The sequence below is a fragment of the Doryrhamphus excisus genome, linkage group LG6 (genome assembly GCF_037039965.1).
Source record: "Doryrhamphus excisus strain RoL-2023G ecotype Guam linkage group LG6, RoL_Dexc_Guam_v1.1, whole genome shotgun sequence".
In the NCBI taxonomy this organism is placed as follows: domain Eukaryota; kingdom Metazoa; phylum Chordata; class Actinopteri; order Syngnathiformes; family Syngnathidae; genus Doryrhamphus; species Doryrhamphus excisus.
Window position 1 is genome coordinate 23,015,565 of NC_136362.1, and position 130,965 is coordinate 23,146,529.

The 130,965-nt window shown below is 40.9% G+C and overlaps 3 protein-coding genes and 1 non-coding gene across 5 annotated transcripts; 3 read left to right on the plus strand and 1 right to left on the minus strand.

Moving 5' to 3' along the window:
• The first annotated feature begins 13,509 nt into the window (after nucleotides 1–13,509).
• On the plus strand, nucleotides 13,510–50,514 carry lamb1a (laminin, beta 1a). Its single transcript, XM_078791048.1, has 33 exons — nucleotides 13,510–13,540; nucleotides 14,486–14,673; nucleotides 21,625–21,763; nucleotides 23,139–23,212; nucleotides 23,523–23,711; nucleotides 23,788–23,851; nucleotides 24,529–24,731; nucleotides 24,884–25,004; nucleotides 25,302–25,490; nucleotides 30,226–30,402; nucleotides 30,879–30,991; nucleotides 31,158–31,237; nucleotides 31,445–31,580; nucleotides 32,185–32,343; nucleotides 33,061–33,188; nucleotides 34,715–34,835; nucleotides 35,779–35,980; nucleotides 36,064–36,207; nucleotides 37,549–37,780; nucleotides 38,098–38,261; nucleotides 39,633–39,857; nucleotides 40,503–40,720; nucleotides 40,794–40,890; nucleotides 42,367–42,736; nucleotides 42,807–42,991; nucleotides 43,250–43,491; nucleotides 44,653–44,859; nucleotides 44,948–45,092; nucleotides 47,202–47,409; nucleotides 48,222–48,363; nucleotides 48,439–48,615; nucleotides 48,697–48,856; nucleotides 50,281–50,514. The coding sequence occupies exons 1-33, from the start codon at nucleotides 13,510–13,512 to the stop codon at nucleotides 50,418–50,420; spliced, it is 5,370 nt and encodes a 1,789-aa protein (XP_078647174.1). The 3' UTR covers nucleotides 50,421–50,514.
• Nucleotides 50,515–50,639: 125 nt separating this feature from the next.
• On the minus strand, nucleotides 50,640–69,630 carry ska1 (spindle and kinetochore associated complex subunit 1). 2 transcript variants are annotated; one of them, XM_058087929.2, is made up of 7 exons: nucleotides 69,482–69,630; nucleotides 67,616–67,695; nucleotides 65,686–65,801; nucleotides 65,228–65,322; nucleotides 58,233–58,367; nucleotides 53,972–54,141; nucleotides 50,640–51,651 (listed from the first exon to the last, which is right to left on the minus strand). In XM_058087929.2, exons 2-7 carry the CDS (start codon nucleotides 67,689–67,691, stop codon nucleotides 51,503–51,505), a joined length of 741 nt encoding a protein of 246 aa, XP_057943912.2. In that variant the 5' UTR covers nucleotides 67,692–67,695; nucleotides 69,482–69,630; the 3' UTR covers nucleotides 50,640–51,502. The 2 variants fall into 2 exon arrangements, with proteins under 2 accessions (XP_057943912.2, XP_078647148.1); XM_078791022.1 differs by lacking the exon at nucleotides 69,482–69,630 and adding an exon at nucleotides 67,855–67,994.
• Nucleotides 69,631–90,311: 20,681 nt separating this feature from the next.
• On the plus strand, nucleotides 90,312–108,923 carry LOC131138198 (paired box protein Pax-6-like). Its single transcript, XM_058086920.2, has 11 exons — nucleotides 90,312–90,429; nucleotides 93,835–93,888; nucleotides 100,586–100,716; nucleotides 100,904–101,119; nucleotides 101,806–101,968; nucleotides 104,260–104,412; nucleotides 105,913–105,995; nucleotides 106,264–106,414; nucleotides 106,678–106,787; nucleotides 106,964–107,102; nucleotides 107,252–108,923. The coding sequence occupies exons 1-11, from the start codon at nucleotides 90,417–90,419 to the stop codon at nucleotides 107,335–107,337; spliced, it is 1,299 nt and encodes a 432-aa protein (XP_057942903.2). The 5' UTR covers nucleotides 90,312–90,416; the 3' UTR covers nucleotides 107,338–108,923.
• A 6,277-nt stretch (nucleotides 108,924–115,200) lies between these two features.
• Nucleotides 115,201–115,272, plus strand: trnap-ugg (transfer RNA proline (anticodon UGG)). The gene has a single exon. It is a non-coding gene; the product is annotated as a tRNA-Pro (tRNA).
• Nucleotides 115,273–130,965: the final 15,693 nt, after the last annotated feature.

Genomic DNA, 130,965 nt, shown 5'->3' on the forward strand with positions numbered 1-130,965 from the left:
ACGCTAAAGTTTCCGCACATGCGCTCTGTGGCAGCAGTGAGTCGAGTATGTCCGAGTGTAACAGATGCCAGCCAGTCGAGCTGTGCAAGTGAAGGTTGGCAACCCTCACTCCCTCAGCCTTAAGAGCTGTGCTGAACGCTGAGTTGACGAGCTGGGCTTTTAGCTCAGCCATTAGCCCTCTCGACTCTGCGGCTTAGACAGGTTTCACAGGCATCCACTGTGTGACAACTGACTTGAGGGAATCAGGTGCCCAATTCACTCGAGTAAGTGACTCATAAAGACTGAAGTCAGTAAAAGGAATTCACTAGGTCGACTGGTCTAGTGTGACCATGCCTTAAGTGTCTTGTTTGTCACTATAGGTTCTAATAAAGCAGCAGACCCTGACAGGAAAGAGTAGTTGGACAGAATTACCTGTGGGACTACATGTTTTACATTCAATCATGCATGTCAGCTTTTCATGATTAATTGAGCAAGATTATTTGGAGGTCTGAAACACAATGTCACACATTGCATTTCAGTGTTCTCCTTATCCCTCTCGTTTGCAGAGTTCCTTGCCAGCAGGATAAAGTTGCTGTTGCTCAAAATAGACTTTGGTGTAACTCGGTCCTGATTGAAAATACTCCTACTTCATCACTTAAACTTAAATTGGATTGTATTCAACTGGATTAGAATAAATGGCACGCTAGTCAGCTTCGGACCCATCCAGTACAGTGTGACTAAAGAAGTGTATTTATGGTCAGAACACGCAGACAGGAATATGAGCAGTGTTACTAAACGGATGAAAATACACCGGGTACAATGTGTGTTAGTGGTCAACAGTGGCAAAGGGAAGTCTGTTGCCCTGCTCTAACCGCCAATTGGTGACTTCCAAGTCCACCCCTTCGCCCTTCCGCTTCGTCTTACCCTACCCCTGAAAACCAAGGGCCAATACGGCTCACAGGTCAAAAAGTTTGCCCACCTCTGCCTTCACGTAAGTCGAAAATCACTCATAAAATTAATATAATACATTGACATTTCATGGATGGGGCAATAAATATTGGTGGATGACATTGTACATTGACCATGTTTATTCAGAAAAGGTTGTGTTAACCGGGACGCGCTGAACAGCAGTACAGCAGTACAGCAGTACAGCGAGTGTTGCTAAAGTTGGCGTGTTCTGTAATTGTGTGTGTTATGTGACTGCAATTAACCAATATGTCACTGAATACTATTCAGAGGGGAGAGGTGATGTGTTGCTTGCCAAGTGTCTATCGTTCAACTATGCAGCTGTCCAGCTATTGTTCAACATACTGGAAGAAGTAAGTTAATCTGCCTCTGCCTGCTTTAAATGTACAATATTACACTGATTTGAAAATGTAACTGTTCAATTGTGACTGTGTAACATCTGAAAGTATGTGGTGAGGGAAGTATAATTTGATTTTTTTTTGTATTTGTTTTTTAGCAAGCCACTACTGTTGTCTATTGTGTTTAACAATCCTTTCTATGTGTTCTGGAAGTGCAGTTTTTGGTTGTTGGTGCAAGTCAGGATAACTGGCACCTAGTAGGACCAATATCCAGTGCTAGGGACAGAAGAGAGCAAATAGCAGTATTCACCTTCACTTGTAAATCTCAGTTTTATTGACATTAATGCTGAACATGCCATGTCCAGTCAGGAATAAAGACCCACATAAAATTTTGTGCTTGGTCCAGTTCTTCCATCGACCCTGCCACACATTTTGGTGTCAGGAGTGGGATAACCCTACATATTCTGAGATTGTACTGATAGGGTGAGTTTAAATGAATTGATAAAATAGACAACAGTAGTCGCGAGAAGTGGTCCTGTCCTGGTGCGATGACAAAAGAAGGATGTCTTCGTGTGCATCCTACGGTTGACATCGCTGGGTGGGAGACGTGTCGACATCAGCGTGGTAGTGAGCATGAGTGGCATGGTAGCATGAGTGCTGGAGACGAGAATGTCGTTGAGGCTGCTTGACGGAGAAACTTATTCACAGCTTGTGACTTTTCTACTTCTCCAATAAATCCACAAACCGAGAATGTCACATGCAGGAGTAGCGGCTTCTACTCTAGGAACAAGCCATGAAGACGACACCAGGTCTCTGTCTTCTGAAGGAGGGAGGGAGACGGGGGGCGAGACTTACAGTTACAAATTAGGGGACTAAGGCAAAACCATGATGCAGTTAATGTCCAGCCTTGCTAATTTGGGTGATGTTCAAACAAGCTCCATTGTTTATACTCCAAGAGAAGAACACATTGTACCATTTGGTGGTGAAAATGGAAGAGGTTCACACTGTTTGACGAGTTCATAGAGGAAGTTGAACAAGCAATAAGAGCAAGGAAAGGGCTTTCAGGGGAAGATCAAACAGACTTACTTCTTTTACTGTTGAAGGGTTCAGCTTTGGAGGAGGTCAAGCTTCACACAGGATGGCAACCAAGACAGGCCAGTGATCTGTTTTTGTACTTTAGGGAAGCGTTCAGAGAAAAACTCCTGCCTGCTTTTTATGCTCGTAGACATATAGACGGGGAAGATTTGTATGATTTTTTGCATGCTCTTTCACAGCTGTTAAACACGGTGCTGCAACAGTCCCCTAACGGAGTTGCTGACACTCAGGTAGCTCTGAGGGATCCGTTTATCAAGACTCCACCCTTGGGCGTGAACTGCATAGGCTGATTCAAGATAAACCAGACAGTACTGAGGCCATAACGTGGGCTCTTGAAGACCGAGCACTTTGTGCCAGTATAACAAGAAGCAGGAACCTAGTTGGTGACCACAAAGATGGGGGTTCAGAGCCGAGAGGACTGACCAATAATGTACAGACTGACTTGACTGTCTGTCAGTAACTGAGTAGTTAAAACCATTTCACAACAGGGAAAGCTATCAGTGAGCTAACAAATGCAGTCCATGGGCTCACCATGCAGAATACTTTAGGGGTGTGGATGGGGCTTTAGGGGTGGTAGACCAAAAGTCTAACCCAGGTACACCAGTGATGGCCAGCCAATCTGTCTGCGGTGTGAAGGGGTGGGACACATGGCCAGACAGTGTCCTGCGATCGGGGAAACAGGAGCCCTCCATTGCTGTGAGCCGGGCAATGAGGGGTACGTGTGATGGCGCAGAGGATATTACTAGGTGGCGTTAAATTGAGATGCATACTTGACTCCGGAAGCAATGTAAGCACCCTGACAGAAAGTTTTTTTCAGAAATCATCTCAATGGAGATGAGGACTTGCACTTGGACATCTTAGTGGCTTAGCAGCCAACAAATTGCCTCTGCCTTATTTAGGATACGAGAAGTTGGATGTGGAAGTCCAAGGTATGGCTGTTCCTGAGCGTGGATTCTTGATCCTCCAGGATAACACTGACGAGACTGTCCCAACCCTACCGCCATTATTGGAATGAACATTATCAAGAGGTGCAGACAGTTAGCATTAGCACAGTTTGACACTCTTCTGGGAGGTGAGTTGGATGTGGCATGGAGAGAGGCCTTCCAACAAGTGCTAGAGGCAGAGCTGGTGGAGAAGGTTTCAATTGCCCGTGTAACAGGCAGAAAAAAAGGCACGGGTGCCTTCTTTATCAGTCTTTATCATACAAGTGTATGCGAGGGCCCTTAATAGGCCGCCCAACAGCAAGACCAGCATGGTGCTGACACTTTTCAGTGACTAATGCAGGCTACCATGAACGATTTGGTGTTCCAAATAGTAGTGATCTATTTAGATGATTTGCTCATCTTTTCACCAACCTTCCAGAACCACCTCACGAGGCTAGAGATAGTCTTCCAGATACAGGGCTTAAGGTGAGAGTGGAGAAGTGTCATTTCTCCAAACTGATGTGAAGTTCCTGGGTCACCAAGTGTCCGCTCAAGGTGTAAGCGACGATCCTGACAAGATAAGCGCAGTGAAACAGTGACCCATCCCCCAGACTGTGAAGGAACTCAGATCATTATTGGGGTTTTGTAGCTACTACAGGAGGTTTGTTGAGGACTTTTCCCAAATTGCAGGACCTCTCCATGATGCCGTTAGTACCTGCATCAAAGAGAGCGGCCAGGCCAAGGTTAATCAGCTGTCCAGGTCAGCTTGAACACCTCATTGCCAACAAGCCTTTGAGTGTTGAAAGTAGTGCTCCCCACTCTCGGCTATGCAGACTTTGCTTTACCTTTTCTACTTGAGACCGATGCGAGTAATTTAGGCTTGGATGCAGTCTTGTATCAAGAGCAAGTGGGTCGCAAAAAGGTGATAGCATATGCAAGTTGGAGACTCAGGGGGGCTGAGAAAAATGATCAGAATTATAGCAGCATGAAGCTGGAGCTTCTAGCACTAAAATTGGAAGTTACTGAAAGGTTTAGAAGTTACTTGCTGGTTTCTAAGTTCACTATCATCACAGATAATAACCCCCTGACTGCCGATTTGGGGGCAATTCAACAGCGGTGGATGGCGCAACTAATGTTGTGTACCAGCCTGGCAGATGTAATACTGCGGTTGATGCCCTCTCATGTCGACCAGCGGCCGGTGAGTCGGAGCCAACACGTGAGGATGCGGAATATGATGGGTGTGTAGCAATATGCAGCTCACAGAGGGCAGGGACAGTTTTAAGGCCAAGACTTAGTTGCCGCAGGTATTGAGCTGTGTAGGGTCAGGCAGTTGAGGCAAGTGAGGCAACAAATGACGAGGCCATTCGAGACAACACGCCCACATTGCCTGGTTATTCTAAAGTCCTTCCTGAGTTTCAAGCCGTGGATCCTAATCTCAACATATTAAGAAGCTTTTGGAAAATCAGTGCACTCACTTTTAAAACAGTGGCATGACTCAAAGAGAGAGACGGGCTCTTGTATCGAGTATTTGAGCATGTGCCCCTTGGAGAATGCTATCTGCTACTGTTACCTGCCTGCCTCAAGGAACAAGTGCTGAAAAGTGTGCATGACCAGATGGGCCATCAGGGCATAGAACAAACACTAGGCCTAGTGAGGGAGTGATGCTTCTGGGGAGGCATGCACAAAGATGTAGAGCAGTGGGTAAAGACATGTCAAAGGTGTGTTCTGACAACTCAAATTTTGGCCACTAGACCGCTTGAGTTGGTTGCTGTAGATTTTCCTACACCGGACCATGCCACAAATGGACCTGAAAATGTTCTTGTGATAACAGATATATTCACAAAATTCACTCAGGCTTTGCCATTCGAGACCAGAAAGCAGATACCACAACAAAAGTCATTCTCAGAGAGTGGTTTCTCAAGTATGGTGTGCCGGAACGCCTGCATTCCGACCAAGGGCGGAATTTTGAAAGTGCAGTGGTCACTGAATTGTGCCGGTTGTACGAAGTTGTAAGAAGACTCGGACCACGCCCCACAACTCCCAAGGCAACCTGCAGTGCGAAAGATTTAACAGAATATTACACGACCTGTTGAGAACACTCCCCCCCCCCACCCCCCCCCCCCCACCCCCCAGAAGAAGCGGCGTTCGCATTTGTATGTTCGCATTCGTATATTCGCGTTCGTATGCCTCCAATGTTACGCCCTACTCAACTACAGCTACAACTGTGAAACCCCTTGCGGCTGCCCTGGTGCATTTAGGTGCCCATCTATTTGTTATTTCACAGAGGTTTTGGTGGCCAGCCATGGCATCGGATTCCAAGAAGTATGTCGCAACCTGCTCTGTCTGTGCTAGGAACAAGTTCTGTCATCGCCCGCCGGCGGGCCTGCTTCAGCCACTACCAGTCACTCCACCCATGGTCCCATATCGCTCTGGACATTGTCACCAGTCTTCCTCTCTTCAGGGGCAACTCGGTCATCCACTGTAGACCAGTTCTCCAAGATGGCTCACTTTGTGGCACTTCCCAAGCTCCCTTCAGCCCTGGAGACTTGACGATTCTTGGTGAAGAACGTGTTTCGGCTGCATGGCATACCTACGGACATTGTCTCAGATAGAGGTCCCTAGTTCACCTCCCAAGGCACTGGGGGCATCGGTGAGCCTGATCCGGGTATCACCCCAGACCAACGGGCAGACAGAGCGGGCCAACCGGGACCTGCAGCATTACGTTGCATCTGCCACCGTCTGCCCTGGAAAGCAACCCTGCTGTTCCTCGCACAGGAGAAGGAGGTGGCAGTTCACCAGGCACGCATGTATGGAGGGAGACTATGGCCGCCCTCGCAAAGACTGCCGCATGCAACCAGCAGATGTATCGCATCCTGGCAGCCGAGTACCAGGCTGGACAGAAGATGTGGCTGTCGTCCCACGATGCAACCACTATATGTAACAAGCAGGAAGCTGGCACCTCGTTTTGTTGGTCCATATGTCATTGACTCAGTCATCAGTCGGACCTCGCTCAAGATCCCTCCTTTGCTCAAGGTACACCCGGTCTTCCATGTCTCATGTGTCAAGCCTGTCTCCTGAAGCTCATTGTGACCCCCAGCTGAGCCTCCGTTGCGGCTGATCGATGGTAATTTTGGACATCTGAAGACGGGGTAGAGGGGTGCAGTACCTGGTTGTCTGGGAGGGATATGGACCATAGGAGCGCTCTTGGCTGCCCCACTCCTGTATCCTCAATCTGACCTAGATTAGCCACTTCCACTGTCTTCACCCTGATAAACCAGGTAAGCCGTCAGGTGTCTCCTTACAAGAGGGCGGGGGGGGGGGGATACTGTCAGGATCTGTGTTGTCACTCTGCTGCCACCTTCTACCCTTTTTTTGCAGTGCACCTCTGTCATTTATAGTTACACTACCAACAGCTGATAAAACTAAGTCATTTCCATACTTAAACTGTACATTTCCAGTATCTGTTGGTTAACATATACAGTGTTACCTACAAAAGTTACTTCAAATGAAAAGACAGGAAAATGTTTACATACTTTACTAAATGTAAAGTCAATCATAATCATATGCTACTAATGTCTCTGAAAGACTGTGTGAGTCAGTCCACTGCCAAAGTGCCAAAACATATGTCTCATGGTTCAACAATTTCCAGAGGCTTAAGAGATTTCAGCGGTCAGCTACAAGATTTAAAGCCCTCATTTATGGAAAGAAGACACTGGCTTCTTTTAGGTAGGCACTGTTGGGTTTGTGTGTCTGTTGCTCAAAATAAACAACATAACCTTCTTTTAATCCACTGTGCCTGTACTGATATGCTCAGCGAATCTATCTCAGGGTTTAAGAATAGACCACTGTACATCCACTTAATCACTCATCAAATGGAGAGTCTCCTGTCATGAACGGATCCTCCATGATAAAAAGATCTGAAATGACAACATGTTAAATTGCAAAAAAATATCCTTGGAATTTTAAGCAATCTATTCTTCAAGGAGTTGCTTTAGGTCAATTACTTTACAAAACAAATTATAGTTACTACTTTCCCCCCCAAAGTAATTGGATTACTAACAAGATTATTCATTCATTCATTCATTTTCTATACTGCTTAACTGCCTAACCCTAACCCTAACCCTAACCCATGGGTATGCTGGAGCCTATCCCAGCTGTCTACGGGCAAGAGGGTACACCCTGGACTGGTTGCCAACCAATCACAGGGCACGTATAGACAAGCATTCACACCACACTCACGTTCATACCTATGAACAATTTGGAGTCGCCAATTAACCTAGCATGTTATTGGAATGTGACCCACACACACGGGGAGAACATGCAAACTCCACACAGAGATGCCCGAGCAGGGATTTGAACCCAGGTCTCCTAGCTGTGTGGCCTGCGCGCTAACCACTCGCACATCGTGCAGCCTGATGTTTAAAGTGCTCCTGAAAAAATAGACACAAGCTCATACAGGTATGCTGTAGCAGGTTGTATACTGTACACTGTATACTGTACACTGTACACTGTACACTACAACGTGCTATATGTGAACTACAGACACTCCAGATGAAATAAGACAAATCATTTCAGGTGGACTGTACACGTAAATGCATATATCATATACATCGTCTGGCCCCACGGCCAATTTGGTTAACTCAATGTAATGCCTGAGTGTAATGCCTGAGCTTATGATTAAGGAAGATGTAGTCACCCATGCAATTCCAACACTATAAGTAAGACATTTTTTTATGACACGCTTCTTTTTTTCATGCAGACCTGGGGCAAACAGTGCTCTTATTTTGAAGGACGGTCACAGATGTGTCTTCTGTGTGGGTGGAGAATGTATTTATGGATGAGAGAACTGCATTCAAAAGTTGTCATATTTTTTCACTCAGAGACTACACGTTGTCTATGGACAATTTGGAGTGGCCAATTAACACACTGCTATTTGGAGAAAGCCAATCCTGGAATAGTCAAATGACAACAATGCAAAAATGTTTCGTATGCATACAACCTATGTATTAATAATGGATAAAAATCTGTATAGGGTCCATTGTTAGAATATTAAAGTGTTGGTGCTTCAGCATGGCTTCCTGTAGGTTAATTGTGACTTCAGTGAGTGGCATGTGACGTGTTTAGTATAGTATGTTGATTGTGCATCATTATGGAGGACCAAAACTGCCAAAATAATAAATAAATCAAAGTGGAAATAAAAGCAAAAATGAACAAAAAGAAAAAATTAAATACAAAAAAATAAATACAAATGGAAATAAAAACAAAATAATTTTTTTTTAATTTTTGAATCTTGTTTTTTATTTTTGTATTTATTTTTGCTTTTATTTATTTATTTATTCATGTATATATTTTTTTTATTTTTGTATTTATTTCCATTTATATTTATTTTTTGTATTTCATTTTTGATTTTTTTTCATTTTTGTTTTTATTTTCACTTTTATTTATTTATTTATTTATTATTTTGGCAGTTTTGGTCCTCAGAAATGCAGAAGGAAAAACTATTCAAATGAGGGGGCGGTCCTAAGTGTGTCTTGGGTTGAACTGTTCGCCTATTGGTTGGTCGACATGTGAGTGCGAAAATCGACTAGGTATGCCTGCAAACAGCCACAGCAAGAGGAAGTCACCACACCACTCTCGTCCGATTCGTCCGAAGTTGAAGCTTGTGAAAGCAGAAAGTAAAGAATGAGTCAACACACCTGAACTGGAATTAAGTAAAAGCGTAACACATCAGCTGTTTCATACTTACCACGTTCCAAATCATCCAAACGATTGGCAGCGTCCCTGAGAAGCTCGGACACCGACTTCCTGGTGGACCCCGCCATTATTGTTCCGGTAAATGTATACTTTTCTCCCTGTATACGTCCTCTTGCTGTGGCCGTTTGCAGGCATACCTAGTCGATTTTCCCACTCACATGTCGATCAACCAATAGGCGAACAGTTCAACCCAAGACACACTTAGGACCGCCCCCTCATTTGAATAGTTCTTCCTTCTGCATTTCTATGAGGACCAAAACTGCCAAAATAATAAATAAATAAATAAATAAAAGTGAAAATAAAAAAATTAAATACAAAAAATAAATATAAATGGAAATAAAAACAAAAATAAAAAATATATACATAAATAAATAAATAAATAAAGGCAAAAATAAATACAAAAATAAAAAACAAGATTCAAAAATTAAAAAAAATTATTTTTGTTTTTATTTCCATTTATATTTATTTTTTGTATTTAATTTTTTTTTTTTTCATTTTTGTTTTTATTTCCACTTTTATTTATTTATTTATTATTTTGGCAGTTTTGGTCCTCCATACATCATCAGCCTGGTTAACATACTAGTCCTTTTCCAAAAACAAACAAACAAACAAACAGAGAAACAGACAGACAGACAGACAGACAGACAGACATCAAATATGAACAATGTACAGCATAAACAGTAATTTGTACAAATAATTTAAATAATTTTGAATAAATAATAATATTGAATATTGTGCTAATACATGCATTAATACTGATCACTTTTACTTGATCAGGTAAACATTCTAAACAATATTTTCAACAGCAAACGTGACCAATTTAAAGAAACAATATAGCTATAACAAAAGAAAACATCAGTAGATGTTTTCACCTGAGAGGAAGAACCTCATCTAAGAGCAGTGAGGGGATACAGCCACAAGGTGGAGCCCTCATCAATTTACACTGTACTTAAACCCAGCCTGGGTTAGGTTATCCCAGGTTATCCTAGCTGATCAATAACACACTGAAACAGCCTTAATCCCTTTTTTTGTTTTGTTTTTTGCTATAAACATCCCAGGACGGAGCAAGCAAAAATCTTTATTTTGAGCAACCATATTTTGTAAAGTTTATAAAAGTCTTGACTTACATACTTACATACTCTATAGTGTAAGGATACAAAACATGTATAGTCCATCTTTTCTTGAAAGGCATTTTGGTTTTCGTGTTTGGTGTGCTTCTTTGAAAGCACCACAGCCATTCTCTAATGGTCTCCTGCTGATGTGGTGTATCCCTCCAGTTAGACCCGATAGAGTCTCGCTAGACTTCTTCACACTAGTCCAGTGGAGTAAACCTGCTTCTCCACCTCCTACAGATGCTTCACGGTTGTCATTGCAGGTGCCAGCGTGAAGATACACTTGCATCTTTGTAGATGGTTTTTGAAAATTAATATGTCTTTTTTTTTTCTTGGTTGGCCGGGCACTCCTGGGAAGGTTCACCACTGCTCCATGTTTTCAGCACACATAATGTCAAAATTAATGTGAATGTTGGTTTACAAATTAGATCTGTGAGAGTTAACAAAACATTAACGTCATTGGTGGGAGAGAAAGGAGCGTTTGATTTGCTCACTCACACTGTATGGGTAATCTTGCCTTATTGGTGAGCTTTTTTCAAATGGTCACCTATCAGAGCTATTTTCAATGTAGTCTGATTTATCTATATGTCATAATTACCTCCCACTATATTAGCTTGATAATTATCAGTCCAATGATTATCGTGCACCCCTAATTTAGACAACAATTTACACACATAATAAAGAGGTTGTTGTGATTTTCAGGTTGCCTGTGAATGCATCTTGCGGTCGTCTAGTGACAATGAGTACGTGTCATTTCCAGGACGAGCAGAAGGACAGTTGGCGATACATACTATATATTGTTTTGGAATTCCACTGCTGTTGGTGTCGTCAGGTCAGAATAAAGTTATGATACAGCAGCAGACTCTGTATGACTCTTGTTACATGCTGTTGCTGTTGCCCCGTGTGATGTTTGCTGACCTCTGCTGTCGCCATAGACACATCTCTCCCTGGTCCTGCAGAATCCATGAGACGCAACTCTGCCTCTGCTACTTGTGCTTGCCAGTTAGTCCTCTGTTTCCAGTCGAGTCAGATCTTCCCAGTTTTGCCTGCCTGCAAGCAGATTCTTTCCGTTGGAGACCCTCGTAAGTCCACTAGCACTGCACACATCTCGTTTTGTCTCATGGCTTCGCCTGGCACCCAGCAGCCCCCTTACTGCCTTTTTGACCTCTGACCTCTGAGTTGCCTTCTGAGTTTTTGTGTTCAATAAAGCCACTCAAGAAAGAAACCTCGTCCTCCTCTCTGCGACTGGGTCCAACCTGTAACCCCCCCTGACTATTTCATTTTCACTGTTTCATTCACGTTTTTGTTTAAATATATTTGGAGAACAATTCCCAAAATAAAGCAAACCAAAAGGCTGCTGTTGGATGTGACGTCACGGCGGCAGAATAAAACCTCGCTCCTCAGCAGAACTTCCATCGATTGCCGCAGTCGTTACACAACACGAAGGTGGTCATTGGCTCGTCTGCGCTGCATTTCGGGTGTGGGTGTCATTTCGGGTTCTGGTCTGTCCACTGGTTCCTGACAGTATTGTGGCCGTCATAACAGATAGATGTGGCTTGACATGGTGCACACATAATTATGGTAAAATCCTAAATGTAATACAGTAAATAATTCAGTTAGTGCCATTTATGTGCTATTTTTGACAGCACTAATTAAAGGTTTTATAATGGCGACAGTTTGTAATTCAGCTTGTAATTTCCATGATTTCCTTAGGGATTGTGACAGAGAAAACTTGATGCAATATACAACACAAATCAGCACTCCAAAACTGATGATGATGGTGTTGATACCTTCATGTTAGTTTGGAGACAGATGTGACGTTGGTCTCTGCAAGCTGCTACAGGTTCTGGGTCATTGTAATGAGCTACTCTCAACAAGCACACAGAATTGAATGAGTCTTCAGGTGTTCAAGTGGGGGGTCAAATTCCCCAGCATCCCCCACCCAGACACACATTCATCCTTTGTTCTTGCAGGTGAGATTACAGAGGTTTTTCTTCAGTCGTGGAATGTGGGGGGTTGTAATGTTAACCCAAAAAAGCCCCAAACCAGTGTGTGCTTAAAGGGAAATAGTGGGGGATATACCACATATTGTGATGCTTTTTACTAAGTAATGTCAAAGCTATGTGATGTTGCGAATTGGGTATTACAAATTACATTTATTTTTTAATATATTTTTTTTATTTAATTTTTTTATTTTATTTATTATGTAATGTTACATTTATTTAACAAAAAAAATAAACTTTGGGAAATAGCGACCTTACCCGTCATTTTATTGAAGCCACAGCCTACGATGGTCAAATGACACATGACCACTCCAAACTGTTTTTTATGTCACGTAGGGACTGAAAGTTAAACACAAAGCTGTATAGAGTCTATTATATTATTATATCTATAGGACATTTAATTTAAGTTAACATTGACGTTAACAGGTAATTTAGCGGGCTTGTGTAATACTGTAATATACATTTTTAGTATATCAGTAGGGCGGCACGGTGGTTGTGGTTAGCGCGCAGACCTCACAGCTAGGAGACCAGGGTTCAATTCCCACCCTCGGCCATCTCTGTGTGGAGTTTGCATGTTCTCCCCGTGCACGTGTGGGTTTTCTCCGGGTACTCCTGTTTCCTCCCACATTCCAAAAACATGCTAGGTTAATTGGTGACTCCAAATTGTCCATAGGTATGAATGTGAGTGTGAATGGTTGTTTGTCTATATGTGCCCTGTGATTGGCTGGCGACCACTCCAGGGTGTACCCCGCCTCTCGCCCGAAGACAGCTGGGATAGGCTCCAGCACCCCCCGCGACCCTCGTGAGGAAAAAGCGGTAGAAAATGAATGAATGAATGAGTATATCAGTATATTAATCATACAGGAAGTCGCAGTGCTACTTGAATAAAGGTGTGGATGGAATCAATAGCAGTATAACCGATATGTGCAAATACCAGAATGGAGTTTTGTTTTATTATTGCTGTTTTTAAAGCTTGTTCAACAATGAAATATTAAATGGTTTAAAATTTCCAACGTAATGTGTAATGCATAACGTTTTACACAAGCTACATGGTTATAATTACGACGAAAATTTAAAGTTGAATGACCAACAATAGCTAATGCAACTAATAAAACGTTTCTCTATGACTCCGCGTGCATATAAACTCCCCTAAATAGCAAACTTGCAATTAAAATTTCAAAGACCAAGCGCAAAACCAGTGATTTATTTTGACAAGTTTGCCGGATGCTGTTTGTCGGAACGCACTCTTGCTTGCTTTATTGAAGAAGGCGAAGAAGGTGTGTGGGCGTCTTCAGATCTGCAAAAGTTTAGATTGCGGCGGTTTTGTGTGAAGGCGAAGATGCGGTGCGTTCAGCTGGGACTGCTTCTGGGTAAGAAACTAAGATAATGTCTATATTACAAAAATACAAACAAGTAAATCCACTCGATTTAATTCATGCATTTAATGAAGTTGTTTATGGACTTTTGTTGTTGCCTGGCTAATGCTGCAGGCGCACATTTATATCATTTTATAAATGAACATGAATCGCTGTTAAAATAATAAACTGTGAATGACTTCACAGAAGGGCTGTCCGTATTTCGGCCTGGTGGTCACTTGGGGGCCACAGCTATGTATTTTCTTTGCTTTTTCGTGGGCCGGTCCCAGAGCCAGCCCTATTCCAATGTGGCGCTCTAGGAGAGATTTCATTATAGAGAAATCATAATTGGGGGTTCCTTTACATTTGAATCAATGTGAGCTTTTCTATTTTGAGACTTAAGAGTAACTACTTGTTTTAATATAATTATAATAAAGGTGAAGTTTTACAACCCCCTGGAGGCCATAGCACCCATAGCATTTACCAACCTTGCCTAATGGGTCAGGCTGCTCTGCCCGGGACAGAGTGTAAAAATGCAATTAAACAAGAACTGTCAAAAGAATAAAGCAGGATAATGTTGAATGTTGAAAATGTTGAAATGATAACCACGTTGTCACCGCAAGCAGCTTTTTGGGGGATTATTTTTTCACTTCTGAGCCTGGGTTGGTAAATTTCAAACATCAAAATAGGCACAGAATTCTTCAATTTTTTTGTACTACAGTTTGAACAGTCCTGCTTCACACAAAACAAAACCACAGATCATAGTTTTCTTTTATTATTGTAACAAATCGAAAATGAAGGACAATGACTTTGATGAATTAGTAATTCATACAATAGTTGATTCTGAATTGTACGCTACTCCAAGTTTACACATTGCACTCAGTTCAGTAGCTTAATGTCGAAATAAGATATTAAAGCAGCAAATCTTTCTCATGGTCTTTATTGATCTTCTTTTCTTAGGTTTACTGGGGTCCACCTTGTCCCAGCAGGATGAGGTCAGTCTTGCAGGGCTCAGTGATGGCTGCACCGAGGGTAGCTGTTACCCAGCCACAGGAGATCTTCTTATTGGTCGTGGCCACCAGTTGTCGTCCACCTCCACCTGTGGACTGAATCGTCCCGAACCCTTCTGCATTGTCAGCCACCTGCAGGTAATAAAGCCACGAGATTTGTGAGTTGCAGATATGTCACCACCAAATGTTAATATTTCAACATGTTTACAATTTTGAATTTTATTTGGACATACTACATATGTTACTACATATGTTACATATGTTGTATGTTACTACATACTTTGGTATACTGTACACCACATACCACACTTCACAATTTCACTTGTCCAAAAGGAGTAGGAAGAAGCAGAGCTTATTCAACCTTACCCCCTCTTCATTTCACATCAATCATTACATTATTACATAAAATGACATTTGTTCACTTATTACTCCACATGTGCTCTTTGCCAGTTCTGAAACAACATCAGAAAATGAAGAAGGAATATAGCAGTTTAACAATGTGTTAAATCAATATAAATAAATTGTATATATAATAATAAACAATGAAGAAGTTAATAGTTGACACACTACAATTACATCTGGGATGCACAGAGGCAAAATTGTATCTCTTTCTAACTGCTAAGCATTTTCCCCACACAGATGTTTGGAAAAATCTCTATTCACACCAGTTGACTTCAAATCAAAATCTCTCCACGTATAATCATATTCACCTAATGTTAGCTGCCAATCAGAATCGTCAGATCCCTGTCTCCATGAGCTCATTAAAATGTCCGATCCACTTGTCATCCTCTTCCTTGTCTGTCATGCAAACGCAGGCCAGCATTTACAGCGGGATGTTGAACCCCACTGCTGCTTTGTACACTACTAAAAGTGTATTTTCTGGAGTCAATTCTCCCTCTGCTGTGGCTACTTCCACGTTTTTTTAAAAAAAAAACTACCCCCATCAATACATTGGAATCTCAGCTAGCTTATGTCCCGGTTAGCAGATTTTTTGGTGTACTTCAAATAAAATGCTTAGTTTGCGTAGATTTCTCAGTTAATGCCCAATATGGCACAAGTCTTGTCGTGTTAATTAATTCATTGTGTTAGTTAGTTAATCATAAGAAATTGGTATTAGTATGAGCATAAAACAGTCTGGAAACCAAAATTAATAGTACCTCAGCCCTGTCGACCATCAACTATGTCATCAGTGATTGACTCTGTAGTTTAATACAGTTACACCGCAAGTTGTTAGCTTTCTGATGAGTGAGACATGCAACGTCCAGGCAGTCCAAGCGGAAGCTGTTGGGATTCTTACATTTGATCAAACTTACTTAAGATTTGTCCGATCAAAACACGATCGCCGCATTATACTTGTAAACACGATGTGAGCATCCGCTTTACCATCAGAATTTACTACTTCCTGACTCTGTACTCATAACATCATGGGAACTGTAGTTCTTTTAGTCATACATTTTCCACATTACAATTCAAGCTGCTGAGTTCAAAGCCTATGAAACAGTGTCAGCTTATAGTAAGTCATTCACAGTATATTTTCTAATTATGATTGTAAAGGCACAATTTGTGAGTGGTCATAAAACCACCTTCAGATGTGCAAAAATGTTGTCCTGCACTGGTACGCAAGTTTGCGTGCAAATGAGTACATTTACTGTAAACAGATGTGAAGTGTGTGTAAACTGTAAGGGCTGCATGGATGTGGCAAATTTTCTAAACTTCTGGCTCGCATAATCATAATTCCACTTGCATGAACTAGTCGGGAACGCGATGCAACCAATTCGCAAACAGTGTGGGCTGTGCATCACACATTTTATGATAGTAGTCTGATAGTAGGAGGATCCAGCTTTGTGGCTTCTTCATAGAAACATATGTACCCTTGTATGAATGACATGGGCCAAAGCAGGACAAAATAATAGCACTAGCGCTGCACAGATGCGGGAAGTGGTGGTGACAATGTACGTATGCGGAAGGCAAACTGCGCAAACTAGTCTTCACACTTTTCAGGCTTACCATCTAAATGACATGTTTGACACTGCAGGACAATGCCGTGTGATTAGTATTATATTTTCTTGGGCAAGGCGGTCATAAAGTTTGGCCAGTGTCAGCGTACATGTAAAAAGACAGCAAATCAGTTTAGCAGAACCGCTATGATAGTCCACATGTTTTTCAGACAGTATCATAAACAATGGGAGGATGCCCAGTGGGATACATTATGGTCATTGTGACCATGCATGTCTTGTTACTTTATTTGTCAGTTGGTCTTTCTCAAGCTTTATTTTTTTCCATGTTTTGTAAGCTTATTGATGTTTCTACCACATGCTTTTTAACATCAGAGACAGACTATTTCTTGATTACATTGTTTACATAGTTTTCATACAGAAAGCATTATTTGTTAATTCAGTCTGCAATGTGTTTTAGATCCTACATGCTCTCACCGTATTGTATGGGGTAGTGAAGTACGACATACACTACATCTAAATAGTGTTTTTGGTTCTCGCATTACATAGTTAACTTCAAGATGACACGTTTTGTTAGACTGGTCCCTGTCTTCTAATGGAATGGAATGTTCAACAAAATAAACAAAGTTGTGTGACTTTGTCTGTGACTTGAAGGGGGGAGTGGAGTTGGGGGTTACAGTCTGCAGCACTTCCTGTGCTGACTACCCATCTCAATCCATTTACCGCCCCCCCTCCGTGACACACACACACACACATACACACAAACTACACAACCCCCATAAGGAGGTGCTGATATAACAGGAGGCAGATGTTTGTCCAGCTGCTAAAGAATACTGTGGAGTTCTTTCACTTGGAGTAATCCTTTTGCCTCAGACAATAGTTGGACATGAAACAGAGTCATCTGTCGAAATTAGCATGTCAAATGACGTTAGCATGTCACTGCTGCCTTTTCCTTGCAGCACATTTTGCAACTTTGGCACTTAAGTTTGGGTCAAGTTGCTTTGTGATGTTTTAGTCTTCTTTGTAAGATGAGTGATGGCCTACGATTTCCGGTGGCTTGACAACCTCGTAGTGAGTTCATTAAGAGCTCATGATTGGCTCCTGCTAAAAAAGAGCTACATTTCCCTCACTTGTGAGTTTATTCATTCATTTATTTTCTACCACTTATCCTCACGAGGGTCGCGGGGGTGCTGGAGCCTATCCCAGCTGTCTTCGGGCGAGAGGTGGGGTACACCCTGGACTGGTGGCCAGCCAATCACAGGGCACATATAGACAAACAACCATTCACACTCACATTCATACCTATGGACAATTTGGAGTCGCCAATTAACCTAGCATGTTTTAGTTTAAACAATTAGTATTAGTTCTAAAATAAAAGTGATGTCACAAGATCAGAACACAGCCATAAATTAGCCGCAGTGCTGTGTAAGCCGCAGGTTTTAAAATGTTCCGAAAAAAGTAGCGGCCTACACACCGGAAATGTCGGTATTTCATTAAGTATTGCAGCCCCAGACATGACCAAGTAAGTCCAGAGTAAGAGTACTTTGTATTGTTCTGTTGATGGAGAAGTTAATAACTTTGATTTCACTCTGTCTGAAGTAAAACAGTATTTTTTTTTTCATAATTTTGAATTGATGGTAACAGGAAAACCTTAAACATTCACAGCATCAATCAAATCAATCACAGTTTTCAAATTAATTAATCATAATTAATCACCATGTCTGAAATATGCCCATTTTACCGTATTTGTATTGAAAGAAAGACAAATTATAGGGCAGGATTATGTATATTTGTATATACAGTAAAGTCTCGTTATATCGATATTGTCGGGAGTCGGAAAAAATATTGATATAACCGGACTGTCGATATATCTGATCCTGCGCCGAACTGCATTAACTGCTCAACCCGCCCCACATAGCTGGCCAAACACATGCCTGCAACAGAAGAACCAACTGCGTTCGTGGTTTCTCTCGTGTGTATAGATTCTATACAGAAACCACGAACGCCAGCATGTACATATGAAAATCAGTGATTATTGCAAGCGATAAAAAGATATCTGAATACAACACAATTAAATACATCTGTTTGTACGCTTGTGTCTTCGTTGGAATAGGTGTGTATGCTATGTCAGTTGGTTCTTCTGTTGCAGGCATGTGTTTGGCCAGCTATGTGCGGCGGGTTGAGCATGACCTGTGAACCAGGAAGTGCGGGAATCGGTGTGTGTGCTGCGCTCTGGTGGTAGAAGTGTGAAAAATAAAGTTGACTGGAAGCAGCCGTTCGCCGTGTTCTTTTTTGGTATTGAAATCCTTAAGCAAAGATTGATTTAAGCTGCTTTTGTATCGATATAAGCAGACCAAATTGGCTGGCGGGAGATGAAAAGGGCATCGTAGTAACCGGATTATCATAATAACCGGGTAGCGTACTAACGGAACTAATTATATCATAAAAGACAAGAAATTTGCCGGGAAATGAAAATAGTATCGTAATAAGTAGTAATTCGTTATAACCGATATCGATATAACGAGACTTTACCGTAGTTACTAATTAGTAACTAGTTAGTATCAGAACACAGCTATAAATTAGCCGCAGTGCTGTGTAAGCCGCAGGTTTTAAAACTTAACTTAAGTATTGCAGTAAGTCTGTAAGTACTTTGTATTGTTCTGTTGATAGAGAAGTTAATAACTTTGATTTCACTCTGTCTGAAGTAAAACAGTATTTTTTTTACAATTTTGAATTGATGGTAACAGGAAAACCTTAGACATTCACAGCATCAATCAAATCAATCACAGTTTTCAAATTAATTAATCATGATTAATCACCATGTCTGAAATATGCCCATTTACTGTATTTGTATTGAAAGAAAGACAAATTATACGGCAGGATTATGCATATTTGTATATATTAACAGCGCACATATTTAAATCTAATTAAAATATGGCAAAAATATGTTTCATTTATTTAATACTCACCTGAAGTCAGCTGGGATAGGCTCCAGCATACTCTGGGGACAATACGTGGCACAGAGGATGGATGGTTCCTTTAATAGCAGATTTATTGAATCAGACTTGAACTGTTTAATTCTGAGCAATGAGGACTTGCGTTCAAAAACACCACGTCATTTAAGATGAATTCACATGTTTTGAGTGAATTTGAAGGGATTTCCCAGCATCATTAAATGCAGTAAAATGGACTGAGCATTAAAGATTACAAAGTGAGTGACAAGAATATTCACTGATTGTTTCTATTTGCATTTCTGTTTTCTGTTGAAACCGAGAGTTACTTCTTGGTGAATGCGAAGGCCTACCAGTTTGATACACACTTCTCAAATAGCCAATTTGCATTTAACTATATGTTATTGTGAATAATTCATGATATTCATCTACCCTACCGCAATGCATATAAAGCTAGCAGTTAGCAACATAAACAAATACACGCCAACATAACATCTCAGCTATAAGCAGTACACTAAACACACTGAAATAGCATGTTAACGATATCAATTGGTAGCAATGGCTAACTTAGCTCAGCAATTATCACCCAGCTCGGCAGCTGAATCCCAACACACTCCAATATTAAGGTAGAAACAACATCTAGCATTGACGAAATGATAAATAACAGGGTGACTCACGTGTATGGTAATGGTAATGGTTTTATTTCATTTGAACATGCATCAGATTCCAATTGAGTGCATCCCATAATCAGTTCCCAGTTCCACATGTCCAAAAGGAGTAGGAAGAAGCAAAGCTTATTAAATCCTACCCCTCCATCTGGTACTTTTACAATCAGTAACTGTTACATTTGTTCACTTCCTGCTTCCCCAATATAGTTGAAGTTTTTTTTATTTTTTGTCACATACCAAAGTACTGGGTGATATGAGCATCCAAAGCCATAATGGGTACCATAGTAAGTGTCAATATAGTGATATATATAGCACATCATGACTGGTTCAAGACTCTTCATCCTTGTATTTAGCAAACATCAACTGCTTGTATTGTTTCTTGAATTGGCTCATCGTTGTGCATTGTTTGATTTCCTTACTCAATCCATTCCATAGTTTGATTCCACATACTGAAATGCTATGGCTAGCATAATGTAGTCCCAGCATAGTCTGAAGTCTTCCCTGAGATCATATTTCTAGAAAAGTACTGTATTACATTTTTAGCTAATTGGTTATTATTTTTAGCCTTATGCATTATTTTAGCTGTTTGAAGATGAACTATATCAGCAAGTTGAAGTATTTGTGATTTTAGTAATAAGGAGTTAGTATGTTCTCTGTAGGCGGCATTATGAATTGTCCTTACTGGCCTTTTTTGCAGTACATTTAGCGTGTGAAGATTGCTTTTATAGTTATTATCCTATATTTCCACACAATAAGTAAGATATGGTAGAACCAGAGAGCAATGAAGAGTGTGGAGTGATTTCTGATTGAGAACAAATTTTGCTTTGTTCAATATTGAAATATTTCTGTCCACTTTATGTTGCATTTTTGTAATATGAGGTTTCCAGCTCATATTTTCATCTATTGTGATTATAAGCGCACACTGTCAGTTTAACATCGAATGTTACGACAAATCTGAAACTGCGTGGCTGCCCCGGTGCATTCAGGTGCAAATATAGGATCGTAAATGGGAGCTGAGTTTAATCATGTTCACTGAAAGGAGCAAAAGAGAATGTACAATTTTTTAAAGTACTTTAAAATATATTGCGATCGAAGTGTTACGATGATGAATGGATTCGATACGAATTTGTTTTAGAGTTGAATTAGAATTACACTGCTATTGATGTGTTCAGCTCAGAATAAAGTTATGAAGAGGCAGACATACTGGGTGTGACTGTGGGGAGCTACACTGTGCCGTCTTCTGTGGTCATAACAGAGCGATGGATTGCCATGATGGGCATGCGTTAGTTACGCATTTAACGTAAATAATGAACTCCATTAGTTACCGCCGTTACACGTTATTTTTGACAGCCCTACTACCGACATGTTTGATGTGTGTAAAGTTTTGAAGGATTAATTCTATTTCTCTGAAGTCATACAGACCAACAGCAGGAACACGGGAATCTGAGGAATTCCCCCTTTCATTAACTCCCCTTTTTTGCTTTTCTGCCCCACTCTTCCTCTCTTCCATGCCAGGAGGAAAAAAAGTGTTTTGTGTGTGACTCAGCGGTCCCCTACAGCGAACCAACCAATCAGACCAACAACCATCGTATTGAGAATGTTGTAACTACATTTGCCCCGAACAGACTGAAGACCTGGTGGCAGTCTGAGAACGGTGAGAACCAAACAGCCGTCCAAGGTCAACATCAGTCACACCTGTAACCTCTTGAGCCAGATATCTTAGCTGACTAAAGGCCTCAGTACTCTAACAGTTACCAAACAGTATTATGACTTTCATAATTGTGTGTGCAAGTAGAAAGAGATTCACGCTAAACTCCATTTCTTTGGAAACTATTACTTACCATTACTTTGAAACTATTCCAACATCAACATGTTTTGGCTCATTGAGGACACATTCCAGTAAGAACACACAGTTTGTAATTCTGCATTTTCCATAAGAACATTCATTCATTCATTTTCTACCGCTTATCCTCACGATGGTCGTGGGGGGTGCCTATCGCAGAGGCGGGGTACACCCTGTACTGGTCGCCAGCCAATCACAGGGCACATATAGACAAACAACCATTCACACTCACGTTCATACCTATGGACAATTTGGAGTGGCCAATTAACCTAGCATGTTTTTGGAATGGGGGAGGAACCTGGAGTCCTCGGAGAAAATCCATGCATGCAGGGGGAGAACATGAGAGAGATGGCCGAGGGTGGAATTGAACTCGGGTCTCCTAGCTGTGAGGCCTGCATGCAAACCACTTTCTACCGTGCAGCCTCCAGAATAACATTTCCATTGGAAATAAATGAACAGTACAGTTTTTACAAGTTAAATTTACCCCTCCCTTTATTTTTTACTCCAGACTTCTCCAGACGTACCATTTGACCCTTACTTACCTCAATTCGCTTTTGGCTCAACATGATTCTTGTTCACACAGTGTCTCGGCTAGCAACAGTCAAGGGATCTTCTCAACTCACACAACATACTTCCGGTCTTCAAAATAAAAGAGCTTTAGGCTACATTCTGCATACTTATTGTAATGAAATAAGGGTGTCATCAAAGATGTAGCTTTCACCGACAATGAGGCGACAAACAAAGTAAACATATTGTGCAAAAGTGCAGTCATGTAAAAAGAAACTTCATTATATTTAGATTCAAATTGGCTGCTTTGATATTTATACACTGGTTGAAAATAAGTTAGTAAAGTAAAGTTCAGGTTTATATCATTACACAATTCATGGAGAAGTTCAGACATGTCATCCAAAAACAACTCTGGTTACCCTCATTTGCAAACTTTTATGACCCTGCCTCTTGAAAGAATCGGAATCGAGAATTGTTAGGAACCAAAATCGACGCTCATAAAAGCAAGCAATTTCTTGTTAATTCTTTAGGATGCTTATTCTGTACAAAAATGGTTTTGCCATCAAAAACTTTGCTCTTGCAGAACTTGAAATTTGTGCTGAAATCTTCAAATTTGGAATGCATCATTGGGGCATTGACATATTTTGGAATGTTTATATTATTGATTTTCTGTCTGCAGGCCTGGAAAATGTCACAATCCAGCTGAACTTGGAGGCAGAGTTTCACTTTACTCACCTCATCATGACCTTCAAAGTGAGTTGCTGCCCTTGAAATTGGGTTGGGATATTGGGAATTTATTTTATTTTATCGGGATATTGCAATGGTCGATTTTAAAAAGTGCATAATTGTAATAGACTTTCAAACTCTTGGAAGTCAGGAACATTTAGTGTGAATCTTTCCCTTGCATATTAATTATTATCTCTCCGTTAGAGGTGTGCACGCAGCCCGTATTTGTATTTCTTCTGGTGGGAGAAGCATTTGTATTTCGTCTCGAGAGCTGAGTGTATCATGACACCCCTATCATGAGTGTTTCTGTGTTCCCTTTCAACCGTCATCTCTGAAGACATTCCGACCTGCTGCCATGGTGATTGAGCGCTCAGCTGATTTTGGGAAAACCTGGAATGTGTATCGTTACTTTGCCTACGACTGTGAAACGTCCTTCCCTGATGTTTCACCCGGTCCCATGAAGAAGGTTGATGATGTCATCTGTGACTCACGCTATTCTGACATTGAACCGTCTACTGAAGGCGAGGTACTGGTATCAATGACTCTCTTAGTGGTTGCATGCGGTTTGAAGAGTCAGTAATCTGGTGTGTTTTTTCACTAAGGTCATTTTCCGAGTTTTGGACCCAGCGTTCCGGATCAATGACCCCTACAGCCCCCGAATCCAAAGTATGCACAGACTTGCACTAACATTGTTTGATGTGTTGTTTGACTAGTTTAATATTGTTTAACTCATTCAATCCAAGACCTTTTTCAAAAGTCAACCCCTTCGGTACGAGCTATTTCAGACGATTTTGACAGATTTTTTTCATTGTGGTCTATGGCTATATAAATATGGAATATGGACTCCTGTCTTTCATCAGTTTGGTCCGTTTTTAGTCTAATCAGCAATAGAACATACATAGATACGTTTCAGGAAAATATCACTTCACAACAATAAGATAGAATAACAGCTTTTTGTTAAAAATGCATTTCAAGCATAACTTTCACTTTCGCAATTTTTTTTCTTTACGCCACAAACGTTCAGATTTGGAATTAAACTATGTGTGCGTGTGTGTGTGTGTGCATGTGCATGCATCAAGGTTTCCTTCCAACTGTACATGGACACTGTACATGTAAAAGGCCTGCTGAGCTCTCATCAAATGTACTTCTGCCACCTTGTGGCCGTTTTTATGGCTTAAAAGTGCAGTGTCAGCAATCTTTTTTTAGTCAGTTACCTCTCGCACAAAAAATGTAAAAGAGAGTGGTGAGAGCATTAAAAAATAGTATAAATATGTCTTTGGTATTGAATTAGTTCATGTTGAATTTACTGGTTTTTGTTTAGTCACCAATTATTATTCTGACAGATATGCTGAAGATCACCAATCTAAGAGTGAAGTTCACCAAACTTCACACACTCGGGGACAACCTGCTTGACTCTCGTATGGAGATTAAAGAAAAGTATTACTATGCTGTCTTTGACATGGTGGTTCGAGGAAACTGCTTCTGCTATGGCCATGCATCAGAGTGTGCCCCCATCCAGCACACCGGTTATACCAGGGAAGGCATGGTAAGTTGCCACGGGAAACGTCTATGCATCTGTGGTGGATGGGAATGTTGCTCTGCTGTGGCATCTGACCTAACCATGACTTGACGAGGAAAGTGTGGACAAATCAATGATTATATTTGGCTTTATAATGGTGTTGTGCTGACATGTTCCAGGTTCATGGTCACTGCATGTGTAATCATAACACCAAAGGACTGAACTGTGAAAAGTGTCAAGATTTCTATCATGACCTCCCATGGAGACCTGCTGAGGGACGGAACACCAATGCTTGCAAGAGTGAGTTGGCACTCTTTTTCTTTGTCTTTTCGATTTATTTTAGAGGCTTTGCCAACAAAGCAGACAGAAGGTCGCAAGACATGACACGGTTATTTTTCTTCCCCGTCACAACTTTGAATGTATAGTAACATCAAGTTAAAAAGCTCTATGGAATAACAAGATTGCGAGAGTGTCATTTAAATATTAAAATGTCACAACACAGCACAGGTTAGCCTCACAGCCTTATGATTAAAAAACTGTAAATATCCATTTGTAGTTAATTGTTTTTTTGATTATGTGTTTCTGTGGTGTCCTCAGAGTGTAACTGCAACCAGCATGCGGACTCATGTCACTTTGACATGGCCGTGTATATGGCTTCAGGAAATGTAAGTGGCGGTGTCTGTGATGACTGTCAGCACAATACTGTTGGATACAACTGTGAGCAGTGCAAGCCTTTCTACTTCCAACACCCGGAGAAAGACGTGAGAGATCCAAATATCTGCCAGCGTGAGTATTGAGTATTTTGGTTTTTATGCTTCTGTCATTCACAAACATGTTGTTCCATTTTTTACAATTCATATGAAAACAATCAATTCTCAATAACAGGAATGACCACTAGGTATGTTCGGATCAGGGATTTACGCTGTCGATTACAATCATCCATTATTGATATATGACGATACTGATCACATGGATTAACTGTACATTTTCACTTCATTTATTATGAGTGCTATTGGTCAGGGCTGCCGTGAGACAATTCCAAGGTAATATTACTATAACGTGCAAATAGGTAATTATTAAAAAATAAACATGCATGCAGGCTTGCATTGCTTGCATGATTTACCTTGAACAGAACAACTACACATTAACACTCAACAAGGTCATCAAATTTTACTATGAGGAAAAGAAAAAGGCTAAAAATCCAGAATAGTTGTTAATCTGCGCGGTGTGGGTGAGTGTGTGCACACGCACAATAGTGTGTCCAAGGACCACCAAACAAGGTGGGACACGTGCAAACAACAAAAACATGTAAACACTGTCGGAAATAAATTAAATTACCGTATTTTCTGGACTGTAAGTCACACCTTTTTTCATAGGTTGGCGTTTCTTGCGACTTGATGAATGAAAACAAAATGAAAATTAAAACTGCAAGCAGTGATGAGCGGGCTCGAGCACCCCAACGCGCTCGGGGGTACGCGCGGGTCGGGGGTACGCGCGGGTCGGGGTCGCGCGCGCGACCGGACGGGCGCGCGGACGCGCCGTACGAAAAACCGCGGCGAGCGGATAAGCGGTAAGGGAGTCACGGCACTTGCAATTTTCCGCCAGGAGGGGGCGACAGCGGCGGCGAGGCGGGTGCGCGGTCACGTCCCGTCCGACACCGCGAACCGCCATAAAAAAATTCACGACGATCGGACCACGCGGTAGGTCCTTGCGGCGGATATACGTTTCCGCCTGTGGGTGGCGCTATAGAGTGGTTGGCCCACACGGTAACGGACCGGAGGGTACCCCGAACCAACAGAAAAAATTAGGGGCCGATCCGACCGTGCGTAAGGAAGTTACGGCTATATACATTTCCACCAGTTGGTGGCGCTATAGCGTATGTACACACACAGTCATAGACCAGAGGGTACCCCAAACCACCAGAAAAAATTTGGGCTTGATCCGACCATGTGGAAGGAAGTTACGGCTATATACATTTCCACCAGTTGGTGGCGCTATACAGTCTATGTACACACACAGTCATAGACCAGAGGGTACCCCAAACCACCAGAAAAAATTTGGGCTTGATCCGACCATGTGGAAGGAAGATACGGCTATATACATTTCCACCAGTTGGTGGCGCTATAGAGTCTATGTACACACAGTATAACAGACCAGAGATTGACCCAACACACCAAAAAAAATTTCAAGACAATCTGACCATGAATCAGGAAGTTACGGCAGATATACATTCCCACCAGTTGGTGGCGCTGTGTTTAGAACATGGCTTCTGGAGCATTAGGTGCGTCCTGTCATGATAGACGTCTCCACCGAAAATCATAGTGATACGTGTAACGGGTGGCGAGGGATAATGAATTGAAACTTCTAGGTGGCGCTAGTGTGTCAATTTAGATTGGTGTCACATGGGAGCACCACCAGGGCGCTCAGGCCTGGATTAAGGCCTCACGTTTAAGATTTCAGCAGCCTGTGACCTTCTGCAGGCAAATGATGACCTTTTGATGGTCAATGGCGAAGGCTGACCATTCGCCGTGGCCACGCCCCCCACATGTGCTTTACACACATCATAGTCCATCAACTGACTTCATCAGTCTGTCAGTCAAACTGTGTATTGACTTTGATGTACATTGCTTCAAGGCAAGGCCAGACACCAGGCAGGGCCAGATATGAAATGGTCAAAGTTTGGTGGCGTGCCACGCCCACATCCTATGGAGCGGCCCAAAATCCTTCGCAATTTAACGTGGGCCATCCGTCTAGTGTCCGTTGATGCAACAACGGACTCATTCGGTCAAACCCCCTAGGAGGAGTTCGTCGAGATACGACCCATACATCCGCCCCCAAATGGCCGCCGCCACCTAAAATGGCCGACTTCCTGTTGGTTTTAGAACATGGGTTATTGAGACTTTTTTGTGCGTCCTGTCACGAGTGATGTCTCCTCCGAAAATCATGCCGATACGTGCAACGGGAGGCGAGGGATAATTATTTTAAAACTTCTAGGTGGCGCTAGTGAGTCAATTTGGCTTGGTTTCATATGGGGGCCACACCAGGCCGCTCAGGCCTGGATTCTGACCCCCCCTATGAGTTTTCAAGCCCATGCGACCTTTTGCGGGCGAATGATGACCTTTTCTATGTAAATGGCGAGGCCTGAGCATTCGCCGCCAGGCCACACCCACCACGTGCGCTTTTCCTGCATCATGGTCCATCAACAGGCTTCACCAGGCTGTCAGGCAGTGACCTTGTGACCCCGATGTTCATCTGATGAATCTCCTGGCAGAAAAGGCCTCATGTAGATGACACGCCTTTAGCCTGTCGCCAATAGGTGGCGCTGCGACAAAATCAGGAAGTGACCTACGGGGACCTTCGGGGCGGGGCCATGATCACATGTACCAAGTATGATGAAGATCTGACCACGTGGAGCCAAGTTATTCACGTCTACAGTTACGCTCAGCGTGCAAGGCCCGGACATATGAAAATGGGCAAAATTTGGGGGCGTGCCACGCCCACATCGTATGGAATATCCCAAAATCCTTCGCAATTTAACGTGGGCCATCCGTCTAGTGTCCGTTGATGCAACAACGGACTCATTTGGTCAAACCCCCTAGGAGGAGTTCGTCGAGATACGACCCCAACTTCTGGCACGAAAAAGGCCGCCGCCATCCAAAATGGCCGACTTCCTGTTCGTTTTCCAATATGGGTTCTTGAGACTTTTTGGTCCGTCCTGTCACGATAGACGTCTCCACCAAGTTTCGTGACGATAGGTGAAACTGGTGGCGGGGGCCAATTTTTTCAAAAATTAAAGGTGGCGCTAGAGAGTCAATTTTGGAACATTGTTTTCGGGACCCCCACCAGATCGAAATTTTCGCCAGACCTGACGCGCTTGCAAAATTTGGTGAGTTTTCGGGCATGTTAAGGCCCTCAAAATGGCCGTCCTTTCGTCAGAATAAAAAACGGAACGATTACAATAGGGCTTTCGCACTGGTCAGTGCTCGAGCCCTAACAAATATATATATCATTTCACAGCCACAAGAGGGCACTCTAGACTTTCACACCGATATCTCCTACTCCTTAACAATTCAATATTTAAACAGTAAAGGTTAGCTTACAAAGACAACTGAGAACGACACAACACAAATGCCCCCCCAAATCATATTCTGCAGACTACAAACTCCAAGTCGTGAAATTTGCAGCTGAAAACAGTAATCGAGCAGCAGAGAGAAAGTTTGGAGTAAGTGAGAAACTTGTTAGGCTACTCTTACTGCCATGAAGAAAACAAAACAGTTACTGTACTTATAACAGTTTGTTATGTTACATAAATACTGGGTTCATGTTTATTTGTGGTGTAGCTCACTAACCATTGTGTTAGCATATCTTGTTCTCTATTCCTTTATTAATGTTAGAACTTGCCTTCCAAGATGACATAATGTCTGTTTTGGTCAGTTAGTAAAATAGATTACTCCCAAAAATGCCACTTGTACTCCAGCGCTACTTATGGATGTTTTTTTTCTACCTAATTATGCATTTTTGGCCTTATGCGACTTAGCGAGTTATAGTCCAGAAAATACAGTAAATTAAATAATGGCCCATACTTCCAATCTTGATATGCATTTACATACAATTTGATGTATGTATTCTTGTATTTTTAATGTGCTTTAGTTTTTTTTTGGCGTCCTGAAAGTTTTCCGCGGCCTGGTTCGGTCCCACCCACAGACTGGAACCGGGCCACAGCCCAGGGTTTAGAGAGCACTGATTGAAGGCATAAATAAAACCCATGCTCGTGTGTTGCAATACATTGTTGTATTACAGAAACTGTATGTACAGAAACTGACATTGGGGGTTCAGAGTTGAGGTTTTTAAATTTAAGTTTTATTTTTTATTATGATGATAATGTTATTATTTTGTCTGTTGTGAGTAATTCAAACCGGCAATAAAACCCTTTTGTTCTGGTTATCAAGTCTGACACTTATGTTCACCTACTGATACTTACTGGTAAGTGTAGAATACTGCATATCACAATTTGAACTAGAAAAGCACTTGGAGAGCGCAGACCTCTGCCAAGTGCCATAGTTCCTCCCATATTGTGATTCACACCACATAAATATTAGTCTTACATTCATTTTATGTACATATTTACATTGCTAATGTCAGCATATATTCTAACACGTAGCATAGTGGCGCAAAGTGTTTATATCTGTGTCTACTTATGAAAATGGCTAAAAATGGTACTATGCTAATGTTAGTATGCTAGCAATGCTAAAGTGCTAATGTTTGCATGCCAAAGTCTTTATATAAGTGTCTACTTAGGAAAATGGCTAAAAATGCTACCATGCTAAAATTAGCATGCTAAATGTTGATTCTGTAGAATCCACTATCAAATATGCACATGATCTTTATTGGATCTAGCAGGTTCAACAAAATCTTTAATTAATCCATTAAGGGTGAGTTATGTGAGTATATGTGTTATGTGAGTCATGTGTTTAACTTTGTGCTTCAACAAACCAAATATTGTCCTCTTTTTTCTTGGTAGCCTGCAGTTGTGACCCCCTGGGCTCCCAGTATGGAGGACTCTGTGATGGGAGGACAGACATTCGAGTCGGACTCATTGCTGGTCAGTGCCGCTGCAAAGCCAATGTGGAAGGTGAACGCTGCGACCGCTGCAAACAAGCGTACTACGGACTCAGTGATGACACCGAAGGCTGCAAGGGTAGGAATCTGGGAGGAATCTGACTGGATGGACGGCATCCACACACAAACACCCTACTTTGGTCATAATATCAGACCTGCCAACTCTGCATGAATTTTGACCCTTGAATATGCTTGTATGCTTTCTTGCTGCTCTCCAGGTAGGATGCTAACATTGTTTTATTTATCTCACCAACTGATACTTAGCATCTTACGGAGGCAGCGTTGGGTAATACTGCTGAACCCATAGCTACGGTACCTAGTCGCTTGTGCCACTCCATGTCGTGCCTCTTCAGAAATGCTCTGGCATCCTCCCAGGAGGGGTGCCCCCCTGAATTAAATAAAAAATTAAAACAAAGTATAATTGAGAAGAACAGAAGTAGTTTTAAAAGTAGTTTTGTAATGAATATGACAGAGAGAAGGTTCATCAATACTAATGCAGTGTGTGCATGACTTGGAAGTGAAGAAAGTATAGAACATATTGTCATGGTGTTTCAGCCTGTACCTGCAGCCTGCTTGGAACAGTTCCAGGAGGGAATCCTTGTGACAGTGAGACAGGAAAGTGCTTCTGTAAACGACTGGTGACAGGTCGAGACTGTGAACAGTGTGTGGTGAGTTAGACGACTGAAACACCAAAAAATGCGACAGGACATTGACAATGCATGAGAAACTGTGAGAGTCAATTTTATGTGCTGTTAAGTGTGATGAGCTTGAATGAAACAAGGTGGGATGTCATAAATGCTAACATCTGTTCTGTGTGTGTGTGTGTGTGTTCAGTCTGAACACTGGGGTCTTAGTAATGACATGGATGGCTGCAGACCATGTGACTGTGACCTGGGCGGAGCAATTAATAACCAGTGAGTTCATACACAGTAAATACATCATCTAACAATCCTTTTATTAACTGCTAACATGTAATTAGCATGAACTGCTGGATACAGGTAAGACATTCATATTGTCATTGATCATACAAATTGGCTGATTCACTATGCAATTTGTAGGCGCAGATGTAAATAGACCGCATGACACTGGTTTGAACGCAACATCGTTGGCATGTTTGGTAGGTGCGATCAGCTGAGTGGTCAGTGCATCTGCAGAGATCACATGTTCGGCCGCCGTTGTGACCAAGTTGAGTCAGGATTCTACTTCATTGCTCTCGACCACTACACCTACGAGGCAGAAGATGCCAACTTTGGACCCGTGAGTCACTGTTGCCATGATGTCTCAGTAGATGTGCCTAATTATCTGTCTAATTATACTTTCTTCATATTAAACCTGGGCTTGAAAGGCTTGCTAGAAATAACAATAAATAACATTCTTGTGCATATCGACAGGGAGACTTTGATGGTTAAAATATACTGTATGTGAAACTATACTTTGCTACTGCATAAGAGTAAATAAAAATACTAATAAATAATAAAGACGCATCTCATCCACCTGTCCCCGACCGTTTCACCGGGAAAGTGGATGTGAATTGGAAAGGCACATGTGCTACACAAGTACTATACAGTATGTACTGTGTGTGCTGCGTGATTTAAATTTGAAATCCCTTTCAATGTGATTTCTTTTTGTCTGGTGCATTTCTGCACTCACTTGCTATCATACTTGGCTTTTCATCCCTCATCCTTTTTTTCCACACCCGATACCCTGCGCACGTTTATCTCAAAATACACAGGTGAAACTGGTCTTGCAAAACTAACGATAAAAGATATTTGAGTTTTATCCATAGCAAATGTTTTAATACAGCAGTATTTCTTGACTGAAAGGTGGTTTTGATGCTTGCCTAATGAGTTTGGTTTCTTAGGGTGTGGTGATGGTTTCGAGGCCCCACCCTCATGACCACAGCCCCACCTGGACAGGTATTGGCCTGGTTAACGTCCCCGAGGGAGCCTTCCTGGAATTCACGATTGATAACATTCCTCACTCGATGGAGTACGACATTCTCATCCGTTATGAGCCTCAGGTAGGAACAGTCTGAAAGGTGAAACTCCTGTCTTGGCTAATGACTAATGGCCCATTTGATTGAACTTTTATAGCAAATTGAATACAGCGTTCCGTCCTTCATCACTCATTTAACTGCAGCAAGTCAGATTTTTTTCAGCAACCTATTTGGTATAGCTGAAAATGTCACTAATTAGTGTAATTTTTCTGCAAACCGACTGGAATTTTGAAATGTCAAAGTCATAGGAACCCAGCACACGTTTGCTACCTGTTATTACCTTTGCCAAGCACAGTGAAAAGCACCATCGTTTGTCTGTTTGTGTTCAAAATTCTCCATGGATTTGGATGACATTTTCAGGTATTGTCTGAAATGGGATATGGAAAAACTGATTACATTTTGGGGATGAGCTAAAATTCTAATGTTTTCCAAAATTCACCCTTTTCCCCACAACTCGTTATTATTAATTTGCGGTTAATTGGCGACTCCAAATTGTCCGTATGTATGAATGTGAGTGTGAATGGTTGTTTGTCTATATGTGCCCTGTGATTGGCTGGCCACCAGTCCATGTACCCCGTCTCTCGCCCGAAGTCAGCTAGGATAGGCTCCAGCATACCCCCACGACCCGAGTCAGGATAAGCGGCACAGAAAATGGATGACTGGATGCATAATATATTTCAGCATCAAAACAACACCTACAAGGTTTTCTTCAGTCATATTCATGCATATGTGTTCCTTCAGCTGCCTGACCAATGGGAGGAGGTTTTGATGACAGTGATGAGGCCAGGACCAATCAGAGCAGATAGTCGTTGTATAAATACTGTGCCAGATGATGACCACCAGATGACTTCACTTCACCCTGGATCACGGTAATCTTTGTTACCTTTGTTACCTCCGGCATGTGCAAGTTGCAAGCGCGGCGAGATGTTCGGTTTGTCTGTGTTCAAAAAAACTTGAAAAGTTTTAAATGGATTCTGATGACATTTTCAGGAATTGTCGCAATCGCAATGGAATGTGGAAGAACTCATTTCATTTTGGGGTTGATCCAAAATTCTAAATTTGACCAAAATTCCTTCTTGTCCCTAAAACGAATCACCTGCTACTACTTCCACATTCCTCAATCGATTCAGCTCATTCCAACATCAACTCAAGCTACTTCCACATTTCTCAACCCATTCAGACAGTTAACTAAGGAGAGTCAGCATCATGAGCGGCCAAAGCTAGAATTAGAATCACAAGATGCAGAGAGGCAAAGCTCATGTCACATATATATTACAATATTATGCAATACAAAACCACAAAAATCCATAACAAAAACAAAATACAACTGAAGTTGCTTGGCCTAGTCACAGAAAAAAAACGAAACTAAAATTATTGCTAGACACGAGGATACAACAAACAAACAACAAAACGTTGCTGAGAACCCAGCAGGAAAAAATACACAAAAATACTAAGGTCAGGGAAAGTACATAATGCTGGGAGAAGCATGTAGCAGGCATGGATGCAGGAAGACAATCTGGCACAAATAAGTGACAGAGCAGGGCGTAAGTAGTCCAAGCATAATTGGCAACAGGGGTGTGTAATGAGCGCCTCCCAGACAAGCATTAGTGTACTGCAACAAATGACCAGCAGAGGGCAGCAAAGCAGCACCACCGCTCATGACATTCATGCCATTTTCCACATACCAGGAATTCCCACTTTTCTTGACATTCACGTTTTTGGAATGCAAAATGCCTTTGATGCCTTCTGGGTTATTGTTATTATTGTTATGTTATTTACTTTTTTTCCGGGGGAGGGTCTATTTTAAATTTTACTCAAATACAAATACGGGCTGCATTGCACACCCCTAAAATATAAAAATATATAAAATATTGTAAATTGTTTTCAAACTAATTGTAGTCAATATGTGCATAAATAATAAGCTATATAGCATATGCAGTATATACATTTATATTACTGTGCCATGTAATGCAGAAAATACGGTTCCTCCTCTACAACAACACTCGACCAGAACTAGGCTCATGGGACTAAGGTGGGGGGTTAAGTCACAGTTGATGCACTACACTGCTGATAGGGATGTCGTACAAATTTTTGTCAAAAAAATCCCAATTATCCTTTTAATTAACTTTTAACTTTTAATAAAAATTTGTATTAACTAATTGTAACACTTTATAAAAGCAGAAAAAAATCAATGTTTTGACAGAATGCGACTAGTTTGTGGAAATGCGACAATTAATTATCAATAGTTATGTCTTGCCTCAGTTTGAATTGTTCATGTAGCTTGATCTTCTTTCTTCCCAAATGCTAATTTGAATGAATTCTGACTTTTATTTTGGCTCTTGATTGATTGCCATATCTTGCATTGTTATCATGTCCATTTGTTCTTTGTTCTCAGACATGTGGCCCTTCCCAGACCAGTGTGTTTTGAATCTGGTCTGAACTACACCATCCGCCTTAGTCTGCCTTTGTACTCCGCCCTCAGTGATGTTCAATCTCCGTACACGCTCGTTGATTCGGTGAGAAAACCTTAACCTTTGGGATCAGATTTTAATACTAGAAGACCATAACGGACACTGCTATTATAGATTATTTTTGTTATAGATTCTTTTTTTATTGTCAGATGAGACCTTAAAGGGTCAATGGCATGATTTGATCAACTTTGTTTAAATATGTTATATGTTGTTTGTAATTGGGTTCTACATTCTTCATTTTTTGAAAGTGAACGGTAAATTAGCAAAAATTACATTTTTATACAACAATGACAAATTTGTGGTTGCAGTAAAATGTTATTTCCGGAAGTGACATAAGTGACACCTCTCACCCACACGTACGAGGCAAACGATGTTTATAGTGAAGGTTTGAGAAATATGTCAATAGCTTTTCGAGGAGAAACATTTGGAAATTAAATAGAGAACATGGACTTAAGTCCCGAGTCATGGAGATGAAGATTGGTTGCCTTTAAAACACAGAATTATTCTGGCGTGCTTATCCTTAGCCCTCGCACCCCACCATCAACCTATTTTTGTGAAAAGATGTTCATATAACGTATAATGCTTTGAAGCCTTGTTGCTACGGTGGAATAGTGTTAGTGAATAGTGAATAGTGAATAGTGAACACAAGTTTTGGCAGGATTACTATTTTGAGAAAAAATATTTCCAACAAAGTTGGCAAGCTACTTTGAGAAGTGTTTGTTTAGCCTGCTTTCGCCGAGAGGTGTTACTCCGCTGATGTCCAGTTGGCCATGCCTACCATCGTGAAGGATAAGTCCTAACCTCTTTAAAAAAAAACAAGCAACGTGGAACATAGTTCTAAACAATGCATAATATGTTTAAGCAAACTGTAGCCATCATGTCAGGGATCCTTTAATTATGAGTAAAACTGGTCTCACTTTGTTGTGACCACAAAGGTTGAGACAAAACTCCTTCAGGTTTGAGAACCGACACATCTTCTTCTTGTCAGATTGTGCTGATGCCTCACTGTAAGAACCTGGACCTGTTTACTGCCTCAGAAGGAGGCGAAGCTGGCGAAAATCGTGGATGGGAAACATTTCAGCGTTATCGTTGTTTGGAGAACAGCCAGAGCGTGATCAAGACACAGACGACCGAAATTTGCAGAAACTTTATCTTTAGCATTTCTGCAATGCTACACCAGGGAGCTAAAGGTACGAGTATGACAGGAGACTGATGATGTTGAGTAAAATTCACAATCAAAAGATCAGAATGTAGACTTATCTGAATTTTTCAGAATGCCAGTGTGACCCACAAGGATCTCTAAGCACAGTGTGCGACCCAAATGGAGGCCAATGTCAGTGTCGCCGTCACGTCATCGGCAGAGAGTGCAACAGATGTGCTCCAGCCACATTCCAGTTTGGACCAAGTGGCTGCAAAGGTATATGTACATATGTGTATATACCCACGTATGTATATACCCACGTATGTATATACCCACAGCATATGTCACAGCTGTGTTTGTAAATGCCGAAATAATTATCTTGTCACACAGAAGGGGGCCAAAAGTCAAAACCTACTTTAGGTTTTGGGCTGAACTGGACATTACCTCTTGTGTATTCAATCATTTTGACTTTTGGTCTCAATTTTACACCCTTATAAAGAATGGTTGTGCATTTTGTCATGTATATGTACAATATTGTTTCCACTTTCAAAATTAAAATGCCACAGGAGTCATTTATACCGGTAAAGTGGCTTAATCATGCAAATCCCTTTAAGCACTTTGTTTGATAAGATCTGTAATGTTGGCCAACTCAATGCTATTTTACGGTTGGGCTGGAGTGTGGCACATGTGGTTTAGTATAGCGTTTAGCGGGTGTCCAAAGTGTGGCTTAGGGGCCATCTGTGTGATGTGGCTCATTGCAGGAATAAAATAAGATAATAGTCAGTATCAATTGCCTTGAAGAAAATACATGTCACACAGGACAATTCCGCCATTTTACAGAGTGAAAATATGAAAATATGAAAATGAAATGTGAAAAATTTATAATGGTTATTATCATATGTCATCATAACAATAGTTTATTTGGTCTCAAAAATGTAAACAATAATATCCTTTAGCACCAATTTACAATCCTTTAGTGACTCGGCTAACTCAATTCATTCAGTCATATTTTTTACTGTACTTTTCTATTATGGTTTTTCCACTGTTTCCATTGTGACCTACATATCTCCTGAAAGTATGATGCCAACTGGAGCCGGCTCATTGCTCATCTCCGTGGCTGGGTGCATACACGCCTTTCCCGCCTCTCCCCTCATCCAACCGTAAAGAACCAATCACTGCATTATGCAAATGAGCCAACACACAACGTGGACTTTGTGGAAACAGAGAAAGTGACCCATTAGACAACTAAAGATTCATATAACATTCGTTGTTAAAATCTGGCTGTAGGATATACATTAATTATTTTCATAGACCTGTGTTTAATGTGACAGAGGTGGTCTACATGGTGAGCCTCATAAGTCAGACTGTTACTGTATGTTCTACTGTATTATGACCTGATTTCCAGTGGCTTGACAAGCTTGTTGCGAGTGCTCTGACAGCTCGTGATTGATTCCGGCCAGAGAAAGTGTGGCACAGTATCGTTAGCACAGTCTAATTAGGTATCATCTCTGAAAAAAACATTTCCGTCGATCTCTCGCGTGTATCTGAAAAAAACCACGCTATAAGTGAGAAGGTATATCCAGAATCTGAACTGATGTTCTGTCTTTGTGTTTGCAGTATGTGACTGCGACCCTCAAGGCTCACAGACCCCGGTTTGCGATCACGTCACGGGTCAATGTGCTTGTGTTTCGGGAGCGTATGGACGTCAGTGTAATCGCTGTCTGCCAGGCCACTGGGGCTTCCCGACTTGCCGCCCATGCTCCTGTAATGGGCACACAGAAGACTGTGATGATCTCACTGGAGAGTGCCTCAGTTGCAGACATTATAGCACAGGACACAACTGTGACAGGTGAGTTCCAGTACATAAGATGTTCCGAGGGAAATATACATGACTCTAGTTTACTCAATGAAAACCGATATAGCCCTTTAAGCGCCAAAGTCACAAACAAGCAACATTCATGCCGAGATAAAGGGGCTCCACTGTGTACACATGATAACTCCAACCACTAACCCATCTTCTCCAGAGTGACACCAGCTATCGACTTCAAACTCCTTTTCTATGTACTTGCCCAGTAGAGTTGGTTCTGATTCTGACACGGATTCTGATCTGTTAATAAAGGACAGTCTCCACTCAAGAGAATCTCACGATCATTCTTTCCTGTTAAGGTGTTTGGATGGGTACTATGGCAATCCCATGCTGGGTGCAGCTGACCACTGCCGCCCCTGCATGTGTCCTGACGGCCCTAGTAGTCTGCGGCAGTTTGCAAGAAGTTGTTTCCGTACCGATGATTCTCAACAAGCCTTCTGCGTCTGTGACACTGGATACAAAGGTACTTCAACATTGTATGGGAGACATCAATTGGTTTTACGTGTATACATTTTATTAGCACAGATGTACAAATAGATATATGTTTCATTTAAAAATGATGGTAACCACCACAAACAGGAAAGGTGAAAAAAGCATAATTGTGTAAATATTAGGAATATCAAAGTTAACATGTTAATCACGCATTAACGGAAGTTCCCTTTCAAATTTTTTGATGCGCGATTAATGTGAGCTCCTGTTTGTCCTGTTTGAGTTTGACCCTCGGTCCCCACCGTAGTTTGGTTGAAGAACGGTAACTCTGTAGCCACAAGCTGGAACAAATATTGATGGGAAATGGAGAAAGAAAAGAGTATTTAGATTGGTAAAGTTAGCTTCAAAGCCCTGGTAGATGGCTCTTGTAGCAAGACCAAAGTTATTTGTATCTACTGTCGCTGTGTTTGACTTATCCTGGATTCCATGGCCTACCAGAGACTGGAGCAGTGCAGGTATTGTTTTTATTGTCATATCCAGTGCTACCTTGGCATAAGAGTGGCCCAACTAACCAGTGCTTTTCACACTTTTACATCTCTCTGATGATTTTGGCATTAAACTGCCAGCTAAATTGGAGTTCCAGCTGCTATGATGGGCTGTCAATGTGATGCCCGTGGCTGAAGTCCAATGTTCTGCTAGCATGGAACTACCACAATGATGCACATTAGCACTCAAAGTCATCAAATCTTATCTTTATGCATTCGGGAGCAAATATGAGGTGAAAGAAAAAGGGGGGAAATATACCCATACAGCCCTCTTTGCATCGGAGAATGGTGCGTCGGTGCATTCAATGACCGTTGAAAAAATAGGACAAATCGCAAATTGCATTAAACATTCAAAAACTGTGGAAATAGTTACAGCATTTTAATACAATAATATTTACTGTAATATAGTGATTACTGTCTATTTATTTTAATGTGTTTTAAAAGAGAAATCAAATAATTATTGAGTTTGCAATTTGGATGAAATGTTTTATGACTATTTTTTGTTTGGTTTTAGGTATTTTCATTTGTACATTTCATGAAGGAAAGGTGCATTGAGGCAATTCTTTAATAACAATCCTTTCTGAATGTTCCTAAATAGTCTTTTACTCACAAACAGAATCATCATATCAATATAAATATCATCATATAAAAAATCATAAATATGCTAATATTATTTTGAGCTGACACAAATAAACAAAAATATGTTAGTGTGAGAGGTTTCACTTGCTCATTTTTAAGCTCACTGTCACATCACCATTAAATACAATATCGTGGAAAAATGAATGAATTTCAGAAAAATTGAGAAATAGAACTATAAGATTTGCCATAGAAATTTAGGTAAAGGAATTTTTCTTTTTCAGGTGCTCGATGTGATGAGTGCTCCCCTGGTTACTATGGAAACCCTGATGTGGGCGGAGGGTCGTGCCAGCCCTGCCAGTGCAACAACAACATTGATATGCTGGACCCACAATCCTGTGACGTCCGAACTGGCGAGTGCCTTCGCTGCCTGTACCACAGTGAGGGGGATTCCTGTGAATATTGCATGCTGGGATACTATGGCAATGCCCTACTGCAGGACTGCAAGAGTAAGTTGATTTCACTGCATGTGGAATTTTTTGAGAATTTCAATTTTGTGGTACTACTCTCTTCTTGACAGAGTGGAACACTGGAATGACACACGCTTACCAGCCTTAGCCATCATCTTCACAAGGTCTTTAGCTTTGGTTCTAGGGTTGATTGGCACATTTCAGACGTGTGGATCTCTGGGACAAAGACATCCTGCCCTTCCTTGTGGGTGTGATGGCTGGACATTCCCGTGTTTCTGTTTATGATTGTGGATAATTGGAACAGAACGCGGGCCTTCAAGCATCTGGAAATTGCACCTGAGGGTGAACCAGACTTTTGGAACTCTTGTGGAGCTTTCTTTTGATTTTCCAATAATGTCAAACAAGAAAGCTGCAAACATGTGCAGGCGTACCTCCAACTAACTCGTATCTTGTCAGTTATGAGAATCTTCCAAAGCCATGTCATTCTCCTGTGGGCTTCTCTGCATTGACAGCCCTAATTCTGATTGACAGCCCTAATTCTGACATATTGTATGTTTTGAAAGCAGCTCCATTGTTGGTTTTTTGCACTTCCGGTTCTTGTTTCCACATAGACGCTAACAAGGACGTTTGGAGAGCGAGAGAGAGAGTTGCAGTTACTGATGATTACTTTGCTGTATTCCACAGAGTGCATTTGTCATCCACTGGGCAGTGATTCCACCAGCTGTCAATCATCAGGTGACTGTCACTGTGACCGCGCTAGTGGTCAGTGCCAGTGTCTCCCCAATGTGATTGGCCTGCACTGTGACCGTTGCGCGCCTGACACGTGGAACATGGCAAGCGGTAGCGGCTGCCAGGCTTGTGACTGTGACACTAAGCATTCATACGAGACGTCGTGCAATGAGGTAAGCGGTGCTGCTATCAAAATCGGTTGTTGCAGCTAAACATGATGTCAGAACATAGAACTTATTTCCACAGATCAGCGGTCAGTGTTCATGTATGCCAGGTTTTGGAGGCAGGACATGCAGAGAGTGTAGAGAGCTGTTCTGGGGAGACCCGGAGGTCCAATGTCATGGTAGGTGAACATGTCATTTTCATTATGGTATTACGGTAATTCTCTGACACTTAGACTCTGACATAGAGTGGGGAAAATAAGTATTTGCTGATTTTATAGGTATACCTCCTTAATAATGCCTGACTGTAGTATGTAGCTGCATATAAAATAATGTTTCATGTGCTTTTGCCTTTAAGAAATATAGACATGTTAATTATTAATAACACAGTAATATAACAGTAAAACAGAACAGTAAACAGTAAAACAGAACACATTCCTCTCACCAGAATGCACAGTTGTTTTAGTTCAGGCAAAGGTGCCCGTCACATTTTGTACACTTGATGCCAGGATGACTCGTGCAGCGTTGCAACTGTCATTTGTGGCCAGGGACCCCCAGCATCAGCACCCCTCTTGTGTGGGAATAGCCGTTAGCCTTGGCTAGCCCCGCGCTGCTTCAACTCTCGCTCCACGGCCCCCGCTTTTTGGTCGACAGTTCATTGGATGGATTAAAACGCATAAGAATTTCCAACACCGTATGTAGAAAATGGATGTATCGATGATTTCTGTAAAGCTTTACTTTAAAATGTCCACAGAAAAATGTCTGACTTTATTCCTACAATATTTTAATTTCATTAAATAATATAACTTTTCCCCAACCTAATATTGCAACTTTACTTAGTTTTGTTGTTTCTTACATTTTTAAAACACTGTTTTTCAAATCTAAGTTATTAAAATGAAATTATTTTTCCATATTAAATTATTATTATTATTATTATTATTTTATTATTATTATTATTATGTTATAGTAATAATAGTTATTATAATTATAATTATTATAAATATTATATTTTTCATAATATTAAAAGTTTATTCTCATAAAATTGCAACTTTTTTCGCTCAAAGTGGACTTATTATGCAAATTCCCGGCTTTTGTATTGAGTTGTGGGCTCCTATAGAGCAGCTATACACAATAACCTGCACAGAAAGCTTTCTAGATCTTCCAGAATCTGCACATATTTCAGTTGCTGTGATTGGGCTTACTCAGCTTGTACAGCGAGCAGCTTGTACAGCTTGTGCCCGGCACGCCCATATAAGGAAGTCCGGGTCACTGTGATATCACAGTGTTAGAAAAAAAACTATCTGAAACCAAGCATTCAGACCCATCACTAAATTCTTTAAACTTATTTCAGGACTCACTTCCAAATGCACTTTGCCATAGTTGAACACAAGAATACAACATTTTAACAACATTTATAGGTCAGAAAAGTGGAAAAAAAACATAATATTTTGATTTCAACTCGTAAAATTGCAGCATTCTTTTCCAGTTTCTGTGATTGTTTCATTGAAAGTTTCTTGTAAAATCTCTTTTTGTCATTTTGACTTTATTCACGTTATATTACGATGTTATTCTCTCCCCAGAAACTACATTTAAATATATAAGTTTTATTGTATTAAGAAAGGTTCCCATTCTAAAGCCATGTGTGGTTCTTTCATCAGCATGTGACTGTGATCCTCGTGGTATCGCTCAGCAGCAATGCAACAGAAACAACGGTCACTGTGCATGTGAAGAAGGCGTGTCCGGACCACGCTGTGACACATGCGCCCGTGGGTTCTCTGGTACCTTCCCTAACTGCAAGCGGTGCCACCAGTGCTTCTCGGAATGGGATGCTGTCGTTGGGCAGCTCACAAATCAGACACACCGCCTTGCAAACAAGGTAAATGCTATCAAAGCTAGCGGAGTCGCTGGACCCTACAGAAAACCGATTGATATCATGGAGAGGAGCGCCTCCGACATCTACGCCATCCTGAACCAGAATCCCGCCTCTCAACCACTAAGCGAGATCCAGCAGCTCCTACAAGAGGCTAGGTGAGAATGGATTTGTCTGAACTGACTGGCTTTAATATGTCAAAGCTAACCAATGACATCTGTCCGTCAGTGACTTGATGGAGGCTCTTAGCCAGTCACTGAATGACACTGAAAGGACGCTGCTCGACGTGCAGGAAGATGACAACATCATGGAGAATGAACTGAAATTGCTGACGGCGCATGCTCAGAAACTGGAGCAGACAGTTCAGGACATTTTGGATCAGGTTGAGTTCATTAAGAACTCCGACATCAGAGGTGAGAACAGACACATTCTGTACAGCAGGGATTTGAGTATTTGATCCCCACAATTTAGGAACGCCACAGTATTAACTGCATGATGCTGCAATTTCAGCCAAATTACAATTTTGTGCTTTTCATCAGCTTTCATTAAAGGGAGATTGCGATACAGAGACCATATTTTTATGTCAATATTAGGCCCATAATTCATTATTAGGTGTTTATTCTTCTTCTTCTTATTAGTGATTATTTCAATGTGTATTTCTGTGTTGACAGGCGCTGCAAACAGTGTTAGTAAGTACTTCCTGCAGTCTCAGGTGGCTGAAGGTCAAGCAAATGCCTCAACTATTGACCCTGGCAGTCCTGTGGAGAACTCTGCTAAACTACGGGAACTCACTGGGGACAAGATGAACCAAACCAGGGATGAGTTCCTCAGGAGACACACTGAGCATGCTCAGAGACTGGATGAACTGGCTGGACAAATACAGACTTTGGACCTGACAGAGCTCAGCCACAAGGTACAGATGCCGGCGAGGGCTGCCTTCAAGTCTTAATCATCAAAATGATGAGTTGGACGAGATGGCAGGAAACATCTGGGAGTGCATGGCACAGTCTGGGCAGCATCTGGTTGGTGTGGGAGGGGAAATATGTGATTATTCGGCTAAGCACATTTTTGTATGTTTTGTCATACAATCATTTATTCAGCCAAAAATCCCCACCACCACCAACTAGGAGTTAATTAAATTGTATGCGATCTATCACGCAACAAGGAAATCAGATGTTCCAGCTGCAGAAAGACACAAAAAGCACACTAAAACCAAATACCTGTACATGTAAGATAGCAAGAAAAGCCAATATAAACATATTAACAAGACAAAAAAACGAGTTATACTTACTGCGTTATTCAAGTGTTGACTTACCAAAGAGATGATGCGTTAACCGTTCACTAATGGATGTCATTTGTAGTGCAGTGAAAACAGCCAGACGTTTGCAGAAGTGCATTTAATAAAAGCTCAGCATATGAATTTGAATGGAAAATAAAAACATACTGTATATGACAGCAAGGAGGAAGCAGAACATTGGATTGTAGCACGCAGATGCTTTTAATAGTTTAATTCCAAATGTGAAATTGTTTTGATTAAAAACAACCAATTTTTGTGCTGTTTACATTTGCAAAGGGAAAAGTTACGCTTGAAATGTATCTCATCACAAAAAGCTGGTTTTGTCCCTTTTTTAATCAGGAATTTTATTTTCCTGATACTTATTTATGTGCTCACTGCTGATTACAAAAAACAAAGAAAGGTAGAAACAAAACACAAAACAAAAGGTAGAAACACTTTTTTGCTGAAGAAAGACAGGAGTTGAATCTTTCATTTGGTAGGTTCCATGTTTATATAGCCATAGAACCCGATATTCTGTGTTCTTTAAAGATCAGTCAAAATCATCTAAAACGATACTGGAGGGGTTGTCTTTTGAAAAAAGACTGTATTGAATGAGACATGTCCCATATCAACAAATATGATTGATAGACGAAGCTTTAAGACGATACGAAGTGGCATCCCTGTTCTAACTGTCACGGGGCCCAGACAAGGTGATGGAGTCTGAATGGATAAAGCCAACCATTCACGGAGGCTGCTCTCTGTGTGTAAATGTTAATTTGATCTTTTATGGCTCTCCAGACATGCGGGAATCCAACAAGTCAGAAATCATGTTGGTTGTCCGCCTGCGGGGGTCTCGGCTGTGTGAATGCAGAAGGTGGTCCTCAGTGTGGAGGGGAAGAATGTGATGGTGTGTTGACAAAAGTCCATTCCAGCTGGCAGAAGGCTGGTGACACTGAACAGGACATATTACATGCCATGGGGAAGGTGGACAAACTTGCAAAGATGGTGAGACCCCAGTCCATGATATTAAAATGTCAGATACTTTTTATGATTGTGCTCCTTCCGGACTATATATGTTATATAACATCCTCAGGTGTCAGCACTCAAACAACAGGCAGATGATGCAAAAATGAGTGCTCACGACATCCTTATGAAGACCAACAAGACCAAACACAAAGTTGACCGGAGCAACAAGGACTTGAGGACCCTCATCAGACAGATTAGAGACTTTCTTACACGTACGTCTTGGATTTCTTTGTTTCTCTGTTTTTGTTACCTGTGTCATCGTGTATTTAAAAAAATGATTTATAGATTTTTTCATGTTATCCCATTTTAAGAATACAAAAAACACCTTCACAAACAAGGTAGACTCAGTGGGGGAAATATGTATTTGACCCCAGGTTTGTCTACTACAGTTCAACATTGTATAATTTTAATGAAATATAAGAATATGGATATGAATATGGAAAGAATATGGAATAATGCATTGTAGGGCCGGGCGATATATCCATATTCACTTTCAGCAAGATATCAAAACCAACCATCAAGGCCAGCTGTTAAACATAATCCTGCTAGTGTTTCCTAGTCTCATACCAGCTTGGCGTGCCTTGAACACATCACTAGGAAGGCATCAAGGAGGCCACCTTATGTGAATGACCTGCGTCTCCCCTCTGAGGCCCTCCTGGGTGGAGGAGGGTGATGATACTTGGACTGTCTCCCGGTCAACAGATATTGATCTGATCAGATGCTCTAATCACCTTCTTGTCTACTAGCACCGTGCCCTCTTCTCTCAAAACCGCCTCGGTCACTCCAGTACTCAAAAAAACCTGGTCTTGAGCCCCATGTTCTAAATAACTACTGACCAATATCTAAGCTTCCATTTATTTCCAAGTTACTAAAGCCGCTCAACTCCAGGACCTTCTACTAACTAACCAGTTCTTCCAGTACTTTCAGTCAGGTTTTCAGTCCTGAACCAGCTCTCGTTCTTATCTCCAATGACCCCCCCCCCTTGCAGCAGACTCTGGCCTTCTCTCCATTCTCGTCCCGCTGGACCTTAGCCCAGCTTTTGATAGCATTTTTTGTTATTTTGGCATCCACTTTCATTGCTATGCTGATGACACCCAGATCGATATCTCAACTGAGCCCTCCTTCTTCAAGCCATCACTAACTGGATGTCCATCAATAAGCTCAAACTAAACGGTAATAAAAGTCAAGTTCTACTTGTAGGCTCTAAGTCATGACTCTCCACCCCCGTACTACTCTAATTCATGGATTCCCAGGTCCTAGCGTTTCCCAAGTTAAGAGCCTTGGAGTCACCCTTGACAGTACATTCTCCTTCTAATCTCCCGACTCCGACCCTCTCCCTCCCAACACTCCTTAATAAATCCTCATTAATGCATTGGTCACGCCTCGCCTCGATTACTGCAATGCCCTTCAGACAGAAACTCATCCATTGACTTCAGCTGATTCAAAACTGGACTGCCAGAATATTCTGATCACATTGGACCTGGACCACCTGGACCGCCTCGCCTCCATTGGTGTCTCTGGCACAGCCATCCAATGGTTTTATTCCCACACAAGGTCAAAAGGTCAAATCCTCATGCTCACTAATAACTCACGATGTCCCTCAAGGTTCTGTCCTCCGTCCGCTACTTTTTATTATTTACCTTCTTCCCCTTCCCCAACATTTTTAGTTGCCTGTCTCAACTTTCAGCAGAAATTCTTATGAATGCGTTGGTCACTTTCATCTGTAACTGACTGACCCTTGGGACTGGTCTTCCACAGAACCTCATCCATACTTCAGCTGATTCAAAGCACTCCATAACCTTCTTGACGTGATCTCCCCACAATCCCATCCCGCTCACGCTTGTTTATCTTCTGCTGCCCTGCTCCTCGCTTTAAATTGGCAACTTCAGCTGCTCAGCCCCTCGACTCGCCACTCTACCACTACACATCCGTTTACTGCACTCTGCACATTTTGAAATCTCAACTCAAAACTCACCTGTTCAAAACTGCTTTCTCCTACTGACCTTAGTTTTGTCTGGCTTTTCCTTTTGTATTACCGTTTTTACTTGTTTTATTATTTATTTGTATTGTATTTTTTATTGTGTTTATTTTTGCACGTGTCAGGAAGGACATCCGGAATATAAAGGGCTCAGCCAAAAATCAGTATGTGGATCAAAAAGATAAGCTGTTGTGACTCCGTAAGGAAAAAGTCGAAAGAAACAAATTGTGTTTATTTTTGCATGTGACCTTGGTGACCTTGGGTGTTTTGAAAGGCGGCAACAAATAAAATGTAATATTATTATTTTTAAAGTGTTTGTAAATAGAGTACGTTTCTATTTCAGAGGATGGAGCAGACCTTGAGAGTATTGAAAAAGTGGCTAACGAGGTGCTAGCCATGCAGATGCCCACCACATCAGAGCAGCTTCAGAACCTGACAGATGAAATTCAACAGAAGGTGGGGGAACTGGGCAATCTGGAGACCATGCTGCAGCAGAGCGCTGACGACATTCAGAAAGCTGAACGCCTGCTTGAATTAGCACGTCAAGCTAGGTGAGGTCACATTTCGGTTTTATTGCTATTCTATCATATTCGGTGGTGAAGTGCATCACTGCCATGTCAAGAGACCATTACCGATACACACTTGATTAGCTTATGCTTTTCTAGCATAGATGTATCTACGTACACAAACACACTATACCACAGGTCTCCAACCAGTAGCTCGGGAACTGCCAGTCAACCCAGCAGATTTTGAGTAGCTCACCAAAGGATAAAAAAATATTTGCTTCAGCTCTTCTATTTTAGATGTGTTGCATTTATACATGAGGCCAGATTAGTTTGGGTCGCAATCTATGAAAATTCATTTGACAAAAATAAGTAGCTCTGGGCCATTTTCATTTTGTTGGCGACTCCTGCACGATCCCAGCATACTCGAGTATGTTCAAATATACCTCTGCAAAAATATATCTCCCATAGAAAACATCTCATTCATGTAGCGTTAGCTTTTGTACTGAGGAAATAATGAGGCATGTTAGTTAGTGTGTGGTGAAGCTAGTAGCTAGCCGCAGTGGAGTGGCCAGGGGTCACTACTGGAGGAACATAGTTCTTGGGTGTAACAATGTTAACAATAATAGTAACAATGTCGCTGTTTGTGTTTTCATATTTGTAGAACGCACAGTAGAGAATATTTCCATATTTTTAGACTAATAATGGGCCATCGTCAGCCACGAAACATAGTACATCATTTGCAGTGTAGCGCAACACGACTCTATTCAGTTTGCAGTATTAAGAACAAACCATTGAGGGTTTTTGTATTCCTCACTTAAACCATGTCAGGATTGCAATAATAAAAGTGTACCTGACAGTCAGGAGGCAGCCGACGTGAAGGACTCTGCTGAGACGGTGAAGCAAGCTCTGGAGGAGGCTCAGCGAGCTCAGACGGCTGCCAGCAGTGCGATCCAGCAAGCCACCACCGATATCAACAGCACCAAAAAGCTGCTACTCTCAGTCAGTTGTCTGTGTAGAAATATTTCACAAGTCTTAGTCAAAATAACTTCATCATGTTATATTTTACTGGCTCAGGTCAAGTCAGAGACGACGAATGCTGAGTTCAAACTGGCCAACGCCACTCTCCGACTGCAGCGCCTTGATGATAACATGTCGCTGCTGAGAGACAAAACTCTGAATGCCACTCTGAGCAGTGAACGCACCATTCAGGATGCAACCAGGATAAGACAAATAGCCAGTGAAGTCAAAAAGGTCAGTTGAAAGGTCAAATGACTCAGCAAGTCCCGTACTTTGTTTTTGTCCTTTTGTCTTAGTTTGCATTGTCATTTGTAGGACATGGAAGCCGAAATAACGGAGAAGTTCTCCATTGTCGAGCAGCTAATTGATGCAAAAGGAGGAGGTGTGGCTGATGCCAAGAAGAGGGCGGAGTCATTGCAGCGAGAAGCCAAGGAGCTGCTGTTGCAAGCCAGTAACCAGCTGAGGCTTTTAAAAGGTGAAATGACTTTTCACTGGTTGAATGTTCCGCTCTGACGGACTGGACAGGGGATCCGTACCAGAACACTGCAGGTTTTCTTTCCAAGCAGTTTCTCCAGCAGGTGATTTCATTGACGAGCTCCTTCCCTCAAACTGAAGGAGGGTTAATCATTAAAATCACCTGCTTTAGTGACCGGCTGGAAAGAAAACCTGTAGTGTCTCGGTCCTCCATGGCCAATCAGAGCGTGAGTGAAATACATAATGATATCTGACAAAAATGCATTATTGTGGTACTATACCCTCGTTAACGTCAGTTTTACAGTTTTATCGATGATCATTTGTCGCACAATTATCAAGCAGAAACATTTGTGATTGTGACAAGCCTATATTTTGGCAATCAAATCAACATTTTCAAGAAAACATTACAATAGAAATGGGACTCAACACTCGGCTGCCAATATGTCTAAACAGATGGTTCCACAAGTGAGTACACCTCAGTGAAGGTCCAGCAGGTGGCAATGTTGAGTCTGGGCACCATTGTTGTCTAGAACTGCCTTAATATGGGATTTTGGGGGTCCATGCCGATGACGATACATCAGCCAATATACTGTATGTAAAAGTAGCATTGATATACATTGTATACTGTACATGAAGATAACTTCTTATAATACCCAAAATATGATTCAATGCAAAGAAGCAGAAGACTACAGAATGAAAATAAGGAAGTTAAATTAGCAAGATAATACTAGACAAGGTACCACAAAGTGATCATACACAGGTGTTTTCAAGGAATACATGATGTGTATATAAACGGCTTCGCACATAGAAAATGGATGGATGGATGGATATTCAGTAAACATCTTACCAATATCAATGAGTCATATTTACAAGCTATTGAAAAAGGAACAAAATGCTTAAGCAAACATTAAAAAGCGAAAAAAGTTGACTCCAAGTAAGCGAATAAAACAAATCATATATAAAACAATCTAACTAATGGGGTATAAAACTACATTTTATGTTACTATTTAGCTGCTTTCAAAACATACAAAATGCTAAATATATTACTTGAAAGATTTTCTGAATGTAAATAAAGACATTCCATGTCCGGAATGGAAGTATGAAGTGAAGTGGTAGGTTGTGTATAGCTGCGTATATCTCCCCTTTGCCTGACTTCACGCTGTATAATAGTCTTAGATAATGGTAGACATGTGAATTGGCAGTTTGTCATTATTTTTGCATATTTTTCTGCGTATAAACCTATAATTATTGTCTATAAAACCATTTTGGGTGTGTGGAAGGGATTCATTGGATTGACATGATTTCCTTTGCGGAGACTTACTTTGGTTCGGGTCGATTTTTGTTTGTATCTGACCTTGTAGAACCAATTAATGACGTTAACCAAAGCACCACTGTGTTACTCATTATGTTTGTTTACCTTTCCAGAGCTTGAGAAGTCGTATGAGGACAATCAGCGTGCCCTGGAGGTGAAGTCGGAGCAGCTGGTGGAGCTGGAGGCTTCCGTCAAGGAGCTGCTGCAGCAGATCAGCCACAAAGTGACAGTATACAGCACCTGTCTATTCTAAGCAAAATGGCACTGCTCACGAGGTTAGGATTGCTTTGTGAAATTGCATTTTGTTTGAGTAAACCAAAAGACTGTACTTGGAACTATTGAATACTTCTTACCTTATAATAATAATAAATTTGTTTGGAATTGTTCCACTGTAAGTTGTGGTCTCTCCTTTGTGTTTTCAAAGTAGCAAAGCTGAATAAGAATGGAATGATATAGTATTATATCAGTCACCATTTATTTCACTACAAGTTTGAATGTTAACTCCTTAGGGTCCAGGAATTGTTTTTGCACCCAAAATAACAAAGCTGTCCTTGAACCATTTGGAGTTAAAGTTGTTTTTTTTACTCCACAACATTCCGAATACACCTTAAAAGGGAAAGTGCACTTTTTCTGAATTTTTCCCCATCATTCACAATCCTTATGTGAAACATAACATGAGAAAACGAGTTAATTTGAGCTAGCTTACAATGCCGTCATTGGGATACACCTATGAAGCCCTGTAAAAAAAAAAGAACCTCTAACAAAGTTGAATGGTCTGATATACACGCTATGGTCATGTATTAACATGTACAGTGATAACATCGGCCACTACCGTTTGACGTTGAATCTATGGTTCCATTGAAGGATCATGCTGGCACCACCTTCGCTGTGCCATGTGGACAACATCTCAGGTGGGATCTTGTCATGACGGCAACATTGGATCTGTTACGTCTTGTTAGACACATTGCTGACATGCTGATGTGAGTAATGCCATCTCTGGATAGTTTGACAGATAATTACCGGGTGGTCATTTTTCCCACCCAAATGGAAGAAGTCTGTTTCGACTTTCTCCAGGCTGGTTGCCGTCTTGTTTAATTGAATTTTAGAATGTGGTGCAGGCCAAAAAAACTGCAAGGGACAAAAGGCCACACACCTTCTCAGAATGACAGCGCTTTAAGCAATCTGCAGCAAAAATATACTGCATTTGTGGGCCAAGTCTAACATCACATGTAGGACAGATTTGGCTAGCAGGCCGTCAGTTGATTATTAATGGACAGCAACATCACCACCAAAAATAGACTAGAAATCAGAATCCATCTGCTTTTTAAAATGCATTTATAACAACACGTAACGGGTGACACGTCCTCCTCGCTGCTCCCGTAAGCGCTGGCAGTGTCGCAACATGTTAAATATTCCCTGAAGCCGCTTGTCCACCTTCATCTGGGTGAATTCACGTAAGTCCTCTTCCACCACAAAGTACTGACCTGAAACACAACAACATATCAATCACTTCTTAACACCAGCCTAGTTCCATCCATCCAATTGATCTGCTGCTTATCCTCACTAGGGTTGCGGGTATGCTGGAGCCTATCCCAGCTGACTTTGGACGAGAGGCAGGGTACACCCTGGACTGGTTGCCAGGGCACATATAGACAACTATTCACACTCCCAATCATACCTATGGACAATTTGGAGTGGCCAGTTAACATAGTAGTGTGTTTCTGGAATGTGGGAGGAAACCGGAGTACCCGGAGAAAACCGAGGTATGCACGGGGAGAACATGCAAACTCTACACAGAGATGAGTCGCATCTTTGGTCAACAAAATTTTTTGACACACTTTTTTGTCACATCATCAAAAAATGGAAATATTACTCAATGACAACACAACTGAACACAAAATGCAGTTTTTAAATGAAACTTCATGACTGACCGCGGGATCACGCTCTATCCGTCCTCCCTTGTGGCTGGCGGAAGTATTCTGTAAGATTGAATTGCCTGTTGTAGGCTCACACCAGCTAAGTGCACTGCCGCCCGACAACGTTGGCCGTATGGCAAGACGGGAAGCATCAGTTGAGGATCTAACTTTTTTTTGGGGTGCAGTAGACGTCACAGATGGAGTGGTTTTCTAAAGTATTCATACCCATGAGCAACACTCGGTTTCTCGGCACAGAACAAAAAGTGTGTTTCTCCGGTTTGCATGAAATGAAATAGCACAAACATGACAAACCATAGTTTGTGTTTTTGTTCATAAATAATCTTTACTATAGACAGATTGTATACATCTGTATTTCATTGTTGCAAAAGTATTGATATCATTGCACCAACGTTGTCGTTATTAGTCAAAAACTCTTGCAAGTCGGCCAAAAGCCTGAACCTTGAAAGGAGGTTTATCTTTCAGCAGGATAATGATAAAAAAAAATACAGTTGGAGTGACACAAGAATGGCTCAGGAAGAACAAAGTGAAGCTTCTAGACTGGCCAAGTCAGAGCCTGGATCTCAACCCAAATAGAGAACCTGTGGCAGGATGTGGAGATTGCCGTCCACCGAAGATCACCAAGGAACCTGACTCAGCTGGAGCGCTATTGCAAAGAGGAGTGGGCAAAACTGTCCGAACAACACTAGCAAAACTCATTGCTGGTTATCCAAAGCGATTGGAAGCTGGTATTGCTGCCAAAGGAGCTCCAACCAAGTGCTATGACTTGATGCCTTGGTGTGAATTCTTTTGCAACAATGAAATACAGATTTATGCAATCTATCTATAGTAAAGAGTGCTTCTGAACGAAATCAGTGATACATTGTCATGTTTGTGCTATTTCCTTTCATGTAAACAGGAGAAACACACCTCGCCTTTGTTCTGTGCCAAAAAATCGATTGTTGCTCATGGGTATGAATACTTTTGCAACTGACAAAACTAAGTGGACGTTTGAGCTCACTGGGTCTCTTTAGTCATCACCGACAATCACGTGCACAAATACAGCCATATGCGTCAACTCTGAACTTCGGGCCGCCACTTTTTAGATGTTGGTGTTAAACCCAAACAACAATTACAATTCGTACTTCCAAAGAGTTCAACTTTTGTCTCGTCAGACCACAGAGTATTTTCCCAAAGGTCTTGGAGATCATGAAGATGTTTTCTGGCAAAACTGTGACAAACCTTAATGTTCTTTTTGTTCAGCAGAGGTTTTGGTCTTGGAGCTCTGCCATGCAGGCCGTTTTGCTCAGCGTCTTTCATATGGTGGAGTCATGAACACTGACCTTTACTGAGGCAAGTGAGCCCTGAGGAATGCACCTTTGTTGTGGGGTCTTTTGTTGCTGCGCTCTTGGGGTCATTGTGGTTGGCTGTCCACTCCTGGGACGTTTCACCACTGTTCCATGTTTTCACCATTTGGGGACAATGGTGCTCACTGTGGTTTGCTGGAGTCCCAAAGCTTAATAAATGGCTTTAGAACCTTTTCCACACCGCTAGATAGAAAGAAGGGGCATTGTTTTTTTTTTCCACAGAGGGCCTTGCCGGTTTGGATTTTTTTTTAAATAAAAAGTTTCATTGAAAAACTGCATTTCGTGTTCAGTTGTGTTTTCAGTGACTAACATTTTAATTTGCTTGATGATCTGAAAAATTGTGTGCAAAGAAAAAAAGAAACCCGAAAGGGGGCAAACATTTTTTCACACCACCACTGTGCCTTAGCTTGTAGACGCCAGCAAAAGGAGGATATCATCATGGTGGTGAAGAAGAAACAGGACACATCATACATAAAGATTGATGGAATAAAAGCTGTGGTGGCATGCATTTCACTTTTCTGTACCTTTGGTTTCTTTAGTTTCCTGATCCTTGAAGCGCTGGAGCAGCTTGCGTGCATGGTTTTTCAGTGTTTTCACAGGCTGGTGGATGATTTTATACTTTGCTGCAATGGCTGTATTAATGCTCTGCACTGCTGCATTGATTTGACTGTATGACACTCGTCCTTTCATGTACCTGAGTGAAGAAGTTTAGAATGTTAGACAGCTTTTAGCAGGGATATTACCAATTAATTCATTTAGGTCACGTGTCGATCTGCGCTGTTTGCCGTTTTCCTTCATTTTGGAGGATTGGCAGATCCCTACATATGAAGCAAATCTTGTCTCCCTACGCAAAGGTCTGAAAGCCAACCATATACTCTTTTGTTCTGGCAGACAGACAGCTAGCAATCAAGCCAAGGCTAAAGCTAAAGCTAGTGGGAGGAAATAGACAGGCAGTGGCCCGTCTCCATCATATCTGTAAAAAGGCAAAAATGTTGATGTTTTTTCCACAAAGTCAAATCTGGTATGCAAGGTTTGTACTGATTTGACAATTCAAGATTCCATAATTTTGCCAGACTCAGTAAGTAGTAGGGATGAGCCGGATACTCATTACAACAAAACAAGTACATTTCGTCATTATCCGTATTTAAAGAAAATGCTCATTATGTATTCATGCTTCCCGCTCTGTGATTGGCCAGTCACACACAGCAACAGCACTTGCAATTGGCAAGTTAAAAACGTTGGTCACGGTGCCTCAACATTATTATGTTTTCTTCAGGCCATCCGTATTTCGGTTTGTATCTAAGTTACTTGATTAACTTGTCTCGTAACATACGTTGTGCAGGGTTGTGTTAGTCAGTCACTTACGCATCAGGGGTAGCGTGACCACTTTTTTCCTTGAAATGTATTTTTGCCTTACTCCATGAAGTCATAACTTTCAGTTGGCAGTACACAGACAGTAACAGTAACTGATTGACTGCTGCACTGACACGCCACAATATAAGGTACACATTCACAGTCGCTGCATTAAACACTCTGCCTGTATGGATGTGGCGAAATGTTACATCCCTCTCAATATGCTGCAGTATGCACATTGCAATCTTAAACGGAACGCTGTGTTTTTTGAGAAAAATACAGTGAACATGGCTGACAGGCTCTAATAATAAAAAAAAAGTAGGGAGAAACAGAGTGTATTTAATCGCAGCGGTATGCTGGAGCCTATCCCAGCAGACTTCAGACTTCAAATGTACAGAAACCTACCCTATAATTTGTCTTCTTTTGAGACATGGTGATTAATCATGATGATTTAATAACAGTGATTAATCTGATTAAAAACTGTAATCATTTAATTTAATTTTAATGGAATTTAAAAGCATGGAAAGCCTGAAAGGTCAAACTCTAATAGTGTCCATGTGTTGGTGACTCATGTCTCTGTGTAAAATGGATAGTGGTTCTTAGTGGGGCTAAGAGCAAAAGTAGCCTAAAATTGTTGATTTAGCAACCCAAAAAAGTCAAATGTGCTTAAATAATGTGCTTTTTTTTATTAATAACAAAGGCTGTATTCAAGAGCCCTGTCAAGCTTTGTACCCACATCCCCCTTGCTCATGAAATCCTGACTTATTTGTGTCCATGTTCAGTATGTGTATCCTGTGTATCCTGGATTCCATGGCCTGCCAGAGACTGGAGCAGTGCAGGTATTGTTTTTATTGTCATATCCAGTGCTACCTTGGCATAAGAGTGGCCCAACTAACCAGTGCTTTTCACACTTTTACATCTCTCTGATGATTTTGGCATTGAACACACAGCTAAATTGGAGTTCCAGCTGCTATTGAGGGGCTGTCAATGTGATGATCGTGGCTGAAGTCCAGTGTTTTGATAGCGTTAGCCATTTAGCATGGAACTACCACAATGATGCACATTAGCACTCAAAGTCATCAAATCTTACATTTATGCATTCCCACATAGTATCAGCATTCAGGAGCAAGTATGAGGTGAAAGAAAAAGGGGGGAAATACATCCATCCATACATTCCTCTTTGCATCGGAGAACGTTCATGGTGCGTTCAATGACCATCAAAAAAGTAGGACAAATCACATTAAATATTCAAAAATTTTGTAATAGTTACAGTATTGTAATAAAATAATATTTACCGTAATATAATGATTACTGTATGTATTTTAATGTGTTTTAAAAGAGAAATCAAATAATTATCGAGTTTGCAATTTTGATGAAATGTTTTATGACTATTGCCCTATGTTTTAGGTATTTTCATTTCATGAAGGAAAGATGCATTGAGGCAATTCTTGAGCAAATATGAGGTGAAAGAAAGGAAAGGTGAAAGGGGGAAAATATGTATATCGAAATACATCCATACATCCCTCTTTGCATCAGAGAACGGTGCGTGGGTGTGCTCAATGACCGTCAAAAAAGTAGGACATCTCGCAAATCGCATTAAAACATTCACAAACTGTGGAAATAGAGTATTGTCGTAAAATAATATTTACTGTAATATAATAATTAATTTCTATGTATTTCAATGTGTTTTAAAAGAGAAATGAAATGCCATAGGTTTGCAATTTGGATGAAATATTTTATGACGATTGCCCTATGTTTTAGGTATTTTCATTTGTACATTTCATGAAGGAAAGGTGCATGGAGGCAATTATTTAATGATAATCCTTTCTGAATGTTCCTAAATAGGCTTTTTACTAATAAACATATAGAATTTAAAACCAGTATCATAAACAAATGTTATTTTGAGCTGACACAAATAAACAAAAATATGTTAGTGTGAGAGGTCTCACTCCCATACATTTTGTATTTGCTGAACATCTGTGGGCGAGTTTAAGAGGTAATACGCTAATAATAAAGAAAAATAGTAATACAAATGTTGGAAGAATTGTACATAAAGTTATTCTATTTTTACTATATTCTTATGACCTATTTTTACTATATTCTTATGACCTATTCTCTTGTTACCCACATGTGTTTCATATCACTCACATGGCAAAGTAAGATTAATGTTGTGATGCCTGCACATTTGGTGTATATCATGATTAGAGAAAACAGAACGTGACAGAACATTCTCTCACCAGATAGTTCTATCATACCCTCGTGGACAGGAAATAGCTACATGTGACCCAGAATGTATATGTGTGTGTGTGAGAGTGTCTCCGGAAGATCACATGCCAAAGAGGAGATACCCACACACTATGGATAACATGTGCAAAAAGGACCGGTTTCAACTGGAATAGTTAGACCCCCCTTCCCTTAGCCGGTGAAACCACGTGTACCTAGGGCATTCCTGATTCAATAAATAGCAGGAGAATGGAGACTGTTTCAGAGTTGGTAGGAGGATTGTAACTGTGCAGTCTCCATCATCTCTCCTTGCAAGTAAAAAGAAACTCATCTCTCTGTGTCTTCCTTTGTACAGGCAGTGTTTTTTTTACAAGTGTTGGGGTTTAAACCTGACAACAAACATATGCTTGCTGACTGTATTTTTTTTAATAATGGCCCATAGTTCCCAAATTGATATACCCTTACATAAAATTGTATGTAATTATTGTTGTAGTTGCACATTAAATCATTTACCCTACTTATTATAGATAAAAACTTTATAGATGCGATTAAATGTGATTCATTGTGAGTTAACTATGGACAAAAAAAATGTGATTAATCACGATCAAATATTTTAATCTATTGACAGCCCTGATATATTTTTTTTTTTAGGAAATTGTTTTATGCATTTTTAATTTGTAATGCATTTATTGTGCTGGCCGGCTTTCTTCTTCTCTTCTGAGGGAATTCCAAAGGGATAAATAAAGTATTCTGTCTGTCTGTCCAATGTTGTCTGTTAATTGATGGTTAATTATTGATAGTTGCTGATTGCATGTGGTGTATTATGTTGTATTGTTGGTTACATGAATTGTACACGCATTTATGCTCTGCACAAATGAAGTTCCTAATGGATAAATTAAGGTATTTCCACACTCAACAGCAAGGAGGACGTGGACGGCCGTGGAGGAGTGTAGCGTGCAGTAGCCAGTGTTGTATGACCACATAGTCATACAACACAATATTCTGGAGGGGATGCCTTTTGAAAAATGGGTGAGATTGAATGAGTTAATGACAAAAACCACAGTACTACTGTATCTAGATTAGCTGGACTCACAGTCAGCAACTTGGAGTTTTTGTACTTACAGTCTAAAACAAGATTCCACCCCAGACACTATGTGAAGTGTGACATATGTGCTAATCATAGTTGATTGAGGATTGAAATACACTTACTGCGGGATGCTTTCAAACTCAGCCGTAGTGATAAACTCCATCTCTCTGACATAACACTTGATGTTTTTGGCAATGTTGTGATGGATGGGTTCCACATTTGGTACCTGATCCTGGTTGGGAGAAGGCTCTTTCTCTCTAAAAAGAGATGAAGATATACGTAGATACAGTTAAAATATGACATGATCCAAATCATGGAAATAGACACACAATATCATTTTGCAGAGGTACTGTAAATATCAATAACAAGGGATGTCAGATATTGGCTTTTTGCCAATACTGTCCAACTCTCAATTTTCGATACCGAAACCAATATGTGTAACCTCACATAACACCTGCCATGGAACACATTTCAGTGTCAGTGTCAGTGTTGCTCGCCCTCGCAGTGCAGCAGCACTGCATTGGTTTCTCTGCCACACTATAAACTGCATGGATACTGTAATTCCAGGGCAAAATGTACATATTTAACATATTAAAAATTTTCACATTAAATTTTAACAAAATTTCATCTGCAGATAGTGATAATATGTGCATTTATATCCTACTTACCTTATTTTAATTCTGCACGGAGAGATGCTTTTGTCTTCTCTGCCAACAATGCTGGCTTATAATTATACTTAATAAGTCTCTAGAAAGGCTGCAAGGCGACCGAGTGGTTAGTGTCTGTGCCCTGTGATTGGCTCGCAACCAGTCCAGGGTGTACCCCGCCTCTTGCCCAAAGACAGCTGGGATAGGCTCCAGCATCCCCCCGCGACCCTCATAAAGATAAGCGGGAGAAAATTCCTGTATAAGTGGGACCTACTGAGCAACAGCGTTATCATTGCTGCTAGTGAGCCATAGTACAGTGCATCCAGAAAGTATTCACAGCGCTTCACTTTTTCTACATTTTGTCATGTTACAGCCTCATTCCAAACTGAATTAAATTAATCTTTTACCTCAAAATTCTACACAAAATACTCCATTATGACAATGTGAAAAAAGGTTTTTTTGACAATAGAAAACAAAAAAAAACACATTTACATAAGTATTCACAGCCTTTGCCATGAAGCTCAAAATTGAGCTCAGGTGCATCTTTTTTCCACTGATCATCCTTGAGATCTTTCTACAGCTTAATTGGAGTCCACCTGCAGTAAATTCAGTTGATTGGACATGATTTGGAAATATAATAACTGTCTATATAAGGTCCCACAGTTGACTGTGCATGTCAGAGCACAAACACCAAGCATGAAGTCAAAAGAACTGTCTGTAGACCTGCGAGGAGCTGGCCAGCCTTCTAAACTGAGCGATCGGGGAAGAAGGGCCTTAGTCAGGGAGGTGACCAAGGCCCCGATGGTCACTCTGTCAGAGCTCCAGCGTTCCTCTGTGGAGAGAGGAGAGCCTTCCAGAAGGACAACCATCTCTGGTCCACCAATCAGGCCTGTATGGTAGAGTGGCCAGACGAAAGCCACTCCTTAGTAAAAGGAACATGGCAGCCCGTCTGGAATTTGCCAAAAAGCACCTGAATGACTCTCAGACCATGAGAAACAAAATTCCCATGATTGAACTCTTTGGTGTGAATGCCAGGCGCCATGTTTGGAGGAAACCAGGCACTGCTCATCACCAGGCCAATACCATCCCTACAGTGAAGCATGGTGGTGGCAGCATCATGCTGTGGGGATGTTTTTCAGCAGCAGGAACTGGCAGACTAGTCAGGATAGAAGGAAAATGAATGCAGCAATATATAGAGATATCCTGGATGAAATCCTGCTCCAGAGGTCAGTAGACTGGTCATGTACCTTGACCATATAGACAGTAGACATTAGCACACAGCCAAGATCTCAAAAGGTTGGCTTCAGAACCACTCCGTGAATGTCCTGGAGTGGCCCAGCCAGAGTCCAGACTTGAATCCGATCGAACATCTCTGGAGAGATCTGAAAATGGCTGTGCACAGACGTCTCCCATCCAACCTGATGGAGCTTGAGACTTATTGCAAAGAAGAATGGGCAAAACTGCCTAAAGATAGGTGTGCTAAACTTGTGGGATCATATTCAAAAAGACTTGAGGCTGTAATTGCTGCCAAAGGTGGATCAGCAAAGTATTAAGCAAAGGCTGTGAATACTTATGTAAATGTGATTTTTTTGTTTTCTATTTTTAATAAATTCAAAACATGTCAAAAAAACCTTTTTTCACATTGTCATAATGGAGTATTTTGTGTAGAATTTTGAGGTAAGAGATTAATTTAATTCAGTTTGGAATGAGGCTGTAACATGACAAAATGTAGAAAAAGTGAAGCGCTGTGAATACTTTCCAGATGCACTGTATATCCAACTGTCAACTTGAAAGTCACAGCAACGAAGATGAATATCCAACGTGAAAAACTAACTGGTAAACAAGTAAAGTGAATAGGGTAACATGCGGTCTGGTCAACTTCCTGGCTAAAGCTAGCATTTACGTCTGGTACTAAAGTACACAGCATTATTTATTTGCATATTAGTTATTTGAATATTATTGAATAGTTATTTTGATATTTCAATTGGCTGCCATATTTACAGTATAAATTGCTGCTTCAATGCTGGCGTAGGATCCACCTCATTTATTGTTTTGCTTACCTGACTGGTTGAAAGCAGTCCACCCGTAGCCTGTCAAAAATGGGGTGAAAAGTCCGGTGTTGCGTGTCATAAACGGGGCAGTAAACCGTGAATCCGGGGGTGTTTAATCCTGTGAGTGGAGCGTTCTTCTTTGCGCAATCCTCATTTTTTGCTAGCCAAACTTGCCAAACTAGCAAGTGCTGTCCCTCTGTCTGTGGTTGGAATGGATCAACACAAATGCTCACAGCGGCTTTCGTTTGATATTGTTGTCATTTGATTTGTCATGCCGCTGGCCAATCACCGAACGTAGGCACCGGATGTTAAAAAGATGAACTGTATTCCGGGAGAATCGGAATGTGAGAACCGGTGTTGTGCCGAGTTTTGCATGCCTGCCGGATTTTGCATCCACCTCGCGGGAGCGCGCACGCTCAGTTAAAACCGAAAATATGTGACGCTGCGGGGTTTTTTCGCCACAGGACTTCACGATAATGAAGATATTATACTTTGTGTCTCCTTTATCAGTTACTATGAGATACCTAAAGCACACAGTATATGAAAACTTCGATTTATTGGCTTGGTATTTGTTTGGTATGTCAAGCATTTGACGCATGCGTATCCAGGAATACGGTGAGTGGAGCGGGTTAGACATTTACAATGTAATTGTGGCGCTTTGTAACACATTTCTTCCGCCAATAATATATTTCTGCATAACTAATGACAAATATGAAATGTGGAAGTATTTACCTATTCATTTTGTGGCCAGGAGCTGACGTAATTTCTATGAGGCAGTCGATCTCACCCGTTTGACATACTTTGGACTGTAAAATGACAAATAAAAGTGTTGAACTTGGGGGCTCCACTCATTCATTCATTATGTGGCAACACCATGGTTATTTGGTGAATTTTAAATTCCCCATCAGCAAATATGGGTGCATGCATTTTATGGCAGGGCTGATTTTTGACCTGCCGAGATTTGCATCCACCCCTATTTGGACTGAGATAACTTCTACATGTCTATAGTTCACATGATTTACTTTAAAGACATCCATCTCTCATGTGGATGTCATCACTTGAACATAAAAGTTCCCATATAGGAAATATGGGTGCATGCATTTTACGGCAGGGCGGATTTTGACCTGCCGAGATTTGCATGCACCCCCTATTTGGACTAAGATAACTTCTACATGTCTATCATTTGAACAAAAAAGTTCCCCAATTGGAAATATGGGGTGCATGCATTCCACAGCGGGTGGATTTTGACCTGCCGAGATTTGCATCCACCCCTACTTGGACCAGGATAACTGCTACATGTCTATAGTTCACGTGATTTACTTTAAAGACATCCATCTCTCATGTGGATGTCATCATTTGAAAAAAAAAGTTCCCATATTGGAAATATGGGGTGCATGCATTTTACGGCAGGGCAGATTTTGACCTGCCGAGATTTGCATGCACCCCCTATTTGGGCTGAGATAACTGCTACATGTCTATAGTTCACAGGATTTACTTTAAAGACATCCATCTCTCATGTGGACTTCATCTTTGGACCACAAAAGTTCCCATATTGGAAATATGGGGTGCATGCATTTTACGGCAGGTCAGATTTTTGACCTGCCGAGATTTGCATCCACCCCTATTTGGACTGAGATAACTTCTACATGTCTATAGTTCACATGATTTACTTTGAAGACACCCACCTTTCATGTGGACTTCATCATTTGAACAAAAAAGTTCCCATACAGGAAATATGGGGTGCATGCATTTTACGGCAGGGCGGATTTTGTGCCTGCCGAGATTTGCATGCACCCCCTATTTGGACTAAGATAACTTCTACATGTCTATAATTTGAACAAAAAAGTTCCCCAATTGGAAATATAGGGTGCATGCATTCCACAGCGGGTGGATTTTGACCTGCCGAGATTTGCATGCACCCCCTATTTGGACCAGGATAACTGCTACATGTCTATAGTTCACATTATTTACTTTAAAGACATCCATCTCTCATGTGGATGTCATCATTTGAACAAAAAAGTTCCCATATTGGAAATATGGGGTGCATGCATTTTACGGCAGGGCAGATTTTTGACCTGCCGAGATTTGCATCCACCCCTATTTGGACCAGCGTAATTTCTACATGTCTGTAGTTCACATGATTTACTTTAAAGACATCCATCTGTCATGTGGACTTCATCATTTGAACAAAAAAGTTCCCCAATTGGAAATATGGGGTGCATGCATTTTACGGCAGGGCGGATTTTTGACCTGCCGAGATTTGCATGCACCCCCTACTTGGACTAAGATAACTTCTACATGTCTATAGTTCACATTATTTACTTTAAAGACACCCATCTCTCATGTGGACTTCATCTTTGGACCAAAAAAGTTCCCATATTAGAAATATGGGGTGCATGCATTTTACGGCAGGGCAGATTTTTGACCTGCCGAGATTTGCATCCACCCCTATTTGGACTGAGATAACTTCTACATGTCTATAGTTCACATGATTTACTTTAAAGACACCCACCTGTCATGTGGACTTCATCATTTGAACAAAAAAGTTCCCTAACAGCAAATATGGGGTGCATGCATTTTAGGGCAGGGCGGATTTTGTGCCTGCCGAGATTTGCATGCACCCCCTATTTGGACTAAGATAACTTCTACATGCCTATAGTTCACATGATTTACTTTAAAGACATCCATCTCTCATGTGGACTTCATCTTTGGACCAAAAAAGTTCCAATATAGGAAATATGGGGTGCATGCATTTTACGGCAGGGCGGATTTTGGCCTGCTGAAATTTGCATGCACCCCCTGTTGTGTACTTGGTAATGATCTACACCATCCATTGTTTAGACATGTAGAAGTTACGCTGGTCCAAATAGGGGGTGCATGCAAATCTCGGCAGGCACAAAATCCGCCCTGCCGTAAAATGCATGCACCCCATATTTGCTGTTAGGGAACTTTTTTGGTCCAAAGATGAAGTCCACATGAGAGATGGATGTCTTTAAAGTAAATCATGTGAACTATAGGCATGTAGAAGTTATCTTAGTCCAAATAGGGGGTGCATGCAAATCTCGGCAGGTCAAAATCCGCCCTGCCGTAAAATGCATGCACCCCATATTTCCAATATGGGAACTTTTTTGGTCCAAAGATGAAGTCCACATGAGAGATGGATGTCTTTAAAGTAAACCATGTGAACTATAGACATGTAGAAGTTATCTTAGTCCAACTAGGGGGTGCATGCAAATCTCGGCAGGTCAAAAATCTGCCCTGCCGTAAAATTCATGCACCCCATATTTTCTATATGGGAATTTTTTTGGTCCAAAGATGAAGTCCACATGAGAGATGGGTGTCTTTAAAGTAAATCATGTGAACTATAGACATGTAGAAGTTATCTTAGTCCAACTAGGGGGTGCATGCAAATCTCGGCAGGACAAAAATCTGCCCTGCCATAGAATATTTCCAATATGGAAACTTTTTTTTTCAAATGATGACATCCACATGAGAGGTGGATGTCTTTAAAGTAAATCATGTGAACTATAGATATGTAGAAGTTATACTGGTCCAAGTGGAGGGTGCATGCAAATCTCGGCAGGTCAAAATCCACCCGCTGTAGAATGCATGCACCCCATATTTGCTATTGGGGAACTTTTTTGTTCAAATGATAGACATGTAGAACTCATCTTAGTCCAAATAGGGGTGCATGCAAATCTCGGCAGGTCAAAAATCAGCCCTGCCATAAAATGCATGCACCCATATTTGCTGATGGGGAATTTAAAATTCACCAAATAACCATGGTGTTGCCACATAATGAATGAATGAGTGGAGCCCCCAAGTTCAACACTTTTATTTGTCATTTTACAGTCCAAAGTATGTCAAACGGGTGAGATCGACTGCCTCATAGAAATTACGTCAGCTCCTGGCCACAAAATGAATAGGTAAATACTTCCACATTTCATATTTGTCATTAGTTATGCAGAAATATATTATTGGCGGAAGAAATGTGTTACAAAGCGCCACAATTACATTGTAAATGTCTAACCCGCTCCACTCACCGTATTCCTGGATACGCATGCGTCAAATGCTTGACATACCAAACAAATACCAAGCCAATAAATCGAAGTTTTCATATACTGTGTGCTTTAGGTATCTCATAGTAACTGATAAAGGAGACACAAAGTATAATATCTTCATTATCGTGAAGTCCTGTGGCGAAAAAACCCCGCAGCGTCACATATTTTCGGTTTTAACTGAGCGTGCGCGCTCCCGCGAGGTGGATGCAAAATCCGGCAGGCATGCAAAACTCGGCACAACACCGGCTCTAATCAATGCTCGATGCCCAACCCTAGGGAGGAGTGTCCAACTTGAGTTGGACACCTTTGACGCACAGTGTTTTGTTGAAAAACAACAAGTAGAAAATAGTTTCCTTACATTTCAGGACCTTTTTCCTTGGACATATGAGCTGGTACATTGTCCTTGAGGTGCTGGAGAATCTCGACATGATTGTGGAATAATTCTTCCAGTTCCTGAAACAGTCAAAATGTACCATTTAAACACATCAACAGTGCTATTGATGCCATCTACCTATTTTGAGGGTTGGACGCAGAGAAGTGCACAATTTACACCTTTTTGAGTCATTCTCGTTTTTGTGTAAAATTAATAAAAAATAAACGGAGCTAGGCCTGTTATGATAATCAATAAATAAATTAACATGATAGCATGATAAATAAAAACAAATTTGATAATTTTGCCCGCCTCAATATATTAACATGCAAGTTTGGTTTCCTCCTCTCTCGCTCTACCTAACAAGTCATTAGATAGATATGAGCAAAATAAAATAAAGTACAGGACTGCTGAACACAGTGACAATAGCCAAACAAACAGTTTACCTTCAATTGATTCAACTGGTCTTTCTGACAGCCAACAGTTGTTTCAAACTCTTCCAGAAGAATCTCGAGCGAAAGAATTTTTTGTCCAAGTGTTTTCATTTTATCTTGAGGCACATCTAGATTTGGAGAGGAAAAAGAGTTAGTACTTCAAAAAAACCACACACATATACATATTATAATAATAATTTAATAATCATTAAAAAGTCAGAGATGAAATGGTCATATTAAAATGATGGTTTGATAATAACAGATTGTCCTTGAAGCTAAATAAAACTAAAATCATGCTGTTTGGTACCACTAGAAAAGACACAAGCAAATACAAATAGATGGTGCAGACATTGAAAGGGTGAGGCACAATACATTTCTGGGGATCATAATTGATTAAAAATGAGCTGGAAACCTCATATTACAAATATACAACATAATATTTCAATATTGAACGATTCGTTGTGAATCAAAAATCACTCCACACTCTTTATTGTTCTCTGGTTCTACCATATCTAACTTATTGTGTGGAGATATGGGGTAATAACTCCTTCTAAATAAAGAGAATCCATAATGCCGCCTAGAGAGAACATTCAAATTCTTTATTTCTAAAATTACAAATACTAAAATTTGCTGACATAGGTAATTTTCAAACAGCTAAAAAATGCATAAAGCCAACGATAAGCTATTAACTAAAAATATCATCCAAGAGAGGAGAAATATGAATTACCATTTTGTTTTACGGCTTTGATGTAAGGACCGTTTCACAGTGGCCATTGACGACTGCACGTCGTCAATGGCCGTTGTCTATTTTTTAATGTGCAGCTTTAAAATAGAAATCCTCATGTTAGGTATTTATTTTAATAAAACACCTTCACACTCACATTTGGTTTTAATTTTGTCTAAACTCTGTGGAAAAAATATCGGTATATATAATTTTTTGGTCCATATCGCCCAGCCCTACCAAAAGCACCAAAGTAAAGTGGGCCATTCTCTTTTTAAACTAAATATAGAAAAGTGAAATATAATCTTTTTATAACAAACCTTTAGCTATGCTCAAATACTCAGCTAATAAAAAAAAGAATAAAACATGAAAGAGTGCCTGGTTTAAGAAGATATTTTCAGCAACTCAAAAATAATTTATTTTATTCTCTGTATTAAATAGTAGTATTTTTTAGGTAAACATTTTTAGAAGGCACAAACATTTTTCCTTATTTTGTGCCAGGATGTCAACGTGTCACCTGTATCAGGTTTAGCAGCTGTCTGACTTCCTTCTACATTTGTGGTAGAGTTTGTCCCGCTAAATAATTTGACTTGAAAGCTTCTTTGAACATGGTGAGTCCATCATTTTCAGCAGGTTTTTAAGGCTGTTGTTTTCCAGTGTGGTAACAGGGACCGTATATTAGCAATGTGGAAAGGTCTTTTCTCCTTTCATGAGGAAGGCAACAGGAGCACGACAGACATCGCACACATTCCTCATATTGGAGTTTGTGCCAAGTTTCAAGGTGGTGAAAATGATTTTTTCCCTGCTCTGGATTCAAAGTATTATCTGGATTCCGTATAACCAAGTTACTGCTTATTCCTTGCCAACTTCTTCCACCACAGACACGGTAGCCTGTTTGCTTCAACTGAGCCTCCACCCTGCCTTCTTCCTCCTGCATGCAGGCATGAGGGCGATACAGCGCAAATCCAGTCTATATGGATATTAACGATATGGCTGATTTTTATCTTGCTAAAAGTAAATATCAATATATTGCCCAGCCGTAGTATCGGATTGAAAACAAAATCAGTGGTATCACACATCAGGAGTTCACGCACTAAAGACATGAAAGACACAAACAGCAAAAACTTTGAACTATGATATATATGTAATTGTCCAGTCACAGCTGGTGATATATGGTAGCCAGTGGTGTACATTTTACACTGCTAAATGCTACAATCTTACCTGACAAATCCAACAAGCGTTGAATGGATGAAATCTTGTCATAAATGTGGTGGCTGATACACTCCAGGTCACTCATTTTTCTAAGAAAATAAAAATATATACAGGTATTAGCAATACTATTAACTGATCTCTGTGAAGTGTCAGTCGAGGGCTGAGTGGGTTTTCCACTGCTGCAGTATGTCAACGTCGCCGCTATATTGGATGTTTTGGCTGCGCTGTAAATAAATAAATGTACTTACTTTCATAAAGCGCCTTTCGACAATATGGCGGCGACAGTTGATGTCCGGCTCGGCACTCGAGTCTGCATCTATGTACAGACCTGATCAAATTCTGAGTTAAAAAATAGCAAGAATTCACCTTTTACACATTCAAATCTGAATGAGGTTTTAAGTTGAGCGACAATATGCGGCAAGAAGGGGGAGTGTGACAAAAAGCACTTTGAAAAAGTCACTTATTGAAAACACCAATTAAAGTGAAATACCCAGCTGTTACCACACAGACGAGGGCCCTCAGTCAACATCAGCACCTAACCATCCACCATTTGACGACCCTGCTCCACCTGAAGCTCCAGTGTTACAAATTTCCCCACTGAGGGACGAATAAAGGCATATCTTCCACTGAATGAGAAAGCCCCCCAGATCATAATGACCCCCCGCCCACCTCCACGGTGCTGGGTAGACAACATCTCAGGTGGGATCTCCTTGCCATGCCAGTAACATTGAAAGCCGTCTGGACCGTCAAGTTTACATTTTTTCTCATCAGAAAACAAAACGTTTTCCACCTTTCAATGTCCCATGTCTGATGGTCCCTGACAAGGACTAAACAGGCTGTTTTGTGGCATTAAGAGACAAGGTCTTTTAATTTACTTTTTGTTTTTGAAGCCCTTTTCCCATAGATGCAAATGTCTGATGGTTATTGCGCTGCAGTCTGCACCAGTAAGGGCCATTTGGGTCGATGACCACGCTGTGTCTTGACAAACACATCAGATCCTCTGGCTCAGCACAGGTGTATGGTCTACCACTTGACTGAAGATTGTAGAATGACTGTCTTACTGCGTGCAATGGCAAGCTACAAAAGGCCTTGCTTATGCAGCTCGATGATACGACCACATTAAGAAGAGAAACTTTCTTACCTTTAACCACCTGGAGGGCATGACCGTGTGCCCGTGTGAGAATTTTGAGCAGATTTTGCCTCTTATAGCCTGTGATCTTAAACTTTTGATCAGGTGGAAAACCTTTCAGTTTATTTATTTTTTTAAATTACAAGTTCAAAATGTTTTGGTTTCACTCCCCCTTCTTGCTTTTGCATATTGTAGCTATACTGAAAACCTCATTACGGTACAAATGTGCAAAATGCATAATCTAGCAATTTTACTCAGGTGTTAAGATTTTGAACAGGTCTGTATATTTGTCTAAGGCAGACACTGGAGGTTTTCTCTCCAAGCAGTTTCTCCAGCAGGTGATTTAATTGATGAGCTCCTTGGCTCAAGTTAAAGGTCATCCTTCGCTCAAGTTAAAGGTTATAAAAACAACACCGGATGGAAAGACAACGCAGTGTATTGGCCCTTCATGGCACGATCGAGTTTGACACCTGAGATCGATGTTGATCACCTCAATCGCAGATGTAATACATTCACAATCATGGGTATTTCTATCGATCACAATTTTAGCACTTCAGTTTAATGATACAGGTCGTTTAGAGACCAAGTTTTTAAGTATCATATAGTGGCGAAATAGCTGCATATTGCTAGGATTCAGTTCTTGTCCTCGTTCACAAAACGTTTCTGACATGAAACGTCGGAAGGTTTTGGTCCAGTAGAAAGTTACACATTATTCAATAGTTTATGATTTAAGACAACAGCCTTACTTCGAGTTTTGTTTTTCCGCTGCAATATTCAAATGTTGTATTCCCGGTCAAGTTCTTCTTCTTCTGCGTCTTCTTCTTCTTCATAGTTGTTTCTTTGGCGGTTGGCAAACCAGCTATTTAGTGCTTTACCGCCACCTGCTGGATTGCTGAAATCACGTCCTCCTCGTCTTTGTTTTTATTGGCGGTTGACAAGCAACTTCTGGTGTGCATTGCCGTTACCTTCTGGGAAGGACTATAAAAGTTTTAAAACAAAAACATGAAATAATATAAAAATAACATTAATACTAATAATGGCAAAAAGCAATATTTTTATCTAAACCTTAAGAACTTCAGTATTTCACGTTTGGATTCTAGCACCAGAAAACTCTGGATCAAATACTTTTTTTTATTTTTTTTCTCTTTAATAACTATATTTACTACAATTAATGAATACATGCGCTACATTTTCTATTTTAAAACAATATTCACACGGACCTGTCCTGCGTATTCCGATTAGTTTTACGGAGCTAGATGTATGTCCAAACCTCATTCTAGTACAGGGGTGGGCAAACTTTTTGACTCGCGGGCCGCTTTGATATGACAAAATTTCCGGGGGGGGCAGACTATATATTTTACACGTAACAGTCCACCTGGTATTATTGTATCTGTAAAATTGTCATGCAATCTGCTATTATTATTTATTATTTTATATTTATATTTAAATATTAATATTTATATTATAATTAATAATTACAATAAAATTAAAATAATAATTATTATATTATTATTATGTAAAATATGCAAATATAACAATAATATTATATATAATTAATATGATAATTGGCATTAATATCATAATTATAATAATCATAATAGTTCTAATAATTATTATAATAATCTAATAATCTAATAATAATAATTAGTATTATTATTATGTGCTTGTGTCCCTTTTTTCAGGAGCACTTTGTAAACAACAGACCATGTCAAAAAACGAAATTGATAAAACCATTGTTACGGGTCCCAGGATGTGGCACCACAGTAACAAGATACAGTAATCTTCAATGAACCTGCCTGTGAGACAAGGCTGAGGGCCATCTATACCCAAAATGACCGCCATACGGTAATAACTGTCGTCTAAACTGCGTCTGGTCGGACGTTACTAATAAGCTTTCTCTATTTAAAAAAAGCTGAACAATATCATATGAGCTATCAAATATGCTTGGATTACTTCCCTTCAACGAAATGGGAATTTACAGAGATTGAATTCGTTCCTCTTTACAACAACTAACCTGTAAGGACAAATATGGGTGGACAGCAGTGAGGACACGGAGCAGCAACATCTTCGTCCAGATTGCGTCTGAGGCAAAGACAAAGGTTCCACCTGAGTACTGCCCCCACTGTGTAATATTATTTGTTTTACATTTTTTTCACCTAATAAAGTCATTAAAAAAATAGATGTGTATACTTGCTTTTCTTTTTTTGGTGTATGACACACTCCCCCACAAACAAAAGTGGCTCCTGACACTCGACAATACTATACCCATTTTGCCCACACAAATTTTACCTACAATTGGAACATTTCTATAAGGTCAAACATCTCAACATACGTACATGGAATTGTCTTCAAAGGTTACATGCTACGGTAAGTATTTTACATGTAAATAATAGCTAACAGGCTGTGTGGCAGGGACGTGTAAATATGGAATTGTGACTGGATGTTGGAATGTATAGGGATAAGTTGGAATGGAATGCATATGCGTGTACTGCAGCGGGTGGATCTTAACTGCGCTGACGGCGGGACGCAACTCATAAGCTGGTTGTCCAAGAGATGGGTACGTGAACACATAGCCTGGTCTACGTTCTCGAGTAGATTGTCTCAGCGGTCTAGGGCTGTCCCTTAATGTGTCCCCTTCCCGGCCCTGGTGACCATCTTGAACATTGACTTGCTCAGCTTCTGGTTCTTGCCCCGGTACAGTCCCATTAAACCCTCCTTGTCCCTCGACAGAGTTTCTGCTCCTGTTGTCACAGTCATAACTCAGTCATTGCCTGTCCAGGCCTATTCTGTGTCCCTTGTGCCACAACCTGACCTTGGAAGTCTCTCCTCTTGTTCTTGTCTGCCGCGGGGACCCGAAGCCAATAGTGACATGGGTTGCTGTCCTCTTCATCATCATTGTCATCATTAGAGTCGTTGTCCGACCTTTGTGCTTGCCCATTGTTCGGTACACTGTTTGGGATCTTTTTCACTTTCTTTAGTGACTGGGTGCATTGGCGGGGGTACTCTGAGGAGTCTCAATAGGCAAGTCATTAACTTGTAACAACAAGTTTCTGTGCAGCGTGCGGGTGCAGCGGCCTCCAGATTCTGGGCTTACCTTGTAAACAGGGTTGCTGCCTACCTGTTCCCTTACGACATAAGCACTTGGCTCCCAGTAAGGTCTCAGCTTGCCAGGCCCGCCTCTCTCGCTCAGATTGCGCACAAGGACTCTGTCTCCGACTTGAAGAGTCACTCCTCTGCATTTCTTATCGTAATGCACCTTGCCTTTAGCACCTGACTGTTGACTGTTGAAATTGGCAATGCGGTACGCCTCACTCATGTTTCTCGCCCATTTCTCAGCGTAACTTCTTGGACTGTTAGCTTCTTCATCTGTCATGAGCCCAAAGAGAAGGTCAACAGGGAGACGAGGGTGTCTGCCATACAACAAATAATAGGGGGAAAAGCCGGTAGCCTCATGCTTTGTGCAATTGTATGCATGGATGACATGGGGTAAATGGTCCTTCCAGTGTTCCTTCTCCTTGTCTCCTAAGGTACGTAACATCTGCAACAGTGTGCGATTCAGTCTCTCAGCTGGGTTGCACTGGGGGTGATAGGGGGAAGTTGTTGAGTGCCCAATTCCTGACAGCTGTCTGAGTCTTCTGAACATCTCATTTTCAAACTCACGGCCCTGATCATGGTGGAGTTTGGCAGTCATTAAACAGACGATCCGCTGCCGTTTTGCCTGCTTTGTTGCGGGTAGCATAGGCCTGTGCAAAACGAGTAAAATGGTCTATAACAACCAAGATGTATTCAAATCCTCCACGGCTGGCTTCTAAGTGTAGGAAATCAATGCAGACAAGCTCAAGAGGTGAGTTGGATGTAATATGATTCATGGGTGCTCTTTCATGCAATGTGGGCATTTTCTGTTTGATACATGGGCACTTTCTGGTTACATACTCCTCAACTTCCCTTTTCATGAAAGGCCAGTAGAACCTGGACCTTGCCAAATTTAACACCTTTTCGACACCTATATGACCCATGTGGTTGTGGAGTTGGGCTAGAACTGTCTGCTTATAGGTGCCAGGGAGTACGAGTTGTTTTCTTTCCGCAGTCTTTCTATAAAGGAGGCCATCCTCTACGTGCAGTCTACTCCATTCCCTTAATAGTCTCCTGGTGTTTATGTCTGTTTTAAGTTTGTCCAGCTGTGAGAGTGGCATGTCCTTTTCTTTAAATCCGATCACTTGTCTGATTGCTGGATCTTTTCTCTGCTCTTCAACCAACTCATCAGGACTTATCTGTTGCAGTGGCTCCATTTGTGGCTGACCTCCAGATGTTAAGTTGAGGGCCGCAACCCAGGCCACATCACCTTCCTGGGTTCTCCGGCTCCCCTCCCATATTGCACCAACGGTCTCTTGGGAAAGTTCCTCAGAACACTCCTTTATTAGGGATCCAATATCTAACGGACAACGAGACAAAGTGTCTGCGTCAATGTTTGCTCGGCCAGGTCTGTATTTTATATCAAAACTGAAATCTGCAAGCTGACCCACCCAGCGATAGCCCACAGCATTGAGCTTGGCAGTGCTTAGCACATATGTCAAGGGGTTATTGTCGGTATATACAGTGAAGTGGGGTGCATAAAACAGATAATCCCTAAATTTGTCACACATCGCCCACTTGAGAGCCAAAAACTCAAGCTTCCCACTATGGAGGTGGTAATTCTGCTCAGCTGGGGTCAGTGTGCGTGATCCATATCCAATGACCCTCATCTTCCCATTTTGGTTCTGATAAAGGACTGCCCCCACACCCTTCTGGGAAGCATCTGTGTGCAGAACGAATGGGCTTTCAAAATCAGGGTATGCAAGTACGGGGGGTTTAGTCATCAGGTCAATCAAGCATTCCAGAACCCTTTGATGATCCTCACACCAGTTCACTGGGGTCCGAGATGACTGCTGGGCGACATTTTTCCTCACACGTGACACATTGGGCCGTGCGTTGAGAGTCCTCACCTGGAGCAGGTCATACAAAGGTTTTGCTATTCTAGAGAAATCTTGCACGTATGTTCGATAATAACCCAAAAATCCCAGCAGCTGTCTGACATCGCCGACTGTCTGTGGTGTCTTGTTTTTCAATGCTTGAACAGCTTCGAGGTCTTTGGGATCGATCTTCACACCCTCTGCTGAAACTAATCGACCCACATACCGGACCTCCTGGCGAAATAACTCACACTTCTCTGGTTTTAACTTGACTCCATGTCGTTGTAGGGCTTGCAGGACTTTGCGCAGCATAAAACATCGTTTTGTCAATGTGCTGTATTGTGCCCAAGATGGTTCTTTTTGGTATGGTGATCTCATGTTTTGTATAGTTGGCAACGGGTATTTTCACATGAGGCCGTTGGGTGTTGTTGACCGCCAAGATTCCCTCTGCTACACTCCATTGTCTTAAGGCTCTGTCATCATCCATGGGTTCATACAGGACAAGGGGGTCTGAGGTACAAAAATTTGGCGGTATCCTGCACCAAACATTCACAGTTCTTCCAGCTGGAATACTGATGTTTTCTTTTCCAACCCTCACTGTAACTGGGTCGCAGGGCGTTTCTTGGGGAAGCTGGAGAAAGTTGACCATAGCTTTGATGTCATCTGCTTCCATCTGGAATGCACGACAGAGAAGGCCGGTAACTGTGGCCACAGCATCCCCGGATTGTTCTTGCCTCTTGATGATTGCCTGAAGCACATTCGCTCCTACTAGTGGCTGCGATAGGGGCAACTGGCTGACTAAGAAAGGCACTTGTATAGTGAGGTTGGGATCATCGTTGCCTGACAGGTTGACAGTGAGTTCAACCCATCCATCATAGGGGATTGCTTGTCCGTTTACAGCATACACATCAAGGTTCTCCTCAATCAGTTCCTTTAGTGGCCTTATTGCATAGTTGGGGATGTGGGTGTCAGCCCAATCACGATCAATTATGCTCACCTGTGAACCAGAATCAAATAGGGCGTTCACTGGGTATCCCCCTATTAGGCATCTCAACAGGCTCCTATTACCTACCAAAGGTGCTCTGGAGATGAGGGTATCATGGTCTGAAAGTACCTCAGCCTGTTGGTTGATGTTTATGGTCCTTTTGGCCCCGCGTTTAGAGGTTGGCCTTATTGATGGGAACTGGGGTCATGCATTGGCCTCTGGCTGTCCCTTGTCAGAGCCCCCCCCCCCGTTTAACTGAAACTTAGTCCGCTTCAAGCATCCCACCGCTCGATGCCCCGCTTGTCCACAGGTAAAGCAGTGGTCACACTCAGGCATATTCTGTTGAGTGCACTTAGGGCAGAGAGCTGTCCTTGCTTTTGTTTGATTTGGACTCGGGGTTAGTGGCTTCTGAATAACAGGCTTGGATGGCATGGAGGGACAGGTCCCATAAACATTGGCTGCTTGTTGTTCCATCAGTGGTGCCACTAGTTGTGTCAGGTTCACCACCTGGTTACTAAGTTGTTCCAGTGTTGATGGGTTTGTGTCTTTTCCAGCTCCATTTTTGCCTTGTTCATACATCTGCCGGCCCTCTGTCTCTACTCTGGCACTGTTAGCATGCGTTGTTCTCTGGCGGGATGTTTGGCCGAGTCTACGTAGGTGTTCATTTTCATCATTTAGAATTTTCGTGACATTGCTGAGAATTTCTTCATCCCTCACTTGATGGTTTGAAATGAGAGGTCTCAGTCTCTGTCAAAGCTCGGCGTGTTTTGTTCCTAACCCTTGGTAGACGGTATGGAGGAAGACTTCCTGAATGGTCTTTGGGTCGTAGGAAATGTCGGTACTGACCTGCTTTGACTGAAATAACAGTTTTTGTTTCAGCCCGATCATGCGGTACAGGAACTGCTGGGGTGACTCCTGCTCAGCTTGTCTCGAACACATTAGCTCCTGGAGCATCTCTGTGGTTGCCTTTTCGCCGAGGTGAGACCTAAGAAAGCCCTTGAGTTCCAGGACACTGATTTCATCTTTGTTTGCCAGCATATCCCTAAAGGTGCCGGGTTTGACAATCTTTAACACACCCCTGACTACTTCTGTCCCTGTAAAGCCGTCTCTAACACCCTCATCAATTTGTTTGCTAATGTTGTTATAGGTAATGTCTGAAGTATTGTCTGCAATTTGGCCCCCATGTACTTTAAACTCACGGTGTTGAAGGTATGGTAAGTCTTTTAGGGAGACCATTCCCTCAGTAACTGGCTGTGGTCTGGACATGCCAAACGTAGTGGCTTGGCAACTACCTTCAGCCTCATACCTTCTTATCCTTTCACCTAACTCATCATACACCCGCCTTAGTTCTCCTACTGACTGTGCGGTTGTCTCATGTTGAGTGATGTTAGTAGTGTTGCTGAGGTTATCTAGCTGTGTAGCAGTGTGGTATGAATGTGGGTGTGATGGTGGTGGGGTGTGTTCTGCAGTTACAGTTGATAAGGTGGAGCGAGACAAGGCATGCGTAATATCAACATCTACGTTAGCAGGTAAACCAGTAGCAGCACCGGATACCATCTTGCATACTATATCATTCAGTGTTAACAGCTGACCCATACCTTCATCTTCAAGTTCAAGTAAGGTGTGGGACTGCAGATGAGTGGTGATATAGTTCATGGAGTTCTCATCATCACTTTCGCTTAGCGTGACAAGTGTCTTGTCCATCAGCTGCAATTCTCCTTGCTACTTGGTAGAGGTCAGCGCTTGAAAGTCTGAACAACTTCTTCTTAATGCTTCACACCAGTTCGTTACGCATGACTGACATGGTTAGGGGTTGGCAGTGCTATGTGGATCTGTTGAATCAGATACACTCTTGTGTACCTGTGTACGTGGAGCCTCCGATCAAGCATCAAGTTCCCTTTGTGACGCCCAAATCCTGCTCACTGGGGACCCCTGCTGGCTTGCTTCTTGGCTACAGTCACACCTTGTCACGCTGGTGCCGTGGTTCTAGTACAGGGGTGGGCAAACTTTTTGACTCGCGGGCCGCATTGATATGACAAAATTTACTATATATCTTACTATATGTCTTACTATATGTCTTCTATATATCTTACTATCTTACTACAAGGATATATTACACGTTCTGTTAGCAATAACTTATTTCACATCATGCAATTAAAAAACAAAGTCAAAGGAGGAGAAACAAAAGCATAAGATTGACCCTAAGATATCTTACTATATATTTTACACGTAACAGTCCACCTGGTATTATTGTATCTGTAAAATTGTCATGCAATCTGCTATTATTATTTATTATTTTATATTTCTATTTAAATATTTAAAAAATAATAAAATTTTATAATAATTACAATAAAATTACAATAATAATTATTATATTATTATTATGTAAAATATGCAAATATAACAATAATATTATAACAAATTAATACAATAATTAGCATTAATATAATAATTATAACAATCATAATAGTTCTAATTATAATAATCTAATAATCTAATAATCTAATAATCTAATAATAATAATAATAATAATAATAATAATAATAATAATTATTATTATTATTATTATTATTATTATTATTATTATTATTATTATTATTATTATTATTATTATTATTATTATTATTATTATTATGTGCTTGTGTCCCTTTTTTCAGGAGCACTTTGTAAACAACAGACCATGTCAAAAAACGAAATTGATAAAACCATCAAAAGGTTGGCTCAGGCAATGATGCCAGGTTGTATGTTGAGTTTAAATGAAATACTTTGGAAAGATTGGGCGGGCCGTATTCAAACACTTGGCGGGCCGGATGTGGCCCCGGGCCGTAGTTTGCCCACCCCTGATCTTATCCATCTATCTGATCTATGTCTTGTAAATGGCAGTCTTTTGGTAAATGAGATTCCCAGATATTTAAATGACTGGACCACTGCCAACTGCTCATCATGAAGTTTTACGTTAATCTGACCTTGTTTAATCATTTTTTGTAAACACTACAACTTCTGTCTTTCCCACTGAAATAATTAATTGCCTCCTGTATCTTTCCTGCCACAAACTCAACATTTCTCTCTCTTCCAAATCACTCCATCATCTGCAAGCAAGGAGACTCCAAATGAGCCATCAGCCCGACTAAAAATGTCATTGATCATAACTGAAAACAGGACAGGACTAACTACATATACTCTCTTGAGGTGTACCATTTTCCACCAGGAACGAAGAACTATGTTCCCTCCCAACTCTCACTGATTTCTTTCTCTCTGTTAGGAGGTTCCTGAACCACTGACCCATTCTTCCTCTTATCCCCAGCCTCCAAAGTTTGATCAACAACCCCTCCTTCCACATCATATATCATGTGCTTCAAAAAATATAGCTATAAGACTTCCCCTGTTAACTTGTGCTTTCCTTATCTCATCCTCTAAATATAATGCTGGATCTATGGTGCTCCTTCCCTTTCCGAATCCACCTTGATATGGTTTTAACAGCTCCTTTCTTTCTAAAAAAAAATTCAGCTTCTCAATAATCATTTTCTCCATTGTTTTACCCGCATGGGATGTTTGGGTCCTTGCCAGTTTTACAAACAGGCACTATAGTTGACTCCTAAAGAAGTCGGACAGCAGATGGCGCCCTGCCCTGGCTTTAGGAGGATGTCTGTTTAAATCAGATGACAAGACACGTCACAGGAACATCACTGACTACTCTGAAGAGGACGGCAAGTAAGCAGTTGGTTGAAACTAGGGACGAGTAATTTTAATTTTAATTTTAATTTTAATTTTAATTTTAATTTTAATTTTAATTTTAATTTTAATTTTAATTTTAATTTTAATTTTAATTTTAATTTTAATTTTAATTTTAATTTTAATTTTAATTTTAATTTTTTTAGACTCACAGTAGCAGTAAAGACAAAGGAGTGATTTTTGATCAAGAACAAATGTTACTTTTCCAGCTCATTTTTTTCATCCATTATTATTCCCAGAAATTTCATTGACCTTTTCAATGTCCATTCCGTCTGTTGTTTTTGCTTGTGTCCTTTCTATTACCTTGCTATTATTACTTAGGTTCAGGGATCATCTATTTTTATCAAACCATCTTTTTAATTTAGCCATTTCATCTTCGACTTTTTTAATTTAGTCCAAGAACAAAGGCAGTTGTATATTCCAAATAATAACATTTTTACATTGGAACACAAAAACCTAGGGCTGTCAAAAATAACACGTCAACGGCGGTAACTCATTTATTTATTTAATTAATTACATTACTTTTTTTGCTTAATTAACGCATGTGCACCAGAGCCTCGGGTCCATGGTTTTGGAGCGTCCTCAGTCACTCAGAGGCTGACACTGTTTTAGAACTTCATTCTGACCTGAACACACACTGCAGTACAATTAGATATACACTATATACTGTGTGTATATCCATCTACTTCCTTCTTAACTTTGGGTCCAACTGATGATTTTCTTTCATTTACAGTATGCCTTCATCTCTAACCATTTTCAACATACAACCATTTCAAATGCGATTATCAAACTGTATATTGTGGGATTCAAACTAGTATTGTGATGATCACCTGTCTGTGCTTTGTGGTGCGCTCCCTTTCTCTCTCTCTCTCTCTCTCTCTCGCTCTCTCTCTCTCTCTCTCTCTTCTTCTCGCTCTCTCTCTCTCTCTCTCTCTCTCTCTCTCTCTCCCTCCCCTCAGTGTATCGCCCGGCTGGAGCCGGGACAGCTGGACACACCTATTCCCTATCAGACGGCGCAGCTACTTGGGCTGATTGGAGGCAACTGGGAGCCGCCACTCTCCCCTTACCTGAAGCCTTCGTGCTTCAGGTCGACTGCGCTACCAGCTCCCTCATCTTGTCCGGCCGTCCCTGCCTCCCCAGTCAGAGGACTCTCTACGTTTTGCTACTGGTAGTTTGCCCTCTCTCTTGCCTTGAGTTATGCTTGTTCACCACCAGTAAGGCTATTAAAGGACTTTTCATTGCTCGAGCCTGCATCTGCATTCTGTGGTCCACCGCGGGCGGACGCGTAATAAGTATCAGACCAATGGATTCTTAGACTTGGCTTCTAACTTGATTGGCATAGTCGGGTTATTTGGAGCTCTTAATACATTCATCAAACACAGTAAATTGGGCATATTTCAGATATAGTTGTTCATGATTAATCTTGATTAAGTTAATTCATTTAAAATCTGTGATTAATCTGATTTTTAAAATGTATCATTTGAAAGTCCTCCAAAACGTTATTTTGTCACTTTAGAGAGCTCATTAGACAAAGCACACATGGAGATGTACATGGAGATTTCAATATTGATCTTCTGAACTCAAAAAAGAATAGACCTCATAGATTCCATGCACAGCTTAAAGTGGAACTTCACTTTTTGGGAATTTTGCCCATCATTCACAATCCTTATGTGAATCATGAACACATATTTTTCCCCCATTTCTGGGCATTATATAACACAAGTTAATTTCAGCTAGCTAACAATGCTGTCATTGGGAAACACCTATTTCAACTATGAAGCCCTCTAAAAATAACATCATTAACTAACAACATTGCATGGCTTGATATAAATGCTGTGATCATGCATTAACATGCACGTACACCGATGATAACATGTAATAGTTGCAGTATCTTGCTGTACTTTGATCATTTAAATACTACCGAAACTTCTTTCCTTGGGGCATTGATACTTGCTAACACGACGCCTCGCTAATCGCTAGTCTCAGCGTCATTCACAGACGAAAGATTGAATACCTGGCTCTTGATTTCACTACAAAGACTTAACAAGATGCTTGTTTGTTCAGCATTTTTTACCTGAAGACTGGAGCACACATCTTGTGCTGGAAGACGCAGCCATCCCAAGGAGAGTGGAGTTGTTGACAGAGCTAGCATAACTATGTGTATCAATCCCGCGAGAAAATTCGATTCAGACAGTGTGTCTTTTCTGTAAACTACTTTGAATTACCATGTGTATGAGTTGTGCTCTATAAATAAACTTGATTTTAAAATTGTAAAACTATGATTTCTATTTAGTACAACTACGACTGAATATCAGTCGAATACATTGTTAGGGTTTAAATATGATTTACATATTAACATTTCTGTGAACAACCCAGATTGTCCGGACTGTGTCAAGGTTCTACGTTAGTTAGAAGATGCCATCTGCACACTTTTACCAACAACTTGGCTGTCAGGGAAGATTGCAGTGGTTCTGCTTGTATCAGGTGAGAACAGGTACCAGGAAGCTTTCTACATGCTTCCTGAAGACTTTAACAATTGGATACTAATATTTTGGACACCCTTGTGGTTTTTGTCTACAAATTTCCATAGATACACAAATCTCACACGCAAAAACAATCCTACTACCCCACTGGTATCCACATTAAATTCAAATCTCAAAAGGTGGAGGCTGTAGGCAAGTCCAGATGAGATTATTGCTGAGGAGTTGAACATTTATGTGCTCTTATTATGTTTTCACGTGTACAAATTGTGGCACCAAAGGAAGCCCCAAGATTTCGTTTGCTGTCAGAATTTTTTTGCTTCTACATTTTTGATGCTTATAAAGCAAAGATGAAGAAAGGCGTTTCAAATGAAACTGTTCTGGAGGGTCTCACCAGAAGCACACGCCTATTGGTTGTTTGCATCCACGTGTCTAATGTGGTCATACTGGGCATGTGCGTGTCGGTATAACAAGAAGTACTTCATATCTTACTTCATTTTCTTCAGGAGAGAGGCGGGGTACACCCTGGACTGGTCGCCAGCCAATCACAGGGCACATATAGACAAACAACCATTCACACTCACATTCACATGAACCTAATTGGCGACTTTTTGGAATGTGGGAGGAAACCGGAGTATCTGGAGAAAACCCATGCACGGGGAGAACATGCAAACTCCACACAGAGATGCCAGAGAGTGGAATCAAATTCGGGTCTCGTAGCTATATGGCCTGTGCGCGAATCACTTCTCCACCGGGCAGCCTGAATTTAAAGTTATTGTAGTAAAACAAATCAGGGTGATCATATTTTGATTAAGCTACGTTCACACCGACGCCGAATGTCGCGCTTTGAATTGGCGACGAATTCTGCGTCATTTTTCAAAATATCTCACAATCTCCTCAGATATGTTTAAGCTCTGTTAAGCTCTGTTACGCAATGGAAAATTTCGAGATCCCGACTGCATCCCGCCTCTGATCCAGAGCATATTGTAGCGACCCTGACGTATTCATGTTGACGTTGTGCTCTTGGGTGTCCGACTGTTCCGGGTGACTGTGAATGCACCAGGGGGTGGGGGAGTGTCTGGTGGAGGAAGTCCTGTTGTGTGGCTGGCGGTGGTTGCAACGGCGTGGTTACGGCCGACAGGAGCCAGTATTGTTGTTGTGCAATAAAAAGCTTGTCAGCGATCGCAGTCGTGTAATTTCCATAGTGTCGGCAACGACGCTACAATATATAAAGATGCAGCAGATCCATTGATCCTTTGAACCAAGCTCTGTTAAGCTTTCCTACGCTTTGAGCAAAACTTTGATAAGCTTTGTGACGCTTTGATAAGCTTTAATACGCTCTCCCCGCTTTACGCAATTTGTGACAGATTGCCTCAAATTTTTAAACAGTTTAAAAAATGTTGGCGCTCTTGCCGAATGTCTTACGCTGTATTATGTCTTTACGCTTTCATTAAGCTTTGTTACGCTTTGCCGCCGCTTTGCTCGCCGATTTAATTCGCCATCGATTCGGCGTCGGTGTGAACGTAGCTTTACCAAAAACCACAACTCTCTGCTCTGCAATGAGTAAACAATGAAGTTTACTCCAAAGTGCCTTGCAATACATTTAATGTATGCCTCCTCTGTATGGACAAAACATTGATATATTACAAATTTTTATGGATAACCAAATACACACATTCAGATTCAGGCCTCTCTGGGTTACACAGCATTTGATGCGCAATTAATATGCATGCCTCCTGTTTGACCCTTGGCCCCCACCGTAGTTTGGTTGAAGCACGGTAACTCTGTAGCCACAAGCTGGAACAAATATTGATGGGAAATGGAGAAAGAAAAGAGTATTTAGATTGGTAAAGTTAGATTCAAAGCCCTGGTAGATGGCTCTTGTAGCAAGACCAAAGTTATTTCAATCTACTGTCGCTGTGTTTGACTTATCCTGGATTACGTGGTCTGCCTAGTATCAGCATTCGGGAGTATGGGGTGAAAGAAAAAAGAGGGAAATGCATCCAAATACATCTATAATAAGGGTGTGGAAAATAATCGATATTAATCGATGCATTGATTCGCATGCGTGCAATGCGAGTGCATCGCCTCATTCACTGGGTATGGATACAATTGATGGGTGAAATCTAGATTCATCTCGATGCGTTTGTCGGTATTGCGAAAATCTGATGCAAGCGCCGTTTTATTAATGTTCAACTTCACCCCACATACTGTTCCCCAGGTGCAATGAATGCACCATCATTATTTGGCGTTTTGTATTGAATATGGACGGAAGCCGTGAGGCCCATACGTACAACTACTAGTAAAACAGCATGGACATTCACACGCAAGCAGCAGCGAGGAAGTTTCTTTATTTAACCCCCCCGCAACGTTTAAATAGTATGTTTGGAAACACTACAGATTCACAAAGAACGGTGGAAAGCTTGACAGTGTGGCCCTAATATCTAATCTTTTTTAGTGTTACTGTGTGTTACTGTGGGCCGCACTTCGAACACCACTGTGCAATTGTGAAGACAAAATACTAAAAGATAAAATAAAATGTCCAAAATGCGAAAATGTCCAACTACTTCTAAACTGAACTGTTTCAAAAAGTCTCCTTCAACTCCTTGGAGTAACTCTGTAAACACAGCAATATGCTTGCTCAATATTGATTTCCTTGGGATTATTTGAATGTAATTTACAACATTAAGTGACTTGGCATCAGATTCTTAACAGTACTGTAGCTTTTATACACTCATTTATGGCTGGCCAGCCAACAGAGGCACTAAATTTTCACTAATGACTTTCCAATGGTCTTTAATTCTCCATTTAGGAGGAGAAGAAATGTCAGGGCCGATGGAAAGGTTAATGTGACTTTCACCCACTAATAAACATGGTTTGATCAGGGAACAATGCAATTAAAAGCTTTATTTTATTTGCTGGTCTCACACACACACACACATACACACACATACACACACGCGCGGATGACACAGCGACTCACCAATTACATTCGAATTTTCAATTAAATCAATGAAGTTAACAAACGGAATGGGTGCTACACTCGAAGAAAGAGAATATTTTTTTGGTCCAGAAATAACATCATTGAAAAGTTCAACCCATTAAAAGCTGGTAATAAATCTTGCGATGTCATGGTCTGCATCAGAATAACGGCCTTCATTTAGTCAGTACTTGTCATCTGGCATCCCGTCTTCTATGCTCTGTTTGCAGGCAACTTGATCTGGTGATGATGCACAATTTATATATCTTCATATATTCTGGCCACCGGTCAGCATTTCCCCTTGTTGACCTGAGCTCGCATGACTTTTTTCTATTTTAGTTCGCAAATTTCAGCAAATAACTCTCAAAATAAGTTAGAGTGTATTTTGGTTTTCCCAACAACCTCCACAGGATGCTTCATTTAAGACGTGCTAAAGGACGGTGTTTTTATATTCACTTTATTCAACAGAATACTGTGAATGACATACTGTAAACTATTTTTGATGACCAATACCGACCAATGACTAAATGACTGCTGCCACAAAATACATTTTCATGATGGGGTGGGATGGTTCATTCAGTACACTGCAAATTATTTGATTTAAAATGATATTCCTTGGCATGTTAGATCATTTGCCTGGTTTGAAGGTCTATTTACAGTACTTGTTGACTTTCTAGTATAGCCTTCATTTTAAAATGAGGTATTACTTTTTGTCTAGTTTAGTTCAGAAATGTAAAAATTGAGCAAATAATTTGAAAAATAAATTATTTGGGATAAAATCCACAGGATGATCCATTTAAGAAGTACTTAAAAAAAGAAGGGCAATGTTTGAACATTCAGTTCATCAACAGAATACTGTGAATGACATCCCCTAAACCATTTTTGATGACCAATACCCTAATGGCTAAATGAATGAAAAATTATTTTAGGTAAATGCTAACAGTGTCAAAGTGCTTTGAGCGCCCAGGAGGTGGAAAATCAAAATACAGGTGATGGTGAAAGATCATTTACTGAAATGAGCACTTCTGCTTGGATTTTAATAGCATGAGTTGAGATATACCTGGATATTCCTGGAACCAGTAGACTCTTTGGCTTACTTTGAAGATGAATATGGGTGAGTGGGTCAGTTTCACGATACCGCATATTCATTTTCCACTAATATGTAATTTCCTTATTGCTTTTTTGCTTTTGATTTTTCATCAAGTAAAATGAACCAGCTGCATAGACGGATCAGTTCACTAGTTGTAAGTATTTTTTCATAATATCTGGTCTGTTTATTTCATTTGGCAAACCATTCTTTCATTTAAAATGCATTCATTATAGTATAGTATGCTGTTTTTCATGGTGCAGAAGTGGAAGAAGTGGAAGGTTGGCGGTTTAACACCCGCTCTCCCCACCCTGTCTTTGTATTTCACTTTTTATCAGTTCTTACAAGGTATATATATATATATATATATATATATATATATACATATATTCCTAAAACAAGTACTATATGCAGCATGAAGGTTCTGCTTATTTTTAGGTGTAAAAATTTAAGGGACAGAATATTTTTTCAAATACTGCAGAAATTGATAACATGTATTTATTTATCTGTACTCTACAGACTGAATTTGAAACTGAAACCAGGAAAGGGATCAAGGGGTTAAAAAGGTGTGTTTAAAGCATTTGTAAAGTAATTAGATCAACACATTGCATTTAATAATAATTAAGGCCATTTACACAATCACGATGGAGCAAAAATTTGTGTAGCAGATGTTTCATTTCTGATGGTTCACACGGTTCAGAAAGGACAAATACCTGAGAGGTACAAAATAAAATTACCGACTTAAATTGCTGCTGAGCTATTTCACTTCAGCTGAAGTGTGAACACCACCCGTCACCACAACCTCCCCCAATCTCTCTCTCTCTCTCTCTCTCTCTCTCTCTCTCGCTCTCTCTCGCACACACACACACATGTATAATGTGTGTGTGAATTGCTGACTTTATAAAGCCAAGCCAAGCTCCACTCATCCCTAATTTAATTGCTAGAGAAAAGGTTAGTGCTACAAAGCAATTACCAAATGTGATTTCTTAGCAGCTATTAATTGTGGGTGGAAATGTGTGTGTGAAGTCCAAGAGGGGGAAGGGAACTTGTGAAAGCATTTGTACTTGTCTGTGTTTTGGCAACATATTGTCACCTAAATACGGGAAAATACAGAAATGCAAGCAAAACAAGTCATACAAACATTAAAATGACAATTATTTTTCTCATGCTGGCTTGCTAGGAAAGATAAATATATTTTTCTATCCATCTACAAGGCCTTAGCTTACAATTTTCTGATGTATTTCAACCAGAAAGGAGAATAAGCTTTACTTCTTCCTACTTCTTTTGGCCATGTGGAACTGTGAATGGTACTATGTGATGTATTCCAGTCTAACTTGCATGAATGCTCAAATAAATTAAACCATACCCAAGGTCTGCATCGGAGCTGGGCAAACTATGGCTCAGGGGCCACATCTGGCCTGCCAAGCATTTGAACCTGGCCCGCCAATTGCTTCCAAAGTATTTCATTTCAATTTTGAACATACAAGCTGGCAAAATGACTTGCAAGTAACCACAGTATATCTGAGACAACCTTTTGATGCTTTAAGTAACTTTTCACATGCAGCGATTCAGACAACTTTCTCACCCATGTTGCCCAACAAGTCAAGTCAAGTCAAGTCAAATATGTATCCACTGCCCTATCTGGGAAGTAAACAAGATGCAATGGAACTGACTTCTGGATTTTATCTGATAACATTGGCATCGCTATATTGACTGATAAACTCTGTGTCCTGCGTGACACTGTGTTTATCTTCCCTTTTAATTTACTTTCTCCTTGGATGCTCTTATTTTTGTATTCACTCCCTGTCTTGCCCTGTTTCCGTTTTCCGTACCTGTTTCTAATTTCACTCCCATCTATTTAGTTCAGGTGTGTGCTCCTTCCTTCGTTGCTTCATTCATTCATTTTCTACCGCTTATCCTCACGAGGGTCGTGGGGGTGCTGGAGCCTATCCCAGCTGTCTTCAGGCGAGAGGCGGGGTACACCCTAACCCTAACCCTATAAACAAACAACCATTCACACTCACATTCATACCTATGGACAATTTGGAGTGGCCAATTAACCTAGCATGTTTTTGGAATGTGGGAGGAAACCGGAGTACCCGGAGAAAACCCACGCATGCACGCGGAGAACATGCAAACTCCACACAGAGATGGCCGAGGATGGAATTGAACTGGGGTCGCCCAGCTGTGAGGTCTGTGCGCTAACCACTCGTCCGCCGTGCAGCCCTGGAGTGTGTTTTGATCCGACAATTCTTACATAACTTTGATTGACTCTGCTCAGACATTAACACTGCAGCAGTTGTTCAACCCCTGTGGAAAAAAAACACATGTCACGAACAAGCGACTCTGGGAAGAGAGGTACTAGGTTGGATGGCAAGGTTTATAGTGTGCGCTTCCAATCCTTTGACTTTGACGTTTGTGATACTCACTCTGTTGTGCAGGCTCCATTGAAAACAAATGGACAAGAGGCAATGTCACCTCCCATGTGTGGAGACCATTAGAGTCCAAACAAGAAGAAAAAAGCAGACCAACAAAGCGAGTAAAAACAACCAACTACAAGTAAACCTGATTCTTGGTTTGTTGATTTAAAATTGTCCATTTCAAATCAATTAATGTTACAAACTGAACAAATTGAACAGCTGTGTTTATGGTATGGCTCACATCAACATGGGTCAGTGTGGTTCGTGAGTAGCACACTCTTCTGGTGAACCCATGTATAGAAACTGGTTTATCGTTTCATCGCTTAAAGGGGACCATTTTTTGCCCCTTTGTATTGAGTTGTGGTCTTCTATAGAGCAGCTACACACAACAACCTGCACAGAAAACATTTTCGATTTTGCAGAATCTGCACCTGCATTCCAGCTGGATTTCCTTTGATTTGTGCTTCTTGACAAAGTGGGCATGCCAACTCCACTGTGATTGGTCACACGCCCAAAGTGCCTCCTAACTATGAACCATAAAAGGAAGTCCACCTCATCACAAAGGGTCAGGTTTACTACGCCTTTTAAAACCCAGCGTTTTCAGCCATCCCAAACTTCTTTCAGTGCTCACTTCCCGAACAAACCTCATTATCTGAACCGCTGGCATTGTTTAACACAATAATTCTAACATTCTAAGTACATTTATAGGTCAGAAAAGTGGAAAAAGCATAATGAAGTGAAATGAAGTTTATAGGATTACAGAAAGTGTGCACTAATTATTTCAACAAAAGTAGACCTGTGCCTAAATTTGGGCACGTTTGTTGTTTCATTGATTTGAATACTTCTAGGTTAATTGGCCACTCCAAATTGTCCATAGGTATGAATGTGAGTGTGAATGGTTGTTTGTCTATATGTGCCCTGTGATTGGCTGGTGCCTCTTGCCCGAAGACAACTGGGATAGGCTCCAGCATGCCTGCGACCCTCGTGAGGATATGAGAAAATGAATGAATGATATTGGAACACAAAATTAGTTTGGTAAGATACACGCATACACAAGTGAAGGCAATCATAGAAAGGGTATCTAAGGTGGCCAATTGCAAGTTGCAGCTTCTCTGAGGAATAGCAACATGGCCTCTAAACAACTGTCACATGATCTGAGAGCAAAGATTGTTCAACATCATGGTTTAGGGGAAGGATACATAAGCTAGGTCAGAGATTTTGAGGTTCCACTGTGAGGAACATAGTGAGGAAATGGAAGACCACAGGCACAGTCCTAGTTAAGGCCCGGTGAGAAGAGTCAAAGCCAACCCAGAGACCAGCTCCAAAGACCTCCAACCTGATCTTGGTGCAGATGGTGTCATTGTGCATCGTTCAACTATTCAGCTATTCTGGGAGAGTCATGCGGAAGAAGCGTTTTCTGCGTCCATACCACAAACGGAGTGGCTTGAGGTACACTGAAGCACTTTTGGACAAGACAGCTTTCATTTTTGGAATATGATGCTGTGGATTGATGGAACTAAAATGGAGTTGTTTGGACATAACAGAGATCAAATATGTTTTTGTCTAAATTATGTGTCACGTTCCAGCTTAGTTTACGGTTCGACCCCAGGATGCAGAGATGAGGACCCAATTGCAGGTAAAAAAGTATTTATTGGTGCTGTGCAGCAGAGCAACGCACGAGCATGACCAACTCAAAAATGACAATGAGCCGACAAAGAAGGGAGCGCACATCTGAACTAAATAGGGAACACTAATGGGAACCAGGTGAAAACAGGTGCGGGGATAATGAAAGCAACAGAAAACGGAACAGAGCAACACAGGAAGTGAATACAAAATAAGGGCAACCAGGAACTCAGGAAAAAGGGAAAACTAAGAGCTGTCACAAGGGGGTGAAGCCCAATCGTGACATTATGGTGATTTTGGGGTTCCTTTATTCATTTCATATATATAATTAATATATAACATAATTAATTAATTAATGACTACTTTTATTAAGAATGGCCTATTTTCTATGACCTATTTTGGGTTGAATAAGCCATGAAAATAAAGGAGTAGTTTTCATTTCATTCTCATTTTGAAAAAGTGGCTCTCACAAGAATAAACGTTGGTGAACCATGGGGTCCCAGGGATGTTTGGGAATGGTTAGGGCAGGGATGGCAAAATTGTTTTAATTTGGCGGAGGGGTGGTCCATATATGGGTGGTCCATATATGTGGCATCAAACAGAATGACATACTTGCTCCTCGTGCATGAAAAACACGAAAAACATCCATAGCAGGTTAATGCATCACAGGAATCAAACAACTAAGCCTAAATACAATACATAGCTCAAAGCTGTTATTTCCAAATGGCCACAAAGCATGCTGGGTAGTCCAATGTGAACTATGAAGAATAAAACATTGGATATCAACAGCATGTTAACTCCTTGTTAATGGAATGTAAATGTAAATGTTGGGAGAAAGAGTATAACAAGCTACCCAGCATGTCTTGTGGCAGGAATACATTAGTGTTTTTTTTGCATGGGTATTGCAGGTAGATATTTATTCAATATGTAAGGTTAAAAAAAGGCCCGATGGGCTAGATTAAGACCTTTGGCGGGACTAATGTGGCCCACCGACTGCAGTTTGCCAACCCCTGGTTAAGGGCACGCAAAGTGACCAACATGTAGAAGCTATAGATGGTTAGAGCATCCACTTTGCCTGTTTCTGTAGTGTTTCTGTAGCCAAATACTCAGCTGGTCCAGTTGCAGGATTAGGACGAAAACCACATTGCAGAGATCTGCACAAGCCTGGCCTACAAATGTAGTTTGTATACTATCTCACCATACTATGGTTTGTATTGTGTTTGGTACTACTATTGTGGTTTATACACTAGCTCTATAGCCCTCCTCCTGTTCCCTCCTATTCCACCTCCTGTCTCCTCCCCCCGAGGACTAGCTCTGTCTCTCTCTGCACTTGTCTCTTCAGTCAAGGAGAAACTAATTGGAGGAAAGAATAGAAGAAAGGAGCTGTTGGAAAACTAAACCAAGCATAAGTTTACTTCTTACAGAATGCCACAAAAAGGTAGGCCTGCTTTACTTTGTCATCTCCCTTCAGCTTCCACCTCTTGGAATTTGCTCTTGTAAGGTTGGAAGTCATTTTAATGCAAACACACAAAATTACTCTCCAAAAGGAACAGATTCAGATTAGAACCGAGTTTGACTTGATTTCAATGGATTACTCTTTACTTACTGGACTGTTTTAGTGGTTTAAGAAGCTTATTTTTAAATGTAAAACCTATTGGCCCTCAATAATAAATATGTAACAAAAAAGCAAGAAACTAATTTTGAAAACGACATTTTGGCAGTCAATCATAAACTAAAATGTTCTTACATTGCTTACTTTGCAAAATAAGCAATGTAATATATATATATATTATATATATATATATATTTTAAAAGTTGTTCTAATAGTATCCAACACATCTGATATTTGTTTTTTTTTTTTACGTTATTGGAATACTGAAATTGGATTTGGGCACCCCTGCATCGATCCGATGTTATTCATAAACTTCACTGATCAGAAAGTATCCTGTAAATAAGATATCATGTCTCTGTCACAATCACTGCCTACCTAACAACACGAGTTGGACTTAATTGATTGTCCAATTAAGTTGGCGTTCATGAGGTCATAATCAAGCAAATTAACCGCGCGATTAATCAGGGCGGAATGAATTCAGCCCACATGTGAACATGTGAATTTGAATCATCTGGAGCGGAGGAAATGTGCGCCAATGAAGCCGCTGTGCGCACAAACACCTGAGACCCCCCCCCCCCAATTAAGAATATAGGAGTATAATAGATGTATAATAAATTGCAACATGCGCAAAAGTGAGCCTAAGACGCCAATTAAAAGCTCAGAAAGTTTTTGTAGTTGATTTGCTGATGATGGCCGATAGAATATTGAACTTTATGGCAGTTTTTCGCATTCATTTTATGAGATCATGAATTTGGGGGTGTTATTAGCTGAAAGTAGGATTAAGGAAAAAAACCTTTCGCTGTGGAGAATCACTTTTTTTCTTCAATTGAACCACGGACATGAATATAAATATCATTAGGTTAGGAACTCTTTCTTTTCCAACCATTACATTCAAATTTAAATTCAAATGATTCAAGGATATCACCGCTTGAATCTTTATTTTATTGAATATTTCAATAATTCCAAATAGCCGGTGGAAGAACTTGGGCCTACTGCTTTTTCTAGAAAACATGAGAAAAATGTCCTTGAGAGTCAATATTAGTAAGATAAATCTTTTGCATTGTACAGGATACTTTTATAAAGTCTATATATATTTAAGTGTTATATTAATTAAATGTTAACTTTTTAAAATGATGATATTATTCAATAAATGAAGGGAGCGGGAGCCATAAGGTCATTCAGATTTGTATATGTATATTGTAATAATTAGCCTTGGACTTCAACTAGAAATCATCTTTGAATAGCGGCGGTATTTCAACTATTATTCATGTTAAATTAATTGTTAGTGATGATTGTTTAGGTCATCATCACGCCGGCATGGAGCGCGTCTCGTCTGCGTTTCTTCCCGCTGACAGCCGCTCTATGAAACTTTGATATTTATCATTCGTCCTTCGGCTTCCCTGGCGAGGTTTTGTGCTGCGGTTTTTTTCAAGCCGCAACTAACGAGGCAAATAAGTACACCGAAATCCCGCAGACACACAAAGAAAGGCCAGCGGGGAGCTGCGATCTTTGTCTTCTTTCACAGGCTGGAAGGTGCGGAGCTGCAGCGGGGACGAGGTGCCTCATAGCCGGCCCGGGTCCTTGTATAGACCTCCTTCATCGTCATTATGCTCGGCGTAAAAGAGAAGGAAACTAGAAGCTTTCCAGTCCTTTAAAGTTCCTCTTTAGCCAAGGAGAAAGGTTCGCAGGACTATTTGGAATTCGTGCCAAACGTTCCCCAATAACAATTCAAGGAATACTGAAGTTGATGTATTCATTCACCCAAAGAAGTACTACTTCAATACAAACACAACTTGGGGATATTTATATCTTTGTGGCGAGAACACATTTTTTCTTTGCGCATACACATTTTCAATTATGCCAAAAATGTGATTTTATACTAAAACAGTATTTTAACTTAATCAACTTTCTATTTTTGACTTTTATTTTATTGATTCTTATTGACATTTTCATTATTTTTCATTTCTTTTTAATATTCTTTTCCTTCATCAGCAATATTTTTATTCTTACTTCAATTGTCTTTAGACACCTCATTTATTTATTCTTATTTCATTCTGCTCTTACAGGTTTTTATTTGATTTGTCTTGTCTGAACTATTTCATTTTTCTTTATCACCACATGAGTTATCTAGCATTAGCAGGGGGTCTTCATACGGCCCACCAGGCATTTCCAAATTCCTTTTTTCAAACTTTAAATAAATATCTAAATATCTTGGCCCAATACCAATGCAAAATATATATAAAAAAAAATAAAGATGCAACATTTTAGAAGTATAAGTGTGAAATAATGAAAATATTTTGGGATAAAGTCATCATTATGAGAAAAAAAATAAATATACTTGAAATGTTTATAATTAATAAATAAATGGGAAAAAAGTGCAATATAGAAAAATATTTTCAACTCATACCAATACCAAAGACATAGTTATACGTTTTGATAAACCCAACAACATATTGAAACATTTTTTTACGTTTTGTGGGCGAGAGGTTAAAGGAGGTGATGACGCAACTCCTCACCAATGAATTAGGCCTGGGAGCAATTTTAATGGCCCAAAAAGGCCCACTAGAAGGCAAAAGTGCATCATAAGAGGATGGAGAAACACACGTGACAGGAAGAGGAAACCCTTGCATTCAGGCAGCTCATATTGCCGACCACATAAAAACAGGACTGCAAATTCAACTCCCCACACAGTTAGAAAAACAGCTTTTTAAGAAGAGATATATTTCGAGCATAACTTAGCCATATATTTTTTGCCAAATGTCATAAAAAACAAATATGCCATAACGTAAACAATATCAAAAATGGTCTATTCCCAGTTTTCACACACCTCTCCACATTTTCCTTAACACAAATTCCCTTTCATCTTCATAAATCATACAACTTCCACATTTCATGTATTCCATGCATGAGCCTCCATTCAACCAGAATGCCTGGTATTCCGAGCCGGAGCGTTCCCATTCTGCTGTATGTTACCATCTTCCACTCCACTTATCCAGTATTTCATGGTCTAGAGCGGGGGGGTCCAAACCTTTTCCACCGTGGGCCTTACACGGAAAAAAGGAAGAACGCCGGGGCCACTTTCATGCATTTTGTCAATCAAAGATGCTAAACCAACCGGATGCCATGCTCTTCGTTTGACATTGTTTACAATCTGCAAAGTCCATGTGGGGGTTGCATGCGTTCATGTGCCCCCCCGCACCATAATCAAAGATGATTTCTCTGTTTGCATAGATTACAGAACTCAAACGAGCTGGGAGAGCGGCGTCGTCTCCATGATGCAAAACAGTGAGTTGACTGATGTTTGATTCTTGCTGACGTTTGACTCTTTATTCAAGCCGTGTCTTTTCAATTCTGAATTCAAAGTTGAAAAGAATGATGGGAATCATTTGGTGGGAACTGCATTTTGTATGTGTGACTCTCTTTATGTACACCACTATCATTGAAATGTTAGTACACCAAAAGTACACCAAATTATAGTCATTGATGAGGAAGGAACTACCAAATCCTAACCACTACTCATTAGTTCTTCAGTAACTACACTCAATTTATGTGATTGGCATTACTTCATCATAAGTCCTTCAGTAACTGCTATATTTTTGTGTACTTTAGTGTATAAAGTGAGACCCTATACATTTACAAAAAACAATTTCATTCATTAATATAGATAGCTATCTGCCCAGCACAACATGAAGCCCCATTGTGCCACTAAAGGAAAAATCAGCCCAGATCATGATTGGCGGGCAATCTAGTCCGGATGCCTCCCTGGTCAGGTGTTCCTTGAGACTACTACCCAATGACCCGGACCTGGACAAAATGGAATGGATGGATGGGTTGGGTTCATAAAGCCGACTCCACAGAATGGAGGGGTCTTAAAGGGGACCAATTATGCTTTTTCTACTTTTCTGACCTATAAATGGTAATGGTAATGGTAATGGTAATGGTAATGGTAATGGTAATGGTAATGGTAATGGTTTTATTTCATTTGAACATGCATCAGATTCCAATTGAGTGCATCCCATAATCAGTTCCCAGTTCCACATGTCCAAAAGGAGTAGGAAGAAGCAAAGCTTATTAAATCCTACCCCTCCATCTGGTACTTTTACAATCACAAACTGTTACATTTGTTCACTTCCTGCTTTCCTAATATAGTTTTAAGTTTTAAGTTTTTTTTTGTTTGTTATTTTTAAATTTTTTAATTTTAATAAATTTTTTGTCACGTACCAAAACTGGAGGTGATATGAGCATCCAATGCCATAATGGGTACCATAGTAAGTGTCAATATAGTGATATATATAGCACATCATGAGTTCTTGAATTGGCTCATCGTTGTGCATTGTTTGATTTCCTTACTCAATCCATTCCATAGTTTGATTCCACATACTGAAATGCTATGGCTAGCATAACGTAGTCCTAGCATAGAAGTGTTTCAAATGTACTTCTTCCGTGAGATCATATTTCTCCTCTCTTGTAGAGAAGTATTGGATTACATTTTTAGGTAATTTAGGTAATTTTTAGCCTGATGCATTATTTTAGCTGTTTGAAGATGAACTATATCAGCAAGTTGAAGTATTTGTGATTTTAGAAATAAGGAGTTAGTATGTTCTCTATAGGCGGCATTATGAATTATCCTTACTGACCTTTTTTTGCAGTACATTTAGCCAGTGAAGATTGCTTTTATAGTTATTAGCCCATATTTCCACACAATAAGTAAGATATGGTAGAACCAGAGAGCAATAAAGAACAAATTTTGCTTTGTTCAATATTAAAATATTTCTGTCCACCTTATGTTGTATATTTGTAATATGAGGTTTCCAGCTCATATTTTCATCTATTGTGATCCCCAGAAATTTATTTTCCTTCACCCTTTCAATGTCTACACAAATGTAGTTAGAATGATGTATTCTTTTCTGAGGTTTTGCATTGCATTGCAAAACTGTTCCTTTGTGATGTCACAGAGGAGCAGGCTTCCTTATGGGCGTGGCTTTAGGCCCTTTGCAAGTTCTGCTTCTGTGTTTACATTGCCAGCAATGGCTGTAAAAAGTGTTTCCGTGTGTGTGAGGGAAAGCCACATTTGTTCCAATTCCTAAAGACTCCACCATCAGGCACGAGTGGTTGGAGTTCCTGATTCCCTACCAGCAAAAAAAACAATTTTAATCTGTCAATGGGATTTCACACTGGACTGTTGTTGTTGTGAACATGGGCCACTATGCAGCTGGACTAGCCCACAAGTGCTGCTTAAGCATGACGCCTTTCCAACATTACCTGGTCATGTGGAAGAGTAGGAGAAGCAAGCAAAAAAAAGAAGAGCAAGAGCAGTCTCTACCTCCATATTGAATCCGGGATCCAACTCACATGGCTGTTTGCTAAAAGTAGTTACTAAACGGATTTATGATCAAATCCTATGTCTTATCAACTCCTATAAAGTTGGGCTCGCAGCTAGCGGCACAACACCGGAAGTCCTTCTCAGCACTCGGGAGTGGGACCAACCACAGTGGTGTGGGCGTGCCTGGAGGCGAGTTGCGGGTGGAATAAATGAAAACAGATCGTTTTCGTAGGAAGCACAAAATCCAAAGAAATACAGCTGGAATAGGTGCAGATTCTGTAATATCTAGAAAGCTTTCTGTGCTGGTTATTGTGTGTAGCTGCTCTATAGGAGTCCACAACTCAAAACAAAGGGTTGAAAAATGAGCATAATAGGCCCCCTTTAACATTTTCATCAGGCGTGTGCACATACAATATATAGGGGCTGATAAATATTGGGATGATGATCAATACACCATCATAAACATGCACAGCACAGCATAGCTGACACTATTGCCAATGGTCCTCCACAATTACACTTCACAAACTTTTCTAAAAGAGAGCAATACATGGAATTCCAAAATAGTCCACTAAGTCAAGTCAACATCAAGATGAGTAATCCATGTGATACTGAGAGCCAAAGAGAAATTAAAAACACATCATAAATAATACGGTGTTTTTGAATACAATATGAAAACGATCCTTAAATGACTTGTGTTGTGATCAGGGACTTAATCAAAACTGCAATTCATTTGACCTTTCCTACTTATCAGTTGAACAAAATAGAAATGTATGAAATGGGTTGAAACCCGCTGAGCTGCTCCCAGGAGCAGGGCCTCATTTATTGTGTTGCATGCATTGCATGTGTGTCGTTATGGGTGGGTGTGCTTTGGGGTTGGGGAGCGAGGTGGAAAGTGACTCTCCATATGTCTCTATTAATTGTGTGTTAGCAAAGGGAAGTCAGGGTGTTTTCCTGTGGGAAATGGTGCTGTGATTAACTAAAACCGAGCATGGTGATGGTGCGAGGCAAGGGGAGACAGACAAACATGGGTACATCTTTTGCTCATTCAGTCAGTGAGGTCATAATAAGTTCTATGTTGTATTTTCTACCGCTTATCCTCACGAGGGTCGCGGGGGTGCTGGAGCCTATCCCAGCTGTCTTTGGGCGAGAGGCGGGGTACACCCTGGACTGGTCGCCAGCCAATCACAGGGCACATATAGACAAACAACCATTCACACTCACATTCATACCTATGGACAATTTGGAGTGGCCAATTAACCTAGCATGTTTTTGGAATGTGGGAGGAAACCGGAGTACCCGGAGAAAACCCACGCATGCACGGGGAGAACATGCAAACTCCACACAGAGATGGCAGAGGGTGGAATTGAACCCGGGCAATTCCAATACAGTAAAGTAAATAGAGAATGTATCCGTGTGGGATTATATGAGTGCAGTATAAAAAGGTCATTTCTGTGAAATTGTGTGTGGAAAACTGACATGGTTTCTGGAAAATGTGTCCACGAGAAAAGTCCACAGATCTGCAAAATGTGGGTTCCAATCTCCGTTTGGACATCTCCTGGTGCATGTATGGCTTTTCTCCGGATATCCGGATTCCACCCATTTTCCAAAAGTCCAGAACACCCTGGACTGGTCTAATGTCAGCTGTGCTCCAGCGAACCATGTGAATTGGTTGCGTGGCAATAATAAAAATTCTCAAGATCAAGGGGAATTTGTACTTTAAAGTGGAATTTTGGGAAAAGTGGACATTTTTTTAGATGTGGAAAATGTTTTGATGCTGTAATAGTTTGAATTAGGCATGTCCAATATTGGCTTTTTTTCCAGAGAAACAATATGCCGATATTGTCCAAAGCTCAATTGCCGATTCTGATATCCACCACCGATACCAATGAAATTAAACAGTGTGGTGACACCAATATTGTTTTAGACATTTCTCTTGGAGATGAATAAAGTACGTGTCGGTCCGTCTGTCTGGTTGTAGCCACTTTAGCTTCCCTTTCGCTATTGCTAAAGTTGCTTGTTGTTGAGTCGAGAGTAAACTGCGAGGACGTTACTAAGTATTTCCTTTTATTGGTGCCTCTGGATGCCTTAATGATGAATGGGAAATTATACTCTATTTAACAGACCTAACCACGTATATGCTGACAGATGTCATTGTTGGAACAACTTTGATATTTGTAACGACTGGTCAGGAATATAATAACAACTGTTCCACTTGACTTGAGTGCGTATGTTTGGATCGTATGATATGTTCATGCCCTTTAGAGAGCTCACTAAATCTACAATATGCTTTCCCCGACTGAGCCATTAAAAGACAATAGACAATTAATTTATTGCACAGTAAATCCCTTCTTAACCTGCCCTGTGTCACATTGGAGCAGCGCAGCACTGAAACCATTTGACGACCTCCTTTAAACCATCTCAATAGGCTACTCTCCTCACCCAGGACGACATTAGTGCACTAGTCGCTGGGCTGCTGGGGGGACATTCAGGTGTCCAAAGCAATTTGTTTTTTGTTGGTCCCCATCATATTTAAAAAGAATAATAATAATTGAAACAGCCTGTATCAGAGCATGATTAAGGCCACACTGAAGGAAAAAAGTTTCCTATGTCAAAGAAAAGTATTAGCCTCAATTGGGATATTTGAGAATAAGTTAAATAAAATTGCCTTAGCTGGCTTTATAATTATCTGTAGTTTTATGACATGTAAATGTGTATGTATCACAAAATATCAAAAGCGGCCATTTTTATTTTGCATTATGTGCTACCCCTTTGACCGGTCTCCAGTCAAACTGCTGTAGATATTTATGCCATTATTCAATAACAATTACATTTTGTAAATCCTTTGAGGGGAAATTAAATTGTTTAATCCACACACACACACACACACACTTGCAGTTCATCCCAACTGTACAGTATGTGATGGGTTTGAGGTCAGGGCTTCTTGTTCCAAACTTGTCCTTAAAAGCTGTGTCACAAGACATTTCCAAATATAGTATATCATCAATGTAATTATACAGATGTGATATATATTATTTCCCAAAAGAGGTTTAATTTCATTAGCATAAAAGGAATACCAAATTAGGCTCCATGGATGGATGGATGAATACAAAAATAAAATCAATGATTATTTGAAAAATCATTGTGATTGATTACTAAGAGTGTCACAAGACAATACCCAAAAAGTTTGGGTTTTCAAGAACAAGTCAGGATAAGATTTTCATATGACTTCTGTGAAAGGTAATGAAAAATATGTATTTAAAAATCTGATGATATATTGCAATCTACTGATTATAATTTAATTCCTGTGATGTTATACTTTGTATGCTAGCGAACCCGCCTCCACCCACCGAGACAAAGAGACTGTATGATTGACAAAAGGGCTCGCTCCGAACGTTCTACGGTGTTAAAACCGTTGCACAGGATCCTCTTTGGGTCTTTTGGAGGAAAAACAGACAAGCAATAAGACATGGCAACATCATGAGGCCAGCAAAATTTCTTAAAATTCTTATTATTCTTATTAAGGCTGTCAAGAGATTAAAATATTTAACTGTGATTAATCACATTTAGTCCATGGTTAAATCATAATTAATTGCAGATAGAAATAGTTTTTGTTATTGGTTTTGTTAGCGGAGATGTTTCTGTTCGTTTAAACCACACGTATAGACGGCGTTGTGATGTTCTGAGTATGCCAATGTCCCTCGCTGTCGTCTAATGACGATGACGAATCATGGTTGCCGTGTTTGTGACTTGGAGATACGTACATTAATATATATTAATATATTGTATATTAATCCAGTTGGAATTGTACTGCTGACCATGTGTTCAGGTCACAATAAAGTTCTAAAAGAACACTCGACAAACATTACATAATTACTAAAAATGTTCACGTAATTCATGAAATAAATTAATATACACAGTATATCTCTTCCAGTAGCTAGGATATCATGTCAGCAGGGTTTATGGTTACTGGCAGGAAATAGGTGTTAATTACCTGGATCATGTCCATGCCATTCAGAATATGCTTCACCATCTGTAGCTATTTGGCTGGGGCTGCCCTTCCACAGCCTCGTTGAGCAGCATCCACGGTCTCGAACTGGTGTCCATTTTCGTAAGCGTCCCTCGCCATTCATCTGCAGATGTGCTCAAATAGATTTATATTTGGGGAACATGCAGGATGGGCCACAAGAGTGGGCTTATTCTGTGGAATAAGAGAGTCGTCAACATGCTTGTTTACCAGAAAATCACAGTGCATGTATTCATCCTTCTTCTCACATTATTATTTGAAAACCTGACGCAGTCCCGCACACAATCAAAGTCCTCTGCATGCTCCCAAATCCGTACTAATGTGGTACTCATCCCCAAATTTTGCCCACACTCGTACAGCGGGTTGGGACTGGGGCGTTGCAGCCGCTGCCCCTCCAAGTGTTCGGCCCCAAATGTTGCACCAATCTAAGCTTTTCAAAGTTCCAACCCGGTGAGACATTCATGAGGCACATTTTGCAGGGTGCAAAACTGCTGGTTCTGGATGCCGATCAGTGGAGGGGATCAGATGTCAATAGTTTTTCACTGATATCGACCGTTCTGTGGCCGATATCGCATTTGAATCTTGTTGATACAGTTCCTTTCCAAAGACTGTTTGTTCTTGTTTTGTGCATGTAGGTCACAGTGGGATAAACCAGCTTGGAGGCGTGTTTGTGAATGGGAGACCTTTGCCTGATTCCACTAGACAGAAGATAGTGGAACTGGCCCACAGTGGGGCTCGACCATGCGACATATCCAGAATTCTACAGGTACAGTGGTAAAAGTATGTGTGTTATTACGTAACCATTTTATTTGGGGTCACAGATTGCAACGTAATTGCTTTGATGTCCACCTTTATTAGCTAGCAAGCGATAACGAGACGCTTTAACATACTTTAACATTTCATACTTGAGTCATGCACTTAACTTTTTATATGTGGCATTTCTGTTTTTTCAGGTGTCTAATGGCTGCGTGAGTAAGATCTTAGGCCGGTATTACGAGACAGGTTCGATCCGTCCTCGGGCAATCGGAGGAAGTAAACCCAGGGTGGCCACTCCAGAAGTCGTGGGCAAAATCGCTCTGTATAAACGAGAGTGTCCATCGATCTTTGCATGGGAGATCAGAGACAGGCTGTTGGCAGAGGGAGCCTGCACCAATGACAACATACCAAGCGTAAGATTTCACTTTTGCATGTCAGCAAGTCAAACGAGTGTCACTATTCACCATGGTAACAAGGATGAAACACTAACTTCATATTTGACTATTTCTATATATTACACCAGCGTTGTAGCAAAGAACATATGTCGAGATGAACCTCTGATGACTCGTGCATTTCAGGGCTGTCATATGATGAAACATTTTAATCAAATTAATCCCAGATCTCAAATGAATTAACCAGGACTAACTCATTCAATCCCAGCCAGTTTCCAAAATTCAACCTGCTTCTATGGCTACATAAACATGCAACGTACCAAAACAAAGAAGGTTTGTTTCCACTTTTCTTTAATAATCAGCCATAGCGCATAGACATAATAATAATAAATATAATAAAGGTAAAAAGAGTGCCCCGAGTGCTTACTGTAAGTGGGGAAGGACAAAATAAGAAGCCAAAAATGTACCGCTTGCATGCTTTGTTCACTGTGTCATGTTGGCCTCCATGGCTGACTCCATGCAGTGCAACATCAGGTAATATAATGAAGGTACTGCGTCATCAGTGTAACATTACCACAATACTACATATGATTTACCATTCAATATTTTTCAACCACAAAACAGACATCCTTTATTAATTCATTCATTTTTGAAAAACCGCCATAGAGTGAGGGAGTGATGTTCAAACCGTGTTTCTCTCTCATCAGGTTTCTTCGATAAACCGAGTGCTCAGGAACCTGGCCAGTGACAAGCAGCAAATAGGCACCGAAGGAAGTGAGGCCATGTTTGAAAAGCTCAAAATCCTTCATGGTCAAGCCTCCTGGACGGGGCGCAATGGCTGGTACGCTGGTTCTACACTCGGTGCCACTGGTAAGAACCTACATTTCTCACTATAGTCACCTTTTTTGGAACTAGAGTTTGGGATTAGAGTTACTGTACATTTTAGGGAAGGGAGGGTGTAAGATTTTGAGTTGAAAAAACAATGGCCTCTTACTAGCCTGGGATAGCCAGGTAGTTGAAAGGTACACCAGACCAGGGCTTGAGAGCTTTCCGAGTTTATTTTACAGGACAGTGCAGCAGCATTTCCCCCAGCACACACAACAGGCCTCTCTCAAACAATTTCACCCAGCCCCTTTTATCTGTGAAGGGCCAACCACAGTTCCCAATGAGCGGGTGAAGCAAGTCCAAAAGGTACCCGATTTACATTCCCAACACTCTTCATATTAAATCCAAGTCCTTCAGGAGTCCCCCACTGAAGGGTCACTTCCTGTAAATAAATATCTATAAACACTCACGTACACCTAACAACTTGATTCCCAACTACCACCCAGTCAATCCCCCCCTCCTCCAGGTGGCACTTGGGAGAGTCCAATTGAGGTGATCAGCCTCTGGCCTGCACTCCCATGGGCGCGCCTCCATGTTTGGGCCACAACCAATCACCTCAAACAAAAGGAGAAACTGATGAGAAATTAGGAACAACACAAATGACTTCTGAATGAAAAACTAACTAACTAAAGTGGCACTTCAACGACAAACAAATATAATTAAAGCACTAACCAAAATATATGTAAATAACTAAAGCCAACTATATACACAGAGAAACATGACAGTGTAGGCGGGGTGTACCCCTGGTCAGTGAGGGAGGATTGGCAGCTCCCTCACAGAGGGCACGTTTGAAAAGCTCAAAATTCCAGCCAACCAAACCCCCGAACTCTGATCTTAAAGGGCACCGACTCTACTGTTTTGGGGCAGATGTTGCAGAATTCAGTTCAAGTTAAGGGAAATCTGCCCTTTTTTTCAGAATCATCCACAAAACCAATGTGAGACATAAACAAATGTTTTTCTCTTTCCTGTGAGTTCCATATAGGTAAAACTTGTTAGCAATTCAGGTCATGGGATTCACCTATCAAGCCCTCTATTAAGACACCTCCAAAAACCTCCAACAGGGAGTCAACCTTGGTTTTGTATAAATCAACATATACAATAGATGTAAATGTTTGTAACCATAAACATCGACACTGCTGTGCATGGACGAGTTCAAAACAACACGCACATTTTTCCAAGAATGTGAACTGAATGCAACGTATTTGTAAATAAAGAACTTAGAATAAAGAACGTGAACTCGTTCAGATTCATGCGACACCTGAAGTACTGGCGTAACAATACCGAAATTCTTAAGGGGACCCATTATGCTCATTTTTGGCCCTTTGTATTGAGTTGTGTGCTACTATAGAGCAGCGACACACAATAACCTGCATAAGCTTTCAAGACCTTCCTGATTCTGAACCTCTTTCTGCGGTATTTCCATTGACTTCCTGCTTCCGACCCAAATGGTCTGTTTAATTTACTCCAGCCTCAGTCCTCCTCTAAGTACGCCCATTCAGGTGTAATCCAACACACTCCCAAGCGCTCCCGAGGACTTTACATGAAACAACACTATCATTTGTTGTGGCTTTTGTTTTCAGGGTGCAAATAAATAAACATGCAAGGGTAAAAAACATGAAAAACACTTCATATTTAATATTGTTCTATAAAGTCGCCAGGACAAAACACAACTGTAAACAGTGAACAGTTTTAGGTGGTGATGGATGTTATAATGGTAATGGTAATGGTAATGGTAATGGTAATGGTAATGGTAATGGTAATGGTAATGGTAATGATAATGGTAATGGTAATGGTAATGGTAATGGAAAAGCTTATTAAATCCTACTACTCATCTGGTACTTTTACAATCACTAACTGTTACATTTGTTCACTTCCTGCTTTCCATAATACAGTTTAAGGTTGTTTTTTTTGTTTTTTTAATAATGCACCTCGTACCAAAGTACTCTGTGATATGAGCATCCAATGCCATAATGGGTACCATAGTAAGTGTCAATATAGTGATATATATAGCACATCATGACTGGTTCAAGACTCGTCATCTTTGTATTTAGCAAACAAGAAAACTATTTATAAATATATTTATTCAAAACAATCTTTTATTTTCACTTTTTACCAAACACATTTAGAATGAACCAAGCTTTGAACTAGTTCAAAAGGAAAAGTGAACGTGATCTATTTCTGTTTATTCTTTATGAACTGAACTTTGAAGTCGTCGATTAGAAGTAGGCACAACACAGAATACTGATATGTGCTTGTTTCCTCCATCCTTGAGGTAGAATGTCCACAGACAGAAGGAACGGAAAACACAATATCAGCAAGCTCCAACAGTGACGATCCAGAGGAGACTCAAATCAGGCTTCAACTGAAGAGGAAACTGCAAAGAAACCGGACCTCGTTCACACAGGACCAGATAGAAGCACTTGAGAAAGGTGTGCATCTAGGTGTTGTGTAACAGCTCTCAAAATATGGCCGTCTAGCGGCACAGATGAGATGTGTGTGTGTGTGTGTGTGTGTGTACTGTAGATGCAGACTAATACAAATGTCTTTTTCCAGTAAAATGGCTCATAGTTTGTCATGAAAGGTAATAGAAAAGTAGGGAAAGGAAGGTTTTACTCCTAAGTGAATATACGGTGGTGTGAAAAAGTGTTTGTCCCCCCATTTCCTAATTTCTTAATTTTTTTGCTTGTCACACTTAAATATTTGAGACCATCCAACAAATGGAAATATTAGTCACTTTGTCAATATTAGTCATTACAACACAAATGCAGTTTAGAAATGAACCTTTTTATGACTAAGGGAGATAAAGATCCAAAACTCCATGGTTGTGTGTGACAAAGTGATTGCGCCCTAAAGCTAATAACCGGTTGGCCCACCCTTAGCAGCAACAACTGCAATCAAGCGTTTGTGATAACTGTGATGCAGCGCTAATGTTGGCCCACTCATCTTTGCACAATTGTTGTTATTCAACCACATTGGAGGCTTTTCCAGCATTAGGAGCCTTTTGAAGGTCATGCCACAGCATCTCATTCAGATCAGGACTTTGACTAGGCCACTCCGAAGTCTTCATTTGGTTTTTCTTTCTGGTGGGTTTGGGATCATTGTCTTTCTGCAGAACCCAAGTTGGTTTCAGCTGATGGCCTGACATTGTCTACAAGGAGTTTTTGACTAGATAGCAGAATTCATGCTTCCATTTTTCACAGCAAGTCTTCCAGGTCCCGAAACAGCAAAACAGCCTCAGACCATCTCACTACCACCGCCACATTTTACTGTTGCTATGATGTGGCGTTACTTTTACTCCAGATGTAATGGGACACACACCTTCAAAAACATTCAACGTCGCAGCTTATTTCCCCAAAGGTCATGGAGATGTTTTCTGCCAAAATTGAGACAAGCCTTAATGTTCTTCAACATTGGTTTTGGTCTTGAAATGCTGCCTTGCAGGCCCTTTTTGCCCAGTCTTTCTTATGGTGGTCTAAGAGTCCTGCAGTTATTTTGATCTTTTTGTGGGGTCTTTTGTGACCTTTTGGATGAGTTGTCACTCCACCCTTGGGGTCATTTTGTTTGGCCGGTTCCATTTTGGATAATGGCTCTCCCTGTGGTTTGCTGGAGTCCAAAAACTTGATAACCTTTTCCACACTGTTGGATCTCAATTAAGGTCCATTATGTCTCCCTTAATAATAAAAAACTTCATTAAAAATGATTTTTTTGTTCAGTTGTATTGTTGTTGTCTAATATTTACATCTGTTTCATGATCTAAAACATTTAAGTGTCACAAACTTGTGTGACAAAAAAAAAAGAAATCAGGAAGGGACTAAACACTTTTTCCACACCATTCTGTCGTACAGTACTCGTACTTTTACTCTTACTCAATACAGTTTACCTCCCAATCACTCCTAAACTGAATGACACATGTAGTCTTTTATTTTCAGAATTTGAAAGGACTCATTACCCAGATGTGTTTGCACGAGAGCGTCTTGCCAACAAAATAGACCTACCAGAGGCACGGATACAGGTATGCTTTTTCTTTACATTCCTTCCACCTGCTGGGGGAACGTTTGCGTACGAGTACGAGCATGCCATAGTCGTTTTTGCTTAGCGCATCATTGGTGCATTATCGCTAAAACTAAAGATCATCCACAAAGACCTTGTGTTCTTTATTATGGATATGTCTTTTTTCTAGCAAAGTTCTCAAGCGCAGGGTTTACAAGGTTAACAGTTCAGCCTCGGCAGAACTTCTTAACATTGGACTAAGGTTTTTCTCTATTTTGTAACATTCATAGGTTTGGTTTTCCAACAGAAGAGCAAAGTGGAGACGAGAGGAGAAGTTGAGAAATCAACGGCGTCAAGCGTCCAACCCCTCCAGCCAAATTCCCATCAGCAGTAGTTTTAATGCCGGTGTTTACCAACCTCTACCCCAAACTACAACACCAGGTACTGATGACAACGAGTACTGTGTGGACAGTCAATTAGTTTATGTGATTTGCAATACCAGAGATCATACATGCATATTCATGGATGACTTTATACTTTATACAGCTTGGATTAATGGGTGAATATTGTTGGTTGACAAACAAGTTTGGAATCGGAAAATTGCTAAATATTGTTTACACAATATTATTGTTTTTTTATGATTGTTTTTAAAATGCTTATGCATAAGGTTCTGATTGATCCCCTTGTTTAAAATGTATTTCCAGTGTCCTTCTCCTCTGGGTCTATGTTGGGGAGGTCTGACTCCGCTCTGTCCAGCAGCTACAGCCTACAGCCCATGCCAAATTTTAGCATGGCAGCCAGCCTACCCATGCAAGTAAGACTGTTTTACCAACAATTCATTACATAAGTACTCATCCTTTCCAACATCAAATCCCAAACAAACATTGTACTAAATCTCACACAAACACGGAACAGTGTACTTGTGTCCGAGCTCACATGACGGGCAGCGTACTTGATGGTTTCATGGCTTTTATTCATCTGTATTTTCAGGCATCTAGTCACACATCTTACTCATGCATGCTGCCCACCAGCTCAGGTGCCAATGGAAGAAGTTATGAGACCTACACTCCTCCACACATGCAACCACACATGAACAACCAGTCCCTGACCTCGTCTACATCATCAACAGGTACTTTGCGTTCCTTTTACTCACCCTCCTTGGTCAGGTATTAAAGATGAACTGTCGAGTAAATAAAAGATTACTTTGAAAATGTACCTCATTGTGTGGCTTTTTCAAAATTGTAAACACAGACCGACCTATTTTTACTCTTTCATCAGGTCTGATCTCTCCTGGAGTCTCAGTTCCAGTCCAAGTTCCAGGAAGTGAAACAGACATGTCACAGTACTGGCCACGTCTGCAGTAATGTCTTGTAGAAACACTCGTATTCTCGCTTCACAAGTCAAATTTCAGAAGGAAAATTTCATGGCGAGTTTGGGAATGGTTCAGATTGAAGGACATCCACAGTACTTAAAGGGGACCTATTATGCTTCTTCCACTTTTCTGACCTCTGAATGAAATTAGAATGTAGTATTTTTGTGTTAAACAATGCCAAAGTTTCAAATAATGAGGTTCGTGCATTTTTGGATGAGCCCTGAAAGAAGTTTGGAATGGCTCAAAACGCCCGATTCCAGAGGGTGTTGCAAAACTGTTCCTTTGTGATGTCACAGGAGAGCGGGCGTCCTTATTGGGCGTGACTCTCTGCCCTCCCCCAAGCTCTGCTTCTCTGTTGATGTTGCTCACAATGGCTTGTAATGTAAAAATCCACATTTGTTTCCAATTCCTAAAGATGCCACCATCCGGCACAAGCGGTTGGACTTCCTGATTCCCTACTAACAAAAGAAATTGGGCATTTTAATCTGTCAACGGCATTTCACACTGGACTGCTTAGTGAACATGGGCCACTATGCAGCTGGACTAGCCCACAAACTTGCTGAAACCTGGGCGCCTTTCCAATATAACTTGGTCGTGTAGAAGAGTCAGAAGAGTAAGCAGTTGGTAAAAAGTCATGCAGCAAAAGCGCTTGTCTTGGTAGCAGTATAGAGTGTGCAAATTCCAAGTTTTTTCAAACACTGGTAGTCCTGCAAAAAACGTGTATGACCATGAGACACTACTGATGTTGTAGAAAACCTAATGCTAAATGCTAAAGCTACTTCCCATTGAGAGACTTCTTGAAGTAGCCTCTTTTGTCGAGAAACTATCCGGTCTCTACTTCCAGATCGCAATTCCGAAATAGTTGTGTTCACAGCTAGTGGCACAACAAGTCCTTCTAAGCACTCGGTGGTGCGACCATCCACAGCGGAGTGGGCGTGCCTGGAGGCGGGCTGAGGGTGGAATACAACAAAACAGACCGTTTTCGCTGGAAACATAAAATCCAAAGAAATACAGCTGAATGGGTGCAGATTCTGGAATGACTAGAAAGCTTTCTGTGCTGGTTATTGTGGGTAGCTGCTCTATGGGAGTCCACAACTCATTACAAAGGGCCAAAAAATGAGCATAATAGGTCCTCTTTAATGGTCACTATCAACCATGGTAACTAACAACTTTCTCACTCCGTCAAGGGAAGAGTGAACCATTCTTTGGCAACAAAGACACAAACTGCCCAAAGGCCATTTTACCACCAAAAATAATCCAATCCGAAGATGTGAACAGAACAAATGTCTGCTGTGAATGTGTTTCATTGGCAGGTTTCAAAAGCCAGCAATGTGTACAGAATTTCATAATCTAGTGACGTGTTTGCTATTGTAAAAACCGTGACAGGCACCGCTGACCCCCCCCCCCCCACCTCCCCCGACTGTGGCTTCTCAGTTCTAATTCCAATACTCTGATCTCCAAATCAATAAACCAAATTCATCACAACCGAAACTAAGCCATCATACACAGCATGAACAGCAAATTGTGTTTTGGCATGAAACAGTTTTCTTTCCCATGTGTTAAGTATTTGTCTTTTCCAGTGACTGGGATCGGTTTCGATAATAAACTTGTTTCTGCTACAAAAGTATTTGGATGTTTTTGATGCACTTTTATAGTTCCATATCACCATCAAGTCCTGTTGTAAATATACTATACCATGTGCGGATACACACCTCCATGTTTATCTGTTTGTTTGTGTTCAAAATGAGTTCTAAATGGATTTGGATTTGGATCCATCCATCCATGTATCTTCTACTGCTTATTCAAGGCCGGGTTGCGGGGGCAGGAGCTTAATCAGGGAAGTCAAGACTTCCATCTCCCTGGCCCCTTCGTTCAGCTCCTCCTGGCAGATCTCCAGGCATTCCCAGGCCAGTTGAGAGACATAAGCTGTGTCAGGGTCTGCATCCTTCAAAAGACCCAGTCAATCCTTATGAGAAATGGGACGGTCAAACCTTCAGAACCTTTTGCTTTTTGCTTGCAAGAAGCTGGAGAGACCTAAATAATAGTACCAAGTTGTTTTATAAATTTATTTTGGGATTATGTGTTGCTGGAAAGAGAAGAGCAGCCGCCCAGAAACCTGAATTTGTAATATTTTTGATCAACTATTTATAAAAGACGATCCTTCCCTCAATCGTGAATTTGAAGTTTAAGTAAAGTTTGTAAGGTACCCGTAAAGTTTAAGTACCTCCCTGAGGTACACTTGGGGCGGGATGTTCTCCCCGACTGGGAGATGGCACCCCACCCTTTTTTGGCCAAGAACCATGGACGTGGAGGTGCTGATTCTGCAGATTTAGATGGAATTTTTTGGGATGACACTCCATAAAAAATGTCAGAGCACAAAAATACAGGACAAGTTTTCAGCAGGTTCCATAAAATATAAGAAGACTGACCCAAAGGGGGACAACGGTGCCTGCCGGAGGTCTGTGCTTTCCGAGCGCTTCACTAGTTTTCTGTATCAGAGCCAAAACCGAGCCAGAAAGTCAAAGGCAAGTTAAAAAGAATATTAATGCACTTTCTCCCATCGATCTATCTTCTACCGCTTGGGGTCGCGGGGCCACGTCCCCGCCCACTTCATCCAGCTCCTCCAAGCGGCATAGTCTCTCAAACATGTCCCGAGCCTTCTCTCAGCCCTCCTTCCAAGACGTTCCCTGAACACCTCCTCAGGGAGGCGTCAGTCTGGGAAGAATCCAGCATCGCTTTTGCAAAAAAAAAAGAAAACTGTCATTTTTGTACAAATTGCATGAAAACCTAAACTTCAACTGTGTTTTGTATTTCAGATTGCTTTTCTTTGTCGTGTATCTCACGTTATTAACTAAAAACCAGACTTGAGGTCTTGAGGACCTGGTGTCCGAGGGCACCACATTGATGACTCCTGGTCTACATGAATGTCTCGACTTTGTGTTACAGTCGGTGTTGCGGTGGTACTCAACATGTGAGGCAATAAGTCCAAACCAAAATCCCGTATACGAGAGTAAGAACAAAATAAACATAGCAAAAGGCTAAAAAAATGGTCCAAAAAGGTAGCACGAGGATACAAAGCACAACAAAAGTAGTAGCTAGAAGCTAAATAAATAACAAGCAAAGTAGACTTCAAAAAGTACGGCAAACGGGTAGATAGCAGTAGGACAGTGTGCAATAATAGACGGATATCTGCGAGAAGGCCTAAGTGGTTGCCAAGACAGGGACGCCTTCTTACCATGTGATGAGAAACAAACCTGCACTGACAGCCAGTCTCAGCTGGCATAAGTAAGCCTAATTGCAAATCTGCCCTCAAAGGTAGTCTGGCAGTCTGGAAACAAAAAAAGGAAACAAAGAAGCATTGTCCAAAATAGATGGAGGCCGGTACAAAACAAAATGACCTCGCAAAACGAGGATAGACAAAAGAAACCCTGGACAAAATATTCATATTTTTGCTACTGAGTCAGAGAAAAGGAAACTGCTTGTTTTGGGATTAAGCGGTTGAGGAATTATTCTATACTGGTGGCAGTGTTGTGCAAGTTCATAGTTCCCATGAACCAGCTCAACGTTCCGGTCACACAGTATAAATTTGAATAGTTCACATTTCTTTCATGTTTGATGTAGTTCAAAGTTCGGTTCATTTCAGTTTTTTTAGATGAAAAGTGAGAGTGGAAGATTGACCGTGTTTTCAAAAGAAAACTGACAGTGGTTTTCCCTATTTATGTTTTTTTCCTATACAAAAATTGATTTATTCACATCCTGCAAACAAACGCCACAACAAATTATAGCATGGTTTCATCTAAGGAAATCAATCTGGAAAGATCCAGAAAGCTTTCTGTGCTGGTTATTGTATGGAGCGGCTCTACAGGAGTCCACAACTCAGCACAAAGCGCTGAAAATAAGCAGAACCCTTTAAGAATTGCTGGTTTGGGCCGTGACCGTAACACGCTGTTGCAGCAAGAGTGCAAATATCTGGTATCTGGCATAAAGTAATAACTGGAGCTAAACAGTGAGGCTGATTCTGTAATCTGAAATTGCTTTCTAAAATGATTCATCATATGCGCCGATCTCGGCCTGCTGGTGTATTTGCCCATTTGAGCACTTTTGAACTGTCTTGTTTTTCTAAACATTGTTTGCTTGAGCTTTTAGCTGACATTGTTGTGGTTAAGTGGATGCATAGCACGTTTACCGTATATTCTTACAAATGACACGAAGCAGTTACCATAGCAACACATATACAACCATGCTGACCCCTGTACCGGGGTAAGACGGTTATATGTACATACAGAGTGTGTTCCCAACAGTATGCAGGCAAAGGAGTAAGTACTCCAGAACTTGGAATTAGTTGCAAAAAACGCCAAAGTTTGATCAAGCTCCATTTCTGCATAAAAGCTTGAAATGTTGACCCATTTTGTGGTCCCTGAAACGGGTCTTTTTGTGTCACATTTCACATTCTTTTTCAGGTTTGGGTAACCTTACCTTTTTTTAACTTACTGGTGAAGTGGTACTTGCACCATTGGCTTCTCAAAACAATATGCGTTCAAAAGAGTAATACATTTGCATCACAAAAACGCCTCCTCAAAAAAACCCCAGACCTCTGTGTTATATTGTATCTGTCTCCCGCTGCCATCTTGTTTATGTATGTGTTCCACATGCGAAGGTCTTTCACTTGTGTAGTACTTTTCACCTCCAAAGCGCCGTTAGTGACACCTTAGCTACATTTACCTACGGATGACGCAGCATCAGGAGCAACTGGGGGTTCAGTATCTTGCCCAAGGATAAAGATCGACATGATCACAGGAGGACGGAGAATCTAACCCGCAACCTTCAGGTTGCGAGATGACCACTCTACCACCTGAGCCACATTCCAATTAAAAATGATCATGATGTTGACAATCGACATCCTAATGAAATACATTTATATGTTAATCATGGAAAGATGGATTTGAGACATCTTGGCCGTCCGCAGACCAACAAAGAGAAGGAAAGCCAGAGGAAGACTGACATGAAACCAAACAGAGCAGATGGGAATCAGATGAGGGTTTTATTCCCATTGACATCTCTCCATTTCACCTCAGAGGGAGCTTTTCCCTCCCGACATCTGCGCATACAAGCCTTAATAAAAGGGTATTGTGCGTGTCCTGCATCCTTTGATAATAAATAAACGATCCGGACATTGCGGCTACATCAGAAGCTTTTCAACCGTCAATCAACCGATCAGCATTAACGACATGACATTCGCAAGAGAAAACGATGAATGAGAACGATGATGGGGAAAGGGGGGCATGTTCACGCCAACCAGGGGATGAATCAATGCTACAGAAGCTCAAATAAGTAGCGGGTATGACGTGTATGCTAGTGGCGCATGTGCAAGCGGATGAAAAGTGGAGTAACATCCATGTTGGTGTGTGTATCTGTACTGTACAGATACTGTGCAGGTACTGTACTGTACTGTGTATAAGCCACTACTTCTATTCTACTTCACTTGATTTGTTCAATCTGTTCTTCTTATGCAGTCCAGGTCATCATTAATGGCTCCAATGAAACAGGGCTTAGCTTTTTCACTAGGACCACAAGTGGACTCCTAAAGAGCAGCTACACACAATAACCCGTACAGAAAGCTTTCCAGATCTTCCAGAATCTGCACCTATTCCAGCTGTATTTCCTTGGAGTTCCAAAACGATCTGTTTTCATTTATTCCACCCAGCATTCCATGACGCAGCTCTAAATAAAAGAGAGCATGTTAGTTATAAGCTGGAAGAACGGCCACAAGGTGGCAGAAACATCTTTTATCAGAACTCTCCCTGCAAGTTTCCCATAGAAAGCAACCAGGAAGTGAAAAGGGGTCTTGTAGCAGTGAAGAGAAGACGCATGCGTGCAGACACACAGTTCAGTTCCAAATGTGAACATTGTAAATAGTTCATGGTGGAATGCTTGGAAATAAATGCTTATTTTCATGTCAAACAACCATTTTTCTTAAACTGTATTATGGAAAGCAGGAAGTGAACAAATGTAAAATGTAAAAGTACCAGATGGAGGAGTAGGATTTATAAGCTTTGCTTCTTCCTACTCCTTTTTGACATGTGGAACTGGGAACTGATTATGTATACCCATACATATACATATACCTTATACCTTATACCTTATACCTTATACCTTATACCTTATACCTTATACCTTATACCTTATACCTTATACCATACCCCTTATACCTTATACCTTATACCTTATACCTTATACCTTATACCTTATACCATACCCCTTATACCATACCCCTTATACCTTATACCTTATACCTTATACCTTATACCTTATACCTTATACCATACCCCTTATACCTTATACCTTATACCTTATACCTTATACCTTATACCTTATACCTTATACCTTATACCTTATACCTTATACCTTATACCTTATACCTTATACCTTATACCATACCCCTTATACCTTATACCTTATACCTTATACCTTATACCTTATACCTTATACCTTATACCTTATACCTTATACCTTATACCTTATACCTTATACCATACCCCTTATACCTTATACCTTATACCTTATACCTTATACCTTATACCTTATACCTTATACCATACACCTTATACCTTATACATATACCTTATACCTTATACCTTATACCATATACCATACACCTTATACATATACCTTATACCTTATATATATATATATACCTTATACATATACCTTATACCTTATACCTTATACCTTATACCTTATACCTTATACCTTATACCATATACCATATACCATATACCATACACCTTATACATATACCTTATACCTTATATATATACCTTATACATATACCTTATACATATACATATACCTTATACATATACCTTATACATATACATATACCTTATACCTAATACATATACCTTATACCTGATACATATACCTTATACATATACATATACATATACATATACCTTATACCTAATACATATACCTTATACCTTATACCCTATACCTTATACATATACCGTATACATATACCTTATACATATACCTTATACCTTATACATATACCTTATACCATATACCTTATACATATACCTGAGCTATATAGCCCTAGAATACAACATTCTGCGTGCCTTCAAAAATCTGTCCAAATCTTGTGGAGGACTTCTGCCGGCGCTGTGACGAGTGTGCAGCGTACAACAAGAATGTTCTGTGTGCAATGGAATACTTCACAAAATGGCCGGAAGCTTATGTGCTGCCAGACCAGGATTCCACTTTTGCAGGAGGGCTTGGTCAAGTTTTGAACACTGTAACACTTATCCATCCATCAATTTTCATAAATTTTTTTTGCATGCAGGGCTTGTTGGTCTAGGCGTATGATTCTAGCTTCGGGTGCGAGAGGTCCCGGGTTCAAATCCCGGACGAGCCCTTCAACTGAAATCGTGTGGCTCAGTTGGTCTCGCATGTTTGGACAAAAACCTTTTTAACAAACAAGGAAAGTCCCGTTGCCTGAACTCAACCTTTGTGGTTTACCCTGACCTGGAAGACAGACAATCTACAGACACTGTCGACCTCATTGAATTAAAGTCTTGTGGCTCAGTGAACTTCATCATTTCTGACTGAGTAGTTTGGATAAGAATCCTACCACCAATTCACGAGCACCTGAGTCCTTTGTGGTTTACCCTGAACTGGAAGACAGACAATCTACAGGTACTGTGGGTACTCATTGAACAATGCAGACTTTTAGCAAGTCAAGGGTCTCTGCTGGCCATGCTCAATGACTGGAAGACTTTTGCAGGAGGGCTCGGTCAAGTTTTGAACGCTGTAACACTTATCCATCCATCAATTTTCATAACTTCTCCACATGCAGGGCTCGTTGGTCTAGAAGTATGATTCTCGCTTTGGGTGCGAGAGGTCCCGGGTTCAAATCCCGGACGAGCCCTTCAACTGAAATCGTGTGTCTCAGTTGGTCTAGAACGTTTGTACGAAAACCTTTTTAACAAACAAGGAAAGTCCCGTTGCCTGAACTCAACCTTTGTGGTTTACCCTGACCTGGAAGACAGTGGCAGATGTTTGGCACTGCAAACATTCTCCACAGTAATCAGGGCAGGATTTGGAGTCCAGAGTGTTTGCTATCCTGTGTGAGCATCTGGCCATGGAGAAGACCCGCAAATTGATGGCCTAGTGGAACGGTTTCATCGCACCCTGCAGCAGCAGCTGGCCATCCTCATGCCTAACCATCAGCGTGACTGGGACCGGAACATTCCGCTGGTGCTGATGGCCTAGCGCTCAGCTGTCCAGCGTTCCACAAGTTGATGTTGGGCCGGGACATCCGGACACCGGCGGAGTTGATGTTTGGTTGCAGGCCCAGCTGAAGGCGACACATTCTTTCGCTTGGGATCAGCTGGAGAAGGCTGGTATGAGGCATATGAGGTACCATGACAAGCGCAGCAAGGGATGTGACTTCCTGCCAGGTGAGCCAGTTTGGGTTTACACGCCCAAGCGGAAAAGAGGATGTTGCCAAAACTGGACAGTCATTGGGATGGACCATGCAGGGTGCTTGAGCGGGTAGGGGAAGTAGTTCTTAGAGTTGCAGTTCTCCCTGGAGCCAGAAGAGTTGTCCTGCACCGGGACAGGTTGGCACCGTACAGGGGCCGGGACCATCCTGCACCGAGACAAGTTGGCACCATACAGGGACCGGGACCATCCTGCACCGGGACAGGTTGGCACCGTACAGGGGCCGGGAGGATCCCCAGTTTGAGGCGGGGCCTGCTTCAGCCCTCGGGGCTTATTAAAGGGAAGGACAGTGTAATATCTGTGACTTTGTGTATCTGGGCCTTTACAGTGCATCCGGAAAGTATTCACAGCGCTTCACTTTTTCTACATTTTGTCATGTTACAGCCTCATTCCAAACTGAATTAAATTAATCTCTTACCTCAAAATTCTACACAAAATACTCCATTATGACAATGTGAAAAAAGTGTGCATCTTTTTTCCACTGATCATCCTTGAGATCTTTCTACAGCTTAATTGGAGTCCACCTGCAGTAAATTCAGTTGATTGGACATGATTTGTAAATATAATAACTGTCTATATAAGGTCCCACAGTTGACTGTGCATGTCAGAGCACAAACACCAAGCATGAAGTCAAAAGAACTGTCTGTAGACCTGCGAGACAGGATTGTCTTGAGGCACAAATCTGGGGAAGGATACAGAAACATTTCTGCTGCTTTGAAGGTCCCAATGAGCACAGTGGCCTCCATTATTCGTAAATGGAAGACGTTTGGAACCACCAGGACTCTTCCTAGAGCTGGCCGGCCTTCTAAACTGAGCGATCGGGGAAGAAGGGCCTTAGTCAGCGTTCCTCTGTGGAGAGAGGAGAGCCTTCCAGAAGGACAACCATCTCTGCAGCAATCCACCAATCAGGCCTGTATGGTAGAGTGGCCAGACGAAAGCCACTCCTTAGTAAAAGGAACATGGCAGCCCGTCTGGAATTTGCCAAAAAGCACCTGAATGACTCTCAGACCATGAGAAACAAAATTCTCTGGTCTAATGAGACAAAGATTGAACTCTTTGGTGTGAATGCCAGGCGCCATGTTTGGAGGAAACCAGGCACTGCTCATCACCAGGCCAATACCATCCCTACAGTGAAGCATGGTGGTGGCAGCATCATGCTGTGGGGATGTTTTTCAGCAGCAGGAACTGGCAGACTAGTCAGGATAGAAGGAAAAATGAATGCAGCAATATAGAGAGATATCCTGGATGAAAACCTGCTCCAGAGCGCTCTTGACCTCAGTAGACTGGTCATGTACCTTGACCATATAGACAGTAGACATTAGCACACAGCCAAGATCTCAAAAGATTGGCTTCAGAACCACTCCGTGAATGTCCTGGAGTGGCCCAGCCAGAGTCCAGACTTGAATCCGATCGAACTTCTCTGGAGAGATCTGAAAATGGCTGTGCACAGACGTCTCCCATCCAACCTGATGGAGCTTGAGACTTATTGCAAAGAAGAATGGGCAAAACTGCCTAAAGATAGGTGTGCTAAACTTGTGGGATCATATTCAAAAAGACTTGAGGCTGTAATTGCTGCCAAAGGTGGATCAACAAAGTATTAAGCAAAGGCTGTGAATACTTATGTAAATGTGATTTTTTTGTTTTCTATTTTTAATAAATTCAAAACATGTCAAAAAAAACTTTTTTCACATTGTCATAATGGAGTATTTTGTGTAGAATTTTGAGGTAAGAGATTAATTTAATACAGTTTGGAATGAGGCTGTAACATGACAAAATGTAGAAAAGGTGAAGCGCTGTGAATACTTTCCGGATGCACTGTATTTGTTGACATGACACAGAGCAAGGAACAACTGTCGCTACGTCTCCTTCCTGCTGTTCAGGTGCACTCGTGATTAGGCATGGATTGTTTTTCATTTTTATTGATGTACTCTCTATCGCAACCACCTTTTGGGAACCACTGATCTATAGCTATAGTTAGTGATGTCCTCCGTCATTTTAATCAGCGGTATGGAGGTAGAAATGTTAGCTCTGTATCCTTACAGACTATCTGCCAGGAATTCATTCGTATGAATAAATCTGGAAAAACCTTCTGCAAAGCGTAGCCTCTGAGCCTTTGAGCTTAGTCTTTGGATAGTCTTTGTCTAAATTGGGAACAGTGGAAGATGATCACTGATGTCATTAATTGGCAGGCCCCTAGTCGTATTGTTATCAAAGTCATTGATGAATTTATTGTCGGTTAAGGTGGTCTGTTATTCTACTTGGTCTGGGCTCCCTTTTTTACTCTCACGGTCTTATTTTGATGCGCATTTGCCTTGTGAAAAAAATGAATGTAGTTTAACAGCTTTGGGCGATACACAACTTGTGTTAAACCGGGATCAGTACCCAATGAAATAGCCGAAGAGTTATGATCATTCTCTGTTTCTTTGTCACAATGACAAAGGCAATGAACAAAGACAAAGGAGCTGTCTCAAGACCTCAGAAGTGCTCTTATTAGCAATATATAAGATAAGGCCATCTCCAAGGGCCTTGGTGTCCCTGTTTCGACAGTGTGTAATGTTATTAGGAAGTTTTCAAAGCATGGTGTCAAGAACCTCCGTGGGTGTGGGGGAAGAGGAACATTGATGGGAGGAGTGTTTAAAATTTGGTGCAAACTGTAGAAAAACATCACGTAAAACATCCAAAGACTGAAGCTGACCAGGAACGAACGATCTAACAGGCTAATGGTTTCGACTCGCATGATACGCCACACACAAAACAAGGCATGACTCTATGAGCGGAGGCCAAGGAAGTCCACATTGCTGAAAAAAGGAAAATACTACTTTTTGGCAAAGCACAACAACGATGTGTTGACAGGCGGTGAAATGAAGCTTACAGGAAAAAGAAGACCCTCCCAATAATTGAGCACGGTGGAGGATCCGCAACGTTTTGGGATACTTTAGAGCAGGGGTCTCAAACTCAATTTACCTGGGGGCCACTGGAGCTAGGGTCTGGGCAAGGCTGGGCCGCATCAGGTTTTCCACAAAAAAAAAAACATTTTTTAAAAACAGAAAAATATACAAACTTTTTCAGTGCGTTGGTTCCGATTTTCTACAATAAAAGCTCTGATAAAACATTCCACTGTTCTCAAATATCTTAATTTTTATTTTTCTATACAAAATAAGATGAAAAATAAATAACCAAATCAAGAATGAAGAAAATCAATCAATCAGTAATAAATAAATATAATAATAATAATAAAACGGCAAATAATAAAAACGTAAGAAACCACATATAGTTGGTGGGTAGGTAACTATTAACAGTTATTTAACCTTTAACATGAACATTAATCAAACGTAATAATTTTTTCTGGGTACATGATACCATACAGCATCCATATCAAACTTGCGCGGGCCGCACTAACATTAAACTTTCATATCAAGGCGGGGGCTTCAAACTAGTGTCCTGCGGGCCATGTGTTTGAGACCCCTGCTTTAGAGTTTAGCAAGGGATCTTAGAACTAAATATGTTACAGAGTATAAAAACGCTAGGTTTGCGTTGAGGATCACATGTTCTCCAGCAAGATAAAAAATGGCCTGCGATGAGAACGGGTTTTAATCCCAAATCCAAATCCAAATGTGTGGGTGTGAACTGAAATCAATTCTTGGAATTTATTAGCGAAGATATTGTACAGGTTGCGCAAAAAACAAGGGAGGCAATGATGACGATCCAACGAGATGCTCCACCTCCAAACAGAGAGACAACCAAGTGACCAATCAAGCCAAGTTTTGTTGTCGAGCAGAGCATTGTGAAGGTCCATGCTCTTAGCTTTAGAGGCTTTTTGCCAGACAATAGAGGGTCGGCCCGCTCGGCACTTCAGATGCGGAGGTCAGACTGGTCCACGTATCAAACACACAAGTGGGACGAGGCCACACAACACACAAAAGGCCGGACGGGCCACACACTCAACTCAGGCTGGCCCTCCTATTTGCCGCGACACAGACAACACACGGCCGGGCGGACTTACATCACCTCTGGCAGCTCAGGTGCTCCTTCTCTTCACGGCTTTTCTCCTTTTCTTCCTTTCTACTGTGGCCAATCTTCTTACACCACAATAGAATGGAGGATCCCTTTTGGCCACAATGCTGTTCTGCAACAGCGTGGCCAATCCGCTCTCGCTACAAAGCACGACATTCTCTGCGGCTCAGCTTCAATTAGCTGTGCTCTGATACATCTCAATACAGCTTCGGTACCATTTAAATATGACTCAAAACATCTCAATTCAAGCTCAGTGCTCCTCAATGCCGCTTCGACACTCAGTCCTAACATTTTAATACGGCTCACTTCATCTCAATGCAGCCGTGGCAGATCTAAATGCTGCCTCGGAACGGCCTCTGAGGGCATTCAGAACATCCAATCCGCTACCTGTAGCCCCCAGCGTGCTGACACTTTGCTACCACTGGGAATAAATGGCTGACAAAATGGGAAAAATTCTAATTGGGATGCCGAGTCAAGAGTTCAGCTTGACTCATAACGATGGGGGTTAATACTGGCTTAACAAACTCAATGGCTGTCAGCGCAAAATAAGTCAACCGTGCTGGCTTGGATGTGGACACCACGGCCTTCCATATGCAGGCCGTGTTTACTGTCCTCTCAGGGTCCTGAATAGAAGACAACAACCCGCAAAGAAACACTTTCAATGTCGAAAAATGGGCCTTACACAAGTTTGTGCTTGACTTTAAGTCATGAAGTCCTAAGACGAGGATATGCTACGTGAAGGCGCTTTCATGGTTGCATGGTTGCGCCACGCTTGTACTTATAAATAAATGCTATATTTTTGGGTGACCAAACTTCCTGTTTTCCCAGAACATGACCTGGCACTTTCAACCATAGAACTTTTTCGGCTAAAAGAGCCATGAAAGCCACATTTTAAAACGTTTAAATATTTTTTGACATTGAATACAAATAAATTCATGACAAATTCTTTGGCAAATTCGCCATCTGGGAATGGCTTTCCGTTCCTTGCTAATGCTAGTACTAGCAAAGCTAGCTGAATTCCACTCAGCTTGTCGGCTGGCGTGTGTCAAAGTGTTCCATTATATTTGACGGGTTGATGGTTGACATTTTATGGCTGCATATCGGACACACCACCAAACCCGATTTCTCTATCCGTTCATGTTGACGTCTACCATCTTTCTTTCCGTCTTTTTGCCATATTCTTCGGCTAAAGTGTTTGCGCTAGCTAGGCGTGACGTTCACCTCTCGACCACTCAATGACCCAGTAGGCTATGGCGTTAGCCAATTGTAATCTTGTATTGGCGTCGGGACAGTTTTCCGACAGCCCACTACACCGACAACCCAAATGTCTGAAGGCCCACTGGTCCGTTATTTTATGGTGGATGAACGATGGCTTCTCCGCATGTTTTCTTCAACTCCTTTTTGCCCCCATGATGGATCTTTGCAATAATAGCATTTTTTGAATTACGTATTTAAACAATTTATAGTAGTTGTGAAGTATCGGAGAATAGCGCGTTAGACCACATGGAGCGTCACACTAATTGGCTTCATTTATCCAGAAGTATCTGTTAGCATGGATGTCTATGAGAGCTTTAAAGGCCGCTGAGAAACCTACTGAGGCTAATCCTATGCATGAGCTACTTGGCCTCACAGGCTCCACGGCAGCACAAGAGGCTTGGCCTTTTCTCGCCATGCATGGAACCCCAACAATGCTCAACTGTATGAAGCGTGGTGCAGCCGAGTAGAAATCATTGTGGTGAATCTTAACTGGCTTTAGTGAGGAGGGATGTCCAGCAAGAGGCTTTCACTCAATTCAAGATGCCAGCACAATAGCCAAGTAGACATAGATAGCTGATGAAGACGTCCAGCCCACCCTGAATACTTAAAAGACTGACCTCCGACAAAAGGCTGGAGCGGAGCCACGACTGATCAGGGGTCTCCGGTGGAATGGCTCATATTATCATCATCATCATCCTCATTGGTGCTTTTGGCTCGGATTCTGATTCCCCTTCTGCAATCCTAGTTTTACTAAAACTAAAAAAAGGTCTTTCTGGAGCGGCTTGTTTGTTTTTTCTTTGCAGATGAAACCAATTGAATTGAATGACGGCAGCCAGACAGAAATCCACTCTTCCAAAGCTTAAATGCAATATGCCAATACCAATTGATTCGTGATGCGTTTGATTCCACTGCTTCACGTTGTCAGCAGTGTCTGCTTGTGGTTTGATTTATTTGAACACGCTTTTCACTGCATAAAACATCCCAAAACACAGCTTATTCATCCAACCAATCAAATGACGAATACTTATCACATCTCCCATTCAACATGTTCCCTTCGCCAGTTTTCAAGAACAAGGCAATATTAAGGGCACATATAGACAACAACCATCCCCACTCACATTCATACCTGTGGACAATTTGTAGTCCACCATTAAACTAACATAAATATTATTGGAGGATGTGGGAGGAAGCCAGAATGCTAAAATCAGAACATAAATATAAGATAGCAAGTTAAACCAGCTTCTAATCTAAAATATTGAAATATTTAACTGGATATGATCCAGGTTCCAATCTAACATTCATTCATTCATTTTCTACCGCTTTTTCCTCACGAGGGTCGCGGGGGGTGCTGGAGCCTATCCCAGCTGTCTTCGGGTGAGAGGCGGGGTACGCCAGCCAATCCCAGGGCACATATAGACAAACAACCATTCACACTCACATTCATACCTATGGACAATTTGGAGTGGCCAATTAACCTAGCATGTTTTTGGAATGTGGGAGGAAACCGGAGTACCCGGAGAAAACCCACGTGTGCACGGGGAGAACATGCAAACTCCACATAGAGATGCCCGAGGGTGGAATTGAACCTTGGTCTCCTAGCTGTGAGGTCTGCGCACTAACCATTAGACCGCCGTGCCGCCCAATCTAACATTAAATATAAATATATGAATATATAATAAATATATTCATATATGATGCATATTTAATATGATCTCAGGGAAGAAGTACATTGGAAACACTTCTATGCTAGGACTACGTTAAGCTAGCCATAGCATTTCAGTATGTGGAATCAAACTATGGAATGGATTGAGTAAGGAAATCAAACAATGCACAACGATGAGCCAATTCAAGAAACAATACAAGCAGTTGATGTTTGCTAAATACAAGGATGAAGAGTCTTGAACCAGTCATGATGTGCTACAGTGAAGAAAATAAGTATTTGAACACCCTGCTATTTTGCTATTTCTCCCACTTAGAAATCATGGAGGGGTCTGAAATTTTCATCGTAGGTGCATGTCCACTGTGAGAGAGATAAACTAAAAAGAAAAATCCAGAAATCACAATGCATGATTTTTTAACAATTTATTTGTGTGATACAGCTGCTAATAAGTATTTGAACACCTGAGAAAATGAATGTTAATATTTGGTACAGTAGCCTTTGTTTGCTATTACAGAGGTCAAACGTTTCCTGTAGTTTTTCACCAGGTTTGCACACACTGCAGGAGGGATCTTGGCCCACTCCTCCACACAGATCTTCTCTAGATCAGTCAGGTTTCTGGGCTGTCGCTGAGAAACACGGAGTTTGAGCTCCCTCCAAAGATTTTCGATTGGGTTCAGGTCTGGAGACTGGCTGGGCCATGCTAGAACCTTGATATGCTTCTTACGGAGCCACTCCTTGGTTTTCCTGGCTGTGTGCTTCGGGTCGTTGTCGTGTTGGAAGACCCAGCCACGACCCATCTTCAATGCTCTGACAGAGGGAAGGAGGTTGTTCCCCAAAATCTCACAATACACGGCCCCAGTCATCCTCTCTTTAATGCAGTGCACTCGTCCTGTCCCATGTGCAGAAAAACACCCCCAAAGCATGATGCTACCACCCCCATGCTTCACAGTAGGGATGGTGTTCTTCGGATTGTACTCTTCATTCTTCTTCCTCCAAACACGCTTATTGGAATTATGACCAAAAAGTTCTATTTTGGTCTCATCTGACCATAAAACTTTCTCCCATGACTCCTCTGTATCATCCAAATGGTCATATGCAAACTTAAGACGGGCCTTGACATGTGCTGGTTTAAGCAGGGGAACCTTTCGTGCCATGCATGATTTCACATCATGACGTCTTAGTGTATTACCTACAGTAACCTTGGAAACGGTGGTCCCAGCTCTTTTCAGGTCATTGACCAAGTCCTGTCGTGTAGTTCTGGGCTGATTCCTCACCTTTCTTAGAATCATTGAGACCCCACGAGGTGATATCTTGCATGGGGCTCCACTCCGATTGAGATTGACCGTCATGTTTAGCTTCTTCCATTTTCTAATGATAGCTCCAACAGTGGACCTTTTTTCACCAAGCTGCTTGGTAATTGCTCCGTAGCCCTTTCCAGCCTTGTGGAGGTGTACAATTTTGTCTCTGGTGTCTTTGGACAGCTCTTTGGTCTTCGCCATGTTACAAGTTAAAGTCTTACTGATTGTATGGGGTGGACAGGTGTCTTTATGCAGCTAACGACCTCAAACAGGTGCATCTGATTCAGGATGATACATGGAGTGCAGGTGGACTTCTAATGGGCAGACTAACAGGTCTTTCAGGGTCAGAATTCTAGATGATACACAGGTGTTCAAATACTTATTTGCAGCTGTATCACACAAATAAATTGTTAAAAAATCATGCATTGTGATTTCTGGATTTTTCTTTTTAGTTTATCTCTCTCACAGTGGACATGCACCTACGATGAAAATTTCAGACCCCTCCATGATTTCTAAGTGGGAGAAATAGCAAAATAGCAGGGTGTTCAAATACTTATTTTCTTCACTGTATATATATCACTATATTGACACTTACTATGGTACCCATTATGGCATTGGATGCTCATATCACCAAGTACTTTGGTACATGACAAATTTAATTTATTTAATTTTATTTTATTTTATTTTATTTTATTTTATTTTATTTTATTTTATTTTATTTTATTTTATTTTATTTTATTTTATTTTATTTTAATGAAAAAAAATTAAACTATATGAGGAAAGCAGGAAGTGAACAAATCTAAGAGTTAGTGATTGTAAAAGTAGCAGATGGAGGGGTAGGATTTAATAAGCTTTGCTTCTTCCTACTCCTTTTGGACATGTGGAACTGGGAACTGATTATGGGATGCACTCAATTGGAATCTGATGCATGTTCAAATGAATTAAAACCATTACCATTACCATTACCATATATCCAGACAGACAGAAAGATAAACGTACAACCACACACATATGATCAGACGTTTATCGTTTAGCTTGTGAGTACAGTTGTTTTCCTGTTGGTCTTTTGGGACAAATTCCACATACACAAAAACAGCCCAAGAGGTTTCACCATGTTTCAGCCTGCCATACACACACACACACACACACACACACATTTTCAAGTAAACAACATTGTAAATGCATATGTTCCCTTCAGGGGGTTGAAATGCTTCCTGTCAGACACTACTACCATGCGTTTCTATAGCAACATGTGTCACACCACTGGTGTGCAGTCAGGGCCAGTAAGGCCTTCACTGCTGGCCTATACCAGAAGAGCTGACCTACGTTTCCAAATTCAATTCTAGTGCTTGGTCCATGAAACCGTATTAATTTATTCCAACAGTCCAACAAAAAATGTCTGCGATGCTTCCAGTATTTGTACAGGCGTCCCTGGTTGGTTCCAGACCTGATCGTGATCACATTTAAACTCCTAGTAGTCATTTTTTACAACACTTGTGCTGCAGGGATTCAAGATGGCTGCTAGTTAACAAGCCTTTACTTTATTATTTCGACATAAGAAGAAAAGACTTACCACTTCCACATGGAATAGGAGAAGTGTTTTTACATGCCATGGCTGACTTCATGCAGTGTTAAGATAACGCCATGGCCAAATCCCACCCTAACGAGGTAGACCAAACACAGTGATAGTGGCTAAGTGGTGCACTGGTTGTTTTCCTGGTCAAGCTGAAAGGATTGAAGAAAAAACCTGTTAACCTAATAACAAGCTAACAAGATGCAAATGACTTGACAAAGTCTGAGGCTCTCTGGAGTCCTCAGCCAATTAGTTAGCACCCAACGAGGTATCATTCTTACTAACAAACTGGCTTTAATCCCAGTTGTGTCACGCCCTGTGTTGGTTCCTGCGTGACGACGTGTGTATGTTCCCTTTTTAGGTTACTTTCTCCTTGGATGCTCTTATTTTTATATTCACTTCCTGTCTTGCCTTGTTTCAGTTTTCCTGCTATTCCTATCTCCCACATCTGTTTCTAATTTGCGTCTATTTAGTTCAGGTGTGTGCTCCTTCCTTTGTTGGTTCATTATCATTTGCTTGATTTGGCCAGTTGCTGTTATTCCGCTGCTGCAAAGCAAATTATTGATCAAGACAATTTTGGTCCTGCTTTCTGCATCCTGGAGTTGCAACAAGTTGGTCACATGGAGTCACTAGAAAGCATTATAATTCTACCACATTGGAATGTGTTCATATACTGTATGCACTATTTAAGTACTGTGTACTTCATATCATTCATCACAGTCACAGAAATATACTGTAGTACAGAGTAAAAAGTAGCGTCAAACTGGCGACTCCAAATTGTCCATAGGTATGAATGTGAGTGTGAATGGTTGTTTGTCTATATGTGCCCTGGCATTGGCTGGCCACCAGTCCAGGGTGTACCTCACCTCTCGCCAGCTGGGATAGGCTCCAGCATACCCGTGAGGATAAGTGGCATAGAAAATTGATGGAAAATGCTCATTACGGCTTTTGTTGCGTTGTCATGTACGAGGTGCATTTGCCAAGACAGTATTTTTGACTTATTCCACAAAGTCATCAGAAAACAGGCCAGCCACTTATGATATAAAAATTTAGTTAATTTTCATTTGGCAGTACACAGATAGTGGTACCACTAACCAACTGACCCTGACTTTTACTAAATGTGTGTATATTTTATTCTGACATTGTTTTATTATTAAAATGTCTAAAGACAGCATTATAACTGCGAAAGAACATAGCAGTCAAATTGACTACAAGCTTTTCACAGAGAAATTCCAGAGAGTGATGTCTCTTGGTGTTTGGAAGAAGCTTCATCTCGCTCTGAGAGTGATTCAGAAATCCTTTCGGAGATGCCTTCTCGCAAAAAAAAACAACAACTGGAAATGTGGAATTCCACACTCGCTGAAATTGCATCGACAAATTTAAGCATCTACTAATTTTGTCGATATGAGAAGAAGTCTTTATCTGTCAGGATCCTTCCTAGATCCCCCCTCTGCCTTTCCCCTCCTACCTTTCATTCCTTTATGGCAGCGTTGCATCATCATTGATGGTGTGGAATCAGCGTTGCATCATCCTGCATGGCGGAGCTCCAAGACCAAAACCACATTAAGGCCTGTCCCAAGTTTGCCAGAAAACATGTGATGATCCCCAAGACCTTTTGGGGAAATACTCAAAAACAAAAGTTGAACTTTTTGGAAGGTGTGTGTCCCATTACATCTGCTGCCTATAAAGAAAAGACATCATAGCAAGAGTAAAATCTGGTGGTGGTAGTGTGATAGTCTGGGTCTGTTGTGCTGATTCGGTGCCTGGAGGAATGAATTCTGTTGTCAAGCAAAAAAAGTCGAATGGGACATGAAGTTTTGCATTTTTTCATCTCTTAATAATACAAAGTTTTATTTAAGAACTGCATTTTGTGTTCCAAAATTGCATCATTAATTATGAATAAGATACGGTATATAAACATCTGGCAAATGTTTGGAAGTTCTGTGACTGTGCTGAATTGATTTTGTGTGTGTGTGTGTGTGTGTGTGTGTGTCTGACAAACGGTTGAAAAGTGATCTAAGGTGTTCTAATTGCGGGCGGTACGTTAGTGAAAGTGATTTAGTTCCTGTCTCTGTCTCTGTCTGTCACATCAATATTCCACCAACCCCTCATTTAAACATCAGCTGTCACATTCCCCTCCCCCAGCCAGGATAATCTCCGCTGACCACTTTTGCTGATTGTGATGAAGGGGGGGGGGGGGTAATGAAATCATTCAGACAATGCCTCACCACCCCACACCCCACTTCTGTCAAAGTTTTAACTTTCTTTGCTGTTTCTCTTTGAGCTCCGTGAAGAGAGCAGCGTGGCCACACGGACGAGTCGGGATAAAAGATGAGAGATGATCATCATGCAGTCTCTTGTCAGCTGTGACCTTTGCAGGTTGACTGACCAGAGAGAGCAGAGTCATTACCAGTCTTTATCCTTTTGTGTGTCTGTCTCAATCCCGCTGAGAGGAGAATGGCGCTGTCATTTAGGGCACCGCTTCTCAATTTAGGCTTTGGGACCCCCGTGGGGTCATGAGATAATTTTGCCGGGTCATAGAATACATTTGTATTGCGACCATTTATATTTTGACTTTACATTTGGGAATAATTCATCGTAAATCGCGATCGGCACGAATACTGTACAAATATGGAAGTCATTGTGTACGTGTTACTCTGAATCTAAATTGTTCTGTTTGTTGTTCATATTATTACAACATTTTATCACTACCATAACAGATTCACACCATTCCAAAATCGAACTTTTTAGATCATTCCAGACGGAGAGGATAGCTGGAACGCTACGATTTCTGTGACAACATTCCCGTTGAAAATAAAAGGCTCATCTTCAGTTCCACAATTGTCACCTGATTCAAACCATTCAAAAGGTACCTTCTTAAACGGCTGACCTCCGCCATGCGCTGGAGTTCCACCCATATTATCCTTTACACCAGGGGTGGGCAAACTACGGCCCGGGGGCCACATCCGGCCCGCCAAGTGTTTGAATACGGCCCGCCCAATCTTTCCAAAGTATTTCATTTAAACTCAACATACAACCTGGCATCATGGCCTGAGCCAACCTTTTGATGGTTTTATTAATTTCGTTTTTTGACATGGTCTGTTGTTTACAAAGTGCTCCTGAAAAAAGGGACACAAGCACATAATAATAATAATAATTATTATTATTATTATTAGACTATTATAATTATTATTAGAACTATTATGATTATTATAATTATTATATCAATGCAAATTATTATATTAATTATATATAATATTATTATATAAAATTATATATAATATTATTATTACGTAATAATAATATAATAATTATTATTTTAAGTTTATTGTAATTATTATAATATTTTATTATTTTTAAAATATTTAAATATAAATATAAAATAATAAATAATAATAGCAGATTGCATGACAATTTTACAGATACAACAATACCAGGTGGACGTGTAAAATATATAGTCTGCCCCCCCCCCCGTAAATTTTGTCATATCAATGCGGCCCGCGAGTCAAAAAGTTTGCCCACCCCTGCTTTACACCATCAATATTAGTCCTACATTTATTTGATCTACATATTTAGATTGCTAATGTTAACATGCTGCCAGTGGTAACATGGTAACACCTAACATAATAGTGATATATATATATATATATATATATATATATATATATATGTCTAGCTATGGAAATGAATTAAAATGCTACTATGCTAATGTTAGCATGCTAGCAATGGTAATAATTAAGTGTTTATATATTTGTCTACCCATGAAAATAGCTAAAAATGCTTGTATGATAACATTAGCATGCTATCAATGGTAACATGTTAACATCCCCGCTGAAAAAAACCCAGCATGGAAATGATGCTGGTCTTTGCTGGTTTAGCTGGTGGACCAACATAGACCAGGGGTCAGCAACATTTACTATGAAAAGAGCCATTTTACTCCCTTGCCCGCTAAAGAGAAATAGCCTGGTGCCGCAGAACGCACATTTAAAACAAGACATCTTCCAAAGTCTAAGAAGAGTATTCTCTTCAACAAATTAGGAGGGAATTTGGGGTATCAAAGTGGTTCAGAAAAGACGAGTTGATCGAGTACGCTTGCTAGTATTGGAGATAAACTTACATAAATGTACGTGTAAATTACTGTAAACTTGATTTACTCTGGCGCAAACAAGTTCCCATGCTGCTGTTTTTTTAAATTATCTCTAAGATCATTTATCTTTAAAAGATACAGTATATTGTGTGGAAGTACCATACAATATACAATTGAACTCTTATTTACAACAACCGAATATTTGACTTGCGTAATTAAAGGCTAAGCTGTGTGCCGAGGACATGTTTTCTGGGTTCTGCACCCTAAAATGGCAGCCAACTTCACAGAGAAGTCCTAGTCATTCATTCTAAAATAGTGGCAGATTGATTAGAAATTGTCTGCTGACTAGCTGCAGCACGTGGCTCCATCCAGTGCAAAAACTCATGGAAGTCTGCAGACACTCGGCACAATGGAAGTTGTGGAAACACGCCAAAATAAAAGCATACATGAAAGATCAACTCTGTGACAACTCCGTTTGAAACACCTGAAGTGAAAAATATGCACATTTAGTCACAAATGTCGAATACTATATTCACAATTTCACTTTGTCCTCTTAATGGCTTATATTTGTATTTCATTTCATTTAGCCACCTAAATGCTTCATTTTGGTTCAAATAATGCATTCAGATGAATGATGCCCCAAATGAATGACATTTATGCCAGTATGTTAAAGTTTTTTCAGTCTGTTTGACAAGGACAGAAGACATTAGATATACAAAAAAGAATTATGCCTGGGAATAGGCAGGTTAAGACACGCCGCTAGGACCCCAGGGCATAGATGACCCTGTCCCTGCCAAAGCCAACGCCCTCTGGTGTGTTCTCCAGGGGATGAACCTTCACCTGAGACTTATCTTTAGTCAGACCAAATCCCATACCAGGCTCTGTGTTCCACCTGACAACTTGAATGAAATGTGTAAATGGAGCTACCCCGAGCAGGAAGACAGGGTGTCACAATCGAGACACTTGAGAATTTAACATATATAAATAAATATATGACAATATATTGCAATATAGTATAGCCCCACTCAGGCAACCACTCAGGCAACCACTGAGACAAAGAGACTGCATGGCAGCTGTGGGCAAACTTTTTCACTTGCAGGACACATTGGGTTCAAACTTTGTCGGGGAGCCCGTCTATATATATGTAGGTGGCCATCAAACAGAATGACACAGTGCAACAAATCAAAAACACAACACATCCAGAGCAAGTTAACACAATACATAAATCA

Excerpts from the sequence above, each read along its gene's own strand:
- lamb1a (XM_078791048.1), top strand. The coding sequence starts at position 13,510 with ATGCGGTGCGTTCAGCTGGGACTGCTTCTGG. Across the intron at positions 23,852-24,528 it reads CTACAGCCCCCGAATCCAAA|ATATGCTGAAGATCACCAAT; the intron begins GTATGCACAGAC and ends TTATTCTGACAG. Across the intron at positions 31,238-31,444 it reads GGCGGAGCAATTAATAACCA|GTGCGATCAGCTGAGTGGTC; the intron begins GTGAGTTCATAC and ends CATGTTTGGTAG.
- ska1 (XM_058087929.2), bottom strand. The coding sequence starts at position 67,691 with ATGAGTGACCTGGAGTGTATCAGCCACCACATTTATGACAAGATTTCA. Across the intron at positions 65,323-65,685 it reads ACCAGTTGAATCAATTGAAG|GAACTGGAAGAATTATTCCA; the intron begins GTAAACTGTTTG and ends TGACTGTTTCAG. Across the intron at positions 54,142-58,232 it reads GAGTTTGAAAGCATCCCGCA|GTACATGAAAGGACGAGTGT; the intron begins GTAAGTGTATTT and ends TTCTTCACTCAG.
- LOC131138198 (XM_058086920.2), top strand. Across the intron at positions 100,717-100,903 it reads ACATATCCAGAATTCTACAG|GTGTCTAATGGCTGCGTGAG; the intron begins GTACAGTGGTAA and ends CTGTTTTTTCAG. Across the intron at positions 104,413-105,912 it reads GATAGAAGCACTTGAGAAAG|AATTTGAAAGGACTCATTAC; the intron begins GTGTGCATCTAG and ends TTTTATTTTCAG.